At 40.2% G+C, this 120,780-nt stretch overlaps 6 protein-coding genes and 1 long non-coding RNA gene across 10 annotated transcripts; 3 read left to right on the plus strand and 4 right to left on the minus strand.

Moving 5' to 3' along the window:
• Window positions 1-14,919: 14,919 nt before the first annotated feature.
• LOC122654459 (arabinosyltransferase XEG113) lies at window positions 14,920-45,587 on the plus strand. The gene is made up of 13 exons (XM_043848554.1): window positions 14,920-15,313; window positions 16,452-16,748; window positions 16,884-17,089; window positions 28,440-28,545; window positions 38,673-38,929; window positions 39,289-39,424; window positions 42,524-42,618; window positions 42,699-42,752; window positions 43,146-43,259; window positions 43,591-43,689; window positions 43,792-43,911; window positions 44,964-45,050; window positions 45,362-45,587. Exons 1-13 carry the CDS (start codon window positions 15,139-15,141, stop codon window positions 45,527-45,529), a joined length of 1,914 nt encoding a protein of 637 aa, XP_043704489.1. The 5' UTR covers window positions 14,920-15,138; the 3' UTR covers window positions 45,530-45,587.
• LOC122654460 lies at window positions 17,559-22,079 on the minus strand. Its single transcript, XR_006331915.1, has 2 exons — window positions 21,826-22,079; window positions 17,559-17,596 (listed from the first exon to the last, which is right to left on the minus strand). It is a non-coding gene; the product is annotated as an uncharacterized LOC122654460 (long non-coding RNA).
• LOC122654458 (prohibitin-1, mitochondrial-like) lies at window positions 45,192-59,726 on the plus strand. 2 transcript variants are annotated; one of them, XM_043848552.1, is made up of 7 exons: window positions 45,192-45,196; window positions 52,719-52,724; window positions 54,807-54,992; window positions 56,964-57,088; window positions 58,742-58,912; window positions 59,041-59,253; window positions 59,346-59,726. In XM_043848552.1, the coding sequence occupies exons 3-7, from the start codon at window positions 54,821-54,823 to the stop codon at window positions 59,535-59,537; spliced, it is 873 nt and encodes a 290-aa protein (XP_043704487.1). In that variant the 5' UTR covers window positions 45,192-45,196; window positions 52,719-52,724; window positions 54,807-54,820; the 3' UTR covers window positions 59,538-59,726. The 2 variants fall into 2 exon arrangements, with proteins under 2 accessions (XP_043704487.1, XP_043704488.1); XM_043848553.1 differs by lacking the exons at window positions 45,192-45,196; window positions 52,719-52,724; window positions 54,807-54,992 and adding an exon at window positions 56,204-56,223 and having other exon boundaries at window positions 56,972-57,088.
• LOC122655396 (sulfate transporter 1.3-like) lies at window positions 47,542-53,058 on the minus strand. The gene is made up of 4 exons (XM_043849593.1): window positions 52,862-53,058; window positions 48,381-48,493; window positions 48,211-48,287; window positions 47,542-47,796 (listed from the first exon to the last, which is right to left on the minus strand). The coding sequence occupies exons 1-4, from the start codon at window positions 53,056-53,058 to the stop codon at window positions 47,653-47,655; spliced, it is 531 nt and encodes a 176-aa protein (XP_043705528.1). The 3' UTR covers window positions 47,542-47,652.
• Window positions 59,727-60,691: 965 nt separating the features above from the next.
• LOC122654456 (low affinity sulfate transporter 3-like) lies at window positions 60,692-91,115 on the plus strand. Of its 3 annotated transcripts, XM_043848550.1 has the most exons (15): window positions 68,816-69,272; window positions 69,361-69,409; window positions 70,785-70,992; window positions 71,089-71,263; window positions 71,414-71,482; window positions 71,584-71,814; window positions 71,903-72,029; window positions 72,602-72,888; window positions 73,053-73,246; window positions 73,347-73,441; window positions 73,541-73,617; window positions 73,723-73,800; window positions 77,084-77,174; window positions 88,659-88,665; window positions 91,105-91,115. In XM_043848550.1, the coding sequence occupies exons 1-13, from the start codon at window positions 68,979-68,981 to the stop codon at window positions 77,156-77,158; spliced, it is 1,959 nt and encodes a 652-aa protein (XP_043704485.1). In that variant the 5' UTR covers window positions 68,816-68,978; the 3' UTR covers window positions 77,159-77,174; window positions 88,659-88,665; window positions 91,105-91,115. The 3 variants fall into 3 exon arrangements, with proteins under 3 accessions (XP_043704484.1, XP_043704485.1, XP_043704486.1); XM_043848549.1 differs by lacking the exons at window positions 77,084-77,174; window positions 88,659-88,665; window positions 91,105-91,115 and adding exons at window positions 60,692-60,696; window positions 67,727-67,735 and having other exon boundaries at window positions 68,941-69,272; window positions 73,723-73,891; XM_043848551.1 differs by lacking the exons at window positions 77,084-77,174; window positions 88,659-88,665; window positions 91,105-91,115 and having other exon boundaries at window positions 73,541-73,628; window positions 73,727-73,891.
• Window positions 83,597-84,280, minus strand: LOC122655397. Its single transcript, XM_043849594.1, has one exon. It carries the CDS (start codon window positions 84,278-84,280, stop codon window positions 83,597-83,599), a length of 684 nt encoding a protein of 227 aa, XP_043705529.1.
• Window positions 84,829-116,905, minus strand: LOC122655398. The gene is given in 16 exon segments (XM_043849595.1): window positions 84,829-84,984; window positions 85,388-85,485; window positions 85,553-85,607; window positions 85,609-85,734; window positions 86,438-86,512; window positions 86,775-86,870; window positions 86,979-87,227; window positions 88,014-88,117; window positions 88,243-88,336; window positions 88,453-88,539; window positions 88,761-88,916; window positions 90,966-91,174; window positions 113,577-114,074; window positions 114,234-114,348; window positions 115,599-115,679; window positions 116,096-116,905. Coding segments are annotated over 16 exon segments (2,997 nt in total). The 3' UTR covers window positions 84,829-84,840.
• Window positions 116,906-120,780: the final 3,875 nt, after the last annotated feature.

Genomic DNA, 120,780 nt, shown 5'->3' on the forward strand with positions numbered 1-120,780 from the left:
CCTATGGGGCTGACCTTGGCTTAGCTAGATTAGGTCAGCTCGGGCTGTCCTAAGATGATTCGGATAACCCAAATTGCCCCGAATATTTTGTTTTCTGAAAAAAAAAAAAAAAAAACTTTTTCCTTCTTTATTTTCAAAGATTTCATATGAAGGGTCCACATTAAAGTTTCAATATCTTTTGATCTGTGTGGCCGTTTTTGACGCACCACATATCTCCACGAAGGTCTCGACGCGTACTTTCCATTCCTACTGTTGATGTGCCCATATTTTGTCGAAAAGTGGCATAGAAGCCGAGGAAATTATGAAAATGGTGTTTCACTCCAATCAAGGTCCAAATTAGACTAGAATTACATGAAATTTTATGAACAAGCACAATATAACCAAATAAGGTCATCCTAATGGTTTCGGGTCACATAGGGTGGCTCGAATACCAAGAATCGTGTTAGGGGCGTAATGGTCATTTCTTTAAATTATCAGATTTAAACGAAATTGTATATGTAAGCACATTATAACCAAATAAGGTCATCCAAAGTGTTTTCATTCTAATCAAGTGGCTCTAAGATTAAAACGGTCATCTTTCAAAAGTTACCGAATTTGAAGGAAACTTTACGTGCAAGCATAATATGACCACAGTTTTTTGCCCAACTCTGGAGGCCTAGATACCAAGAAACGTGTCAGGGGTAAAAACAGTCATTTTTGTAAAAATTGTCGAATTTCGGTGAAATTTCACGTATATGCTTAAAATGATTAAATAAGGCTATTCTAAGGGTTTTGGATCTACTTGATACAGTCTGGGTACAAAAGTGGGGTATGGGTAATTTGGCAATTTTCTTTCATTTGGTGACCACATGAGCTAGCCAGGCTTTGATCATCATTGCCAAGATGCACTTCCACGGTGTCAAAATGTGGTGTTAGTAGTATGGGGCTTAGTACAGGGCAGGTTCGTGTAATTTACCCAAAATTAAAATGACTATAGTACAAAATCATATGCCATTTAAACATGTTTGTAAAAAATACAATGAGAGCAAATGTTCATCAACAATAGTTTTTCACAGGAGGATATGGAGTCCACCTATACTGCACACTCTTTGCATCTTGCAACATGTTTAGTGACATAAAGAAAAGGATATAGGTGTATTTAGAACTGACACCTTCTTTTAACTGCCCTTTGTCTTATTCTCAAAAGTTCTTTACGATAGAGATATGAAAGGATTTCCAAAAATAATTTGAAAGTGACTTATCATGGTATCATTATCAAAATGTATCATTGTCATGCACATTTTTTGAATATACATGTGAAATAACAGTATTACCCTAATTGGAAAAAAATTATGTACCATACTAAAATGGCAAAAAAGTAAAGTTATAAATTATTTGACACATTAAAGAGTGCCAATAAGAAAATCCCTAAAGAAAAATTATAATGAGCATTTCATTTGTATCCTTACAGTCTATTAGCACAATCTCAGAAGACCATGTCTACTTGATTTTTCTATGTGAAAAAATTATGTAGAAATTTCAATCATTGGATAGACAAGGTCATGTATGTGCAGTGCAACATTGATTGGCCATATCTAGGAAACCCTTCGTATGCTGGCTATTCAAGAAACCATAACCCATAATCTGAAATTAAGAATGAAAAAATCATGTGAAAATGAAAAATCAACTACCACATGATAGAATAATGTCAATAACCCAAAGTCTTGAACTTCTTGCAACTCTGTAAGTGGTTATTGATGCGTGCCCAACCAGATGAAGGGAAAAGGCATCGGAGTGTGTTTTGGGAACTTAAATCTTCAGTGGACCAATATACGACATAGGAATACGCCTTAGGCACTTACCTGACTAGTTTGGGCCATATTGAGCCAAGCATTCCAATTGTTAATAGATGTAGTCATGTATATTAGGCCCGCCCAGTCTACTTCATGAGCCGGCTCATTAACACCTAATCCACCTGGCCTTTTTTTTGGTAAGATATCCACCTGACTTTTTTTTTGGTTAGATATCCACCTGACATAAATCCAAGATATTCACGTTCCATGTACATCGCTATTACTTCTAATAGTTTTAAAACCGACCAATGTTTAGCTATCGAGAAATAAAAAACCCGACCACATTTCACGTCCATCGCCTTTACTTCTTGTAGTTTTGAATCCAATGGTTAGATATACTAATAAAAAAAAGAATCCAATGGTCAGAGAGCGATGAGCCGGTGATGCTTACTATAATGTATCCCAGACTAGGAAATGTGGATCGAACTAGTGAAATTGATCCGAACCGAGCCAAGGGTTTAATGGATTGGTTGTGGCTAAAGGCTTGTAGAATAGTTCGATTTTGGCTCGATTCGAGATAAATAGGCGGGCAGTCAATGAACAAAAAACCAAGATGACTTGTTACTTGAAACCAATCCAGTTGAAGCCGATTTTGGGCCCTACTATAGAAATCTCTTAACTATCGTCTAACTCTAACCTTTCTTGAATAAGCTAAGCATCCCGCTTAAGCCCAAAGATGAACAAGCAAACAACAACTTAATGTTGTGGAATTGCCCAATCATTCCTAAGTGGCTTACAACCAAGTTTTGATGATAAAAACACTTGAGTATATTAACAAGTATGTGAAGCTTTTATAGTATTTCATATAACATATTGATAGTAACAAACTTGAAGAAAAACCAAGATTGTGAAAACAAGACAAGTCAAGATAAAAGGCATGCTCAAAGATTGAAGACAAAGCAACAAGATATGCCCCTATGCATCAAGATCATCTTAGAACACTTGTATTGCATAGTGCATACTCGTATGAACATTGATCTAGAAAAGCCCTAGATAATGACCAAGGACCATTGAAAATATTAAAATATAGGTCAAAAGACCGTTGGTGCAAAAGCCCCAAAAGACACAAGCCAAAATGGACAAAATAGGATTAGAAAAGTACCAATCGGCCTAACTAGTTAGTAGCAGAATACTCTGCTTTTTTTCGGGTTGAAAGAGGTTAGGAACCGGTTGTTTGAGTTTAAAATAATACCGCAAGCGTACGGGTCAATCGTAGCTACGGGTCGAACACGAGGAGGTCAACCTTGAATAAATTTTCACTTTTAATTAAGGCGAAGTGTACAACTTACCAAATATGGAAACAACCTATATATGGAAACTAGCAAATATAGAAGCAACTAAATTACCAAAGATAACAAATTAAAAATAGAAACTAAGGCAACCGCTAAGGGAATGGATGAATTAAAAATAAAAAAGTCACTTGGAAATGGGTTCCACCTTGAGAATTAGGACAGATCAATGACTAGCATATTAGGGCAAAGCATGTATACGGTCTAGGTCTATAAGATATGCGGCACGGCTCATATGTGGCACGGCATACAACATACAATATAAACAAAAACTACATGAACATAATGGTGTCACAATGGATACGGCTAACGAACATGTATATAGTTCCCCTTGGAATGACATACAAGCTGTGGGCGGTCATCCATTGTAAGTCCAATATTGATCATGTCCATTAATCACATAGACAATGCTAGCCATCAATTCTTCCTTCTCTCATGTTTTCACCCACTCCCAAGAGGAGAGATTTAGCTAGCCATGAAAGCAATGAAGAGGGAAGGAAGGATTGATGGAGAAAAAAATATGAAAATTACTAAAACTAAAATTTATAAGAAGAAGAACTTAGCTTATTCGAATAACTCCAATGAAGATGATTCGGTCACTTGAATCCCATCACTTGAAGCCTCATCCAATATTGAAGAACAAATTATCAAAGTATATAATGAAAATTACACATATGATCTTAGGAATGGGGAAATAAAAATTATCCTACAATGATTCTAAAAATTAAAATTACATATGATAACCTAATTACATGAGATCTAAAAACTAAAATAAAAAGAAGAGGATGAGAGATCGGGTATATTATCATTCTAGAATAGAAAATTAAAACTGAAAAAGAAAACGAAGGACTGAAGGGAGAGAGAGCGGCTGGAGTGCGATCAAGATGAATGTTATATGGGGGGAGAGAGAGCTCGTGAAAAGACATGGGTAGGAGATAGGAGAGAGAATTTGAGAAGAAATTGGAGAGAGAAGAGATACAATCCGAATTTACCAAAATAAAAGAGATACAATCCGAGAGAGAATTCGAGAGATTAGAGAGAAAAGATATTTTGCTCTTTTTTTTTATTATATTTTTTATCCTAAATTCCAACTTCACTAAGAATTGTTTTTGGGCTATATCTTTTTATCTTGGGTCCAGATGGAACTAATCCGAGAATTAAAGTTGTACCATTTTAAATTCCAGACGATTTAAGCCCAATATCCAATATTTTCCGAAAGATTCTTAATTTGCCAAAATTACCCTTATGCCCCTATGCTTGATTTTTTTCTCTTTCCTCTCTTCTTCTTCTCTCAACTTGTATCGACTCGTTCTGGTCTTCAGCTTCTATCTTCATTGAATCTTCTTTTTTTTGGCTCTTTTAGCTTTATTACTCCACTTCTACTAAAATTATCCTAAAACCTGAAAACACAAAAAAATACCTCGAGTAGCTCCGTAAAATGTCAGTAAAATGCATGCTTATGATCCTAAGATTTCACACATTACTGTGCTCATCACCGGTCTAACCGGTTGCCCCAACCAGTTGGAGAACATCCAGCAAGTATCAAGCCAGTTTGTCCAACAAAATCCCCAACGTCTAGTTTTGTAATGGCTAGTTCAACCGGCCTGATCAGTTCATCTACAGGTCGATCGGTAGACATAAAATAAAACTGTTTTATAACCGTTGGAAACTCAATTTCCTCACCACTTTTGGCTATAAATAGGACACTAAAAGTCAAACTCTATACACCTTTCAAGGCATTCATTACCACTTTTAAGAGAGTTTAAAATACAATTTTAATCATTATTTTATTCATTTTGAGTTGAAAGCCTTTATCATAACGTCATGATTTTATTTAGCTCAATCAATTGAAGGCATGCATTGAAGCGGTTGATCCTTCAGATTGAAGAAGCCTTTAAGAAATTCCCTTGTTTTGTGCATGCATTCATCTTCACATCATTTTGTAAAGGAAAGTTTTTCTTCAAATAGATAACATCGTTACTTAACCATTTCTTTATTAATTTGAATTTAATTCTTGAGTTGATCTAAGGGATGGGTGACCTCTTGATCATACTAAGAGTGCATCATCATAAACTATACTTAGGTGGTTGCATAGATCCTCTTATCCTTAAAAGAGTTGTATGGATCCTTTTATCCTTAAAAGAGTTACACAAATCCTCTTATCATTAAAAGAGTGCAAAGGATTCTCTTGTCCTGTAATAAGATTGTGTAAATGTTTTATTTCTCACCTACTATATTGAAAGGAAACATCTATTGGAATTCTCTCAATTGTTGGGAGGAGTAGACGTAAACTCTTAGAGTTGAACCATTATAAATCTTATGTCTCTTGTGGGCTGTTTATTGCTTTAATTTTTAATTGTGTAATTAATTCTCAAAAAGGACACAATCCACTAGATACAACCTATTCACCCCCTCTAGGTTGTTTCACACTTAGCCTTATCCCAACTAAATGGGGTCAGCTACATGGATCATTGCCCTCTGTAACAGAACTGAAGATAAAACCTAACCTGTAGCAATCGAACTAGAAGAAGAAAGCAAAGAAGAAAGAAGAAGATCTGAGAAGAGAAGAAGTAAAAACCGAGAGAAAGAGAGAAGACTTCTCATGATTTAGTTAGTTGCTAAACCGTGAGAGGCAGGTTTTATTTATAATCAAACTTATGTGAATTACAATAAGAAACACCCAAAATACCCTTGAGACATAAAATTAAATAGAACTAACTAAAGAGACCATAAAAGACAGAAATAACCCATAACCCCAAATAACTAAAATACGATAATCTTAACACTCCCCCTCAAGCTGGAGCTTAGACATCACCAAGATCCAGCTTGGAACAGCCACTTGCAAACTGTGGTCGAAACAAAGCTTTGGTAAACATATCTCCAAGTTGAAACCGGGATTGAACAAAGGGAGTAGTAATCAACTTCTTTAGGACAGCATCGCGAACAAAATGACAGTCAACTTCAATGTGCTTGGTTCGTTCATGAAACACAGGGTTGTTGGCAATATAGATAGCAGCCTAGTTATCACAGTACATCTCCATGGGTTGATCACTGAAATAACCAAGTTCATGAGTAAAGGAACGAACCCACATCAATTCAGCAGCTGTGTGAGCCATAGCTCTGTACTCAGCCTCTGCACTGGAACGAGCAATAGTAGTCTGTTTCTTGCTCTTCCAAGTAACCAAGTTACCACCAAAGAAAGTACAATAACCTGTAGTATCACCATCAGATCCAGCCCAATAGGCATCAGAAAATCCAATAATGCTAGTGTGTCCATGACGGCGATAGACAAGCCCCTTGCCAGGAGCACCCTTAAGGTAACATAAAATAAGACAAGCAGCCTTCCAATGAACTTGCTTAGGCGTCTGCATGAACTGACTGACAACACCCACAGCAAAGGAAATGTCAGGACGAGTAACTATAAGATAGATAAGTCTACCGATCAGGCGCTGACACTAGTGTGGATCACTAAAGTCTGTGTCATCAGAAGCACCAAACTTGACATGAGGATCTATAGGAGTATCAATAGGTTTACAACCCATCATACCTGTCTCATCAAGTAAATCAAGAACATACTTTCTTTGGGACAAGCTTAGACCGCGAGAACTGCGAACAACCTCAATGCCAAGAAAATACCTGAGGTTACCCAAATCCTTAATCTGAAAATTGTCAAGTAGATATGTCTTCACCTGTGCACTCCCAGAAGCATCATTACCAGTAATAATAATATCATCAACATATACTGCTAAGATGACCACATTAGACCCCTGTCGTCTAACAAAGATAGAGTGATCAGAGTAGCACTAAGAGAATCCACAACCAGCAACAACACTGCTAAATTTATCAAACCAGGCACGGGGAGACCGTTTTAGTCTGTAAATTGCCTTGTAAAGGCGACAAACTCAGACACTATCTTCCCCCTGAGCAACATAATCAGGAGGTTGCTCCCTATACACCTCCTCCTGCAAGTCACCATATAAGAAAGCATTCTTCACATCCATCTGGAAAAGGGGCCAGTCAAGGTTAACAACCAAAGAAAGCAAATACGAACTGAATTCAGCCTTGCAACAGGAGAGAAAGTCTCAAAATAATCGACCCCATAGGTCTGGGTAAACCCCTTGGCAACCAAACGAACCTTGTGCCGCTCCACAGAACCATCGGGATTGTACTTCACTGTGTACACCCAACGACACTTAACAAGATCCTTACTAGGTGGGAGATCAACCAAAGACCAAGTCTTACGAGAGATGAGAGACTCCATCTCCACATCCATTGCATTTTTCCACTCAGGGTGAGACATAGCAATGGTATAAGAAGAGGGAATAAAAGTAGAATGTAATGCAGTAGCAAAAGCACGATAATGAAGGGGAAGATGAGAAACAGACACATAATTTGCCAGAGGATAAAGAGGACCGGTAGTGCAAGTACGAGTACCTTTTCTCTGAGCAATAGGGAGATCATCAACACCAACAGTAGGATCTGCAATCAAAGAATCAGCTGGTGGCGGTAAAGGGGAGCCTCAATAGGTTGAAGAGGAAGCAGCAGTTGTTGTTGGTGATGACGCACATAAACTTGTACAGGCGGGGCAGCTATCGGCAGAGGAAGATGAGCAGGGCAGCAACCCGACCAACCACATCAAGAGTAACATCAACGGAGGAACCAGCGAAATAAGGGGAATTCTCGAAAAAGGTAACATCAGCAGAAGTAAACTGTTGGCGAGTAATAGGGTCAAAACATCGATACCCTTTCTGGGTACGAGAATAGCCAAGGAATAAACACTTAATAGCCCGAGGAGATAACTTATCAAGCCCTGGGCGAAGCACATGAACAAAACACTGACAACCAAAGACACGAGGAGGGAGAGAGAAAATAGCTCGATCAGGAAACATTATGTTTAAAGCAATTTGATTATTGAGAATAGAAGAAGGCATACGATTAATCAAAAAATAGGCTGTCAACACCGCATTGGCCCAATAGAGTTTGGGAACATGCATATGAAACATCAAAGAACGAGTGACATCTAATAAATGGCGATTTTTACGCTCTGCCACACCATTTTGTTGGGGTGTATAAGAGCAAGTAGTTTGGTGAATAATGCCATTGTCAAAACAAAAATGAGAGACCTCATGCTGAATTAATTCAAGTGCATTGTCAGTACGCAAAGCTTTTAAATGAACACCAAATTGAACTCAAATTTCATTATAAAACTGTTTGAAGACAGACGCAAATTCAGAGCGATCCTTCAAGAGGTACAGCCATTTCATTCGAGAATGATCATCAATAAAACTAACAAAATAAGAAAACCCTAACCAACTTTTGACCCTAAAAGGACCCCAAATATCCAAATGAACCAACTGAAATAAAGAAGTACTCCTAGACTCTGGACTCAAAGGAAAAATAGTACGATGATGCTTGCCAAGCTCACAAGCTTAACACTCGATACAAGAGACAGACTTGCAACTGGGAACAAGGTGTTGTAGCTTAGAGAGAGAAGAATGTCCTAGCCGATAGTGCCAATGTAAAGGAGATACGCCAGGAGAAGTAGCAACCGCTGCAGTAGATGTAGTTCCCAAATCAAAGTAATAGAGGCCTCCCTTCTCATACCCGCCACCAATCTTCGTCTTTATTGCAAGATCCTGAAAGACACAATAAGAAGGGTGAAAGGTTATAGACCAATTCAAAGTTTTAGTTAATTGACTAACAGACAAAAGATTAAGAGGAAGCTTGGGAACATGAAGAACATTAGGTAAAGATATGTCAGAAGACAAGGAAACTTTCCCATGACCAGTGAATGGTATGGAGGATCCATCTGCAATAGAAATCCGAGAGGACATAGAAGACTGTGTGTAAGATGAAAACAAATTAGGCTTACCGGTCATGTGAGACGATGCTCCAGAGTCAATGACCCATGGAGAGGATGAGGACGTAAAACAAGTAGTAGTACCTGAGTGGGCAAGAACAGCTGTAGATGTAGAAGATGAAGTCTCAAGTTGCTGGACTCGTTGTAAGAGTTGAGAGACTAAGTCATTAGAAGAGTTACCAGCATCAGTAGAGGATCCCAGGGCAGGGTCAATAGAGTGCACAGAATCAGCCCCTCCATCAGATATGACAGAATTTGCAAACTGCTCACGAGCCCACTATGGTTTGCCATGTTTGAGCCAACACTTATCAACAGTATGATTAGACCGATTACAATGAGTGCACCATCTAGAACCAGCATCAACAGAACCAGAACCAGCAGTGTTAGACATAGTCCCACGACCTCCAGAACCAACTCCACGACCACGCCCAAAAGTAGATCCACGACCGCGAGAAGAGGTACCACCACCACCACGGCAACTTCCTCCAGTAGAAGTGAAAAGGGCAGAATTATCTTTGTTTGGAGAAGCTGAATCAGACTTCACCACTGAAGGAGATACAACTCTTTGGAGCCGACAATATGCTTCATTTATAGAGGGGATCTTTTCTCCAGTCAACAATTGACTTTTGATGGATTGAAGATCAGAGTCTAACCCAGAGAGAAATTTGGCAACCAAAAATTCAGATCGTTGGGACTTAATTACAGCAGCATCAATAGAGATAGGCTGGTATACATTAAGTTCTTCCCACATCCCCTTCAATGAACTGTAATACTCACCAAGGGATTTTCCATCTTGTTTAAAAGAGAAGAATTTCTCATAGAGGTCATAAATTCGGGACAGATTTGTATCTTGAGAGTAGCTTTCCTTGAGTTCTTCCCAAACACCCTTGGCAGTTTTATGAAACATAACATTAGAAGCAATGGAGGGTTCCATGCTATTCCAAAGCTAGCAAAGAAGGGTTGCATTCTCAGCCTTCCAATCATCATATTTGTCATCAGTAGATTCCAGAGGTGCCATGGTAAGGTATTTCATCTTCCGACGAGTAGTGATATAGACCTCAAAGGCTTGAGACCAAAGAAGATAATTAGAAGCACCATTCAGCTTCACATTGGTAATTTGAATGTTAAAGTTGTCGGTAGAAGACTTAGAATCAGCCATTAGGGAAAATAATAGATGTAAACACCAATGTCGATAATAGCCCAAAAGTAAACCCTGATCAAGGTAAAATCGATAGCCTTGAAGAATAGGGCAGAACAACCCAATACAGAGGTATAATCTTTGATGAAGATAACCAACAATAATGATGTATAATCACTGTAAATCCAGCAGCAATAATGAAGAACAGATCCCAGAAGAAAAACAAATCGATTTCCACAGGGTTTTGGAATATCGATTGTCAGGATTTTAGGCAAGTAAGGAACCAATCTTCAAGGACTTCGAACAACAGCAAGAACATACACATTCAGTTGCAGCATAGCAGGGAACTCTAGTCCTTCATGAATATATGACTAGAGTTCATATCAATAGAAGTAGCATATGGTTGCTGTAGACCACGATAGAAATAAAGGGATGAATAACCTTCAAAGCAGCAGCAGCAAGGAGAATCTCGTGGATCAGAATTCAATGCTCTGACACCATGTAATAGAACTGAAGATAAAACCTAACCTGTAGCAATCGAACTAGAAGCAGAAAGCAAAGAAGAAAGAAGAAGATCTGAGAAGAGAAGAAGTAAAAACCGAGAGAAAGAGAGAAGACTTCTCCCGATTTAGTTAGTTGCTAAATCGTGAGAGGCAGGTTTTATTTACAATCAAACTTAAGTGAATTACAATAAGAAACACCCAAAATACCCTTGAGACATAAAATTAAATAGAACTAACTAGAAAGACCATAAAAGACAGAAATAACCCATAACCACAAATAACTAAAACACGATAATCTTAACACCAATCAACTTTATTTGAGGTCATACTTGATACAAGGCCTAAGCATTGCATGTCTTTCCCCACCACTTCTCCTAATATCATTTTAGGTCCGCCTCTGGATCTTGTAGTTCATTTAATTTGAATCAAATTACTCCTTTGTATTAGAGCATCCAAAGGCCTCCGTTGAATATGGTCATGTCACCTTAAACAACTTTCTCGTAGCTTATCAGGTATCGGAACCACTCCCAAATCAGCTCAAATATGATCATTCCTTAGTTTATCCTTCATAGTTTTGCCACGCATCCATCTCAACATCTTTATCTCCGCTACACTAAGTTTACCTATACGATGTTTCTTAGCTGCCCAACATTACGCACCATATACATCATAGTCGATCTTATTTTTATTTTCCTTTTATAAAATTCTGCACGGATCCACTGTCTTATAAAATTTTCCTTTTAAGTTTTAAAGGAATACGGCAATCACACAACACTCTAGATGCACATCTCCACTTCGTCCATCCTATTTTAATTCTCTGTGAAACATCATCCTCTATGTCACCTTCATTTTTTATGATTGAGCCCAAATATGTAAAATAATCACTTTGTGGAATCTCCCTCTTATCAATTTTGACCACATCATTATCCTTATAACCAAAGTTACACACTATATATTCTGACCCAGCCCACTCCCTGTTCCAGTTTCTCTGACCCATTTGGTCCTAAAGGCCCTGGGCTAGTTGCCTCTTCTCACTCAACCATTAATTCTACTCAGCCTCTCCCTACCGCCTCCTCTTCTCTTCTCGCTTTCCGTCATCGTAACACCAACTCCCCTCCTTTCCCTAAGAACTATCCCTACCTCTCTTACTCCCTGGCCTCTCCGGAGTTGCATCTGCCGTTCAACTTGGATATTAGGACTTTTGCTCCAAGTGGTGAGCAAATTAACCCGGGTTAGTTTGCCCTCTCCGAGCCGGGTTGGTTCTTTGGTTTGCCTGGCTTGTTGTTTTTCTTTTGTGCATTTTGGGTTGGGCTTTGGCCCTTTGCTTTGTCCCTGTTAATCCATATTTTTTGGCAGGGCTTAGTGCCGGCTTTTGCTTGTATCCTCTCCCCCCCCCCCCTTTTTTTCTCCCTTTAGTAATTGATTTTTTAATTCATCCAAAAAAAAAATGTTATTCCTTGATTTTGTCTCATCTACCAAAACAATATCATCAGCAAAAGCATACACCATGGAACCTCATCTTGAATGGCTCTGGTTAAATCATCCATGATAAGAATATATAAACAAGGGCTTAAAGATGATCTTTGATATAACCCAATTATAGTTGGGGATTCACTACCTTGACCCCCCACAGTTCTTACACTTATCACCGCACCATCATACATATCTATAAGTATGTCAACATATTTACTCTCTAGAGACGCTATCATAAGTTTTTTCTAGGTCAATAAAGACCATATGGAGATCCTTCTAGCAATCTCCAACTTTTTCCATGATTCTCCTATGCAATAAATAGTTTATATTATGGATATTCTTGACATAAAACCAAATTAGTTATCTGTAACAGTAGTTTATTGTCTTAAGTGGGTTTCAATAACCCCCTCCTCCCATAATTTCTTAGTATAACTCATTAGTTTTATGCCTCTACGGTTATTAATTGCAGCTCTGAATATCACATTTATTATTATAAATCGCTTCTCCTCCATTCATCTAGTATTTTTCTTGTGCTCATAATCTTATTAAATAACTTGGTTAGCAATATAAACCACAGATTCTTAACCTCTTCTACTTTTCTATTAGGACCTCATCTGGGCCTTGTGTCATATCTTTTCATCCTAAGCCTTAAGATAGTAACACTTAAAACCCTTATCGATTCTGAAAACAGTGGAATGCTTTTTATCCTCCTCTCCTTCAATTTAAGTTTCAATTCTTCAATTTCCTGGCAGAGAAGAGAACCCCAACTTGACGTCTGAAAGTCTGAACTCTGGTGAGGTGACACACTTGAATCTTTGTCTTCACATCAAGCACGAAGAGATGCATTTGAAATTCTATTGTGTGTTGTGAGTGTATGGGTCTTCCATCTTTGACTTTGAGAGAGCTCCGACGTAGAAAGCTTCGATTGTTCGACATCATGCCCCTTCGCTTCAGCTCTTCCAAGTGGTTTGATCTTGTGTTTGCTGGCTTGCAACACCTACACCTAGAACTATGGGTGGCTATTTGTGATCCCTACTCTAAGTTAAAAGCCTTTGTTTCAAGGAAAAGAAAATGAATTTTCTGAGATGGATTTTCATTGTTTTAGTCATACTCTGCCTACTAGCATCTGGGTCTTCTTTGATAGAGAACTTACGAAAAGCATAAGTCGGTTCTTTTATTCACATTCTCACACTGAAACCGATTCAAACTGATCAACACAAAACCGATAAATGGAAACTGATACAGGATTGAAACTTCTTTCAATGATTTGGTTTCGAATTTGTCCATTCTCACATCGAATCCGATTCAAACCGATCAAAACCAAACCAACCAACCAATTGAACCCCTGATCTAGACCATTATATTAAAGCTCATGTAGGTTTATTTATTATAGATGTTTTCACTCGTAAATTTGCTCAACACACCTAACGTGGTTGCAATAGATAAACGGTAGGATAAGGGTGTCCATTGGGACAGTTCCCGGTATTCAAGACGGGTCTGTACTGGTACTATTACCAAAGGTGCCAATCCTAGTACCGTCCCATTTAGTAAACAGGACCAAACCAGTTTCTAGTCTCAATTATTAACGAGATGGGATGGTACCAATTCCTAAATGGTTTTAGGCCTGATAGAAAAGGAAGAAGAACTTTAATGGTTTCGAGATGGTTCCATTATTAGAAAGCAATTTTTAGAATATGAAACCAAGATAAGTTTTATGGACGAAATAAACAAGCTCATATATGGTTTTAGTGTCACCACAGACCAAGTTTATAGAAATAGAATCAAAGTTCTATTAGCTAAAACCTCTATAAGAGAAAATACCACTAAAATACATCGAACTAAAGCCAAAAAACTTCAACACAAGCACATGAAATATACCCATTGAAAGGATATTAATAGTTCGAGCACAGATTGTGTCCTTGTACTAGTGCCAGCCAAGGCCCTCCAGGGCCACTCACATGGAATCCACTGTGGGATCCATGTGAGTGGCCCTTGAGGGCCTTGGATGGTACTTGTCGAAGGACACCTTCCGGTCTCTACTAGTTATGGTACCTAACTAGTATTTCAGTACTGATATCACTGGGATTCTTGTCTCATTTATTATTAGGTACCAAACTGAAATCCCAAAATGAAATTAATGGGACGATCTGGTACCGGGTTTTAGTGGGATGGTTCTGTGACGATTCCGATTTTGGTTCCAAATTGACACCCTTACGTAGGGATGTAAATGGATAGCCAAAAATCCATGCTCGATCCATATTCGAATCCATTTAGGGGTTTCCAAAAAAATTTTGAATCCGTCCAAAAGATAATCGGATTCATATTCGGATAGTTCTATTTCGGATCAGATAATATCTGAGTAATTTACTGTTCGATTGTAAATGCGATTAATTTAATATTTTATAAAAGCATATGATATATTACTATATACCCTTATTATAAACATTTTTATAAGGATATTTTGATAGGAAATCGGTAATTGATATAGGCCAGATCCATTTATTAATCAGATAATTTTCCGGATCGGCTAATATCCTATAAAGTCTCAAATTCAAGTATAATATTAGTTTTTAAAATTCCACCGGATATCGGATCGGATACTGATGTCATTAGGTAAATAGATTTGGATTCGGATTCGGACACTAATAAATCCGAACCGAATCCGATCCGTTTACATCCCTACCTTAGGTTGTGGACCTTTTGGAGCGGTGAACAGAAATGGAGCTTTTCTGGTTCTCTGCTCTTTTCTTCAGTTTCTGAACTTTTATGTTTTTTTTCCTCTTTAAATATAATTTTGTTTTCTTGAATTGCCATCAAAGGCAATAATAATGGTTGACCTTGATGGCGGCACTGGGAGAAATTAAAACCTATTTATAGTGATCTTCAAAAATTAAAACCTGTTCATTCTTGTAGAGTTGGCGAACATGAATTCATTTCAGTTAAACATTTTTAAGTTTAATTTCTGTTTGAATTTGGCAAATTTTGAGGAAGAGACAGATAGGGAGATCTGGAGCTGAGTGTGAAACCGTGAAATTCTCCATCGATGGCGTGGAATTCGTTCCAAGACATCAGTAACTCGAAGCCACTGTTCTTGGCGATCTACGCGACTGTTCTAATCGGTATCATCTGCTCCTCAGTCTATGTATTCTCTGCTCTTTACGGCGGGAATCCTGTAGATCCGACCACCTTGTTTTCTTCCAGCTACTCGACCACACAACGTAAGTACTACATTTCTGTTTTTGAGATGAAAATTACTTCTCTCTCTCTCTTTTTAAGTGTATTATTTAGCTCAATTCTTATCAGTTGATTTGTCATTTCAATCTGCAATTATTATTATGCATTTAAGTTTAGAAACATTAAGCGAAACAGAAGTAGTTTGATTTTGAACTGGAGGAGTTCTTTGAGTTTTATCTTCCAAATTCAAATAGACGATGGAGAGGGAGAGACTTTCACAGCTCATGGTTGTGAATTTGCAATGCAATGTGAAATGAAGTATAAATTAGAGCACAAATGGGGTAGAAATTATTTCGGAAATTTTGCAAAAAGGAATTGATCACTGTTTGCAGCATTCTAAATAGTATCCTAAGTTTTCACTTATCTCTTTTTTTTTCGTCTAACCCTCTTAATAATCTTATTTTTTATATATATAAAAAATGAGAACATTCCCCAAATTGTTATTCTGATACAACTTGGTAGAATGAAACGTGTAAGAGCTGTAGAAGATATCTGCTTGAGCATCCCTAGTGCTTAGGGAAAAGCCTTTTTCTTTTGTTATATCATGGCATGAGCAGATCACATTTTTGTTAATCTTTTGAAAGTTGAAATCAGAAAGAAAGTGCAATTCACTGGCCTTTCACATGGTGCCTTGTTTTGGCATATTAATATTCCTCTTATGTTGGTCATTATATGCATCATTCATCCAGGTTAGGTCTATGATAATCTTGGAAATGAGACTTGAGTTATTTGACCTAGTTTAACTTTTGTAACTATTGAGATGGTTTTTCGCTTCATAAATCTGTTTTTGTTTCTTTGTTAATGCTCCTCTCTCTTGGTATGCCTGAACCAAGTGATGACATACTTAAACACAAGATGAGATTTTCTCCATGGGATTAGGATAAGAACTTGGATGACATTTTGTATCGTCAGTCAATTTGTTGTTGTTTGGTGATAGTTTGTTTCTTACTGCTATTGATTTTGGAAATCAAGTGATGAAAGGCCTATACACATAATGAGATTATGTCTAAAAAACATATTTTTCCAAGTTCTTGTCTGGAAGGAATAATGATAATCTGAACTGTTTATGTTTGCTCCTTGCTTATGACTGTCTGCAATTTGCTCATCTCATTGTGACTACCTTCTCCAATGTAGATTCTACTCAAGTGGATCATGCTCCAAATTCTGGGCCTACGACAAGGGATGAAGCACCATCATTATCTGCATCAAAGCCTCAAAGGATGAAGTCTATATGGAAGCTACCTCCTCCTGGCTCAAAAATGCCCCCTCTGAAGACCTTTCGACTGACAAAAGAGCTCGTGAGTGACAGGGTGAAAGACAATGTTATTATTGTAACCTTTGGGAACTATGCTTTCATGGATTTTATCCTGAATTGGGTTAAACACTTGACTGATCTTGGCCTTCACAATCTTCTTGTCGGTAATTTTTTTCCATTTCAAATATTCGACTCCTTGCTAAACTTGTATTTTCAGCAATGCAAATTCTAACTGTCTAATTCCTGCCTGCTTTGAGATTTGTCTTGTGCTGAAAAGAATTTTGAAACTGTTGTTATAGGTGCAATGGACACAAAACTTTTGGAGGCTTTGTACCAGAAAGGTGTTCCTGTATTTGATATGGAAAGCCACATGAGCACCGTAGATGTTGGTTGGGGCTCACCAACATTTCACAAAATGGGGAGAGAAAAAGTTGTCTTGATAGATGTTATGTTGCCGTTTGGGTATGAGCTACTGATGTGTGATACAGATATGGTTTGGTTAAAGGTGTGTTTTTATGTGTACTACTTTTATTTTTAATAAATGACAACATTGGCTTTATTTCTCTTTTGTATATTACATAAATAACTATTGTTGCTTCCACTTATGCTGAAAAAATGACAAGGCCATAATTCTAACTGAGTGCTAGTCTGCCAATGATGGTTTGTTTTATAATGCACGTTGCAAACCTTAACAATCCTGATTCTTTATTTCATGAAGTGTATCTAATGGAATCCAATATTTACTGTTTTGAAGATGTTAAATGAGTTAATGGTCATTCTTGGGTTTCTGTTTCTGATAATTGAAATGGTACATGTAAATCTTAAAGTTGGCTGGCAATGGGTTGGGTTGAGTAGACCATTGAGTGTTATTGGTACATGGCTCAGCTGAAACCAAGCTGTCTATCAAATATGCCAACTTTCTCTACACTAGAAAAAATCAAAACGAAAGAAAAAAAAATGGAGATTTGCCTTTACACGGTCCAGTGTAGAGAGGCTTCTCTCCATGGGACTCCTATTGATGTATATCAAAGCAAGAAGAAGACCAAGAAAAGAAAAAGGGGCAAAAAAAAAAAAAGAAAAAGTTATTGTTCTTGTGACACTGTTCACGTGAACAGTGATTTGGGGGCTGATATGGACTGCTGGCTTAGAGGAGTTGATTTTTGGTGTTTCTTTTATTATTATACACTGATTTAGTTTCCTATTTGAGTTGTAATCCTAATTGAGAATCCTAGTTTTGTTAGGAATCCTAGTTAAAGTCTAGTTTCTATTTTATAGGTTATTAATTAGTATCTTACTTAGACTAGGATTGGGTTGTTTTATTATAAATACATGTATGTGGCTGAACCGAAAAGAGACAGATTGGAGAGAAAAGTGTTATTGATGAAGCTGTGAGATGTGAAAACGGTGAGATACCGTGGGTGAGAAGCCCTGGGTGAGAGGATTATAGGTTGAGATAGCTGATCCGATCCCCCCTTCTATATCTCTTTCTTCTTCTTTCCTAACCTTTGATGTTCTTCTTCATATGTAAACAGAAAATAGCAATAAAAAAAGAGTTTTAGTTATTTAATTTTTGTTCTTTATTGTATTGATCCTGCTGCAATCGATCTCCCACTGGTTTCCCTGGTTCGAGGTCAAGTTTGCATTATTTGGTATAAGAGCCTACCATGGTCAGCCATGAAGATGGACATGTACAACAAGAAGCTTTGTCTAAGAATGATCAAAACTCGTAGACGAGTTTCTTTTTTTTCAAGAAGGGGAGAGTTGATGTAGATCGAAGCATAAAGAAGACCAAGGGGGGGGGGGGGGAGTTACTGTTCACATGAAAAAGACGACCGTCGTCCTCACTCCGGCGAGTACCGAAGACGCCCCAGTTTCACTGTTGTCGTTACTAAATTACTTTTAATCTCATTGAACCTGTATTCGTTACTTATCCACTGTTGTCCTTGTTGTGTACTCTAATTGCAGAAACAAGTACAGTTCTCGGTTCAATTTTGATTTTGAGGTTATGAAAATTATTTTTTAAGCGCCACCAACTAACAGCCACTGCAACGAGCAACAACCATTCTGCCCTCCTCTTCTCTGTTCCTGTTGCATTCTCTCTAGACAAGTCTCATCGTATTCATACGAGTAGTAATCATGTTCTTTAGGAATATCTAAAAAAAGACGTACACCAGTGCATGAGGCTCCCACCACTGTGGGGTCTGGGGAGGGTCATAATGTACGCAGTCTTACCCCTATTATCACAGAGAGGCTGTTTCCAGACTCGAACCCGTTCTTTAGGACTCTCTCTCTCTCTTTATATATATTTATATAAGTTCATTAGCTCAGACAAGGAATCATTTACCTACCAGATTTTTTTATCCTCAAAAAAGAACTGAAGTGATCATTTTATCTTTGGAGCAGCAATCCATCCTCTCCTCTGATCTCTTGAACTCCAATCCAACTTGAAAATAAGGATGTAAACGGATCGGATTTGGCTCGGATACGGATTGGATGTGATAGGATCTGGATATTCCCTGGCCGAATATGGATACCTCTAAACAGATTCGGATGGATTCAGATGCGGATCAAATTCGGATTTTCGACCATCCGTTTACATTTCTACCTTGTGTAACCTGGACCTTTCTCCCCCTAGTGGATACAATTCACTCTTAATCCATCTCTTAGATCATGATTATCTTTTCCTAATATTCTAGAACCTGTTGAATCATTAAACACCCTCGAGATCATTATTTACTTAATTTTTTATTATTAAGTATTCGGATGGTTTTTTATTGGAGTATTCGGATATTTTTCCCGTTATCTCTATGCAAATACGGATGTCCCTAAACGTATATGGATGCGGATCGGATTCAGGTTTTCGGTTATCCATTTACATCCCTACTTGAATGCGATTGCCCAATCCAATTCAGATATCTAGAGGGTTTTGCTTTGTTGTCCTCTCTTATACCCGAGCAGTCTCACTATGATTAGGATTTAGGAATAGAGGATCCTAGAACTATATTAGATAATTGGGATTATATTACTGCATGGAAAATGGAGAAACAAGAAGGAAACGACATTCAATAGTTTTATTTGCATTTTCTTTTCACCACACTGAAAATTGTGTCCAAGAGTGGAAGCCTAATCGGACTGAATTGTGTCCACTGTTGAAGGTGAAGACGAGTTCATGTTCTCTTGCGCTCATTGCTGCCTTAGTGTCATGGAAACCATCTTCATATACGACAATGGCTGGGCCTTCGTTCAGGTATTCTTCACTGTTGCTGTTAACGGCTTAACCCATAAACAGAGAGAGATTAAAGTCCCTGCAAGTTCACTTACCTTCTTGGCTGGAATATTGGAGCTTCTTAGGTGGCTTGACACTTGCACGTTCTCAGGTGTGCGAGTTAAAAAGGATGGAAGGAGTGTTGGCTGCCCTAATTCACAGATTTGAAGTGTTTGATTCGGTTCAAATGATTCCAATAGTAATAAAGGAGTGTTGGGCTGGGTTTTTTTATGTTTTAGTGTAGAGGGTAATTTAGTAAAATGCATTTCAAAGGTTATCACCGTTTAAAAATGGGTAACGGTTAATATTTTGATACTTTGTGGGTGTGCAATATTGGCAAACCTCAGGGGGTGGCGCTGATAATTTCCCTTTTTATTATTCGACACTTATTTAGTTTCCTATTTGGGTTGTAATCCTAATTGGGAAACCTAATGATGCAGCACCAAGTGCCCATACCCGTAGGAAGAAGAAGAAGAAGCAGCCCTGAAATTAGGGCCAAGTTTGGAGCCATAGCTTAGGGTTACATTTAGTAGGTTCTATACTTAGTTTTATTTCAGCTTATTTGTAAACTTAAATTGAACCGGTTCAAACCATGGTTCAATTTAAGTGATTTAATTGAGTGTCTTTTGTTTTAAGTTATTAGGGGGTAAATAGGTCTTTTAACCATTTAAAATTTTAAGTTGTTTTAATTAGGTCCCCCCCCTCCATGATTTAAGTGAGGGAAGAGTTTAATTTGTATTAGGATTTGACCTATGGCCTTTTATTATAAAAGTTCAAATCGTGGGAGGCTCCCCCACAAGTTTATGAGTTTAAAAAAATTGTATTGTTGCCTTGTTGCTGCTGCTGCTCTTTAAGAGTGTATATCCTTGTGGTTCTATCAAGGTGGAAAGGGTAGGTGGATCTCCTACGACTCCTTATGCCGTGACGGCTGGGAGGATCTCCATTAAAGGTGGTTCTATCCTTATCCATTGCTCAATCCAGTAAGTATTTTAATTTCTGCAATTCCCTTCTCCTAATCCTCTACAGCCTACCCTACAGCCCCCCCTCCCCTTTTATTTTATTTGAATTCCCTAGACCCTAGTTCAATTACAGCCTCAACCAACCATCAAAACTCATTCATAATTCAGTCACAGCCCCTTTACATCATCCCCTCCACTCGATATTCATCTCAGCCCTATCCAACCATCTAAACCCTAATTTCCCCATTAACCTCCATTAAACCTAAAACGGCCTAAAACCTGTTTAGACCTAATCTGCCATTAGAACCCTACTATATTGGGGAAACTCGATCCCAACCGTAGCCCTAAACTCCCATTAAAAACCCTAATTTTAACCTAAATTCTAAAACCCGAAATCCTAATCCTAAAATTTCTGAAATTTAAATTCTTATTCAAATCTAACCAAACCTAGCTCATTAAATTCCCTAAAGCGTGCCTAGTTTTATCATATAAACTACATTCTCATTACCCTACCCTAAACCCTAGAAATTGACCTAAAACCCTAATTCTGCCCATTCGAACCAGCAGCCCCCCTTTAGATCCTGTTGCTCGGTCTCTAGTAGGATCCTTCTCCTATCTAGAGCTACATTACCTAGTTAGAGTCTAGTTTCTATTTTATAAGTTTTATTAATTAGTTTCTTACTTACTTAGGATTTGGTTGTTTTATTATAAATACACGTATGTGACTGAACAGAAAAGAGACAAAGATTGAAAAAAAAAGAGCTATTGATGAAGCTGTGAGATGCGGCATGGGTGAGAAGCCTTGGGTGAGAGGATGATAAGTTGAGATAGTTGATCCTATCCCCCCTTCTATATCTCTTTCTTCTTCTTTCCTAACCTTTGATATTCTTCTTCATATGTAAACAGAAAATAGCAATAAAAAGAGTTTTAGTTATTTAATTTTTGTTCTTTTATTGTATTGATCGCTGCAATTGATCTTCCGCTGGTTTCCCTGGTTGAAGGTCAAGTTTGCATTACCTATTATGCCACGTGGCAGGATGATGTGGCAATTTCAAACAGGTGGATAGACAAGAGACAGTTTGGACAAACCACGTCAAACTTAAGACTTAAATTCAACCATATACCCCCTGGTGCATTGGCATGCATCCCTATCTATGTCCATGCACTTGTACTGTACTCCGACAAGTACTGTGCACTCTTCCATTTCCTGGAATTTTCAAACCCCTATTTTGCCACTTGGAAAATTCCATTTAGGCAAAAACTTGACATGTGAGCAAGGTGAGCAAGGAACCTTGGTTCTACCCCTTCCAGTCTGCCACATTGGCAGATCTGGGCCTAATGTAAAAGGGGCCATTTACACTCCTGTGAAGTTAAGAGAGTGAGAGAGAGAGAGTTTTCCAAATATCAATATGTATTAGCCATATTGGCCTGGTACGTATCGGAAAATCCAGCTATAAAAAATGGAAAAGGATTTTTTTTTTTTGGAATCAAACTATATTGGTCTTAGACAGAACTCTATTACATATTCAAAATTTCTAGAATTATATCTTCGCAGTTTTTAACACATCTGTATTCATCCCTTTCAAAACCGTAGGCACAACTCTATTACTTATTTCCAAAATTTACAGCTTTCCATTTGCCAGCAAAAGCATACCTGTAAAAATCATATTTCAAGCATAAACAATTTCCTTACAAAAGAGCATTTTTTTCCCCTTACAACTGTTTAGTTGTTGGAAGATTTAAATGGAGGACTGCACATTACTTCTGCCATCTTGCATATCAGTTTAGCTATTCACAACCGATTCTCAACTCAGGAGTCAGGAATAAAATGAGTCAACCCAGATTACCAAGTTGTGCTGGTGGTTCAAGTCAATTTTTTGCAACCTCCAATCTGAGGGCTGCATGTAGATGTCGTAGAAACTGTGAACATATATGTTAACAAAACAGAATTTTATGAATGGCTTGAATGGTCAATGTAATCACTAAGCACCTTTATTTATAACTTTCAATGAGAGAGGCAGAATTACAAGTTCGTTCCTACATAGCCGACTATACTAGCTATGGGGAAAAAACAAAGAAAATACCCAAAACACCCTTATCGGGTTACATAACTCAACACTCCCCCTCAAGTTGGTGTATAGATATCACACATGCCCAACTTGACTAAACTAGGATGAAACAACTTCCCACTTAGTCCTTTAGTGAAGATATCAGCAAGTTGATCACTAGACTTCACACAAGGGATACAAATCTGCCCACTCTCTAACTTCTCCTTAATGAAGTGTCTATCAATCTCCACATGCTTAGTACGGTCATGCTGTACTGGATTGTGGGCAATACTGATCGCTGCTTTGTTGTCACAGTACAACATCATTGGACGATGAACAGAAACACTAATATCTTGGAGTAAACTCTGAAGCCACAATAACTCACATATGCCTTGGGCCATAGCACGGAATTCTGCTTCAGCATTGGATCTTGTCACAACATTTTGTGTTTTACTACGCCACATGACAAGATTGCCTCCTACAAAAGTACAATAACTTGAAGTGGATTTCCCGTCAAGGTTACCACCCCAGTCAGCATCAATATAAGCCTCAATACGAAGATGGTCATGCGAGACAAGAGAATCCCTTTTCCTGGAGTTGACTTCATGTAATGAAGAATACGAAGAATAGCAGCCATATGAGTGGAGTAGGGATCATGCATGAACTGACTGACCAAACTTACTGCAAATACAATGTCCGGTCTGGTGTGGGAAAGATAAATCAATTTTCCTATCAATCGTTGATATTGACCCTTATCAGCCGGATCACCATCCTTCTCTTGTAGACAAATAGTAGCTTCCAAAGGAATGTCACAAGGATGACATCCTAACAAACTAGTCTCTGAGAGTAGGTCTAGAACATACTTCCTTTGGGAGAAAAAAAATGCTTTTGGAAGAACGGGCAACTTCAATCCCAAGGAAATACCTTAGCTGTCCTAGATCTTTTATTTCAAATTCTTGTCCTAAGAAAGTCTTCAGGTGAGAAACTTCATCTGCATCATTACCTTCATCTGCATCATTACCAGTCACAACTATGTCATCGACATAGACTATAAGAAGAGTGATCTTATCTCCATTTCGCTTGATGAACAAGGTGTGATCAGCATTACTCTGTTTGTATTCTACAGAGATCATTGTTTTATGGAACCTGTCAAACCAAGCCCGAGAAGATTGCTTTAGCTTATATAATGCTCGCTTCAGCTTGCAAACCTTCCCATGAGTCTTGTCATAAGAAAAACCTAGAGGAATCTCCATATATACTTCCTCTTCCAGCTCTCCATGGAGAAAGGCAATTTTTATATCCAATTGCTACAAATCCCAGCCTAGATTGATAGCATATGACAGTAAAACCCGAATAATATTCAATTTTGCAACTGGGGCAAATGTCTCTTGATAGTTGATAGCATAGGTCTGAGTAAAACCCTTAGGCACAAGTCTAGCCTTGTATCTATCCATTGTCCCGTCCACCTTCTGCTTGACAATAAACACCCATTTACAGCCGACTTGTTTTTTGCCTGGAGGAAGAATCACTAGCTCTCATGTCTCATTTTTTGGATAAGGCGTTCATCTCTTCCATCATGGCTGCTTTCCACTTTGGATCTGCAATTACCTTCTGCCACTTCTGTGGAATAGAAACAGAGGAAAGAGAAGATACAAATGCACGATAGGAAGAAGACAAGGAATCATAGGAAACAACATTGGAGATGGGATGTTGGGTACAAGACCTATTGCCTTTACGAACAGCAATAGGTAATTCAAGATAAGGATCCTTACTAGATGGTGGAGCAGGCTTTGGATCAAGTTCTGACGATTGGAGAAGAGGTACAATAGTGGTGGTAGTCTCAACTTGCTCCTTCTGCTTCCGGGTATAGACTTTATCAACAAGGATCTAACTTACAGGTCTTCCTTGAACAGGAACCAAACTAGATGCTGGAGTGGGGGCTAGAGGAGATGGCTCCCCCTGAATAGGAACTAGTAGTATAGCAGGCACATCTTCAAACACTGGATCATGCTTCCCCTGAAGAGGTGGATGAGAATAATAAGTCAGGGACTCATGAAAAACAATGTCTATAGTAACCAGAGTGTGCCGAATAGGAGGATGATAGCACTTATATCCTTTTTGGGTAGCGGAATAGCCCAAAAAATACATCGAATGCAACGAGGGTCAAACTTGCCATGAGGATGATAGTTGCGAGCATAACAAACACAGCCAAATATTTTTGGTGGCACCCTAAAGGATGAAGGACCCTGGAGAATGTCAATAGGAGCACAACCAGTAAGCACATTGGTAGGTATGCGGTTGATGAGGTAGGCAGCGGTAAGGACATCATCACTCCAATATTGAGAAGGGACCTTCCGGGCAAACATAATGCCCGAGCAACCTCCAAAAGATGACAATTCTTTCTTTCAGCTACTCCATTCTGGGCAGGAGTGTCAACACAGCTTGTCTGATGAAGTATCCCATTTTCAGCCAAAATGTGCTTGGAACTGACCCTCCATGTACTTTCTACCATTGTCACTATGCAGACTTTTTAGGGTTGCATTGAAATTGGTCTGAACCATACGATGAAAGAGCCGAAAACAATGAAAAACCTCACTCTTGTGCTGCATCATGTACACCTAGGTGGTACGAGTATAACAGTCTATAAGGGAGACAAACCATCTATGACCAGAAATAGAAGCACGATGGGCAGGGCCCCACACATCAGTATGAACTAAATCAAATGGTGAAACACTTCTTTTATTCAAAGGATAATAATTGGAACGAATCTGTTTGGCCAAAACACAGGCCTCACATAAAAACTCTTTCGTTTTACAAGCTTTGACTAACTGAGGAAATAAAAAAAAGCTAAAATTCTAAGGGAAGGAGACCAAGCCGACAATGCCAAAGATAAAGGTCAGGAGACATGGCTGAAAGCAACTGATGGCCTAGAGATGAAGCTAGTGGAAGAGAAGTCTGACCCGTGTCGAGGAAGTAGAAACCACCATGTACCTTACCCCCACCAATCGTTGTCCCTTTCACCAGATTCAGTATGACACTGTGAGAAGGAAAAACTGTTACTTTGCAGTTTAAAGTTTTTGTAAGACTACTAATTGAAAGAAGATTAGTAGAAAAAGAGGGAACATGCAAAACAAAATTTAATGTAAGGGTAGGAGAGCAACGAATGGAACCCTTTACAGATATAGGAGAAAGGGATCCATTTGCTACTCGAATAGTGTCTTGCTCAGAAGAGGGAGAATACCGGTGAAAAATATGGGAGGAACCGGTCATGTGGTCAGTAGCACTGGAGTCAATAATCCAGGGACTGGAGACAGCCGATGCACAATGACTACCGACTAGAATACCTATAGCAAAGTGCGAACCAAAATGGGCAGCAGGTGCAGATGCTGTAGTAGGTGCAGTGGAAGAGGCCTGTAGCATGCGACGGAAAGCTGAAAGTTCATCTGGAGTGATACCAATGTTTGTAGAAGGGGCAGTAGTAGATTCAGAATGATTAGCCTTGGGTTTGGACTTCCCACGGCCATGTTTCGCCTCAAAGTCAGTAGGCTTCCCATGTAATTTCCAGCATTGAGCCTTAGTGTGATAGGGTTTGTTGCAGTGTTCACACTTGACAGGCTCTTTGGAGGCAGCATTACCACCATCAGTAATGGTAATAGAAGTGGGGCTAGCTTGTAAGGCAGAGCGATCAACATTAGGAGTGTGCAATATAGCAGCCCGGCAAGTCTCCTTTGTATGAACCAACACAAAGGACTGCTCTAGAATAGGAAATGGAGTTCGGCTAAGCACTTGCACTTGAATAGGATCATACTGAAGGTTCGGACCTGCCAAAAAATCATACACATGGATCTTGTCGACGTGTTTGCGATAGGCAGCAATATCAGTAGCAGTAGGGGGCTGAAAGGTGGAGTAATGATCCAATTGCTGCCATAAACTTTTGAGGGAAGCATAATATTTAGAAACGGACATCTCCTTCTGAGTGGTGTCATGAACTTTCTTGCGAATCTCATACACTTGAGCATCATTCCTGACCTGCCCATAAGTTTCCTTGGCAGCACTCCAAATGTGATGGGCTGTGTCCAGTAATAAATAGTTGCTGGAGATGTCAGGCTGCATAGAGTGGATCAAATAGGACATCACCACAGCATCATGGGACATCCATCGGTCTTGCATAGAACCAGGTTCAGTTGGCATGGGGTTACTCCCAAGAATGTGGCCAGTAACTCAGTAAGGCCTCGACCAGCAATGGTCAAATAGGCAGACCGAGACCACATGAGGTAATTGGTGCCATCGAGCTTAATGGGAGCAGCAAAAGGGAGACAGTCATTCCGGGTCTGTTCATCAATCCCAGAAGTTGCAGAAGAAGAATCTGAGCCTGTCATTGAGCCGATGCAGCCAGCCAAGAAGAAGCAGAACAGGGGAATCGATATTGGAAAAAATCGATCCAAACACAAGAAAACCTGAATGTTGCCAAAAAACTCAGAATTATTGGCTGGGATCAAGGTCGAGTGGTCCTCTTGGATGATGAAAACTCCTCGGACAAAATCAGCGACAGTGAAGAACCCTTACCCAAATATCGATAGGTGTCAGGGTTTTGAAAGTTGAGATCGATTTTGGTAAGGGGCTGCACAAAACTTGTGGTAGAGCTTGGATAGGTGCTGGCCAGGAACCGCAGATGAATCTCCAACTAAGGAAGAGCAACCTTCATAGTTTAAAGAGGCTTGATCTTCAAAAACAAGGAGAACTCCAAAATCACAGAGAAAGGGCTGCAGCAACTATCGAGCAGCATTAATTTTAGGTCCTAAAAGAGAAGAGGTAGGTGTGAGGGCAGCAGCTAGATCATATGATCACCTCATTAGTGCTGCCCTAAGGTGAAGGTGGAGAACCAAGAAGAAAAGAAGAGAGAGGGAAGAAAAAACAATCGGAGGGTGGTGGGTTTTGAAAACTTAGATCAGAGGAAGTTTGGCTCTGATACCATGTCAACAAAACAGAATTTTATGAATGGCTTGAATGATCAATGTGATCACTAAGCACCTTTATTTATAACTTTCAATGAGAGAGGCAGAATTACAAGTAAGTCCCTAAAAACAGAGAAAATACCCAAAATACCCTTATCGGGTTACGTAATAATATAATTCTAACAATTCATTTCCTTTATTTCCTTTACGGTGGATGGAGATTTGGCTTTGGTCATTAAGTAAATGATTCAGAACAAGATAGTTAATAGAGGCCTGCACACATTATTTGGAGATCAAGATCTTTTGTAACCAAACGAAACAACTCCAAAGCAGATTCATTAGTGAGAATAGGGCAGGGAAAGAAATATTATGCAGGCTGATTTGAAGACAGCTTTGAGAGATGATAAGTCTGCTGTAATCTAATTGTTTCTTTTCTTATACTTATTATATTTCTTGCATACATTCTTTCTTTGGGATATGCCTGTTAAATTTTTTGTTATGATTTGATAAAGAGAAGCAATGCATTCCCTTTGTCTTGATCGACAATATGTTCTTCTTACTCTCTCTCCCATTTTAATTTTTGATCACTTTTTTAATAATAGTTTCATGATATTTTCCACTTGAACAGAATCCACTTCCATATCTTGCTCGTTATCCTGAAGCAGATATCTTAACTTCAACTGATCAAGTGATTCCAACAGTTGTTGATGACAGTTTGGAAAACTGGCAAGAAGGTGAAGATCGTATTAAAGGCTTTGATGACTGTTCATGTTTATTTCATACTTTATGGGCTTCTTGAGTTCTCAAAGTACTGTGCTTTATAAATCTTCTGTGGGATTCTGACATTGTTGTTCTGTTCCTGTAGAGAGATGATCTTAACTTAAACCCTTAAATCCAAGAAAGACTAAATGACTCTTCCTTTTCTAAAATGGCTAATTAGGAGAGGAAAGGAGCATGGATGTAAATTTTCATCTTGTATCTAAATGCAATTTCTGTTTTGTGCTGCCGTTGTGAGTTGAAACGCTAAACCTCGTATGATTTGTCATTTCCTTCATCACTTGCTGACTACCTCTATGCTGCTTTCTGTTGAACAAGAGTAAGCTTAAACCAAGAAAACCATTAAACCTCTGATAGGAGTTTGCACACCTGGTTACGGACTACATCTGTTCATTTTTATTACTCCCTTTACTCAAGCATTTTAGGTACATGGATTCTATCCAAACTTTTGGGATTTTTATTAAGGTTCCTTAGTTGGGGACATTGTACCATCCTCAATTTCCCTTTATGTAAGGGTCCTGGGGGATGAGTTATAAATACCTACTACTGAATTCATTACCTGGATCCGGAACTTCCTGCAGCATCTCCTCCAATGTTTGCACGCACTCTCTTTGGGCTGATAGTCACCTTCACCAGTTACACCAATGGCACCACTGTCTGGGGCATCCTTCTTTTCCCATTTTGAATTGTTTGTTTCCTTATTTAATAAAGCAATGTTCTCGTGACGTTTTGCTTGTGATGTGTGTGAACTTGTTAAACATACTCGTTCTTCTTATTCACCTAATGATAATAAAATTTGTATTCCTTTTTCTATTATTCATTTTGTCTTGTGGAGCCCTTCTCGCACCATTGTATGGGGTGGATACCGATGGTTTATTACTTCTATTGATAATTGTACTCGCTTAAGTTGGGTTTATCTCCTTCGGATAAAATCCGAAGCCTTTTCTTGTTTCGAATCCTTCCATAATATGATGTGGACACAGTTAATGCCCAATTTTGAGCCTTGTGAATTGATAATGGAACAGAGTATATTGATGGTCCGTTCCTCAAGTATTTTGACAACTATGGCATTCTTTCCCAAACTTCCTGTGTTCGAATTCCTGAGCAAAATGGTATCCCTGGATGGAAGAATCAGTACCTTCTCGAAGTTTTCTGTTCTATTATGTTCACCACCAATGTTCCAAAGTTTTATTGGGATGACACAGTTCTTACGTTGCCTTCCTAATCAGTCAGGTACCTTCCGCTGTTATGGACTTCAATACTCCAGTAAGTCAGCTTGCTGACCTTGCTCTTGCCTCTCACCTTCCTCCCTAAGTCTTTGGTTGTGTTTGTGTTGGAATATGGGTATATCGTGTGACATGGGTCGATCCATAATGTAAGATCAACCCATGGGGTGTTACTTCTATTTTAGTTATTTCTATTGTAGTTATTTCCCATTCCTAGTTCCATTCTAACTCTATTTAATTAGTTGGAGTTAGAGTTATAGAGTTAGAGTCATATTTGTAATAGGAGTCCTATTTGTAATAGGTTCCAGCTTTACCATTATAAATACATATCGTGGAGGGCTATCATAGCAAACCATTCACTTATTTCTACAAGGTATCAGAGCCTAAATTCGATATCTGAGAAATAATTCTGACCTCCTCCATCGTCTCCCGCCACAATTGATCTCTCCTAGATCAACTAATCCATAGTCCTAAAACCCTAAGCCAACCGAGACCCTTCTTCTCTCTTCTCTTCTCTAGTTTCCTTTGTTTCATAGGGGCGGTACTTGGAGGTGATCAAACTATGATCTAGTGCCTGCCCTAGAGCCTACCTCCTTTCTTTTATCCTTTTTTTTATGATCTCCATGCACAGCGAGATCCCTGTTTGAAGTTTAGAAGACCTGCAGATCTGTTTTTCGAAGCACTGCAGAATTCCTCTTGAGAACTGCAACTTCTTCTTGTTCGAAGATCTGCAGACTCCTTTTTTGGTTGAAGACCTACAGTTTTTTGTTGAAGACCTGCAGCAGTTTTTTTGTGAAGACCTGCAGAATTTTTTGTTTTCGCCGAAGTACAGTTGTTTTATACTTGAAGACCTGCAGATTTATTTCTGTAACTCCGCAGTTTATCCTTGTTTGAAACAAATTTGCAGTTGTTTATTTACATAACCTGCAGATTTTTATTTTTGAAGGCCTACTATTTTTTACCTACTGCAGAATTTTCTGCAACTTTCTGAATCTCTCAGTTATTGAAGATCTCACAGTATGCCTGACTCAGATGCATCTACCACCACCACTGGCCAATCCTCTACACAGGGAAACCATAATGACTATCCCTCTTTTCCTGTCAGCCCGATAAAGCTCGATGGCACTAATTACTTACTTTGGTCTACACAAATGTTTCTTTCCATTGATTCAAGGGGCTATAAGGGATATATATTTGGTACTACTGTCAAACCCAGTGAAGCTGATCCATTACATGACAAGTGGAGTTCCAGCAACTCTCTTGTTATGGCTTTTCTTCTTAGTGCAATGACTCCATCCATTGCCCGTGGCTATACACTACTTTATTCAGCCGCAAAAATTTGGAAAGCTGCTAAAGGTACCTATTCCCAGGTAGGGAATGATGCACAAGTTTATGATATTCAACGAAAGATCCATGCAACCAAACAGGGTGAACTTACTTTATCTGAATACTACTGTGAACTCCGTAGCCTGTGGCAAGAGCTTGACTATTATGATAACTTTCAGCTTGATTGTCTTTCTGATATTACCAAATTTCAGCTTAAGGAGGATAAATTCAGAGTATACACTTTTTTGACTGGCCTTAATGTGGAATATGATCAGCTTCGGTCTCAAGTTCTGAGTCGTTCACCTTTTCCCACTTTGGAGTAAGCCTACTCTATGATACAATTGGAAGATACTCGTCGTTCCACCATGTTACCACCTACACAGCCAGAGAGATCTGCTTTACTGTCTTCTAAGGGTAACTCTTCTAGTACACGTTCCTCATCTGAGAAGGAACCTCTTAAATGTACTCATTGTGGAAAGGAACGACATACTGTGGATTTTTGCTGGAAGTTGCATGGTCGGCCATCTGACTCTTCTGATGGTGGTGGTCGTGGTCGCGGTAGAGGCCGTGGTCGTGGTCGTGGTGGCACACAAGCCCATCTTTCTGAAGCTACTGAAACAGCCCCTACTACCTCACTTTCTACAGAGGAACTTGCGGTCTTTCGTCGTATGATGACTAACTTCACCACTTTATCCGCACCTGCCTCTACCTCGACTGTGGTTCCTTCTTCTGAATCGAACCTTGTTCTCTCCAAACCAGGTATTTCTTTTGCTGGTCATTGTGCTTCGGCATTATCTCATCCTTGGATAATCGATTCCGGAGCCACTGACCACATGACTGGTCAGTCCAATTTATTTTTCCGTTATTCTCCTTGTTCCGGCAAAGATAAAATTAAAATAGCCGATGGTTCTCTTTCCTCTGTCTCCGGGAAGGGAGCCATCCATTGTTCTCCTTCTTTATCTTTGTCCTCTATTTTACATGTTCCTAAGTTAACTTCTAATTTGCTTTCTATCAGTAGTTTGACATCTGATCTTAATTGCAAAGCTATTTTTTATCCTTCACATTGTGTCTTTCAGGACTTGGGGACAGGGAGAACGATTGGAACTGGTAAAATGCGTGGTGGTCTTTACTTGCTTGACGATGATCTTATCTATAATATTGTCAATAAATCTAGACAAGCTCTTACTGCTACTTCCGCTGAACATCATTTATCTGAATTGCACCGATGGCATCGTCGACTGGGACATCCACCTTTAGGGACCTTAGCTTTTATTTCAGCATTGTAACCCTCACTCTTTATTATGTGAGGCTTGTGTTTTTGCAAAACAAACTCGTTCTATTTATTCTAGTTCAAATAAAAGATGTTCTAAGCCTTTTTCTATGATTCATTCTGATGTCTGGGGTCCCTCACCTACCTCTTCTATTTCTGGTTTTAAGTGGTTGTCACCTTTATTGATTGTCACACACGCACTACTTGGGTTTATTTGATGCGACACAAGATTGAAGTTTTTTCATGTTTTAAAGTCTTTTATAGCATTGTTCAAACTCAATTTCAAGCTACCATTCAAACTCTCAGGAGTGACAATGGTCGTGAATATTTAGATGGAGCCTTTCAATTATTTCTAGCTACTCAGGGTATTATTCATCCAACCAATTGCGTTGATACTCCACCCCAAAATGGAGTGGCTGAACGCAAAAATAGACATCTTCTTGATGTAGCTAGCTCTATTATGTTTGAAATGCATATTCCTTCTCATTTTTGGGGAGAGGCTGTTTTGCCAGCTACCTATCTTATCAATAGGATGCCCTCTCGGGTACTTGACTATAAGTCCCCTCTTGATCTTTTGAAGGGGTCTTCCACCTATATTATTCCTCTAAAAATTTTCGGATGTGTTTGTTTTGTTCGCAACCACTATGCCCATGGTAAACTTGATCCCCGCGGGCTCTGCTGTATTTTCATTGGCTATTCTCCCACCCAGAAAGGGTATAAATGTTACCATCCTACATCTCGTCGTGTTTTTGTTTCCATGGATGTGGTTTTTCATGAGGCGGTGGCTTTCTTTCCATCTTCGGCACCTCTCTAGGGGGAGTCCATTCCTACTTTAGAAGACGTGCCGATTCCTATTCCTCCTCTACATGAACCTATTGATGACTATCATGTACCTTTAGATGATGATGTTCAGGGGGAGCAGCAGGTACAACCAGCAAAAGAATTTAGACAACAGTATTATCGAAAGAACAAAGAAGGGCAACAACAGCCCACCACTGCAGCATTACCATACCAAGAGTTATCCTCTGAACCAGGACCGAATGACATCTCCTCTGGTAATCATTCTAATCTCTTAGATGCTGCTCTTTCTCCTATTCCTTCTGATCCATCACTTGATCTACCCATTGCTCTTAGAAAGGGAAAAAGGTCTTGTACGCAACATCCAATTTCACAGGCTGTTTCGTATGAATGTTTATCCCCATCATTTCATGCTTTTGTTTCCTCTTTATCTTCTGTTTCCATACCACAGGCTTGGCAAGTGGCATTTGCAGATACTAGGTGGAAGGAGGCCATGTTCGAAGAAATGCAAGCTCTAAAGAAGAGTGGTAAATGGGACCTTGTCACACTTCCACCACAAAAGAAGACTGTTGGTTGCAAACGGATCTTTGTAATTAAACAAAAAGCTGATGGAACTGTTGATCATTTTAAAGCAAGGCTGGTTGCTCGCGGATTTACTCAGACATATGGGATAGACTATTTGGAGACTTTTGCACCTGTTGCCAAAATGAATACTATCAGGGTAATACTCTCTTGTGCTGTGAACTTAGGATGGAGTCTACAACAATTTGATGTTAAAAATGCTTTCCTCCATGGTGAATTAGAGAAAGAGGTATATATGGATATTCCTTTTGGTTTTTCATCTGCTGTAACTCAAGGCAAGGTTTGTAAACTTAAGCGTGCTTTGTATGGTTTGAAACAATCAGCACGTGCATGGTTTGGTCGCTTTCAGACGGCAATATTGACATTTGGTTATAAACAGAGCAACGCAGATCACACCTTATTTGTCAAGACATCGGGCAGCATTATTACTCTCCTCATAGTATATGTTGATGATATCATTGTAACTGGAAATAACTCTGCTGAAATTTCCAAGTTGAAGAATTATTTGGCCAAGGAATTTGAGATTAAGGATCTAGGCATACTTCGCTATTTTCTAGGGATTGAAGTGGCCCATTCTTCTCAAGGGCTATTCTTATCTCAACGCAAGTATACTCTAGATCTTCCTTCTGAAACTGGCATGTTAGGCTGTTCTCCTGTGGATACTCCCATTGAGGCAAATGTTCGTTTCCAAGACACTGATGGTGAACCAGTGGACAAAGGGAGATATCAGAGGCTGGTTAGGCGACTAATTTATTTATCTCACACTAGGCCTGACATTGCCTATATTGTGAGTCTTATCAGTCAATTCATGCATGATCCTCGGTCTAATCATCTGGAAGCGGTATTCAGGATTTTGAGATACTTGAAGTCAGCTCCTGGAAAAGGAGTGTTATTCTCTCGTCATGAGCATTTACAGATTGAGGCCTACACTGACTCAGATTGGGCTGGTTCCCATGATCGAAAATCCACCTCAGGTTACTGTACATTTGTGGGTGGAAATTGTGTTACATGGCGCAGTAAGAAGCAAACAGTGGTGGCCCGTTCCAGTGCAGAGGCTGAATTTAGAGCTATGGCTCTTGGTATTTGTGAACTATTGTGGCTCAAAACCTTGTTACAAGATTTGAGCATTCCTATTACTTTGCCTATGCGACTTTACTGCGACAGTAAATCAACAATAAGCATTGCCCATAATCCAGTGTAGTATGATAGGACGAAACATATTGAAATTGATCGTCATTTTATCAAGGAGAGTTTGGATAATGGGACGGTTTGTGTTCCTTATGTTCAATTTGGAGAACAGCTGGCTGATGTGTTCACCAAAGGTTTAAGTGGAAAAGTTTTTCAACCTCTAGTGTGCAAGTTGGGCATGACTGATATCTATGCACCAACTTGAGGGGGAGTATTGGAATATGGGTATATCGTGTAACATGGGTCGATCCATAATATAAGATCGACCCATGGTGTGTTACTTCTATGTTAGTTATTTCCCATTCCTAGTTCCATTCTAACTCTATTTAATTAGTTGGAGTTAGAGTTATAGAGTTAGAGTCATATTTGTAATAGGCGTCCTATTTGTAATAGGTTCCAGCTTTACTATTATAAATACATATCCAAGTTTTCCCCTACTCCTAAGAGAAAGTCTCACAGAGTGTGACCAATCCAAGTAATCTGTACCATCGAGCTTCACAAAAGAAATCTGTTGGTGAGTGTTCTCATAAACCAACTGAGGAGCTATTGAAGGGGGCTGTGAATCAGCAGAACCAAGCTCAGAAGACTTAGTACCAGGCATCATGTAAGGGAAATGGTACTTGACCATAAACCAGATAAACAACAGCAAATGGGGAGTATAAACTCAACCCAAAAAAAAAGTTCCCAACACAAAAAAGAGGACTCCAACCAAGAGGAGCTTCACCCTAACACTCTCTCCGGAGTAAAATAGCTCACACAAGCTTCGAGATTGCAAATACAAATGTGCATAATCATCTCTCAAACCAAACAAGGAGTCCAATGTACCCTAAATGTAAGAACAACATTATCGGGTTAACCTGAGTAGAGGAAGAACACCATAAACTGAGTTGTGCTCAACAAGGAGATACAACCATCAATGAAGGATACCAGAGGCTGAGAGAGGATCCTTTTATGATTCTAATAGGCCACTCCAATCACTAAGTTCATCCCCAAATAAGGAGAAACCAAGGTGCACGCTGCGGCAAGTGGAAAAGCGAGCGAAACTGGATCTCGCGAAAAGGAGCGTGCTCGATTGGGTCTTCAAGATAGCAAGAGGAAGCACAAGGTACTTAAAGAACATCCTTGGGCGATTCTAGAGAGCTATTCCAATGCTCAAACACATGCTGGAAGAAGGAGATACAAAGGCTGCAATGGGAAGCTGGCGGTAATCCTAGAGCAGGCCAGAAATGGCTTCAAATCTTCAAATGAACTGCATCAAGGCTTAAACAGCAGCTGTAATGGCTAGAATAGATCACCCTGAACCTATTCCATAGTATTATCACAGATTCTTTACATAAGAGGCTTCTCCTTGAAATCCTTTATGACCTAGGATTTCAAAGAGAAGGAAAGAATGGAAACAGGGAGCTGGATTCGACTCTCAAACCTTTCGGCTCTGATACCAAGTTAGATTTAGGTTAATGAAGTAAGTGGAAGAGGAGAGGAGGTTGAAGGAAGAAGAGGAAGACAAGAGAAGAGGTTAGAGAAGAAGAGAGCAAGTTTTGGTTGTAATCGATTGTGATGGAGAGAGTTCTCCATTCACCTATATTGATTCAAACATAATAATAAAGAGAGAATTACAATCACCTCCCTAGGGAGGTACTAGAGAAATAAAGAAGAAAAAGAATTACATAATAAGACAACTAGTAAAGTAACTAGTTCCTAAACTACCCATGTTACATGACTTCTAACACTTCTAACAATATATGCTGAAAGTTACGCTAAATCAGATGGTTAAATCTAGAGTTATGGAGGTTTCCTAGTAGAGATAGGAGAGAAGGGTAAAAGTGTAGTTCTAGACAATTGGCTGGGTGGATGGTAATGAAATTTGGATAGAGTCTCTCTTAGGGTTTGAGGAAGATTCAATCAAATTTTTAGCAGGTTCGGTTAAATTTGGCTGGGCAGAATTCTTGCGAAAATCACTTTGCATGTGACCTTCTAGAAGGGAAGAAGAATAGTTGCAGGTTTTCAGTTCGAGACTTACTTGTGGATGAAGAACAGATTGGATCAGAATTGGGGTGACGTTGTAGACTTGAACAGTGCTTGATGATGTAGAATCAGTCTTGAAATCAGAACTTGAATGTAGAACTTGAACGTAACAGCAATGGAGAAAACAAAAAACGAATTCGAACCACCTGGGCTTCCCACCGCAAGGTGTCGATTGGATCACACACCAATCCCACCTTGCTTTGATCACACACAAAGCATATCTTCAGGAGAAGAGAAGTTGCAGCAGCTTGCAAGAGAGAAATTTCATAAACAGTGAGGTAAAAAGGAGCCCCACAGTTTGCCTTTATTTATAATGGCCAAGGACCTAAATTCCTATGCAGCCTAGGAGTAATAAATCCCAGGTTGAGTCTAAATACAAAACACTCCCTCTAAATTCGTATAGAGGTGTGGACCCTAAAATAAAATTAAGTTAAAAAGATTCTACCCTAAAAGAATATTCTAAAATCACTTAAATTGGACTAGTGGTTCAACCGGTTCAATTTACACTAAAACATGAAAATAAACTTAAGTATAGGGTTAATCCCGTATGCAACTTATGTACCCATATTTTAGGCTTATTAAAGTGGCCTATTACATCGAAAATCCATGGGATCAAAGGCCCAACATGTCCATAACCCAACCCTAGACTTATTTCTAGGGAAAGAAGCCCAATTTGATGATAAATCTGCATCAGTGTACATGGTATATCATTAAAATTTTAGCTTGTAAGCCAAAACTCAAAGAGTAAAGTTTCTAGGTAGTGTTGCACAAAGTTATTATTAATTAATATATATCTAATCTTGTTTGGATAAAGGGAGCAAAAACTTGTCATCTACATGTTGTGGTGATATTGTGGGCTGTAGAAGATACAACTCAATTGAACTCAAACTAAACCTTAGCTCAGCTATTCTGGTCTATTTCATGATCTATTTCAATTATAGGAGCAACTAAATTTACCATTATTGGTGTTGCAGCTGGCCGTCACGGTTAATTTATTCTGGGACATTTCCTCAGACTCCATTATTAGAGGGTGGTATGAGATTTAGCAATAATCCTGTCGGCTTCAATACATCTTCCTCGTGGAGACCTCTAGATGCAAGCATTGTCAAAGTGATGGCTGCTCAATTAGAAATCTAGTGAGGCATTGAGATTAGGTGCTGTATTCAGAGATCTATTCTGACCTAGTAGGCATCTGTTACTGCCGCAAAGCAAGAGTATGTCATTGCTTAAAGTCTTTAGGCTTTTCCTCTTCCTTTGTGGTCTTGCAGTATAGGCATCTATTGGTTGAAGACCAATCATCATTCTTCATCAGGTAGTTCAGGAGTATGAGGCAGGTCTGTGAGATTGTCTATTATCATCTAAAGGGCATAAATGAACTGGACATCTTGTTCCACTTGATTTCTGGATAGACCCACTGGATAGCTGCTGCTTTTGCAAAGCTAGGGGTGGATTGGGCTTCCTGGTATTTTGTGGCATCTCTTACTATATGGACATTTTTTCATCTTCTTTGGTATTGAGCTTTCTCTGATCCCAGTCGTTCTTGCACAGTTGTAGCTTCGTTCCTAACTAATTAACTCAGTTGTTATATATAATCTTATTTTTCTCAAACCTGGGATTTTCTTTGTCTGTACAAGTAATCAAATTTTCTTCTTCTCCTGGCCTTTCACAGTACCCGCTGCATACAATATTGGAATTTTTCACTGGCGGTCAACAGATTCTACGAAAAAACTGGCGAAAGAATGGAAAGAGAAACTTCTATCCGATGAAAAGATATGGGATCAGAATGGATTTAATGAACTTATGCACAGACAATTAGGACCAGCTGTAGAGGGAGAAAGTGGACTTGTTTACGCTTATGATGGAATTCTTAAGTTGGGACTTTTGCCAGCTAGTATTTTTTGCAGTGGACATACTTACTTTGTCCAGGTAAGGAGCAGTTACTTTTGGCTCTGTCTTGGCTTGATAATATCTGATGGGCATCAGAGCTTTTCAGTTATGTCTTCTGTTAAATAAAGTGGGAGATAGCCCACAAATACCACTTGGAGGTTCAACCCAAAAGCTTAAGCTATTAGGTGGAGATAGCCCAATGGTATATGAAGACACATCCAAGGTCCCAGATAACCAATGTGGGACTATGCCTCTATAACACCCAACATCTCAACATCTTCTTCATTTACTTAACTACTTTTACTTAATATATCAAAAATGTATTGGAAGGGGTCAGTGCTGATGACTAACGAAGCTATGAAAAAATTATTCTCTAAGTGTTTAATCTACATTGGCAGGCCATGCATCAACAATTTAGACTGGAACCGTATGCGGTGCATACCACCTTCCAGTATGCAGGTACTGAAGGAAAGCGCCATCGACTACGCGAGGCCATGGTTTTCTATGACCAACCAGAATATTATGATTCATCAGGTTATCTCTCTAGCCTTTTTATTTTTTTATTTTTTTTTATCATACATCTTGTAGATCTTGTTGAGTTTTGTATTCTTACAAAATGTTTTTTGGTCTTTCTGGGTTGAGTTGAGATCTCTAGGTCAGTGCAGAGACACGTCAATTATCAGTTCTATTCATATAATACTCTCTAGAAAGTTCATTGGTTGCCATTCATTATAGATTTCTGCTTCCTAAATATTGCTTTATTGATCTAGTACTGGCCACCACATTATTTTCCTTCTAGTAATTCCTCATGTTGTGATCCATCACCTAGAGGAAAATTTCCTTGACATTTTCATTGTCAAGAAAATTATTTAAATAAAAGGAGGGAAGAACCCTGAAAACCCTTCTCATAACTGTTTCCTAAAACTTTTCACTGCCTGTTGATATTTCAATTTACAAATTCTGAAACAAATCTATATTAAATAAATTATAATTCTCTAAGTTAGTTTTGAGTTCTCTCTGAGGTGCAGGTGTGGCCCACAATTTTGAATACTAGATTTTAGATTTCTTTTCTTTTCTTATTCAAAATTAAAGCCATTTGCATGTCAACGATTGGTGACATTATTTTGTATAAAAAATAATTACTTCTTTATTACTTTATAATGTGAATCCATACAACAACAACACAAAATTGAGAAAACAGAGATATACAATGTGAATCTCTGTGGGGTAAAAAAAGAAGTGGAGACTGACAACGGAAGGAGCAAAAGCAGTGTACATTTTATCCATCTTGAAGAACCACTATTCGACTTTGCCTTAAATACCATAATGTGCTAGTACTCTAGTAGGAGGATCTATATTCTATTCATTGAGTAGAAAACATGATATGTTCAAAGTTGAGGTCCAATCCTGAATTTCTTTGGCCACTAGCAAATGGAATGATCTCCAGTTCTTCTTTACTACATGGCTCAGTATGTTCAATCTCCATGTGCTAAAATCCCCATTTTTCAAGTCTCATTCTTCCAGTTTACTCAATAATACGTGATATATTCTTCCATCTTTATCCAAATTTGTATTCCATGTACTGAGGTCAAACCTGCATCCATTAAACATTTCCTCAATTTCTTTGTTCTTTTAGGCTTCATGTGTTTCAATCAAAAAAAATTTCCTGGAAGGTCAATTTGTTACATTACTCTGTATTTCTTTGTCGTTTGTCTCTCCCCCCCCCCCCCCCCTCTTGGACATGACACGGAAGCATGTTCAGGCATGGTTGATTGTTGAAAAGAATCCAACCACATGATGGGGGTAGTTTCCTGACTTTCCTCCATGGGTGGAACCTTTATGATTGACCAAGTTATCATCACTTTTTTATTTGGGTGGGAATCCATAAAATTAAATTTGAAGTTGTTTTCCGAATTTTTATATCGCAATTCATTAAAATTATATAATTTTTTCTCATTCCTAATTCCCTTTACAATTTTTTTTTTAAGCTTGTAAGACAATTTCTGTAAACTACTTTTCTTTGAAACCGGCGGAGCTTAGGGAGACCGAAAAGAAAAAACTTAAAAAAGAAAATTCCTGATGGTGGTGAGAAGTTAATACCAATCCATTGTTCTTTCAATCTTATGATATCATTGTGCTTTGCTTCAAGAATTTCGACTCCATGGCCAATGATTGACTATCATGATTATCCTATCCATTACTGAACCATGGTTATCATACCTCACCCTGCCTGGACAGTTGGGCAGCTTATACCATCACCTGTTCATGAAAATATGATCTCACAAATCTACCAGCCTGCCTGGTTTGAGTATTATGTATGTAATTCCTTGAAAAGACGTAGTTTGGTTGGTTGAGACTTAAGTAAAGGAACACCTGAGTTTTGGGAAACAACGAATTATTTAACACCTGCAGCAGAAGTCCGTCCATTTGTGATTATTCAGTTTATGTCATGGATTTACCCCTGGTTGAACCAGTTGATCTGGAACCTGGTCGCCTAACAGGCTGATGTGCAGGCTAGAAAGTAATTGTTGGTCATTCCTCCTTGACCACTTATGCTCCAAGAGTCTCTTAACTGAATAATCTTGACAAATCCCAAAAAACAATGAAAGTGTACTTAACCCTTTCAAACTACAGGAATATGAGCTTTCATTGTGCTCCAGTGTACTCTGGTTGCTCACTATTTCTATTGCATGCCAATTATATTTAATAAGTGGGGTAGGCACACATTTTTAGTGCTCTCTCTCTCTCTCTCTCTCTCTTAATTAAAGGAGCTGTTATTCATGTGAAAGATCTGTTAAAAAATGTATGAAGGAAAAGCATTGTCAGAAGTCATGAACAGAATTCATGCATTGGCTCGTGAAGTTAATAGCAAACAGTGGTTGAAATTCTGCAGTAGAATGTTTTAAGTTAAGGACTCTGTTTGAGTAAAGTAATTGTTATGTATGAAGTAAAAGCATTGTCAGAAGTCATGAACAGAATTCATGCATTGGCTTCGTGAAGTTAATAGAAAACAGGGGTTGAAATTCTACAAAGATCTGTAGAATGTTTCTGTTAAGGACTCTGTTGAGTAAAGTAATTATTAAGTAGAGTTCACATGGGGATTCATTAGGGTCTGGTGAACCACATCAAGGTCAGGTTCAAGGTTTTTGATGGGGGTAGCTGGACTAGATAATCCATTGGATTTCTGTTCTCTAAGAAATTAAAATTTGTTAGGTAGACTAGATATCTCATTGAATTTTTATATTTGAGAAATGAAAATGTCCATGTTTATGAACCCCGGATCATCCTCAAAGTTTCTCGCCATTCCCAACTTCCAAGTCAGTTTGATACATGCCCAGATGATGATGGTGACTGGATTCTCTCTATCTTCCCATCTCTTTACTCCCTTTTCAATCAAGCAACTCCTATTTTTCATCTTTCTGAATCTTATTTTCAACTTCACATTGTGTTTATAAATTATGATTGCCATTACCTGTAAATATGGAGATTATGACCGTCTTCTTTCTTTTGCTACTATTTCCATGTTAAAGTATGCAAAATTGTCATCCTGTATTTGGTCGTTGACTTCTTGTGATTGTGGTCTCTTAGATGCTGAGGTGATGGAAACTTAACTTGTTCAGGGAACTTATGCAGGAGGTTTCTTGTCATTCAAACCATCTATCCCAAAGAGCTTGTTGCTTGACGGAGAGCACAACATTGAATCACATTTTTCTCTCATTAATTACCAAGTATTCAACCTGCCTTGTAGCACACATTTTTCAATACTTATGTTATGCTTCATTACTTATGTTGGAAATTATTTGCTCAGATAAAGCAAATAAGGAATGCACTTGCCATTGCTTCTTTGCTGAACCGTACACTGGTGAGTAGTGGCAAATTCTGTAGATAAATGTCTGTTCTGTCAATTTTTATCTTAAACCACTTATTTTGCTATGCGTTGGTATTAATCAATTTTGCTTGGATTTTGGTTGCACTTGCCCCAATTTTGTTGCATTTGCATCATTTGAGATGTATTTTGTTTTATATTTTTCTTAATGAATGAAGTAATATATGAATGAGAGTCGAAGGTCATTTTCTATTAGACCAACCTAAATGTGGCAATATAAAATAACTCATTTCATGTTCAATCTTCTAAATACTCACTAAAATTGAAAAAGCAGATAGAATTATTTCTTTTGTTTAGTTGAACCCTATCTGTCCCTATTCTGATCTTTTCACATTTTAATTTTTCTCTGTTTTCGTCTTTTATTTTTAGGTGATGCCTCCACTATGGTGCAGGTTGGATAGACTATGGTTTTCACATCCTGGAATTTTGCCGAGGACTATGACAAGACAACCTTTTCTCTGCCCTTTGGATCATGTATTTGAGGTACTTCTGTTTAGGAAACTGATTATTAGTATTTTTTTTATTAGTTTCATGTGATTCAGTAATTTCTTTGATGTATTGCCATCAGTTAAGTGTCTTCATATTTCTTATGCATGATCATGCAATTGGAAGTTAATAATATGATAGAATTGCTGAAAACTGTTAGCTGCTTAAAATTGTTCCCTCTCTTGGTAGTTCAATGTTTTCCTTCTGTAACACTCAGATATTCCCCTATCTTCCATGTTGACCATATTAGTCCTAGTTTCTGTGGCTAATGCTTCATTAGTTGATAATTGAGAGGAAAAAGGATTACGGAAGACATGTTGCAATGCAGGTGCATGTCATGCTAAAAGATCTGCCAGAAGAGGACTTTGGCCCATGGATTGATTTTAGAGAGTATTCTTTCTTGGACAATCCTTTACTGTCCGAACAGGTAATATGGTCCTCACGTAAAAGCAGAGGAAGTTGCCATTTTTTGGTTCTTGATTTATTGGGAAAGCCTTTTCATTGTTTTCATTATGATTCTGTCTTTCAGGTCAAGGAGTCATGGCTTGATGTTCAGCTTTGTCAAGATGGAAGCCAAGGTTGTCATGTAACTAATGAGACAAGTCAACCAGGAGTTCTCAGATTTCCAAAGCATAGCAGTGAAGAACTGGTACTCTAATTTATGCAAAAATTGTGCCAATCCATTTACAAGATTAGTCTATTCATATAAAATTTATATGCTCGTCAGATGATCTTATCAGTGTGCTTATGTTTATTTGTTTGTAGTGCTAAGTGTCTAGATTGTGTTTCATGAAAAGCACTACATCAAATTCACTTCCTTCTGTTCCTTCACTTCCCCCACTTTTGGTCATGCTCTAAGAGCTTGTCTAAGTTGGACTCTTAGACCTTTCATTAGGGATTTCTTTTCAATGTAGGCACATTCCTAGGTGGAGCTTGTGTATCTTGTTTATATACTGTAATCACTGTTAGCTTGACTCTGACTTAGATTTTTCCTTCTGAAGTGTGATATTTGTCTCACATGGTGGTAGTTTAGACACCTGTAACTTAAGTGAAACATTGTTTCCACCTGATGCCTTGTTAATAACCTTCTTCAGAATTAATAAGCCCAATAAAGCTCCAAATGTTTGATGCCACTTTTGTTGTAAACTTAGTAGTAGTTCCCCAAATACACTCTAAAGCCAATCAAAAGGTTCACTTTTTCTCTTCACATTATATGCTGTCTTTACCCCTAAATATTTCTCCCAAATGTGACAGTAATGGCTATCAATTCAAGCCAATTCTAAAGGACCTTTTTATTAGGCATGGATAAAAACCCCATTCCCCCTTTCACCATCTTACGGACCAAAACTGCAATGTAATTTTTGGGTCCGTATTAAAGGTTCTTAATATTAATACATGTGATTTCCCATGGACAATTTAGAGGGTTGCCCAACATTTGTGTGGCCTTGATTGAGATCTGACTCCCATCTACTCCCATTTATTGGAAGTCCCAATAGCTGCATCTTAGTAAGGATTGTTGAACTAGAAACTCTCACGTTTCAGTAAATCTAAATCATAAACTGTGTTAGAGGGTGAAATATTAATTTTGAGGACATCTCTATTTTAAAAAGATCTAAACCTTGGGGACTTTGAATATTTTCGCTTTTGCTTTTCAGGTGTTCATTTCACTGGAATGTAACCACGTAATTTTATTTTTGACAGTTGAAAACAGTGTTCTCCTCATTCAAGGATATCAAAGTTATACAATTCTCATCCATGCAAGATGCCTTCCAAGGTTTTGCTGACAAGGTAATTTCTCTTTTTCCTTCTGATAATCTCTGTGGGCCCTATTTCTTCTAATATAAACTGGGAAAAATAAATAAAAGAATGTAAACTGTCTAGCTATAGAGTTTGTTTCAGAGGAAGTGAAAATAGATGTAAAGTTCTGCATTGGACTCACTTTTTGTATTCCAAAATCAGTATAAATAATGGTTGAGAAGTGTAATATTCTCCCTGCTTTATTTTACTTTGGGGCATTTTACATCGAAACAAATAGTTGTAGCAAAACTTCATTGGTTATATTTTGTCTGACGATAAAGTGTTTTCAATTATATGATCAGGCAAGAGAGGATAAGTTCAGAGACCGCGTGAAAAGGTACATGGGGATATGGTGCTGTGTGGAAAACCATATTCCTGGACACATATATTATGACATGTACTGGGATGAGAAGCCTGGCTGGAAACCTGCCCCACCAACGACTCCAGAAGATGACCATCCGCCTTGGTAATTTTCAAATTCAAGTAGTTCTTCCTTTAAGTTGAAGGAGAAGTGGGAAAAAAAATTGGAGCCTGACCTTAGTTGTATCCATATTTATACCATAGGCCATAGAGAGTTGGGCATGAGAATTTTTAATTTTTTTTGGTAAGAAGGCATGAGAATTACTGATTTACCTTTGTAAGACGAGCAGTACCCAAAATTTTGACATTCCTTATTTCATATATAATATATATATATATATATATGTAGGTTTTTTTTTTTTATTTATTTATTTTGAATCCTAAATGAGGATATTTTTGCCATTCAATCCTCTCTCCCTCTCTCTCTCTCTCATTTTCTGATCCTCCAATGATCAGAAAGAGAGTATTTAGAATATTTGATTGAAAAAGAGGGGTTGTAGAAGTGATTTATTTTCTTTGATTCATGGGCCGAACCATGGTTTGTGATCTCGGTATCGGCTGGATTGGATCAAGATTGGATCGGTCAATACGGATCGGGATCGCCCAAACTCGGCAAACATGACACTTTTGTCCCTGTTTTCTTAAAAAAAAAAAAAAACTAATTTTTTTTACATTTTTACCCTTGTCCATACAGCTGGATCGGATCAGTATCGGGATCAGTCTCAGCAAATACTGAACCGATATCCTAACCTAACTCGCCTTCTTGGAGACTCTGCTCAAGGCTTGGAACACCAGGCAGAAGGTGGAGGCCTACCCTTTCTCTAAAAGAATGATATGATTGAAAGAACTCACCCTCATAACTCGGTAGACAAGGATAGGGAACCCCAATATTATATATGCCCACATCCAATCCCTTATGGGATTGATGTGGGACTATTGTACATAACAAAGAACGTATACTTTACATTTCCGGCATGAACTGGATATGCTTAATGTCATCGAAGGAGGACCAGGACCATGAGCTGTAGCAGGTAACTTGTTGTAATGGAACGCTGGAATGAGAACAGAGAATGGAGTTTTGATCGCATAAAGTTCTGGCTACAACTACATGATGTCCCTTTGGAGCTCCAGGACCCCAACCTTGCCACGCAGCTTGGAAACCCATCCAAGGCGATGTTGATCGGCGGCAACCAGTATGGCGAAAGAGTGAGGTCAATAAAGTAGAAACGATCAAATAAGAAACATAAAAACGTTTGAAATGTTTTGAAATGGCTCCGATGAAAGATCAATAATAAAAAAAAATTTGTAAGACATGACATTTTTGGATTAGCCACAAGCATGCCTTTAATGAGGATGGAATGGCAAAACAGAATCCTTCTAACCAACACAATTTAGTTTGAAAAAAAAAAAGCTTGGTTAAGTTTTGTTGGAGTTGGTTGCACTTGGGCAACATGGTTTGAGGAATCGGTATTGGATCATTGATTCATATGAGAATTGGTTGGAGACGATACCGATTTTTATTGATAATTTATTATTTTTTATCATTTTTAAATTGTCAGCCATGTGTCATTACTCTATTGGTTGTAAAATTCGAGAAAATGGTTTTTATATTTCCTGCTTACTCTAGTGTTTTTTTGGAAGAAAGTAGCAGATTTATTGATACTATCGTGAATTATACATGGATGGAGAAGAAACTAACTCCATTATCCATGGATTGGAAACAGGTCAAATTGTCGTACACGCAACCGACAATGCCTTCTTTGCCAGGGAGTCAGTCATGCTATTTTGCTCCCTTGGAATAAAAGAGAAAATACAACCAGTAAAATAGGATGATAAATGATGAATATCATCCAAAATAGGCTAAAGAGTTAAAAGGAGAAACAGAAACATAGAATCTCTTATCTTTCTTCTTTTTTTTTCTTGGACAAGATGAAAGGAAACAGGCAAAAGCTTACAAGCAGACTAGCAGAGAGAGAGAGAGAGAGAGAGAGACAAGTCATTGGGAACAAGTTGGGAAGGTTCACATAGCTTCGATATCTTCTCTAAGTAGTCCTACAAACTATTTTTATCTGTACAAAGGTGTAAGACCCCCCCCTCCCCCCCCCCTCCCTCTCTCTCCCTCCCAACACCATCCGTCTCTTCCTCACTTATTTCACATATATAAACACTTTCTATATTATAGCCAAACTCAAGAGTGAAGGCGATGTAGGTATCACTGGTCAAAATCTTCCCATCACGCTTCTTCTACCATCTTAGGAGCGCATGTCATCATGGCGTCTACGACTATAAGGAAGATACGGTCGTCGCCTATCAACTCTGTAAACTTTGATGCATGAAGCTTGTATACCACAATTGGCCCACGATTTGCTATGACAAGCTAGTAATAACAACATTAAGATCATCAATCAGGTTCTTTCCACTTAATTCCATTCTTAACAGTAACTCTTAAAATATATGATGGATTATACACTCCAATGACCAATGCCATTATTGAATTTTTGTTCCTTTAGGAAGCCAAACTAGTTGTGCTTATGTTAGGTACTTGACCAAAACGCCAAAAGTTCTGAAGCTGATGGAACACGTTAAATCAAGCCCTTTAACCTATCCCATACTAGGCTGGCCTAATCTAGCGCCTATACACTAGAGTGGACCCCATTGGGAACATAACAGCTTATAACCTCATAACAGATAAAGCCTATTAGAGCTTAATCAAGAGTTAGGATGTTTCATTGAATGATTTAATGGCAGTGAATGGAGTGTTTATATAGGAAAGATTATATATGTTGGTTACTTGAACACTTCTCTTTTGGAGACAACTGTATAACTCTTTTAAGGCATGGATGCCACTGATGTCGATGTCAGTAACGGCTGCAATGTATACAAATTGTGAGATAAGTTCCAACATATATGCTTCATACCAGTGCAAAAGAAAGCGTAACTAAACGAATTGTGATTGCTTACGTGACATCTCGATGATCATGAACTGAATTTTTGGTAGATCATTCGCTTTCAATTTCTGCTCCTCGTCTGTTAACCATCTGAAGGTCCTGCAAGAAACGGGTTCAGCAATTGGACTACATAAAGAAGCTTTAACTACTAACAAAGAGAGTAAGAATGCACCAACATTTGTCATGAAGATAAAATAAGGATCGAGTTTCCTTGGAAACATTTTAATCCACCTCATATAACCCTTGGATTGGACTGGAGAAGGTATATCAGCCACGTACAATAGGAGATGGGGGAGTTTAGTGATGGAACTCAACTGTCTAGGAGTCCAATCATAGGGTCACATCACCTTGGATGTCTTCATCCTGGGACTGGGTAGTGAAAACTTTTCTCCTAGAAGTAATGCTCTGAAGAGTATTATTTCTTCGGGAAAAAGATCCCCATACAGACGACATGGGGTATTCCTTCCCACACCCTCTCACATAATGAGTCCTTGGACCCATGTTGACATTCTCTCTCCTCAAACTTACTGAACAAAACATTTTCTCACGACCTAATTGGTGTAAACCTTTTCTCGCGCTATGATTCATGTGGTATGGGAGATTCCTTCCACACGGACAGCGTGGGGAACTCATGCCCTATTTCTTATATGAAACAATGAAGACATCCAATTGACTTCTGATTAGCCTATGCCAAGCTTTAGTGGATAGTCCCCTAACCATCAATCCTTTTAGCCCTTTGAATTTTGGATTTTTTAGAGGAATACTATCTGACATGCTCAAAAATAATACATGGAATGTTATTTTGGGAGTTTCCAAGTTAACAGACATTTTAATCCAAAGATAGCCATTGGGGAAGGCCCAAAAAACATTGGGTCTTGACCTTTATGTAGGATCACTACATGGCATAGCGAGATACATCATTATGGGGAATTGGGATCATGCTTCATAGAAATGTAAAGAAAGAGGTGAATACTCTCATCACTCTTCAGCCGCCGCTTCATCTCTAGTCTTCCTCTTCCCGGCATTACAGCAACTCCAGCCTTCGACCGAAGACCATCTCCGACAACTCAGGTGGTCAGGTAAAGCCCCCCCTCTCTCTCTCTCTCTCTCTCTCTCTCTCTCTCTCTCTCTCTCTCTATAGGCTGAGGGCATTGCCATTCATCATCTCCCCGGTACTTCCTCTCTCTTTCTCTCTCAGCCTGTCCATCTCCATCTGCTCTCTTTTGACCTATAAGTATGCTGACATTTTGGAATACATTTATTCCCATATACTTATTCAATACTGACTATATCATTTATGTAAAATGAATGTGTTATGCATATAGTGGTTCACTATTTATTGCCAATGTAATGCTTACTTTTTATCCCAATGATAAAAGGGAAACTTGCTTTTGCAAGATCTCCAAGTCTTTTAGGCTCCGTGGATTATTAGGATATCATTATTGCATACCTGATCAAATTTCGATCCCTTATGTGTTGTCTCACAATTTGTATTGAATTATCAGAAGTTGGCCATTATATTTTTTCTCTGATGGTGCATTGGCTATAGCACAATCATCTTTGAATTCTTACCTATAAGGAGATATTTCAGAAATGTTAGTCTTCAGGTTTCAGGATATTTCCGTGGAATGGTTTCAATGATGTAATAATGTACCCACCTTTTCAATAATGCTTCATTATCAGATCGTCCTACTCTGTGTGAATGCTATGTCTCTATATTTTTCTTTTACTACTTATGCCATTGAACCTGTGTGTCACTTTTCCTACTGAAGAGAGTCAGTTCCCTTGAATTTTATTCATATGGGCGTCAAAAAGATCAATTATGACAGCCACATTAAGACATGTGACTTTAGACCAACAATTTCCTTTTTGATTTTATCTTGGATGCTTGGATTGTCAGGAGTTTGCCAGCAACTTCAATTGATGGAATCTTGGCATTATTTTGAGGAGAAGTTATGAAAAGATAGTTTCAAGGATTTCATCCAGTTATAAAGAGTGGAAGTCATTGCTCTTATTTTCCCTGACCCTGAAATTCTAGACCGCAGTTCGCTACAAGACATACTGCACTATGTTGTAGTGACATTGAACCTTTGCGACATAAATTCTCTTCCCTTTTAATTTTTCACTACTAGACAGTGACTGATAATGTCAGTTATGTCCCCGTAGCAAGAATGGGCAGCTGTCATTTGAAAGGAAATGCCCCCACCCAGAAGGGTGCCCTCGCTATCTTGGCAAACGCTGAGCTGCTATAGAATGTTCACATTTTGATTTGAATATCCATACAACCACTTCTTTATTGTAGATGTTTGAATAGTCTCATCATTTTGACAAAACATAAGAAAGGCCACTAAAGAAACTGTGTTTGTCAGGCATATTTGCTTATCTCTAAACATTAGGCAACTGCAACACCTCTTCTTCCTCCTTTGCCTCCAACTCACTATGAGAGATGGTCTGATTGCAATAACACTCCCTTCATTAGATTCTCTCCCCTTCAGAATTTGGCTTGTAGTGTGTTAAGTTTGGAAGCTAAATTCTTGTTTAGGAGGTAGGGGTGTCAATTGTGGACCAGAACAAGTAATCGGAACCGATCCAGATCGATAGGAACTGGAACCGGACCACCCAATAGCTTAGTGGGATGGATCTAGTCCTAGTGATTTCCTGCAGGTCCAGGTCGGTCCCAGTCCGATTCTCCCAACGGTTCCAGAACTGATAGCCCATTACGGATCCAATAGAACCGGATTTGTTGGAACAACTTTACATCCCTTTTAAAGTTAAAAGTCTAACCTTTAACCCTAAAGTGCCTTTGAAAAATACGAGGAGTGAAGAGAGGAGACGACCTCTTCTCTTTCCCATTCCACCGTAAAGCACTGAAGCACACAACACATAGCAGCGATGTCAACCTCTTCTCTTTCCCATTCGGCCGTGAAGCACTGCAGCACATAGCACGACGGCCTTCTTGGCTTCTCTTTCCCATTCTGCTGTGAAGCACATAGTAGCGGCGATAGCATGATGCAGTCACACCGAGAAGCTATGAAGGCAGCACTCTAGGCTCCAACACATAATTGAAGGTACCCGTAACTCTAAGTTCTCTTCCCCTCCCCCTTCCTCTTCTTATGCGTTCCTCTTTCCCCACAACTCTAAGTTCTTCTCAGAATTTCCCCTTTTTCCTTTTGGCCTTCCACCAATTCCATTCTGAAAAACAAAATTTTCAATTATCTAGGAGTACACGGTGGAGTTTCACGAGAGCTTCATCCAGGTGTGTTGGTGGGCTCAGGGTATTGCTTCTGTTTCTTAAATTTTATCCATTTAACTATTATTGTGTTTGGAAACGAAGGTATCAGGCCTTAATTCATAAAAACCTTTTCTCTTTTCTGGGTTTCAGGTAAAATCTAGCTTTTGTCCTCCGTCCTCTCTCTCCCTCTCTTCCTTCTCCTTTTTGTCGCTTTAGGTTCTTCTACTCCATCTTTTTTCGATTTTATTTGCACCTTTTCATGTGCTCGTGATACTTTAGCCTTTTTTTCCTTTCCAAGTTTGAGCTTTATTCACCTTCAAGATTTGGCAATAGTATTCACCTCTTTCTTTACATTTCTAGAGATCTGCAATTCATTTCACAGCCAATTTGATTGATGGCTTGCCAAATTAGACAATTTATTTTGAGACACCTAGTTGTAAGCTGCTGAAACCCCTAAATCTACATGTTGTTTCCTTGCAAGTTTGGAGATTGAATGTCTTGTTCATGTTTTGTTTGTTTTTATTTTATTTTTTTCCCCGGATGGATATTGATTCTGATAATTGCCAAATTGTGTTTAAAGCCTAATGGTTGCATTAGATTTGAATAGGGTGTCAAAAAAGCCCGACCGACCTAAACCCGTACTGAGCCCGGCTCAAACCCGACCTGATTTTTTAGCCCGAAGGGCGGATTTGGGTTTAGAAATAACCTGGTCCTGGCAGGGTCGGATCGTGTTCGGGTTTAGCCATTGGGCCAAACCCAACCCGACCCTGTATTATTTATAAGTATATATATATATATATATATAATTTTAGGGAAGCAGTTTTCTGCACGGGAGAGTGGCCTACGCCAGCACTCCCATGTGTCTATCTACCTCCTCCTTAAAACAATGGGGCAAAGGTGTCTTTTCACATGGGAGAGGAGAGAGATAGACTCATGGGAGTGCTGCCATAGGCCACACTCCCGGACATAGAACTTTTTCTCATAATTTTATATATACAATATATAAATATTTACTATATTATAATTCTTCTTTATGTTTATCCAAACACTCAAAAAATGGAAAATTAAAAAAACACACTCAAAACCCTAAATCGGTTCACCTTTCACTCACCCTTTCACGATTCTCGTTCCCTTCTTGAACAAGTGAACCCTAAAGGCCCAAACCCCCCATCACGTTTGCTGCAAAACTTCTCCAAATCCAAATGAAAATGAGAATCGAACCCTAAACAGCGTAAACCCCTTCTCTCTCCCTTCGGCCTTACGCCTTCCCATTCTGCGATTTCTGCAAATTATCCACCCATCGTAAAACAATAGGAAAGAATCGTTGAACCTGAAGGAGTTTTGAAGTCTGAACTCGTTGAACATCTGCAGCTTTGAAGGCGATTCTTGAAGGTAAGTTGTAACAGAACCCTCTGCGATAGCACTCCCCAGTCCTGTCTCCCTTCTGTAAGACTAGCATTGTCTCTGTTTTTTTTTTTTTTTAAATATATATAATTTTTTTTTTCAATTTTGAAGGAGTTTTCAGGTGCACAGCCAGCTTTTGCTGCATCTATTTGTTATGTAAACATAGTTTTATATCAATGAAAGACTAGGTCACTCTTCGGGTATAATGTCTACTATCAGTTGCTGGCTTTTCATGAAAGATTCTCTCCTTCAAAATTGATTTCGATCCATAGTAGGGCATCAACCCCTGTTTCTGTGGTTGCTCATTGTGGCAACAAGGTGTGTCATCAATACATTGCATCAAGCCAGCCTTCAACCCTACTCTTTTGGGTTTAGGTTAAGGCCCCGAGGGTTGGGTTAGGGTTTAGGACAGTCCCGACCCCTATGATTTGATTCTTGTCTTAGAATATATGTGGTTGAAGTTTCTTCATGATTGTAATGTTCCTTAGAATCTGAAATTAATTCTTCTGTTGTCCGGAAGAAGTCTGGGTTGAGCGTTGACTCCCCCATCTGGTTAGGGTATCCAACCAACTTCCCCACTTGTTTTTGAACAATGACAGAGAACATTGTTATTCTCAAGCTAAAAATTTTGATTTTTGGATTCTGGAACTTTGGGTCTTAATTTGTATGCTTATAAGGATATTTTTATGTTTTTTATTTGGATTTGGAATATTGGCTTATGTTTTTTTATATTTGGATTCTTGAATATTGCTCAAGAATTTCTAGAATTGGTATTCCAACTTCTTAAATGGATTTTGCATTCCTTAATGCTTTTATAAATAGAGGTGTTTCACAGAAATTGGCTTACCAAATCAATGCGTAGTTGTTTACATTGCTTGAGTCTTTTGTGGCACTCTTTTGGGCTCAATAATGTTTGGAACCGACTAGGAGCCCAAACCGGATTACCCATTAGTTAATGGTCCTGGATCTCAAATTTGGATCCGGTAAGCTTATTGGCCCGGTTTTGGTCTTGACACCTTAGAGCCGGAACCGCTAAGGATCCGGACTGATTGCCCAGAACCGGATCAATTGACACCCCTATTAGGAGGAAAGAGGACATGTTGTATGTGGCTAGAGCCAAGGTGTTAATCAATATTGTCCTGCCAACCTTGCCAACGACACTACATTCCATCCATTAGTTTGGTTAAGAGGTTTTTCCTTCATAAATACAAAAGCTAAGGTTGTTGATCTAGACCAGTCTGTTTCCCAAATACTTGGATGATGGGTCAAGTGGCTTTACTTGGAGCCTTTAATGATCCATCTCTTGACACCCTCAACAATGTTCCTGCTAAAAAGCACCACCACTATTACTGAAATTAAGATGGGTTCTCTCTTTTGCATTGAACATTTTCCCATCCTTTTGATATAGGTTTCACATACTTGGTATCTCTTATTGTTCTAGGAGGATTGAAGTAGGCGATTTTTGGTCATTGAGGGATGATGTGGTGCACCAACTGAGAAAAATTACTTTGGAGTCGATTCATGCCCAGTTGATGGTGTGATGTTGTGTTCGGGTGTTAAAGACCTAAAAAACTGCTTATTATACATATCTGCACTTCATTTTGGCAACTGCATGAAGTATCACTTTTTTTAATGTGTCTTAACATAGACCTCCCTCCCCCTTTTTTTTCCCTTTCTGAAGTAGGTTGGTGATGCAGCTTTTATTGATTCCCTTTAGGGACCATATGGATGACTACCAGCCTTTTTCGCTTTTGATGAATGTACCTTATCATGTCCTGTAATGACATTTACTTTGTCTCCTTGTAGCTTATAGGAAGATGAACTTCAACAATGTTAGAGTTCCAAAGGTGCCAGGGGGAGGTGCTGCTTCTGCTTTAATTAAGGTGGGAGTAGTTGGTGGTCTTGGTCTGTATGCAGCACTTAACAGCCTCTACAATGTTGAGGGAGGGCATCGGGCTATTGTCTTCAACCGTTTAGTTGGTGTACAAGCAAGAGAGAGAGACAAGCTGTATTTTTATTTCTCTTTGTTTGTTGCTTGACTATTCATTTCCTTTATTGTTCTCAACATTTTCCTTTCCAGCTCCTTCATTAATTTTATTTATTTCATAGCCACACTACCTTGTTTCTTTTAGTTAATTTTTAAGTTCCTAATTTATTGCAAATTAATTTTCTTAGTCATAAAAACTGTTATTTGTTTGTCGTCTCTATGTGTATGTGCAAAAAAGTATCTCCCTCTGACATTTGTAAGTTTGTGTTGTGGCCAATTCATGAAATTGTCGTTCCTCTTAGATGTTGTTAGTTGCTTGGTGCAGTCGACTTTTTGATCACTCTAGCTTTTAAGGATGAAAGCTTCTAAGCTTCATTCCCTTCTAAAAGATGGAGCAGTTGTGTTTGTGCTGCCTAATTTCTGAGCCATGCAGTAAAAATATGTTGTTTTGTTTCTATATATTATGTTACTCTTTTTGATATACTTGTTCAGAAAATAGAAGGTGTACGTTGCTATCATTTTTTTTTTACAAGGGTGCAAATTGGTCAGGTTTGGTCGGTTTCAGTTTGTCCCCATTCATCTTGGCCCATCGACCGGTTAACTTATCGGTCACAATACCCTAGACTGAAAGCGTATTGTAAAAATTCGGTTGGTCTAGGTTTTTATTCTGGCTCTGTAATTTGAGATTTACTATATTTCACGGGGTTAACTTTGTTTCCTAGCCACCTGGGCATCGCCTCGACAGTGTAATGACTGTGGTATCGTGTGTTTCTTGCTCCAGGAGCCCCTGTTCTTGGTTTGTATGCCCCTGCCTATGTAGCAGTTTTCATGGACAGCCATCCGCCTTGTTATTACAAGTCTCAAGTATCAACTACTTCATTAGCCAGAAAAATATAATGTAGGCTCTATCTGTTATGCATAGTGGATGGTAAATTGTTTCAATCACATATTGCATCTTCAGAGGGGAGAAGGTTTCAGAAAAATATAACATATAATCTACACCTGCTATGCATATTGAATGGTTAGTTTTTTCAACCGTATCTTGCTTCTTGGGCATGGGGAGCAGGTTATTTGTGTCTCATTGGTCATTCTTAAGAGCCCTTGGAACTTTTGGCCAGCTGCTTCTTTGGCGACTTAAATGGAAAGTTAGGATTATAAGGATGATACCCCACTTGCAAACCTTTGTAGTCTTGGGAAGAAATGGTATGTTTTCTTATGATAGTTCTTGGTCTGGTAGGGTGCAACTTGTAGAGACTGGAGAAGCAGCTTTTCTTTTCTTTCTTTCTTTATTTTTTTTAATTGTTTCCTTTTCAGGTTTTCTTCTGTTCTGATTTTGGTGCTGTTTATATGAACCCTATGCATTCATTTTATATGGGTTTCGAACTGTATGTCTTTCACTTAGACTTTTATGCTCTGTATAACGAAGTGGCAATGTGGCATATCCCTGTCCATTCATGAAAGACAGTTACTTTTAAGCTCTCTCTCTTTACATATATATATATGTGTGTGTGTGTGTGTGTGTGTGTGGAAAAGCTGGGCGCACCGCCTGTGTACCGCAAGCTACCACCCGCTGTTCTATCTTTCTCTTCCCCTGTTGAAATGACCCCCTGCCCCATCCAGTGCCTTCATTGGTGCTGCCTGTTAGCTTACTGCATGCGTGCGGTGTGCCTCTCTCTCTCTCTCTCTCTCTCTATAAACTGGAGAAGGGGAAAGTCCAGCATCCCCATTGGTGCTGCCCCCCCCCCCCCCCCTTTTTTTTTGCAATTGTGTAAATTTCTGATTACTGTTTGTGGCAGTTAAGCAGGAAGGATGAACTTTAAAAGTTGAGTCAGATACGTTAGAACTGCTACACTAAAACTGAGTTCACAATATAGATGCTTCATAACTACAGTAGATGCATGATGTGCTTTCTATTATTTTGTTATTTCCCTAATGTAATTTATTTTCTCTAGAGTTGTAAAGTGACTTCACGTACATGCAGGTTTATCCTGAAGGAACACATTTGATGATCCCATGGTTTGATAGGCCGGTGATTTATGACGTCCGTGCACGTCCTCATCTCGTGGAGAGTACATCAGGAAGCCGTGACCTCCAAATGGTAATGTCTTGTTATTCGTTGCTGTTCTCTTATTTCCTAGATTGTGATGCCATAGAAGTCTCAGAACCAAGTTGAACTAGGCCTTATTATATCTTCAGTTTACGGACCTGGTTCTGGGTTCAGGGGTGCTGCTTCCTGGTTCCAGATTTATTTTAGTATATGCAATAGACTGCGTGTGTGTGTGTTCTGGTTCGCATGGCATGATGCTTGGCTTATCTATTAGATTCCATGATGCTGGTGTTACTTTTTCTTAATAATAAATGTCAGTCATTTGTTTTCTTGGAATATGTAGAAGCAACTGAAGTGTATTGGATAAATCTTGAAAATGCTTATGCTAGAGGAGACATTGAGGAATACATGTAATTAGTATCTGTGAAATGCTTATGATCATGGTTATAGATTGTGTTGCCAGACAAGAATATTTGTAATCATTCATGGACACAAGGCTGGTCCTTGTAAGCGGTAATGCAGACCCGGGTTGGAATAACCCTTATTGGGTTGCTTAAGGGCCCACTCAAGAAAAGAAGCACTCAAATCCAAAGTTGAATGGCAAACTAGTAAATAAATCAAGATTTATAAAGATTAATGGCAGAATTGTAATTAATCAGAAGTTATAAAGGAGGAGTGACAAAACTGTAATTAATGAAAACCAAGTGAATGGATGCAACGTATTAGTGCAAGGGGTAAACTTGGAAATAAAAGTAAGTGGGGGACAAAAGAGAATAATGGAAGAGGAGAAGGTCAATATTGGAAACCATAATAAAAGATAATAAAACCACTCATGTTAGGAAGGTTATCTTCAACCTTCAGTCATGAACAAACACCCAGCGGAAAGAACAACTCAGTTCGAGAGATCTTCCATAACAGACCTCCGTTCGACCTGAAACTTTAGATATAGAGTCGCAATCCCAGGCCTTATTAAACCCAGGTGGTAATTCCTACAAACAGCAAGCTTCACCCAAATATTTAGAGCCCTGAAATCACATCTGACAACATCATAGTTACAGGTTTCTTCAAGGGGTCAAGTCTCACAGCAAAGGAGGACTTACGAAACAAGCACTTGGGGTTTGAGTCGCCCTAAGGTGGGGAATATTAACCCTAAAGCTTGAGGGACAAAGATTGGTGAGGGAGGAGATCGAACCAGAATATCTGGGCTGCTACTACTGTCCAGAACAGTATGAAAAGAGGAAACAGAAAAGAAGAACCAGAAAATTAAGAGGAGGAGAAGAATTCAGAAGAGGGAAGAGATGCACGCAAGGTTCATGACAGCCATTGTCTTAACCCAAACAAATTTCATTCATTTCAAAAACTCTGATCTCCATCGTGGGAGTACATGCTCTTTTATAGAATTAAAAGAGCATAAATCCTATCCCTACTCTGAAACTGAAATAAGAAAATCCTAATTGAAACGGAAATAACCTAGACTCTAACATCCTACAATTCTGATAACATGAATAAAATAAAACATTAAAAAGAACCCCTATTTGATCCATCTTCTAACTGCATCAAGCCGACCCCATTTAGTTGGGATAAGGCTGAGTTGTTGTTTTTGTAGTCATGGTCCATATAACATGGTTTTCCATTATTCTTAGTTGGGGTTGTTTCTTAACTCAAATTTTTTATTGCATCTATTGCATTTTATATTTTCTGCAGGTCAAGATTGGACTTCGAGTTCTTACACGACCTGTGCCAGACCAGTTGCCTACAATCTATCGAACTCTTGGAGAGAATTATAATGAGAGAGTCCTGCCTTCCATAATTCATGAAACTTTGAAAGCTGTAGTAGCACAATACAATGCCAGTCAGCTTATCACACAGAGAGAGGTAGGTTATACAGTCTTTTGTTTGGAAGTAAGCATGTAGTCCTGAATTCTATTGGAAAATGTTCACACATTATTTTTATCAGAACAGAGGACAAAGTGATATTCAGGTGTTATTGTATTTTTCTGTAGGCTGTTAGTAGGGAAATACGGAAGATATTGACAGAGAGGGCAGCTAACTTCAACATTGCCTTGGATGATGTGTCCATTACGAGCCTTACATTCGGGAAGGAGTTTACAGCTGCAATTGAAGCTAAACAGATTGCCGCACAGGAAGCTGAGCGTGCCAAGTTTGTGGTAGAAAAAGCTGAGCAAGACAAGAGAAGTGCTGTTATCCGAGCACAGGTATTCGTCTATTACTATTCTTTATCTTCGTAATGTTCTTGGTCTATGCATTTGCTTGTATTAATATATATATTCTTTGTTTTCGATACCAGGGGGAAGCTAAGAGTGCCCAACTGATTGGTCAAGCTATTGCAAACAATCCAGCCTTCATCACCTTAAGGAAAATTGAAGCTTCTAGAGAAATAGCACAGACAATTTCGAACTCAGCCAACCGAGTGTTCTTGAGTTCTGAGAACCTGTTGCTGAACCTTCAGGAGATGAGTTTGGAGAATGTGAAGAAATAAAGAGGGCATGATTTGCTCACACCCCCAATAGCTTTCCTAGATGGCAAGAAATAAGTGCTCACATCATAGACTGCGGGAGTTAGATTCTTCGTTGTAGTCAAGGGTTCGTTCGTTCTTTTGGTAGATTTATACATAGGGAACACCAGGACTTTTGTGTAAATGGAGAACCAGTTTGCCTTTTGAACTTTTTTTGGTGTCACTGAGTTGAGACAGATCTTCCTGGTATGATTTTTGTCATCACTGCCCATTATTGATTTCTTATATTTTGAAGATTTTTGAAGATTATGATTGTTGCTAAGAAGAAGAAATTTAACCTTTTGTGGCAAGGGGTTTAATTGCCTAACTTTTGTGGGTATGAAATATTAACTGTGTTAAACAGGAAAAGAAACTATTAACCTTTTTGTGTACGTGGTTCAGAGTGGACACAATTCTGCAACTATTTTATATACCCCTGTTGCAAAATGGGAAAATGGGTTTGGGATTATGTGTTAGAGAGAAACCTCAGTGCACAGCCTTGCACATTATCACAACTCTGTCTTCAGCTGTATCCAGCTCCCATGCTGTTACTTAGTTGAGGTTGTTGTTAGGACGGTTAACGATTTGTATTTAGCTTAGATCATGTCTTGATTCATTCATTATATGTATTTCTATGTAAATGAATGTTTCTTATCTTATTATTAGTGAAAGGTAATGAAATAAGTGGATCTTGGTTTTTCTTCTCTCCAGTTTATGTTCGCTTCCAACCAACCTGTGTCGTATACACTTACGTAAGCACGCACAGGGGGAACAAAAAGAAAAAAAGCAAAGGGAAGAGGTTAGCACGAGGAAACAATCATAAAAAACATTATTAGCTTATAAGCTGGCTTTTTTACATTTTCATTTTCAGTGAGATTCTTGAGTTCTCTCTCTCTCTCTCTTTCCTTTTTCCATATTTGCCCTGATGGCTGATTGATAATAGAATTTAGCTGCACTGTTTTTTTTCACTTTGGCCTGGTCCTAGCTTATTTGAAATCGGATAGGGTAAATTGGCCGAGCCTGATTCTGATTCTGATTCAAATCGTTTCAAATTTGTCTCAGACAGATTTTCTAGGGTTTTGCCTGATCCTGGCCAATATCGACAGAGGAGACCTTATTCCACTCTACTGGAGAACTGGGAGAGGTTTGATGCAGAGACAAGAATTCCTGACTAAGATCGCTTCCTCCCTCGTACCAGTTCCCAGTTCCAGCTTGATTCTTACTGATTCCGAAACGAATTGGATTTGAAGCAGCTGCACCCAATTCGAAGACCGATTCCGGGTTTTAAAACCATGCTGAAATTCGTCATGGTCATGGGGTTTTACCTGTGATCATACTTGTTCTTATGCTTTTTAAGCTGAATTACCTTTCTCCTTACTTTAATTTACTAATAAATCACTCGTCAAATATCAATTACCAACTGGTGATTACACTAACCAAAGACACATCAGATCAATACTGATGCTTCAAGGCACGGAGCCACTGCTAATGACCATGACCATGGGTGGTCCAATAGAATCGTGGTTCCGGGGGAGTTCTTTGTCTTTGGCTTAGGCAAAGTCCGGTTCATTTCCTTTGTCATTTTCATGGGATGAACAGGAATGGAATATAATGATGAATTACTTACTACTACTCACTGGTGGTCCAAACCCAAGTTCGTGATCCTTGAATTATCTGTGTTACTTTGTCATCTGATATCTAAACCCTAAAAGGTGTTTGAAAAAAAGACACAAAAGAAAGATTCTCGGCGAGTAAAACAGGAAAAACACAAAATTGACCAGTTTGGATCTCATATCCTCATAAGGAAGGAGTGGAATATCAACTCTTTATGTTGCTGGTCATATTTTGTTGCACTTTTTATGGTGTTTGAACTTTTGTTGGTCCTCTTTTTACCCAAAAAAAAAAAAACACTTTTGTTGGTCTTCATAGTTATCACACTTCAGGGGAACAAGTCTCCTTATTAAAGTTCAAAAAGGAAGAAAGAAATGAAGGACAAAGTTTTTCTTCACCCACCATTCTAGGGTTCACAAATCCCTCATAGGGTTTTAGTATGTTCCAAAATACCCTCTCGAAACCTATTCTTTCACTCTCCCGCCCCTCGGTGAATGGCACCGTGGGTGGAGGGAAACTTCGTCCACAAATAAATAAATAAAAAGAGAAGACCTAAATCTTTGGAGTTTGCTGCTGAAGATCAAGGATTTTGGGAACCCCTAAATATAGGGATGAAACAAATTTTTTGGCCATCAAATAACTAATTGAATTGTAATGTTCATGCACTCACATGCAGAATATGCGAGAATAGCACAAAAGACCTAACATGCAATACCAAGGTTTCAAAGGCGAATTTTTCAGAAATTTTTTTTTTTTAATAAATCTGTTTGGCCTTTCTAAATTAGTCCTTTATTTTATTTTTACATACTCAATACATCATACATTAATATCATTAATTCAGGGTTATGTTGCTTATAAATGTTATAAACATTTGTGATTGATGAAGGTTTTGAGTTTTCAACATTCAAGTTCTTAGAGAAGATTAATTTGGTTAATGTTCCTGCACCTATGAACTGATCAATATCTCATATACAAGAAGCCCAGAGAGATCAACATTCACTAAAACCTGAGGGCAGCTTAAGCATGAATAGACTCAAGGACTATATTGGCTTTCTTTGATGAGTAAAGGTTTCCAAATTGGTGAAGGGTCTTTGAACAAAGAATGGATTCTGGGAAACCGTTGTAGCTTGTGGAGCAAAAAATTTTCTTAATAGGGTTTATACTTCATTTTCTGGTTTTTTTTTTTTTTTTTCCCTCACGAAATTGGTAGGGTAGCTATGGGTAGCTTTTCGTGTAACAATGAAAGGTGATGTTTCCAAAAATCCCAAAACAAATATACGACATTCAATTTTATGTTTTCTTTTTGGGTGAATTATTATTATCATAATGATCTATTATTTTTCGAATGTCACAAGACATCTATTATACCACGTGGGAACATGATATGTCTATTCCGACCCTTGGATAGAGGACATGGTCTAGATTAGCTACAAGTCAAATTTCAATGTCTAAATCTAACTCATTTTGTATTGGCACACATCCCATGTATGTCCATACATGTGCATCGGTATTCTAAATAATACTATGTACTATCCCAATTCTGAGTGGAAATAGACAGTTTAGATGAAAAAATTGGTCAATGATTTAGTGTCCTAGTTAAAAAAACTAGCTCTAGAGTGTGGTAGGGGTGTCAATTTGGGATCGGAACCGGCCCAAAGGGCAATTAAAATTCAGAGCCGATTATTAATGGGTCAACTCATGTCCTAACCATTAGAGTGATTTATATTTTAGAATTGGAACCAGATCAAACCGATCAACCAATTAGAATTGATTAGGTACTAATTATGGGGGTTTATTTATCGTTGGTTAAGTTTTTCACTCGCTATTCAAACTCTTTCATGTATATTTTTTGGGGAAAGTTTTCATGCATGGCCGCATGAGAGAGGGAACGGATTACGATGCATAAATAGAAAAGGTTTGTCATTTCGACGAGGCTCATATGAGACTGAGAGGGAGGACAAGACTGTGCACGAAACCTTTTGTCATATGTTTTTTGTCTAATTTTATGATAAATTTTGTATCAGCCCAATATATGGGCTAAACAAAACTCTGTTTTGGGTTTAATTGATTGTGTTTTGATTTGTACCAATTACAAACTGTGACCGAACTATCACTTTACCGGAACGGTTTTGGTCCTGACCCTAAAAAAGTGAAACTGATAAAAACTAGTCCTGATTAATCGAAACTGTCCCAATGACACCCGTAGAGTTTGGTTCCTTAGTTCAAATCGATCAATTGCATAAATATTTATGTCTTTTGGCTTACTTGCAGCAATATTTACAAGTTTTTACTCGACCAAGCAACGTTCTTTCTCCCATATTTGTATTATGAAGTATAGAAGAAAAAAAAATTAGAAGAAGAATTTGAGTTCAATGCAACCTCTTGTGGTAAGTGAGTCCCCAGCTTCTCGTGGTTGAATGAGTTCCACATTTGGTTTGAGTGAGTCCCCAAGTAATCCAGAGTTAAGTGATCCTTTTTTTTTCCCCTTAAGTTAAACAGTCTTCACCCACCCTTATTATCTTGTACTTATTTTCTTATTTCGATATAAAACTCTTCTACATTTTAAAGGTTATTTTTGACCTGCTTCACTATATCACCAAAAAACCATTACGTTAGAATCATATTTAATGACTAGGATGAAAGACATCTTTCAACATACTTTACATTTTATAACCTTCAACTCTTGCTTTTTGTATATTTATAGGACTGAGTTTTGCTCCACCTTCCCATTCACCGAGAAATGGAAATCAAAAGGGTATTCTTGGAACATACTAAAATCCTAGGAGTGATTTGTGAACCCTAGGATGGTGGGTGAACTGTTCTAGATACCCAGATATGTGCTGGGATCACCCATTGAATTCTCTACAAACTAGCTCTCCTTTATAATCTAGGTTATATGGGGTCTATTGTAAGCATCACTAGCAATTGTTATGGTTGCTTTCTACCAATTCAAATTGAAATTAGAGAACTGATACAATTTTTAAGAGGAAAAAAGGGAGTTGGTTTCCAAATGGAAGACCACCAAAACATCACATAATCATTGTTACATGCCATTACAAACTCTTTATTATTCCTTAATGAAGCAATTAAAAATAGTTAAAAAATATCATTAAAGGAAAAGCAAAAATGAGTAGTGGATTCATACACTCATTACACATACAAACAATAAAGAGAAGGAAAGAAAAAGAAACCAATTAATAATTGAAGTTGTTCCTTATCTTCTTTCTTCTCCTTAGCTAATTGTGTGAGGTATAAACATGAAAGGATGTGTGTGGGACATAAAAGGGGGAAAGAATATGCATTCTATCATATTTTGTACACATGCTAATTAATGAATCAAGACCATATTTTGCAATAGATTCATAGAGTGGGAGTACACTAGAAAAGTGAAAAGGGAGAACATTATGTGGAGTGGGAGGCCAACTATGGAAGGAGATTAATGTGTGAGGGAAAGTGGATTTATTAATTGTTTACTCTTGAGGTTACTCCTGCATTCAGCAAAATACCTTGAGGTGTCGGAAAAGGAATATAGTATAGAAAGGACAGGAATAATAATTGTTTAAAGAAAAAGAGGAGGAGAGTTTGCGCCAGAGAGGAGGAGGCGCTTTTGGCCCGTGTGAATCTTGATCAGCCTGGTTTATTTGCTGAGATCTCCCGACGATCGAATAGGATAAGGACCCCCTCGGTGCGCCTCACAGATCCCCCGTAGTCTTATTTTATCATGTCTCTTGGGTGAGCGAGTGGCTTGTTGCCTTCGCCAATATGTTTTAGGACGAAGTCCCCTTTTTTTTATTTTTTTATTTTTTAGCTTTACCTTTAGCTTTCTAATATGTCCTTACTCTTTAGGCTTGTTTGCCTCCTTTTTAGTCTTCAATAAATTTTTATTTTAAAAAAAAAAGGAGAGTTGGAAGGTGGGTGATGGATATTTTGCTTTCCTTGTTCTCTTAGTTAACTGTGTGGTAAGATTAGGCTTGCTAGACCTTGGAATAGTAGTGGAAATTTCTGACCAATGTGGATGATAGAAAGTGAGGAGGTTGAGTTATTTGACTTAGGTAGTGTTTGGTATGCATTCTAAGTTGATTTCGTATTCTTGGATGATAAAATATATAGTTGTTTTTATAGTCCGAGAATGCGAGATGAGCCTAGAATGCATACCAAACACAGCCTTAGTGTATATGGAGAGAAGTGTTTTCAATAATTAGGTGGTTAGAAGGACTGAATATTCAAAGAAATGATTCTAATAATACAGGGTTTGCCATATATATGATTAAGATTGGCCTTGAAATCTTTCTTTATATAACAAGATAAAAGCAAGGGAAGAAGTGCAAACAGATTTATTTAAGAAGAAAAAAACATAGGAAAATTATGTTCAAGATGTTAAGCAATATATTGTAATATCCTTATATCCTACTAACTACTCCAATTTGAAACCAGTTGCAAGGGGCCTCTTTCCATAGCTGCTGTACAGTTCTAATATTTAATATATGTGATGTGTATGGTTGTGATTGATTTGTGTAAATTAGTGAATAATTGGATGATATTATTGATCATATTGTATGGTATTTATATACATGAGGAGGGAGACACAATCTCCTTAACAGCAGGTGATTGATCTTAATTGGATCAATTACAATCTTCCTATTTAATTACAATCTTATCTACAGCAAAGAGCTGAGGATAAAAATAGAATGTACAGTCAAGGGAATCGATAGCTTGGAGAAGAACAATATCTTCTAATACTCCCCCTCAAGTTGGAGAGTGTAAGTCACAAACCAACTTGCGAGTGAGAGCTTGGAAATCAGAATAACCTAAAGCTTTTGTGAGAACATCGGCAAGTTGCAACTTGGACGGGACGTGTGCCGTGGATAGAGTGCCAGATTGGATTTTGTCCCTTAGGAGATGACAATCCATCTCGATATGCTTCGTGCGCTCGTGGAACACGGGATTAGAAGCAATGTGCAAGGCCGCTTGGTTATCACAATAGAGTGTCGCCAGATGGGAAGGGACGTTGAGATCTCGAAGAAGAGCTTGGAGCCAAGTGATCTCGCAAGAAGCCGATGCCATGGCACGATATTCTGCCTTAGCAGAGGAACGCGATACCGTTTGCTGTTTCTTGGACTTCCAAGAAACCGGACTGTTTCCAAGGAATGTACAGTATCCAGTGATGGAGCGGCATGTGGTAGGGCAAGAACCCCAATCGGCATCACAATAAGCTTGGAGGCGTAGGTCGCTGGATGATGATAATAAAATGCCAGTCCCAGGGCATGATTTGATGTAGCGAACAACACGCAGGGCCGCCTGCCAATGCAGGTCGCGTGGGGCGCTCATGAACTGACTGAAAACCGTAACCGAATATGTAATATTTGGTCGAGTTACAGTTAAATATAATAATCTTCCAACAAGACGATGATAAATGGCGGGGTCTGTGAGTAAGGTACCATCGTCCGGAGTGAGCTTGAGGTTGGTATCCATTGGGAAAGTACATGGTTTGCTGCCAAGTAAACCAACATCAGCAAGAATGTCAAGAGCGTACTTCCTTTGAGAAAGATGGATCCCTTGTTTTGCCCGGGAGACCTCGATTCCAAAAAAAATTTTCAGAGGTCCAAGATCCTTAATTTGAAATTTGGAATGGAGATACTTCTTTAACAATGTGATGGAGACAGGGTCATTGCCAGTGATGATAATGTCGTCGACATAAACAAGTAGAGCCATGAAGGAGGCGGAGCTACAATGGGTAAATAAGGAGTAATCGGCCTTTGACTGTGTGTAACCAACCTGAGTAAGAGCAACAGATAACTTCTCAAACCAATTCCGCGATGCCTGTTTGAGCCCATACAAGGACTTGCGCAGGCGGCAAACCCGATGCTCCCCCTGTTTGGCAAAACCTGGGGGAATATTCATGTAAACTTCTTCGGCCAAATCACCATGCAGGAAGGCGTTGTTGATGTCAATTTGGTGTAACGGCCAATTATGGACAGCCGCAATTGAGAGAAGGCATCGCAAGGTGACGTGTTTGGCTACAGGGGCAAATGTTTCATTATAATCAAGTCCTTCGGTCTGCGTGAAACCCTTGACGACAAGGCGCGCCTTGTAGCGCTCAATAGATCCGTTCGAACGGCGCTTGATCTTATAAACCCATTTGCATCCAATTGGTTTCTTACCAGGGGGTAAAGTGGTGATGGTCCAGGTTTTGTTGTGTTCTAAAGCCTTTACTTCAGCTGCCATTGCCTCTTTCCACTTTGGATCTTTGTTGGCCATGGTGAAGGAAGTCGGTTCCTAGTCATTAGAAATAGAACAAAGAAATGAACGATGGGCAATGGAAAAAGGTTGATAAGATAAAAAATTAGAGAGGGGATAGAGAGAACCTGATGGAGATGATGCGCATGCCGAGGATGGGGGCACATGACCACAGTAGTAGTCTTTTAAGTGGGTAGGAGGTAGGCGTGGGTGTGTGGAGGGAGGGCGTGGTGGCACCACGGTAGTAGAGGGTATGGAAAGAGCAAGAGGAGGTGATGGAGAGCACTCTGTAGGTGGGGTAGGATTGGGTATAACAGTCGTGGGAGGGGATAGGGGTGGGGCATAAGCCGTGGGCAATAGAGCTTCGTGGGATGAGGAATCAGGGATGGGAAGGGGTAGGACGACATTAGAATCGGTGGGGTCAGATGGGGGAATAGAAGTAGCATAAGGGAAGATGGTTTCATGAAAAATGACGTCACGGCTGAAGAAATACTGTTGGTTAGTGATATCGAATAAACGGTACCCCTTTTGGTTTGGAGGATAGCCAAAGAAAATGCACCGCCGTGCACGTGCACCAAATTTGTCATGGTGCAAATGACTGGTGGAGGCAAAACATAGGCAACCAAACAACCTAATGTGATCATATTGTGGTGAACGGTTGAGTAAAGCTTGATAAGGAGTGATACCGGCAAAAACAGGGGTGGGAAGCCTGTTAATTAAATAAGCAAACGTAAGAAGGCAATCACCCCCAAAAACATTTAGGAAGACTAGCATTAAAGCGGAGGGCGCGGGCTCTAATACCATGTAAATTGGTGAATAATTGGATGATATTATTGATCATATCGTATGGTATTTATATACATGAGGAGGGAGACACAATCTCCTTAACATAAAGTGATTGATCTTAATTGGATCAATTACAATCTTCCTATTTAATTACAATCTTATCCATAGCAAAGAGATGAAGATAAAAATAGAATGTACAGTCAAGGGAATCGACAGCTTGAAGAAGAAGAATATCTTCTAATAATTTGGGCCATTAGAAGCAAGTCTTAAGTCAGCTCCACTAGAGGGAAATTTGACCAATAAATGAATTGATAGAAAAGAATGAGGAAAAAACAAAAGATTAAAGTGCAGATCTTGTACACTTGTCAATGCAGTTGAGTGATATAGCCAGTGATCTACACCACTTGCAGCTCTCATCTATCATTAAGTTATCTCCACAATATAAAGAATCTCTCCACTCTTTTGTTTTTTTTGGTAAAAATCTCTCCACTCTTAGCTATGACGCATTAAGTTCAAATATTTTTTGGGACTTTGGATTTTAGAACATATGGAATGACTAGGATCTGTTACTTTGGCTACTTTGCTTTGTACCCTTTATAAAGTCTTCTCATGGCCTCTCCTTGTACTCACAAAATCAACTTTTCAGCAATACTTGGTGCTTGGTTTGTGTTTGTGTGTGTGTGTGTGTCTGTGAGAGGAGGGACAGTGAGAACTGAGAACTGAGAACTAAGGAGTGGGTGAGCTAGCTTGCTAGCTCTATCCTCTGTGTTCCTCCAAACACTTCAACAAATCATGGGTTCATGGGACAATGCAAGCCCTGAGGTTGATCAGCCGCTCGACATTGAGCACGGCAGTCATGTGGACAAGACTCGATCAGTGCTAGATATACCTGAGCCTCCCAGTCTGTGGCATGAGCTTATGGACGAGTCATCTTCATCTTTCAGAGCTAAACTACAACCTCGGTCTGTGGTCTTATTCTTCGAAGGCCTTTTTCCAATCCTGAGTTGGGGTCGTAAGTACAAGTGTTGGAAGTTTAAGAGCGATTTGATGGCTGGTTTAACTCTTGCTAGCCTTAGCATTCCACAGGTGAACACAATTAGTTGATTATAAGAACAGCTCTCCATCTTAAAGTTAGCTTTCTTTTCCTCTGTAATATGTTTTAAATACTTTGCAGAGTATTGGGTATGCAAGTTTAGCAAAGCTTGATCCTCAATATGGGCTCTGTAAGTAGCTTTCTTTTGTGGTTTTTACACAATTTACTGGTTTTTGTACAAGAAATAGCAAAATGGACAAGGGTCCTGTAAATTCATCTTTTTTTTCTCCTCTTTTTTTGGTAAGGTATCTTGATCACTTGTACCTATGGTCAAGATACTATTGTTGTTCTTTGTTATCTGTAGTAAATATTTTGTGTATATTTCCTTACCTTGTTTGTCTTTCCCTTGTAAAGGTTTATTCTTTTGTATTTAATACCTTCCTAAGTGAATACAAGATACAGAATATTTACTACAGCTAACCTTGAGGAACAATAACTGTCATAAAAGTAAAGTTTTAGATTTGATTTCTACTAAACTGAACTAAACAAAGCCTTATCTCAAATCCCATACCAAAGATTACACTCTATTTTAGGGTTATATCTTCCATAAACCCTTTTTTGGTTTTCCTTTGTCTTTTAAAGCATTCATCATTCAAAGGTCCTACATGTATTTTTTTATGGGGAGGAGGGGGTCCTTAATGTAGTATACTAAATGCTACAGTGAATCTCACATCTTCAGTTTTGCCAAAGAAGAAAATTCATATGTTTTCTCTGTAGATGAATTTCCTTTAGCCTGAAAGAATATTTATTTTTTGCTTTCCCAAATTAGAATTACTCTTTCCTTCTGTAGACTCATTATATCTTATTAAATAAAGCATCCCACTATTTGTGTCCGGGACTAATATAGATTAGTTGAAATTCCATAGATCTGTGCACATTCTTGGCTTGTCGTCAAGGCCCATTAATAAATGGGCCAGCCTCAGGCTTAGCTTTTTCAGCCAAATCTGAGGGTGGCTCCGCTGCACTTATGCTCAGCTGCAGAACATGCCTCTTTTGTGCCCTAAAGAGTAGTGGGTGGGACATGTGTCTGCCGCTAATCGTATGTGCAGCGGAAATGAACTAGCTAAATCTCAGACCTTGTATACCATACACGAAGTAGAAAAATATTTTTATCCTGACCTGAGTTACCTAGGATAGGCGTCTGATAAGTTTGACAGGACAACCTAAGTTTCTGTCACATGACAAATTGTATGAAGTTCAAATTTTGTGGACAGTTAGACCTCAAAGTCCTCGGCCTATGTGTCAAGTTCAGCCAAACAAAATTCACTAAAGTGGTAAAATAAAGGCATACAGCTCTGAAAATCTGAAGGGTGCATGACATTCACAAACAGCTAAAAAATACAAAATATATAAATTGGTGAGCCATCCTGATAAGTTTATCAAGATGGCCAGCCCTGGTGAACTTTAATTTGGTCCCCCTCCCAAAAACAAAAAAGACAATTTTTGAAAGGTAATTTGATTTTACATAGACAATTGATGAAGTGACATGGGTATGTTTTGATTAGACACAAGTCTTGTGCCACCTCTGATCTATGGTTTAATGGGGAATTCAAGTGAGATAGCCATCGGACCAGTGGCAGTGGTTTCTCTCCTATTGTCTTCCATGATTCAGAAAGTAGTAGATCCTGTGGCTGATCCCATTACTTATAGAAGAATTGTTTTCACCACAACCTTCTTTGCTGGTACCTTTCAAGCTACATTTGGACTGTTCAGGTTGGTCTTCTTGTTCAAGTGACTAATTGTTGTTCTCTCCACTGATTATACTTAACTTCATTAAGATAACATGTTTGTCCATTTTGCTTTCTATAGGTTGGGTTTTCTTGTGGATTTCCTATCACATGCAGCCGTTGTTGGTTTCACTGGGGGTGCAGCAATCCTCATATGCATGCAACAGTTGAAGGGTCTACTTGGAATCACTCACTTTACTAACAAAACTGATGTCATCTCTGTCTTAGAGGCAGTTTGGAGATCAATCCATCATGCAGTAAGAATAACATTAACTAATCCTGTACTCTGTTTTTTGTTTTGTGACATCTAAAGGTCATATTCAGTTTTCTGAGCAGCTAAGGAACTTACCTTTTCATGTTAACTCACTGTTTCCTATACCTCAACAGTATCTTTTGTGTCTTCACAGCAGTGGAGCCCTCTTAGCTTTCTCCTTGGGTGCTCATTCCTGATTTTCATCTTGATCACAAGGTTTCTGGTAACTATAAACTAAACTTGATATGCTTCATCATCAATTGTCTTGTATATCTATCCAGGTTTGTTTACTGATGTTTGGGATTCATCTCTGATAATTGCCAGGGTAGAAGGAACAGGAAAATCTTCTGGCTACCTGCCATTGCTCCTCTCATAGCTGTTATTCTATCAACTCTAATAGTTTTCCTAACAAGAGCTGATAAGAATGGAGTTCAAATAGTGAAACACATCAAAGGAGGGTTGAATCTAAATTCAGCTCCACAGTTAATATTCAATGGACCACATGTTGGAGAAGCAGCAAAATTTGGATTCATCTCTGCCATCATTGCTCTCATGGTGCTGCTCTAATTTTTCATCACTCCTAAATTAGTGACGACCTAACAAGATTTAACTTCCTTAACCATATCACGTCTTTTCCTTCCAGGAAGCAACAGCTATCAGCCGATCATTTGCAGCCACAAAAGGTTACCACCTTGACGGGAATAAGGAAATGTTAGCAATGGGCGTCATGAATATTGTGGGTTCTTTAAGTTCATGTTACGTGGCAACTGGTGAGTTCCTAGCTCAATTTTTTCAAAGATTACATCAGGAGAAGCAATTATGAGTAAGATTTTACATCATCCATTTTGTTGAATCCTCACAGTCTAGGCTTTGGATTTGATCCTCGAACATATGAAGATAGCCAAGGACTTGGAGATTCCAATATGTGGGATTTCAACACATTATGTTAATCAGCCTAGGATGAATATATACACTTGGGTGAATGGAAAATATATTTAGGCAAAAGAGCAAAGAACAACACGAAGCTTAAAAGGGAGGGCCCCAAACAAAAGACCAAAAACAGATAACCAAATTATGATACATCAAAAGCCAAGGGGAGTGGGGGGGGGGGGGGGGAGACAATGAAAAAAAAGGATGATACATCAAGAAGCTGGGGTAGGTGGAGAAATTAGAGGTAGGTCCCAACATGAGGCTAGATGTTTATTTCTTGAAGCATTTGGACCTTACAGAACGAATGAGTAGAAGTCTATTTCTGATCTCAAAAGTAATGAATTCCCAGATTTGTTCTATAGTACATGATGAGAGGGAATAGCAAATTGATTTGTCTGGGTAAATTATGCAGGTTCTTTCTCACGCTCAGCGGTTAATTTTATGTCGGGCTGTCAAACAGTGGTCTCAAATCTCATCATGGCTGTAATGGTGCTTATATCATTAGAGCTGTTCACTGGGCTTCTATACTTCACTCCAATTTCAATCCTTGCATCGGTTATTCTATCTGCACTTCCAGGACTAATTGACATCAATGAAGCTTACCACATTTGGAAGGTTGATAAACTAGACTTCCTTGCTTGTCTAGGAGCATTCTTTGGGGTGTTGTTTGCATCAGTGGAGATTGGTCTTTTAGCTGCGGTAATGTGTTATCAATTTTCCTTTAATTATTTTGTGAGGTGTGGAGAAACTATTTGAAATGAAATTGATTATACTTTGCCTTAGAACTCACATGAAAGCCATGGGCAGTGATTAGATATTGTTTATTCTGGATTATCACTTTGTTCATTAGTTAGAAATTGCAGGTAACCATCTCATTTGGGAGGATCCTACTGTACACAATTCGACCTCGCACAGAAGTCCTTGGAAGGCTCCCAAGTACCGATATCTTCTGCAGCATTAGTCAATATCCTAATGCTGTTAAGAATCCTGGCATCCTTATAGTCCGCATACAGTCATCTCTTCTCTGTTTTGCAAATGCCAATTATGTGAGAGAAAGGTAGGGGGTGGTGTGTGTGTGTGTGTGTGTGAGAGAGAGAGAGAGAGAGAGAGTTCATTAAAATTAGTTCCATAACTTCTTGTTTACTTATTTGGCTTAGGATAATGAAGTGGGCAATGGAGGAAGAAGGAAAAGGGAAGGAAACAAAAGCAAATGAAAAAGGAAGGATTCAAGTATTAATCCTAGATTTGTCCAGTAAACATCTATACCCAGTACCTATTTCAATCCTTAAACTTTAATGTTCTTAAGAAATGATTCAATCTCTCTGATTGACTGGTTTGGGTTCTATGCCAGACTTGATGAACATTGACACTTCAGGAATCCATGCATTAGAAGAACTGCATAAGAAGCTTGCTTCCCATGGTATAGAGGTAAGTTTTGGGTGATCCTTTTTGTTTTAATTAAAGATCATATAATAATAGATGACATTTTTTTGACTTGTTATTCACACTAACTCATCTAGTTCCATTGTTTAGTTAGCCATGGCCAACCCTTGGACCCAAGTTATTCACAAGTTAAAGTTGGCCCAGTTTGTGGAGAAGATTGGAGAACAGGTCTTCCTTACTGTTGGTGAAGCTGTTCAAGCATGCCTTCCAAATATCAAGGATCCAGTGATGGTCACTCTTTGAGAGAGGGCTTTTATGTGTGTAAAAGCTTTTTATTCTGTGTGGGTAAGTTTAATTACAGTGTTTAATGTATCAATGGTGGAAATAAGATGTTGTTGCAAGATTCTGTGTAACCTATATGACTAATTGGGGACAATCTATCTATCTCATCAAAATGAATTGCACACTGGATTCTCGATGTATGCGTCCCAATCCAAGGAAAAGGGATACTAATCAAAGATCAAAGATCCGCTCCTTCTGTTCTGGGGAGGGATATAGAATGAAAAAAAAAAAGAAAAGATGATGAGATTATGGAAGTACCGAGCATTTATTGCTACTGCACTGTTTATTCTAGTTCCTTATCAATGGTGGAAATAAGATGTTGTTGCAAGCCAAGGCAACTGATATTTAGGGTTTTCCACATTTGATTATCAATTTATCATGATAGATTATACTGTAAACAAGACCAAAATGGAAAGACTCTAATGATAATACCTTTGCTGGAACGGTCTTAAAGATATCCCCCACCTCTTCTTCGACTACCCTTTTACCTCCACCATTTGGAAAAAAGCACTCTCCTCCATCTGGCACCGTAACAGGAGACCCCTTCCTTTTGATCGAGAATGGGTTTGGGTGGCTAAGTCCATCTCGGGGTCCTCGATTTGTGACACCATTGGTAAGCTGATCTTTGGAGCTGCTATCCACCACATTTGGATGGAGCGTAATCTTAGGAGATGGACTTCCAACTCTCGATCCTTTGATCTGATTTGGAAAGCCATCTCCTTTGAAGTCTCTTCCAAGCTCAGTCGTGCTCTTCTGTGTGCTGTCAGGGATACTCCTAGGAATAGGCACATTGCCATGTACTGAGGCCTTGATCTGCCCTCCCTTTTTCTTACCACCACTGCGTAGGTTGCTTGTTCCCCCCCCCCTTCTTCCCCTTGTATATTCTTTCTTTTCCCTGCCCCCCCCCCTGGGGTAAGGTAATACATATTTATTCACTCAAAAAAACATAACTTGAAAATCCTAACATCACGAGAATATTTATGAAAGGGCATCAGAATAGAGTTCGGTTTCCCTACACGTACCAACAGGTGAACGTACATGTGAGAGCCAACCATCTGTCCTATTTTTGCCATTTACAACGGGAGGAGGGGTTTTTATGAAAACAAAATTAAAATGTGATTGGCTCAGAGATGTACGTTCACCTTTTGGTACGTGCAGATGATCCATTCTCATCAGAATAAGGGCCAATTTGCTGTCTAAAAAATAATTTGCATCTTCTTAGATATCAAATTAAGTTATATCTAGCTAAGGGGTGTTTATTGGTTAATATTTTTTATTTTATATCTTCCAAAGCAGTAGTTAATTATGCTTAAGTCCCCCAACTTAATAATATCACATAATGGACCTTAGAGCATGGATATAATTACTGTCACCATTGCAGTCCATTGTAAATCTATATCCAGAATCAGAACCGCGGATTGGACTATTAATATGTTTCCAAAACGTTTTATAAAATGAATATTATTACTAACGAAAATATATTTCAAAAACCTTTTGTAAACTATTTACAAAATGTGCCATCAGATATGATTTCGTCAAATCAAGTGCATATACTCTTTCTTTGATATTCTCCCTCGGAGAAATGGATTTCCTATCAAGCATCTCTTTACAAACAAACACTATGATCTAACACACCGATATCTAGTTAGGCAGACATCAATCGTCGGTATTCCAAAACTCATACTTGTGTAAATACAACGACAATGACCTCATATATCAAGGGACTAATAATCATAAGCTAGAAATGAGAAATGATCGTTGTCAGTCAGTAAAAATCATGATTAAGCTTTATCCATGTTGTCCACCCAATGGATAAGGATGTCAACGGAAATTCAAAAATCCTATTCGATCCACGTTCGTATCCATTTAAGAGAATCCGAATCCGTCCAAAAACTAATCGGATACGAAAATGATTATCCCACTATTCGACCAATTATTATCCGGTTCGTTTAGCAATCCGACGGTCATAAAATATCTAACCGTCTATCTGATTAATTTTATTTATTTTTATAAGGGTAAATTACATGACACCCCCTTAAAATCTTCCCATACTCAATTCACCCCCTCTTATTTGAAAATACACATCCGTCTCCCTCTCTTAGAGGACTATATTACAAGTTAATCATCACCGTTAGTTTTATGTTGTTCAGTGATGAAGTCAGCAAGTTAATTTTATTTAAATCCTTAAACTACCCTTGGCCATGGGTAGAGTTACAATTTTACCCTTGATCTAAAGTCCCAAAATCGATCAACTCTATTCCTCATGGATTGATTGATTGATTCTCTTATTTTCTGGTTTCAGTGAAACCCTAGCTTTAGCTTAAGCTTCTCTCATGGCAGAATCTGTCCTTATTGGTAATTTCAGTAACTCTTCATCTTCAACCTAAACCTCACGATAAAACCATGAAGCTAGCAGTAATGCTGCTTCTTGAGATCGATCTGGCACCTCAAACAGGCCTTCAAATAGCAGGAAAAATTAAGGCAGGTTTGGATTCCCCAACTCTATTAAACCAACACAATAACATTCCCAGAAGCTAAAAGGTTGAAGCAAAAAATTTCTGCAAGTTGTATCTGGCGGTAGGAGAGACAACCAGAACTGTTTCAGAGTTTGATCTTACAATAGGGGTGGGTAATAGGGCTGGAGATTCTAGGCTTTAGATCGTCTTTCAATGGATTGAGTGACAATAATCACAATATGCCCACTTAAGATGGAAGACAAATTACAATGAAGTGGGCAATGGAGGAAGAAGGAAAAGGGAAGGAAGCAAAAGCAATTGATAAAGGAAGGATTCAAGTATTAATCCTAGATTTGTCCAGTAAACATCTATACCCAGTACCTATTTCAATCCTTAAACTTTAATGTTCTTAAGAAATGATTCAATCTCTCTGATTGACTGGTTTGGGTTCTATGCCAGACTTGATGGACATTGACACTTCAGGAATCCATGCATTAGAAGAACTGCATAAGAAGCTTGCTTCCCATGGTATAGAGGTAAGTTTTGGGTGATCCTTTTTGTTTTAATTAAAGATCATATAATAATAGATGACATTTTTTTGACTTGTTATTCACACTAACTCATCTAGTTCCATTGTTTAGTTAGCCATGGCCAGGACCCAAGTTATTCACAAGTTAAAGTTGGCCCAGTTTATGGAGAAGATTGGAGAACAGGTCTTCCTTACTGTTGGTGAAGCTGTTCAAGCATGCCTTCCAAATATCAAGGATCCAGTGATGGTCTCTCTTTGAGAGAGGGCTTTTATGTGTGTAAAAGATTTTTATTCTGTGTCGGTAAGTTTAATTACAGTGTTTACTGTATCAATGGTGGAAATAAGATGATGTTGCAAGACTCTGTGTAACCTATATGACTAATTAGGGACAATCTATCTATCTCATCAAAATGAATTGCACACTGGATTCTCGATGTATGCGTCCCAATCCAAGGAAAGGGGATACTAATCAAAGATCAAAGATCCGCTCCTTCTGTTCTGGGGAGGGATAAAAAAAAGATGATGAGATTATGGAAGTACCGAGCATTTATTGCTACTGCACTGTTTATTCTAGTTCCTTATCAATGGTGGAAATAAGATGTTGTTGCAAGCTAAGGCAACTGATATTTAGGGTTTTCCACATTTGATTATCAATTTATCATGATAGATTATATTGTAAACAAGAGCAAAATGGAATGACTCTAATGATAATAACTTGAAAATCCTAACATAACGAGAATATTTATGAAAGGGCATCAGAATAGAGTTCGGTTTCTCTGCACGTACCAATAGGTGAACGTACATGTGAGAGCCAACCATCTATCCTATTTTTTCCATTTGTAAAGGGAGGAGGGGTTTTTATGAAAACAAAATTAAAATGTGATTGGCTCAGAAATGTAAGTTCACCTTTTGGTATGTGCAGATGATCCATTCTCATCAGAATAAGGGCCAATTTGCTGTCTGAAAAATAATTTGCATCTTCTTAGATATCAAATTAAGTTATATCTAGGGGTGCAAGTTTGGCCCTGTCGGCCCGAACCTGCCCTGGCCCGCCCTGAGCCCGAACAGGGCCTGGGCTGAGATATTTGGCCCTGAGGGCGGGTCAGGGCTGGAAATTTCTGGCACTGAGTTAGGGTCGGGTTGGGTTAGGGTTTGAGGCCTCGAGCTAAGGTTGGCCCGGCCCGGCCCGACCCTGATTTAAGTTATACTATAAAATATATATTGATACAATTTATACATTATAAATTTTAAATTTCACCCACATTTTTTTATATAATATATTATATATGAAGGCAATAAATGTTATAATATATTTTATTATATTATTATTTTATGTAAAATTGATAATGTTTTTCCCGGCCCATTCCAGCCCATGCATTTCTTTTCCCCTCCCCATGATCAGGGCCAATTAGGGTCGGCCCAGCCCGACCCTGAGGGCGGGTCAGGGTTTGATTTTTCTAACCCTGAGTCAGAGTCGGGTCGGGCCTGGGCCCAGGTAAGGGGACTTAGGGTTGGGCTAGGGTTCTATAAAGCCCGACCCAACCCGACCCTGTTGCAGCCCTAGTTATATATAGCTAAGGGGTATTTGTTGGTCAATATTTTTTATTTTATATCTTCCAAAGCAGTAGTTAATTATGCTTAAGTCCTTCAACTTAATAATATCACATAATGGACCTTAGAGCATGGATATAATTACTGTCACCATTGCAGTCCATTGTAAATCTATATCCAGAATCAGAACCGCGGATTGGACTATTAATATGTTTCCAAAACGTTTTATAAAATGAATATTACTACTAACCAAAAGATATTTCAAAAACCTTTTGTAAACTATTTACAAAATGTGCCATCAGATATGATTTCGTCAAATCAAGTACATATACTCTTTCTTTGATATTCTCCCTCAGAGAAATGGATTCCTTGTCGAGCATCTCTTTACAAACAAACACTATGATCTAACACACCGATATATAGTTAGGCAGACATCAACCGTCGGTATTCCAAAACTCATACTTGTGTAAATACAACGACAATGACCTCATATATCAAGGGACTAATAATCATAAGCTAGAAATGAGAAATGATCGTTGTCGGTTAGTAAAAATCATGATTAAGCTTTATCCATGTTATCCGCCCAATGGATAAGGATGTCAACGGATATTCGAAAATCCTATTCGATCCGCGTTCATATCCATTTAAGAGAATCCGAATCCGTCCGAAAACTAATCGGATACGAAAATGATAATCCCACTATTCGACCAATTATTATCCGATTCGTTTAGCAATCCGACGGTCATAAAATATCTAACTGTCTATCCGATTAATTTTTTTTTTTTTTTATAAGGGTAAATTACATGACACCCCCTTAAAATCTTCTCATACTCAATTCACCCCCTCTTATTTGAAAATACACATCCGTCTCCCTCTTAGAGGACTATATTACAAGTTAGTCCTCACCGTTAGTTTTATGTTGTTAAGTGATGAAGTCAGCAAGTTAATTTTATTTAAATCTCCAAACTACCCTTGGCCATGGGTAGAGTTACAATTTTACCCTTGGATCTAAAAGCCCCAAAATCGATCAACTCTCTTCCTCATGGATTGATTGATTGTCTCTCATTTTCTGGTTTCAGTGAAACCCTAGCTTTAGCTTAAGCTTCTCTCATGGTGGAATCTGTCTGTATTGGTAATTTCAATAACTCTTCATCTTCAACCTTAAACCTCACGATAAAACCATGAAGCTAGCAGTAATGATGCTTCTTGAGATCGATCTGGCACCTCAAACAGGGCTTCAAATAGCAGGAAAATTTAAGGCAGGTTTGGATTCCCCAACTCTATTAAACCAACACAATAACAATCCCAAAAGCTAAAAGGTTGAAGCAAAAAATTTCTGCAAGTTGTATCTGGCGGTAGGAGAGACAACCAGAACTGTTTCAGAGTTTGATCTTACAATAGGGGTGGGTGATAAGAATGAGGTCGGTAATATGGGATTTTATTTTCCTTGATTGTATATGATCTGTAATGGTATGATATATATAGTATTAACTTCTTATTCTGTAAACCTACGTATATGGTATATACAGTCACAAGGATATGTACATACTAAACATACAAAAGGGGATGGGATTGACACTATCATATTGAGATCGTGTGAGCTGGTGTAATGCTAAGACTCCCCCTCAAGTTGGAGTGTGGAGATTGCGAACGCCCAACTTGGACATGAGGAGAAGATACTGATCACGGCCCAAGGGCTTAGTAAACAAATCTGCAACTTGGGAGGCCGTGGGAACTTAGCTGGACTGATGAGACCTTGATGCATCTTTTCACGAACGAGATGGCAGTCTATTTCAATGTGCTTGGTCCATTCATGAAAAATCGGATTTGCTGCAATATGGAGTGCCGCCTGGTTGTCACAAAATAAGGGAATTGGACCGGTGCGGCGAAGCCCAATATCATGAAGTAGGTAAGACAGCCATGTGACTTCGCAGGTGGCGACAGCCATGGCACAATATTCGGCCTCAGCAGAGGATCGAGAAACTGTATGTTGCTTTTTTGTTTTCCATGAGATCGGACAATTGCCAAGAAAAATGTAGTATCCAGTGGTGGAACGGCGAGTCATGGGGCAACTCGCCCAATCAGAGTCACAATATGCGCGCAACTGTACCCTTGAGATAACGTAAGAGCCGATGGGCGGCATCAAGATGAGGCCGGCGGGGCTGATGCATGAATTGGCTCAATATGTTGACGGTATAAGATATATCGGGTCGAGTCACCGTCAAATAAATCAAGCGCCCAACCAAGCACCTATATGAGGATGGATCCGATAGTAAAACCCCAAAAGTATCAGTGAGTTTCAAGTTCTGTTCCATAGGAGTGTCTAAGGGTCGAGCTCCACTCAAACCACAGTCATTCAAAATATCGAGAACATATTTCCGTTGACATAAAGAGAGGCCATTTTGAGATCGTGCCACTTCAATGCCAAGAAAATATTTCAAAGGACCGAGGTCTTTAATGTGAAATTCCTAGTGTAGCATAGCCTTGACTGAATTAATCAAGCCATCATCGGATCCCGTAATGACAATGGCATCAACATATAAAATCACAAAAATAGAGTGTCGCCCGCGATGCATGTAAAACAAGGAATGGTCTGCCTCGGTATTTCGAAACCCATAATGGCACAAGGAAGTAGAGAACTTGGAATACCATTGGCGTGATGCTTGCTTGAGACCATATAGGGACTTCTTGAGACGACAAACCCAAGTCTCCCCCTTGCGCCGATATCCAGGGGGAGGATTCATGTACACCTCCTCATTGAGATCACCGTGGAGAAACGCATTATTCACGTCCATCTGATGTAAAGGCCAGCCATGGATGGTGGCAACTGCAAGGATCAACCGGACGGTGACTAACTTGGCAACTGAGGCAAATGTATCGTGATAATCGATACCCTCCACCTGATTATAGCCTTTTGCGACCAAATGGGCCTTGTAACGCTCAATAGAGCCATCAGATGCACATTTGATTTTGTAGACCCATTTGGAGCCAATAGGAGACTTTCCCTGAGGAAGGGCAACAATTGTCCAAGTATCATTGAGTGTTAAAGCATGGATCTCAGCTTGAATGGCATCCCTCCATACCTGGTGCTTCACAGCCTCGGTAAAGGTAGTTGGTTCTGAGGAACTAGATAAAGATGTGAGAAAAGCTAAATGCGCTGGATGAAAATGATCATATGATAGAAAATTAGCCATAGGATACATGGTACCTAAACCAACAGCCGTTGACGATACTTGAGACGAGGGTAGCGTGCAATGGTAATCTTTGAGACGAAGCGACAGATTGCGTGTGCGTTGAGGACGCAATGGTGGCGGCTAGGGAGGGGAAGAAGGTGGCGGATCTAGGTGAGGAGTAGGTGATGGTTATGTGGTAGAAGAAGGTGGCACCATGGGCTCAGTGGTGTTAATGATGGGTTCAATGGTGTCACTGATGGGTAAAGGAAGGACAAGGGAATCGGGGAGAGTTGGGTTAGGGTGAAGTGAATAGGGAAATATCGTTTCATGAAAGATGACATCGCGGGTGATGTAGATACGTTTAGTGGGGAGATCAAAAATCCTAAAGCCCTTTTGGCCATGAGGATAACCCAAAAAAACCCCGAGGGATGCCCGTTTGTCAAACTTGTGAAGGATAGAAGTGGGGCGACCAAAGATCAAACAGCCAAACACACGCAAGTGGGTGAGGACTAGGGGTCGGCCATGAAGTACCTCAAAGGGAGTTTTGCCATGAATTACCTTGGAGGGTAACCGGTTTATTAAGTAGGCGGTAGTCAAAAGACAATCACCCCAAAACTCAAGAGGTAAGTTTGACTGAAAACGTAATGCACGGGCCACAGTAAGGAGATGTCGGTGCTTACGTTCGACGACCCCATTTTGTTGAGGGGTGTCAACGCAACTGGACTGATGAAGAACGCCCAAAGAGTGTAAGTATGCGGAAACTTGGTTGTTGAAAAACTCCGTACCATTATCGGAACGAATGCATCGAATGGTGGATTTAAATTGTGTGTGTACCATAGCGAAAAAATGAAGTAAAAGAGAGTTTACTTCGGATTTGGATTGCATTAAATACACCCAAGTGCTTCGTGAAAAATCATCTACAATAGTAACAAAAAAGGGGCACCTGATGAAGATTTGATACGAAACGGTCCCCATACATCTAAATGCACCATTTCAAAGCAAGAAGCGGTCTTTATTGAACTAGAAGGAAAAGACAACCGAGTTTGCTTAGCCAGGGGGCAAACAGTACAAGTGCAATTATCTGAAAATAAAATATTAGAATCAATAGTACGGATGCGAGGATGAGATGCTAACCCAGGGTGACCCATTCGCCAATGCTAAAGGTCGAAATGGGCTCCTGGGGACGCAACAGAAACAAAAGGAGAAGAAGGAACCGCTTCCAAAAAATATAAACCACCATGCCGCTTACCCATCGCTAAAGTCGTCTTCGATTGATGGTCCTGTATAAGACAAGAGTCAAAGGAAAAGGTGACCACGCAATTAGAATCAATCGTAAGCTTGCGAATGGAAATTAAATTAAATTGAAAATCTGGAACATAAAGAACCGAATTGAGAGTAATAGTAGGAAGCAAGGAAACATCACCAACATGGGTAACTGTGACATTAGAACCATTGGGTAATAGGACAGGAGTATGAGTGTTAGTGTTGTGAATAGATGAGAATAAAGAGGGGTCAAAGACCATGTGGTCTGTGGCACCCGAATCCACTATCCAAGATTGGACCGAATTGAAACAAAAAGGGGATGAAATACCTGCTAAGTTCACTAATGGGTGGTCACCAGGAGGAAGGAGAGCCAGCAGTTGTTTAAGTTGATCGGCTGTCAAAGAAGGAACCAATGCATTGGCAGTGGCAGCAATGGGCCGGGTGCTTGGAGCACACAAAGGTGCAGAGCTTCCTGTAGAACTTGCTGCAATCGAACCAGCCTTTGGATTATTTGATCGAGGTTTCCACCAGTCTGGAAACCCATGCTTTTTGAAGCATCTGGAGTCAAAGTGGCCTTCCTTATTACAAAAGGAACAATGATATACTGGTTTGGATGAGGAGCCAGAACCAGAACGTGATGCAGCAGATGGGCGAGATACAATCATGGCTGCTTGATCGGGTGGAAGAGGGTGTGCATCATGAATGCTACGCTAGCGCTCTTCTTGCAAGAGCAGTGAGTAAGCCTTGGCGACAGTGGGCAAAGGGTCCATCAGCAGTATTTGGCTGCGCACAGCCGCATAATTGTCATTTAAGCCTTGAAGGAAGTCAAGCAAGTGATCGGTATTCAGAAAATCTTGCAGCGTTTTGAGAGCTCCACAAGAACAGTTGGGAAGAGCACGGTAAGATAGCAGTTCATCGCGATAACCTTTGACGATGGTATAGTATGCTGATATCGAATCACTGCCTTGGACATGAGTGGAAAGTGCACGACGTATCTCAAAAATACGCGGTGCATTCTTTGGGGAGAACCGATCTTGGAGGTCAGTCCATATGGCGTGTGCGGAGTCAATCCATAGAATACTATGGGAGATGGAAGGGATTGTGGAGTGTACAAGCCAGGACTTGACCATGCTGTTGCAACGAACCCAGTGAGCATAATCTGCAGATGAAGTTGCCGGAATCGGAAGAGAGCCATCAATAAAACTGATTTTGTTCTTGGCTTCAAGAGCCATCAACATGGAACGGTTCCATGTCGGATAATTGTCACCATCTAATTGTGGAGTAACAAGTGATGCACCCGGCTGATCATTCGAATGTAAGAAATATGGAGAAGAGATCAGCAACGTAGCCGGAGGGATTGAAGAAGCTACTGTCTCTTGAGCAGAATCAGTCATGGTGAAAAATAGATCGTTTCCTAAACTGATACCATGATAAGAATGAGGTAGGTAAAATGGGATTTTATTTTCCTTGATTGTATATGATCTGTAATGATATGATATATACAGTATTAACTTCCTATTCTGTAAACCTACGTATATGGTATATACAGTCACAAGGATATGTACATATTAAATATACAAAAGGGGATGGGATTGACACTATCATATTGAGATCGTGTGAGCTGGTGTAATGCTAAGAGTAATAGGGCTGGAGATTCTAGGCTTTAGATCGTCTTTCAATGGATTGAGTTACAATAATCACAATATGCCCACTTAAAATGGAAGAGAAATTACAATGATGTGATGGCTCAATAAGAACAGTTCTCAGCTCATGTCCTCCCAAGATTGTGCCGCAGCGCAGGCTGCGCCCCGGCACATGGGCCTACCACTCAGGGGCAGGGTGGTCATTGCACCCACCCCCATGTGCCTAGGTGCAGCCTGCGCTGCGGTGCAGAGAACAGCGCCCCTTGATTTAAAAATATTATATTGTAGAACCAATTCTCAGAAACTTTTCCTTACCAAGCAGGAACAACCGTCCTGAGTAGAGCCAAAGCCATCTTGATCCTCTCCAAGGATGCTTGCAGTGAAGCAAGGGCCGCTGCATATGAGATACGGATGCAGCTGCCATCCCCAAATGCATCTCCAGGTACAAGTGAAACCTGTAAATCCAACCACCAATCCATTTTTAATGACTGGAGATTTTGGTACATGTTCATATTTTGAAGCCAGATCAACAACAGGACAAATATTCATAATAATCAATAAGAGAGAAAGGATTTATTTTTAAGGGAACTACCAAGCGATCTTCTAAATAGAGACCCAATAACATGCAGGATTCTGCTGACTAGTCAGATATAATTAAGCAACCAGTTCATTCAAGCAGATTGATTTTTGTGGTATGGGCATTCTTCTAGGTGAGTTGGTACACAGTCCAGAGACCAGACCCTATTGCAAGTATGCAATGGGCAATGGGCATTGGAAGGCTTAGATGCTTGTTCTAGCCCTCTAATCCCAATTATTGTGGTCATTATCAAAGAAAAATAAAGCTACATTAACCATTACCTGTGCTTGATCAAGGAGTTACCAGCAAAGAGAGTCTGAATCCTTGATAACATTAAAGCCTTTGGCTTCTGTTCCATAGTAGAAGCTTAGAAAGCACCCTGCAAATCCAAAGAAGTTTACTGATATCTCAATAATGCAGGATAGCTCAAAAAGGGTCAAAGATACAAGCTGGTACCTGGGGCTCTGATATCTTGACACCCTCTAATTCTTTATAGCTTTTTAACCAAGAAATCCCGCCGTTCCTGGAATGTTTTTACCATAGTAGACACTGCTTCACCTCCAGCATAACCCATTCCTGAAGCAGCAACCACTGCTTTCTGTGAAATGCTGCTAGCATCTGAAGTGGACTAGAGCAGCAACATGAATTACTGGAATCAGCCCATGCTTGCATTTTATTGAAAAAGACCCAAGCAGACTCATCTCATCACTCTTTCAACAACCTCCCAAAGGTTTTCCAGAAATTCTCACCTTGGCAAGTGATAACTCGAGCCAAGACGAGAAAATATTTTGAGGGTAAAGGCTGGGAATGCTGGCACTCGGTTTAGCTTGAGTCTCTCTCTCTCTGACCCCCCTGCCCTCCCCTCCCACCCTCTCCATTGGGCACAGTCGCTAGCTCCAGGAAAGCCAGCGGCATGCCCAACCCTCTCCCATAATTTAAATGAGGAATTCTTGCTCCAGGATGGGAATACCCATTACCAACGCCATCATAAATGTGGGACACATACTATACCAGTGTTTGTGCCAATGATTACTGTCCATCCCAATAATTTTATAAGTCAAAGGTCATGATCATCTATCTTGATCAACAAATTTCAGTCAACATGGTGTTTGCATGATTGCACAGGATCCACTAAATTGTGGATCGGGATAGCCTGTCTATGTGCTAGACTTGGTGAGGGGATCAGAGCCAATATCGGATGGGTTGCATCTCTGAGATCACTTTGTCCTAGAACAATAGGAACTCAGATCAAGAATTATTGTGACCTGTATTATTCAAGGATGTTTTTTTTGTTGGGGGCTTGGGGGGGGGGTATTCCTAATTCAACTTGCAAGCTCACACATAAAGGGAACAAAGTGTTTGGGACCAGCAAGGTACCCAAGTCTCCAGCCAGTCATTGCGAAGGCCTACAAATTGGCCAGTTCTAACATCAAACCTCATAGAGACATCATATGCATTATAGAACTGTTCAATGCCATTAGACATCATGCATAAAAATAAATGCAACAGAAAAATGTGAACCCTTTAACATGCTTGTGTGCTTGTTCGTCGTGGTTCATTATCATGAGAGATCAAGACACAAAGCAAATCATAATATAGTAATATACAGATGGGAAGCTGACAAAAAATTATGCCTTGAGCTCACACCAAAAAACACAAGGTAGTTACCTGAGAAAACCCATTGACTGTGAGAGTCCTCTCCCACATACCCGGCTGAGTTGCTGGTGCATAAATGATGTATTCATAAATCTCATCGGACAGTACCTGATAGACACAAATAAGTGAAAATTCCAGTTCAAATATTAGCTTAGCGAACAATAGTAGTGCATTTATTTCTTCTTAGTTTTTAGGGTTACAGATTAGTGATCATACCAAAAGCCTGGGATGATTTGATATTATTTCAGCAATCTCCTCAAGCAGTCTTTTGGGATAAACTGAACCAGTTCGATTGGATGGGGAACAAAGAATCAGCAGTCTAGACTTATCACTGAGTTTGGATGCGAGAAGCTTTGAGTCTAATAGAAAATTGTTCGAGATGAGTGTTGGAAGACTCACAGGCTTTGTATCACCCAGCCTCGCCATTTCTGGGTAGCTGACCCAATATGGAGCTGGAATTATAACCTGAAGAAATAAAAAAAAAACTTAGTGAGAAATAACTCCACAATGTGACAATATGAAATCAACTGAATACCCAACCCCCATTGAAATCACAAAGCAAGGGCCTTATGCACACCATAAAGGTTCTAAAATCAGTTGATTGTAATATAAGTTCTTTTTGCTTTAATGGTTGTTTTGGTAGTTCTTGTTTGCCCTAAAGGCGGAAAGCTGGCTTTCTTGACACAATGAAACTTAGATCAATAAAAACTAGACCTGCTAAAACAGAAACCTGCAGTTGAATGGTACATTCTAAGGTATCTTAATGTAAACAAGAAATGACCCAGAGCCGTATATGAGCTTTATAGTTGAAGTACAAAACTAGCGTGATAATACAAGAGGCCTAGAGTTGTCTAAACTCGGTAGAGGAAAGTGGTGAATAAGACTATTCTCTAACATAAGGCGTTTTTCTCTTACTAGCATATTGGATACTTCTCCTCAATTGTGGCAAGGACACAATTCAGGTACATTTTTAGGCAGAAAAGAAATTCAGATGAAATGGCTCTATTTTGAGTTGTCCAGGTAACATAGATTGAGTTTGATGCCACATGAATAAATCAGAAGAAAACCTAGTTGCAAGTCATTAGTTTCTAAAACTGATTCAGTAATTTGGTTCAGTCAGCCCCAAACAAAGCACTAAAACAATTAGGTGAGAGATTATAAATCTAAATCAAGCTAGATGAAAATTCCCAAAAGCAAACCCCATTGAAGTTGCACACAACTTGTAACTGCTGGAGGAGCACACTACTTCACCTCATCCCCGGGAGAACAAACTGCCATCACAGCTTGCAGGATACATTGCTTTGCTCCATTACTGACCAAAATCTGATCAGGTGTATAAGTAAGCCCTTTCTCCTCTGATAAAAGAAAACGAATTGTTAAAACCAATGTGGGAAAGCCCAAATATGGAGAAAACCACCAAAGCACCTAATCTCTGATGTGATAGAAAAAGAAACTTTAATTGTAAAGCAGAATAACTCACCCTTCAATTTACGACAAATTGCGGTACGAAGCTCTAAAGCACCAGCATTAGGGGTGTACCTAGTGTGACCTTCAGAGATAGGATTGATCCCAGCCTAAATTAAGGCAGACCATAAAGAAATTAACTGATGTGAACAAGACAAGAAGAGCTAATACTTGTAGGAGTCCCAAATATGACTGAGAAAAGAGTGCAAATTAGGTGTATGGAGACCTCAGCGATCACAGAAGGGGTATCAAAATCAGGTTCTCCAGCAGCTAAGAGTATAACAGGCACTCCAGCATGGGCAAGTGCAGTTGCCTGGTTAGATTGTTAGGGATAGGGTTTTAAGCACAAAGTTGCTTAAAGCATTACACCCTGAGTATCTAGTTTGGAATACCCAGACTGCTGCCTCCAGCTAGTATATATAGAAAAACTAGGGTTTAGGTCAAATGGGCTAGTTACTAGATTGCCCCTCACAACCTGGGCATTAATACAAGTAGAATTATATTAGAACATATGAAGGGATATTACATAAATACCCTTACAGTTATGGCCACCGTCTTCGAGGGCTTAACAGAATTAACTCTTGGACTAAGAGAGGTGTCGATGGAAATTTTGTCGGAAACGGTCTCTGGTCTTACGACTGCGGAAATTCTAGAGAACTGCACTAGCAGCTTTTGCTTCATGTTGATCCACTTAGAGTATGTGGAACGTTGTTGTTATTGTTGGAAATGTATTTTGTCATAGTAGTGTTGTGACAGTAGCTATTGGTGGTTTGGTAAAGCTGGAATGATCAAAGGGGCTTCTACATAGTATCAAGGGCAATTTGATCATTTGATAGAGTTACAGCAGAATCCGAGCATGGAGGATGACTATTAGTAGTATATTGGGTCCCTAAGAAGTGTTTGGCAAAGGCCAGAAGCAGCAGGTGAAGGCCTCATACATCAAAAGTTTTGATTTCATAGGATCGTGCGGTGGGGTCCACTTTGAAGCTATATTTGGAGATCTTAATGGAAAAACTGGGAGAAACACTCTTCATAATAAATGTATCTCGTTGAATCATGGTTACAATGTAATTTGTTTCACCTCTTTTTGATGTCAGACGAGGAACTTATGGCATTTTTCGTGTCGTTGCGCGAAAATGGAGCGAATCTAGAGAAGGACGTTTTCTCTCATACTTAGCCAAATTTTTTGGTTTAAATTTAACCACCATTCTGTAGACAGACGTTTCCCTTTAAGTTGATAAAGTTCCAGAATCTCCACGAGCGTCTGATCAACTTCAAGTGCTTAGATCCCTCTTGGACGTCGCGGATTGATGCAAAATTCTTTTTCAAAAAGAAGGAATAAAGAAAGGAAATGTGTGATTTGGCAGTGGAGTGTGACATCAGCATGACATCACCTATTATTTCTAACGTAGATGGCCTTGTGAAATTCTCTGACACGTGTCCCTATTGAACCTAGTTTTGTCACGAAGAATCTAGTTATTTACGATTCTACCACTGGTTACCAGTTCTGGAGCATCCAACTTTGGAATGCCGTATCTTGGCCATCCAGAGTCCAAATGGGATGAAATTTTTTTTTTAAATTGGGTGTTTTTTTTAGAGGAAGCCATTGGAAGTAGTTTCAGCATCGTCTAAGCATATAAAATCGACGATATCACTATTTTATACTCGATGACTCCGTATTGAAGATGGTTTGAGCAGTGAAGCATACACAGACACAATTTCTATGCATCAGAGGCTTCATGGTTGTTGGGATTACTTTGTAAGAGGTAATCTAATTTTGTAAAAACCTATTTTTTATGTTCTACGTTGTTTACTTTGTTGAAACCCTAGACTGTGTAAAAATTCTAAGATTTTTTTTTTTTTTTTGATGAAAATTAAACCTTCTATTAATTGAAAAGAAATGTGTACATCAGTGTGGTATGAAGTAATGTAAAAAACCTAATGTTGGGTCTTGTATTGGGGGGCTTTACATTCTTGTACTCTCAATTGATGGATTGTAACTCCATTCAAGATGGGGCTTGACTGGAGAAGGGGTTGTTGTCCTCGTTTGTGTTGTTACACAAACCGAAGCAATGATTGTAGTTCCTGGGCTGTTGTTGCAGTCAAAATTTGAGTAGCGTATTGAGCAATATACAAAACCCTAGGTAGGGTATTGCTCCGTGGATATAGGCAGTTTGGCCGAACCACGTAAATTTGGTGTCTTGTCTACTTTATTTTCCATTGCAAATATTGGAGTATGTTTGATCTGCAGAGTGGGATGCACTGTCTGGTAGACCTAGCCACACAGTGGTTGCGAGGTGGACGTGCATGTGTGTTGTGGGATTGGTAATTATGGGATTGCCCCAGCCAATCAAGTTTGCTTGAAGTCTTCTCTATCGACGTCAACACAATGTTGGAATTTAGAAATTATTTTTTAAGAACATTGATTCACCCCCCCCCCCCCTCTCAGTGTCAACTTGGGATCATATCAACACTCCAAAGATCTACTAAAGAAATAGAAATTTCATAAAAGCAATGCCATCAACGGAAGTAAGAGTGAAAATCCTATGACAGTCATCTCTACGGATACAAATGGAGTAACATTGCAAGTTTGGAAGCATCAGATGCCGAAGCATTTAACACTAGCAAGATGAATTAAAAGTGGGAAAAGAATCAAAATCAATAAGGTAACAATAGAAAAGCAAAACAGAAATGAATCCATAAGTGATAGATTACAAAAGTAAGACTGAAAGAGGGAACGTACTTGAAAGAGAGACCGTGGATAAGAGAAGAGAAAGAGATGGATCTAAAGGATTCAGGGTCAGAAGAAGGAGCGAGACGGGAAAGACTGAGAGTAATGCTGGAAGAGCAAGAACCCTGGAGAGAACCAGCAGAAGAGTAAGTTTGATGGGTTCGATTCTCGACCTTAAGATTCAGCTCTGTTATAGAATTTTCAGTACTTAAAGAAGCTTGAATTTAAAGCCGACAAAGTGAGTTGCCGGTTTGATGGGACAATAAAAAATGGGAGAGTAGACGGGGAGAGCGAGGTGGTTGGTGAGGTAGGCTTAAAACCCCTTACGCATTTAGCCACAGAAAACTGGGAAAGGTCAAATTGGGGGAAAGAAGAAATTGAAGAGAGCTGAATCGATTGGAGAATATTATTGAATGTTGTTTATTGATGATGTATAATGGATGGATTTCGAAGTAAGATCTTGACGAATTTAATCTTATAGTTCCACAGTATCTAACACGTGATTCACTAAATCTGAACCATAACCAATTCACCTGTTTTATAAATTCTGAACCATCACCAATCTTTTTTTCTTTTTTGTTGGTAAACTAAACCATCACCCATCCGGAATGAGGAAGAGGCAAACAGTTGGACTTGGCAAGCTGTGAATTTGAAAAGTTCATTAACCCTTGTGAATATTATGAGTCATCCTTTAAATTGGGAGAGGGTTCCACAAGGGAAGTGAATCTGCACGCTACATCAATGAGGGATTGGAAAATAGTATCATCCATATGATATTCACATGAGAGTCACATGATCAAAATAGTACAGAGAGAGTGAGCCCCACTGTTTATTATTTGAGAAGAGTATAAAGAATATGTACAAGGGCACAAAGGATGTTAACATACAATATACCACCAGCATACCCAACCTTTTCCCCATAAATTATAATTCAATATTTAAAATGTCTTGTGATTCTTGTCAAAAAGAGAAAAGAGAGACATTTATACCACACGCATTGTTGACGGCGAAACAGCCAATAGTTACCCTGCTTGCTTTTATGTATTTTGGGGAGGGATCTATACAACACCATCATATATTGGAATCTCAGCCAATATGCATGGGAGAAAGTACCTCACGATTGGTATACAAAAGGATTGGTATTGGCATCTCTCACGTCAAACCAATGAATACATGGGAAGCATTGCTTGTACATAAGAAAACCCACATAGATCTACTAGTACCCCAGTATGTACATTATTTTCCCATGTTTTAAATATGAAGTGATTGGAATTCCATTAAGTGGATTTTCCCAAGGGAAAGCATGGTTCTTGGTATTAGTTTTGTCGGATACCAATAACAATATAATACCGTATGAATTGATTGTATCAGACAAAAAGTACTCCATTTTTTTATTTTTTTTGTAAAATTCTCCATTTTTCAATATACGTATGGATATGGTCCAATCCATATCATATCAATGTTGGCTGAGACAAATAACGACACCTATAACCTTGAGTGCCAGTGACCTTACGTCTCATTATACAAGAGGTGATGGATAAAATAAAGAATTTATTAATCCAATAAGCCTACATTGCTATGCATTATGGTTTATGCTGATTTGCTCTTCCCATACATGGTGGTCCAGCCCATGCGGTCCAATTTTACATGACCAAGTTGGCGTACCCATGGTTATATAGGTCCATCTATTAACAACCAGCTTCATTTAACAAAGTTTGGCCACATTACCCTTGTTTGAGATACCTTGATATCTTCTTCACTTGACCCATTATTATAGGCATATATGCCCCCCTTATTTTGAGGAGAGAGAGAGAGAGACACACATGGGAGTGTTGACGAAACTACTTCCCTAAAGCATTTTCTATTCACTTTTAATGTCCATAATAAGCTGTTACGATTTGATTTATGTTTTTTTTTTCTTTTCCATTGAGATTTTGTATTAAATTTAGTGAGAGTTTCTTACACCGCCAGTGTGGGAAGGAATCTGCATGCTACACCAATGGTTGTCTTGAAAGGAAATTGCACTCTTGAATCTTGACAGCACAACAATTGTTTTCCCTTAAATTTAATTGACCAACAATTCCACCCAATTTTATGCACAGGCCATGCCTTTCAACCGTTAGATGGGTGTTCAGGAGGGAAGAATTGTAATAACATCCCCCTCTCTCGTTCCCATCCAACGGTTGAACCTTTTGGCCCTAACAATATGATTCTGATTCTTAACAGCTAACCTGAAGGTTTGTCAAGCTAAACAGATTATTAGCAATGCTGCAATATACACATTCTCATAATAACCCTCACAATTTGGGTTTTAATTACCACATTTATACATAAATGTCAATATAATATTGGTATGCTCTTTGTGGGAAAACTATAATCCCACACTTCACATGCAACTTTATATACTCCCTTATGTCAATCGTAAGATTCTAACTCAAAGTCTTCTTGCTGCTAGTCGTTCTTACCTCATGTCTTGTTTTCCTTTCCATAATAAAATCCCTCGTAGTATAGATTTTATTTGCCTTCGTTCTTGGAATGGTAATAAAGAAGAGACAAAGAAACTCCATTTGACCTCTTAGGCGAAAATTTGTTCTCCTAAATCCTAGGGAGACGTAGGCTTGAGAAGCTCAACCACCCAAAACAAGGTGCTGTTAGTGAAGATGGGGTGGAGACTTTTAAATGAATCACATAATCTTTGGGTAAGGACTTTAAAAGCTAAATATTTCCATAATAGATCTATTTTCGACCAAAGATCCTTTTCCAAAAAAGGATCCTGGACTTGAAATAACGTCACTTGCATCTTACCAACCCTGGAAAAATTGGTATATAAAAAAGTGGGAAATGGGTTAGATACTTTCTTTTGGACGGATCCTAATTGATTTACTAATCTCAATTGTAACATCTCCAAACATTCTTATCATAGTCAACTCTCTAACCTCAAAGTTAGTGAGTTTATTACCTCAAACATGTGGAATATTAACTTACTTTCTACCCTTCTTAATCCATTTGGTATCTGTGAATTCCTTAAAATTCCCTTATCTTCCAACCCAGACCATTAGTGTTGTAGAAAGACAAACAATAACCAATTCTCTTCAAAGATGGCAACAAAATTTTTACACAAACAGAATTTCCACTCTCCACCCAATTTCCATTTAATCACCCCTCCCATTACACCTAAATGGTGCAATTTTTTCTGGAAAATTAATATCCATCCCAAGTTTAAAGTTCACCTATGGAGAATTCAAAATGATGTTATCCTAGTTTGTGCAACCTAGGGCTGCAACAGGACCTGATTGGGTCGGGTGTAAGTACCGCGGTCCTTTGGGACGAAGGTTTCCTCAGCCCTTTGTGGTATATGGCGACATAGGGTTTTGGGAGATACATGTGTGTGTGTATGGATGTGGATAACATTGTCAATGTATAATATCGATAAATAGGGGATTGGGATCATGCATTAAAATATGTTAATATAATGAGAAGTCGCCACCTAGGGTTAGGGCCTAAGACCCATTAAGTGTAGCCCTACCCGTGGTGAGCGGAATCAGGCTACGTGACTCCATATGGTCCGACCAAAGGTTCGGGTAAGGGGTCAGGTTACAAGTGTGGGAAGGTGTTAGGCACCCACCTCGCCCGGCCGAAGCCGGTCTCTCTGTGTTAGATGCTACATAAGGACGAATGTTCTCTCTCTTTTATTACGAGGATGGGGGACATTATAAACTACATTTAGATGCTATGAATTGAACTAAAGCATAATAAACTACATTACATATATGAAAAATACGGACTAAAAAGATGAAATATGAAAGGACTACATTGAATCAACAAAAATGCAAGAATTATACCTGTATGGTTGTATTCCCCTGGCTCAGGGGGGATAGACGAATGGACTGACGCTGCTTCTTTCTCGGCAGAGTAACGGCTCTTTCGAGTGATTTGGAGAGGAGTAAACAGACAGAATAACGTCTGTAACAAAGGAGTTTTGATGGTTATCTGTGCACAGACGGAATACCAACACCAAGGAGCCAAAGCACTCTATACTCAGAGGGACAATCGAAGGATCTGTCTGCCATAAGAAAACTTCAAGCACTCACACACTCATGAGAGAAGGAGGAGAAATGAGGGTGAAAAGGGAGGAAAAAGAGACTAGGAATCACTTGGGGAGGGTCTCTCTACCCAAAATTCCTTGGGAAATGTGGGAGGGGACCCTCCTATTTATAAGGAGGGACCCTTTCTCTCTCCTGGCCGGATAGGTCCTCCACGGCGCCGTGGGGAACTTTTCCACGGTGCCGTGGGTGACGTCAGCAGGCTGATGTCACACCCCCTCATGGCATCGTGGAAATCTGGTACACATCCCCACGGTGCCGTGGGAAGGCGTCCACAGCGCCGTGAGAAGAGTCTACGGCGCCGTGGGAGCGCAGTGTCATTTTTCCTTGTTTTTTGGCCTAAAATGGGCCATTTTGTGCTCAGTATGGTTCTTGGTCTTATGGGTCAGGTATCTTTGGGTCTGAAAAGAGGGAGAGTGCGTCGTCCATCGTCCATGTCCCATTGTCATCATCGTCAATTAGGGGGTGACAAAAATTCAGCGCTACGTTTGCCCCTCTTTGGCAAGGCCTCGTGCACACAAGGGTAAAGACAAAAGACCAACTAATTTTGTCACCAAGAGCATGTATCATGACGCTTTGCTCAAAGGCGTAGAGTTGCTAAAAATAAGCGGTTAATCGCGATGAAATCTTTCGATAATCCTCAAAAGAAAAACTCGAAAGAACCAAATCTTTATCTTGTGAGCATTGCTCAAACAATTTTTGAGGGTGATAAGGCACCACTCGACCAAAGACCTAGATAAGGCACCACTCACCCACAAGATCGAATATGAGGGACTCCACGGGATAGAATTTTGAGGGTGATAAGGCACCACTCAACCGAAGATCTAAATAAGGCACCACTCGGCCCGAAGATCAAATTTGAGGGTGATAAGGCACCACTCGACCAAAGACCTAGATAAGGCGCCACTCGGCCCGAAGATCTAATTTGAGGGTGATAAGGCACCACTCGACCAAAAGTCAAACTTGCATGGTTATAAGGTTCCACTAGACCGAAACCATCAAGTTTGGAGGGTGATAAGGCACCACTCGATCGAAGATCTAGATAAGGCACCACTATCGAAGATCCAATTTAAGGGTGATAAGGCACCACTTGACCGAAAGTTAGTATTGAGGGATTTCTTTTTTTTTTTTTTTTTTTGGTCCACGGCGCCGTGTGGGGGTCCGCACGGCCCAGTGTATGGGCGGCACCGTGCTTGCACGGCCCCATGTGCACGGCTCTGTGCCGGACTTCACGGCTCCGTGGGCGCAATAGAGAACTTATAAATAGAGGGCTCCCTCCCTCATTTCTTCACTCTCATTTCTGCTGCGAAGCTCTGTTGTTTTTTATTTTTGACTTCAAACCCTTCTTATCCGCTCACACCATGTCTTTCCACCGACGAGGATGCCAGTCTCACCTGGAGCCACTACTCGGTACTACTGCTCACGATACACGAGCTGCATGGTATCTTTCAGGGGTTACCCTGGCCGACACTGCCCGCCATGGTTGTCGCTCTATATGGGGCCAGGTCAGTACTCTTACTCTTTCCCTGTCAATTCATCATTTTATTTATATTAGCTTCATACCTCACCGCATAGATTTGAGGTAACGTCCCTAGATTCTGCCCCAAGCACCAAATGGCACGTAAATCTAAGTAACGCCTCTAGATACCCCCATAGGCCCTTAGTGGCACGTAAATCAAAGTGATGCCATCAAACACTACCCGAAGTGTCTTTTGGCACGTAAATCTAGGTAACGCCTCTAGATACCCCCATAGGCACTTAGTGGCATGCAAATCGAAAGCGAGGCCATCAGACACTGTCCTAAGTATCTTTTGGCACATAAATCTAGGTAATGCCTCTAGATACCCTCCTAGGCACATAGTGGCACGTAAATTAAAGCGAGGCCATCAGACACTATCCTAAGTATCTTTTAACATGCAAACCTAGGCAACACCTCTAGATACCCTCCTAGGCATCTAGTGGCATGCAAATCAAAGCGAGGCCATCAGACACTACCCTAAGTGTCTTTTGGCACATAAATCTAGGTAACGCCTCTAGATACCCTTCTAGGCACCTAGTGGCACATAAATCAAAGTGAGGCCATCAGACACTACCCTAAGTGTCTTTTGGCACGTAAGTCTAGGTAACGCCTCTAGATACCCTCCTAAGCACCTAGTGGCACGTAAATCGAAGCGAGGCCATCAGACACCACCTTAAGAGTCTTTTGGCATGCAAATCAAGGTAACACCTCTAGATACCCTCCTAGGCATCTAGTGGCATGCAAATCAAAGCGATGCCATCAAACACTACCCTAAGTGTCTTTTGGCATGCAAATCTAGGTAATGCCTCTAGATACCCTCCTAGGCACCTAGTGGCACATAAATCAAAGCAAGGCCATCAGACACTACCCTAAGTATCTTTGGGCACATAGCTCGAGGTAATGCCCCCTTTTTACAGTCTCTCCCTCTCTCTTTTTTTATTTATTTAATTGTTGTCCCCATTATTTCGGCTAACCATTTACCTTATTTTTCTTTGCAGGGCAGCTCCCTTCCTTCGTCCAAGAAGTATTGTGGGCTGGAGGCTGTTTCAGAGTGGTACCGCACACTTTGCCCGGCGGTACAGTCATGGGTTGTTCGGACCAGGCTAGGACACATCGCCTCGTCCCTAGCTCGCGAGTTGGACAGTTCGACTGCGAGGGCTCTGATAGAGAGGTGGTGGCCGAGCACCCATACGTTTCATCTTTCCTTTGGTGAGGCGACGGTCACCCCCCTAGATTTCTACATGATTACGGGATTACCCTTTGGTGGGTTACCCGTGATACTGACTCTAGAGGAGAGGATTATAGCCTCGGCGGAGCCATCAAAGCGCCTGGAGTATTATAGGCAGCAGTTGGGGATTGCCGTTACAGGGAGAGAGATCCCCGCGTTGGTCCTGAGGGGTAGCTGGGATGAGAGGGTCGTTACAGACCAGTCGCCGTCCGTCCTTCAGGATCAGCAGGCTCGATGCTTCCTCCTCTTTTTGCTGGCAGTGACAGCCGATGCCGCATATGTTCACTTCTTTGAGCACTTTGACATGGCCGCGGGCTACGATTGGGGGGGCTCGGCGTACGCCTATTTCCTGGATATGTTAGACTATTTGGTTGTGGGGTCGCTGAACCTGATCGGATGCTGCTATGTCCTATGGGTTAGTTCTCTCAACTTTGCCTTTTTCTCTTTCCTTTTTTATTTTTATCTTATTCTTACTTTTTTGAGCTCATTTATGATTGCCGATTACAGATGTGGAGCTATGAGATCCTTCGGTTCCGGGTCCCTACTTTCAGACCTGGGGATGACCCTGGAACCACCTTTCCTCAGACTACGCGATGGCGTAAGTCCCACTTGCTCAGGAGCTTGGGTCCATTCGCGGCCTCCTGAACGAGCTGCAGCCTACCGAGGTAAATTTAAAGTGGTTGTTTATCTTATTTTCTCTTTTCTTCTCTTCTTTTTTTTTTATTTTTTTATTTTTTTTGTTTTTTTTTGTTTTGCTTTGATCTTAACTCTTACTTGATAGGCTTCTCTCCGTCCTTATTTGGGGGAGGTGATTTTAGAGTCGGACATGTTTGACAGGGCCTCAGCTCTCTCCACTCGCAGGGTCTTTTTTTAGGGCCCATGGGGGTTTGCCTTTTACTTGGGAGAGCGAGTGTCCCTGCAGTGGTCTGAGGCTCGCTTGGTGCCCTGCCCTCCTCCTGCTCGGGTCCAAATCAGCCAGCCTTGATGGATCGGGATGAGATCAGGCATTGGAGGGTTGGTGAGCCTGCGACTGGGCTGGTGCTAGCCGAGACGGACTATACCGACTTCCTTCTCCGAGAGACAGTCTGTGTCCCCCTCACCCGCGAGGGACCTCAGGTAAGATCTTCTCCATTTTCCCCTCTTCTCCTCAGATTGTTAATCTAGCTTTTATTCTGATGTGTTTCTCTTCTTGACAATTCCCAGGTCGCCCCATGATTCCAGGGGTCTATGGTGGTGGGAGCTCTTCTCACGCCTCCCGAGTAGGGGAGGTGGAGTCAGGTGTTGGGCTTTCTGGAGAGGTTCCAGCCCTGTGGATTGCTGGTCCAGATGACCACATTCCAGGGTATCGTTCATGGTTTATTCGCCACCACGAGCCTGGGATGGTTGAGGTCATCTTACCACCTCCTCGGGCTGCAGACACAGACCTAGGCCTCCCTCTTCCTTATGATGGGGTAAGCACTTCCACCTTTCCTAACTTCATCCGTTATTTTTCAAATCCTTGACATCTTGGATGATTATCATGTTTAGGTGGATGCGAGCCGATACGCCGACATGAGGCGCATGATGGCGAGCATGGATGAGACGATCATCTCGCGTGTGGACGCGGGCCATAGGATGGTAATGCTTCGTCTCTTTCCCCCCCCCCCCCTCTTTTCTTTCTTTTTTTTTTTTGTTCTTATTTCAATTTTTTACTATTATTTTTTTCTTGCTTATCTTTTGATTTTCCTCTCTTTCTCTTTCTTTTTTTTGTTTAGAAGGTTGAGCTCGACCATTGTCAGAGAGAGATTGAGAGACTCAGGCTTGCAAATGAGCAGCTGCAGTTCAACCTTACGCGGGTTGAGGTCGAGAGGGATGCCCTGATAGCGTCCCAAAGCGGAGAGGGGGAAGGCTTGGATGTTGACGATTACTCCCCTGAGTCATGACCGCTCCTCTTTTTTTTTTTTTTTATTATTTGGAAGTATTGTTACAACTATGTACATTTATTTTCCTTCCCTTCTTCTCTCTTTTTTTTTTTTTTGTTTATACATTTTGGTATGGATACTGGTGCAATTTTTATGTATATTTTTCTTCTCCTTTTTTTTGTACACATAAACGAATTGTCTATGAATTCATTGGATATTTCTTTCTTTGAAATGCACATGAGACTCCATCCCTTTCCTTAGAAGCACGAATTCCATTGGTAAATGGTTCCATTACATGAGCAAGGACAGAGAAATTGAGAAAAGACAGACAAACAAGTAAAGATAGGAACATCAAATTGATATCACTTATTTGTAACATTTTTCGGATAACAGCATCACCACTTCTTGTGTCACATCTCTGGGGTTCTGAAATTCTCCATCATAGGTCGTTCCTGTCTTGAAGATACTAAGTAAGGGATATAAAACTGGTGTCAGTTAAACCCATGAATCTCACATAATTGTACCCTGATGTTTCTGATTTTTCTATCTCAGCCTTCATCCAAGGGCAGTTCCATTGGATTTCTTGGACATCTCTCTCCTCCAAATATTTCTTCCAGTCTTGGACCTTGTGGAATTCTGACTTCTCCCTTTGTATTTGATAATGCATAGGCCGGAGGTGAGGAAACGGAATTGGTGTGACCAATTTTAGTTTTTCCATCAACCACATTTGGAACACCGTCGGAGATCCATGAAGGAAGTCTGTTACGTATTTCTGAGACTGACTCATGGTATTAAACCCTTTGAATGTTTCTACTAAAATGGTAGGAGTGATGTCACATCCTTCTTCAATTTGCCTAACCACTTCTGCAATTATTGGAGACATGCCTTTTCCTAGAGATGCTAACAAATACCTCCCAATTATACAGAATAAGTAAGCCCACTTTCTGCGTCGGATCTGTCTTTCTTCTTCAAATCCATTGTTGTTGAAGATCTTTGCAACTTTCAACGCATCCACCTTGTCATAATTGAGAACTTGCTTTAACTCCTTCTTATTCAAGGCAAAGAAATCTCCCAAATTTTTGAAGAGCTGTTCTTTCTTCATAGTTGGGAGGAACAACTTTCCTCGAGGGGGTGACATCATGCAAGCCCAGAATTCTTCAATGGTCGGAGCTAGCCAGACTTTTTCGAAGCGAAACGCGTGCAATTGGGGGTTCCAGCACTTCGACACTTCCCTTAGTAAATCATGATAGAGCTTGAAGCAACCGATCCTTCCCAATACTATCAGATGGTGATCCTCTAGAAGTGTAGGCTCGTCCACATTCATCCGGAGAGTCCACTGACGCAACTGTTCGTCGAGTCCTTCTTTCTTTGGTCCTCTCATGCTACCTGTATCAAGGATTGGGTTAGCATTTTGCGACACAGAATGAATAAATCCTTTGTTAATAACCAGCTCTAGATGACTTTACTCCTAAGCTAGGTCAAGGAATGGAAGGCCAAATTGCGAGATTTACTCATATGTGCAAGGGACGCCGGTTGGCGGAATTTATGGGAGGAAACCAATACAATGCCCTCTCTCTTTTCTTTTTTTTTGAGACCGTACCCGAATACATCGAGTTGCCTACGTATCCCTTCGGAGGAATTAGGTCAAACGTAGTTCAAATTGCTTCACATTTCTCAAACAAAATACTTCTTTAGCTGGTCTATATTGACCAATCCCCGAAGATTTTCTCTGTCAAGATCAGAGAGTTGGACCGCCTGTCCTGGAAATATGGTCTTGACTTTGTAGGGTCCACTCCAATTGGGTTGGAACTTTCCTCTTGGGTCGTGGATTGGAGCTCGCTGCTCTCTAAGGACCAAATCTCCTTCTTCAATGCTCCGAGTGCGGACACCCTTATTGAATGCCCTAGCCATTCTTTGCTGATATTTTTTGAGATTGTCCATGGCCTTCATCCTTTTCTCATCCAGGAGATTGAGCTCTTCGTATCTGGCCCTTACCCATTCCCCTTCTGGTAATTGACTATCGAGTAAGACTCGAAGAGAAGGGACCTGAATTTCTACCGGCAATATGGCTTCCATCCCATATACCAGAGAATACGGGGTAGCTCCGGTAGAGGTTCGGATGGATGTCCGATATGCCCATAAGGCTAGTGGAAGTTTCTCTGCCCAGTCATTGTATATATCTGCCATCTTTTGCAATATGACCTTCATATTCTTGTTGGCTACTTCTACTGCTCCATTAGTCTGTGGCCTGTAAGTAGTAGACTTATACCTCTTAATGCCAAATTGGTTACAGAGTTCTTCCACTTTTTCCCTGAAATGCAGGCCCTGATCTAAAATCAACTGTTGCGGCACACCATATCTGCAGATGAGATTCTCTTTTATGAACTTTGCCACCTTGACGGAAGTTAGAACTGCATAAGATTGAGCCTCCACCCATTTTGTGAAATAGTCGATAGCGACTAACACGAATTGATGTCCATTTGAAGCCTTTGGAGTTATTTTACCAACTACATCAATTCCCCAGGTAGAAAATGGCCAAGGGGCATTTAATGAGTGCAACTCTGTCGGAGGAATATGAATGATGTTGGCAAATATCTGGCATTTATGACATCGCCTTACGAAGGCAGCACACTCAGCCTCCATAGTGACCCAATAGTATCCCATCCTGAGAATTTTCTTGGTCAGCATCCTTGCATTCATGTGTGGTCCACATATTCCTTAATGGATTTCTCCCATAATGATTTGAGCCTGATCCTCATCTACACATAATAGTTGGATACCATCATAAGACCTCTTATACAACAAGTTTCCTTGGAGGATGAATTGAGTAGCATATTTTAGCAAATGCCTCTTCTCTCTTTCTGAAAACTCTTCAGGATATCTCCTTTCCTTGATGTAGTCGACCACTGGAGCATACCAAGGCCTTCCATCCTCGGTGAGTGTATTGACTGGCTCTCCATATGCTGGGCGGGTCCTTCTTTCTATTAGGAAGGGCTGGATCTTATCCCGAGTATCACATTCTACCATGGACGCCAAAGTGGCTAAGCATCGGCGAACCGATTGCTATCCCTGGGCAGATACTCAAAAGAAACTTCCTTGAAGCATTACGTCAGTTGTTCCAGATAAACTTGGAAGGGCTTCAGCTTCTCATCCTTAGTCTTCCACTTTCCTTGTGTTTGACAGATCACTACAGAGGAATCTCCGTAAACTTAATTTTGTCAACTCCTATAGACAGAGTCATTTCTAACCCAATAGCACAAGCTTCATACTCTGCTACGTTATTGGTACAACTAAATTCCAATCTGAAGGCCATTGGCAAGTAAAAGTCCTCTGGGGTTATCAATAACACCCCTGCGCCAAATCCTTTTTGATTGGCGGCTCCATCAAAGTACAGTTGCCACCCCCTAGTTGGTCCGGCTTCTACAGAGTGCAAATCTTCATCTGGGAAGAGGTCCTCTGTTGTTCGGGAATCATCTTTTGAGGGAAATGCTGCTAGATGGTCAGAGATTGCTCGCCCTTTCACAGACTTTTGACTGACATAAGTTATGTCAAATTCTGATAATAGCAACAACCACCTAGCCATCCTCCCTGTCAATGCTGGTTTCTCGAAGAGGTACTTAATTGGATCCATCCGAGAGATCAACCTAACGGGATGTGACACCATGTAGTGCCTCAGGCACTTAGTTACCCAAACCAGAGATGTACATGTCTTTTCTACTGGGGCATATCGAGTTTCATACTCGATGAATTTCCTGCTTACATAGTAGATTGCATGCTCTTCTCCATCCGCCTTGCCAACTTGGGCCATCATTGATCCGACCGCTGTTTCTCCTACTGACAAATATAGGAGCAAAGGTTCACCGAACACTAGAGGGACAAGTATAGGAGGAGAAAGTAGATACTCTTTGATTTTCATAAAGGCATCTTGACATTTCTCGTTCCCTTCTTTCGGCTCTTTTTTCCTTAGGAGTTTAAAGATAGGTTCACAAGTGGATGTCAACCGAGATATGAATCTGCTGATGTACTGGATGCGGCCCAAAAACCCTCGTACCTCTTTTTCTGTCCAGGGTGGTGGCATTTTTGTGATGGCTTTTATCTTGTCAGGGTCCACTTCTATCCCTCTTTCGCTGACAAGAAATCCCAATAATTTTCCTGTTTTGGCCCCAAACACACACTTCTGAGGGTTCAGCCTTAGCTTGTATTCTTTTATTCTTTCAAAAAACTTTCTAAGAGCTGCAAAATGGCCTTGTCGGTCAATAGATTTGACTATCATATCATCGACATATACCTCTACTTCTTTGTGTATCATGTCGTGTAGGATAGCTGTGGCCGCTCTTTGATATGTTACCCCAATATTTTTTAACCCAAAAGGCATTACTTTGTAACAAAACGTGCCCTAGGGTGTGGTGAAGGCAGTTTTCTCCCTGTCCTCCGGGCACATACTAATTTGGTTATATCCTGAGAAACCATCCATGAAGGACAGTAGGGCATGGCCTGCAGTGTTGTCTACCAAAATATCAATGTGGGGTAATGAAAAATCATCCTTCGGGCTGACCCTGTTTAGGTCACAAAAATCCACACACATTCTGACCTTCCCATCTTTCTTAGGGACTGGGACAATATTGGACAACCATTGAGGGTACTGGGTAACTTGAAGAAATCCTGCATTCTATTGTTTGATTACTTCTTCCCTGATCTTCTCACTCCATTCCGGCCGCATCCTTCTTAACTTCTGCTTGACTGGGCGAGCCTCCAGATATGTTGGTAATTCATGTTGGACAATCTTTGGATCGATGTCGGGCATATCCTTGTACGACCAGGCGAAGACTTCCTCAAATTCCTTAAGGAGAGAGATCATTTGGGATGTTTCGTTATTGTTGAGAGAAGCACCAATTTTGATTATTCGAGGGCATTAATCGGTCCCTATATTTACGGGATGGGTATCCTCTCGGACAGGTTGAGCTCTTCTTTGCTCCAATAGTTCTAACAGATTACGATGTTCTAAGACATTATTATCATCAGAAGAATAGGAAGAAGAAGAAGAAACATACTCAGAATCAGTAATTTCATTCATGATAAGGGGAAGAGTATAGACAGACCTAATGGACTGGACATTTCCACCGGACTCAGATACTGACTCAGAGACAGACTTAGACAAGACTATGCTAGAGCTGGTTACAACTTCAGACTCATTAATATGGAAATCTTCCATCATTCTTGCCCAATTCGCTATGGAATCTTGGAGAGGTCGTATGAGAAGATATGGTGCCGGTCCTTCTTCTTCTTCTTCAATGATCACCGCTACTTCGAACAGTTCGCCGATCCCTTGATCCCCTGTGACTTCCTTCTTGCTGGCTTGATCTAATTCCATGGCTATCCAGTCTACTTCATTCTTAAAGAATATTTCAAGTCCTGGTAGACGTTCGCCCTACTCTTAATTGAACCATGGTTCTGGATTTCCACGGTAAGGGAAGTCTTCTCCCTCTTTCACGAAGTACCCGTTCAGAGTCTTGAAATATGGCTCACCATTTGCCGTACTATTCTTCTGTCTTGTGGCATTCTTCCTTGGGTTCTTCAGGTTAAACCCTAATCCACAATGGTTGGCATTGGCTGGTATCTCCGGGAATGTCGGTACCCCCTGTTGGTTTTTTCCCAATCCTAATCCAGGGAAGTATTTCATCTTTCTCATAATCTTTACAGAGGCCTCGCTCCACATTGTCAGGAATTTCCCTAGACTCTGGTCTTCTTCACTTGCAGAGGTAGTATAAATGTGGCCGATTTCAAACCCCCCCAGCTGCACTTCCCGTGAAGATGAACCACCTACTTCAATGTTGGCCAAAGTGTGTACCATTTCTGGGTCTCCAAAGATGGTAATTACTTTCTGGTCATATATGAATTTCAGCTTTTGATGAAGACTTGATGCTAGGGCTCCCGTTGAATGCAACCATGGTCTTCCAAGTAACATATTGAAGGATGCTTGAATGTCGATGACTTGGAAGTCTATGGTAAAGCAGACTGGTCCAATCTTGACACTGGTGGTAAAAATCCCAATTACCTCCCTTCTGGAATTGTCGTATGCCCTGATGGTTTGACTGGACGACTTCATTTTGTCTAGAGATAAACCCATGCATCTGGCTGCTTTGAGGGGCATCACATTGAGGGCGGACCCATTGTCTATCAGAAACTGGGGGACCTGATTCTTGTTACATTCCACCGTAATGTAAAGCGCCCGGTTGTGATTCTTTCCTCCTAGGGGTAAATCCTCTTCTAAGAAAAAGAGTGACTGAATGGCGTAAGTGGCTCCCACTATGTGAGATAATTCCTCAGGCCCCATTTCTATGGGCACTTGAACCTTGGTAAGAGCTTTCAAAACAGCTTCTCGGTGGGTTGGCGACGCCATTAATAATCCCCAGATTGAGATGTTGGCTTGGGCTTTCTTCAATTGGTCTAGTACTCGGTTTTCTGGCTCAACAACCGCCATTGATTGGCTAGACCGATATTTTTCCACTGTCAACTCTTTATTCTTGAAGTTTCGGCCACTCCTGGTTTTCGCCACATCTGACTCTCTTTCTTTAATGACCAACCGGACTGGGCAAAAGTCCCCATCTTCTTCGTCACTATCAGTGATGATAAGAGGACCCTTGGGACAAATTCGGGTTTTACCTCCTTCATCAGACAAGGCCACGATAGACTTTCGGGCTTGATTTAGGATTCCTGATAGGGTTTCTCGCAAGAACTTTCTTGGACTGTATGGGATTCTTCGGTATCAATTGGCCAATGGCATGAAAGGCTTCCGAAGCCGCTTGGTACATCTTTCTTGCTTCCGCCAATGACTTATAGAAGCTGCGATCCTTCTTTTCTCCTTGAGAAACTGAACTTTCGGACCTCTTTTCTGGGGTTGAAATAACTGGGTGGATATTCCCTGTTGGGTCATTTACTGCTTCTCCCTCATTGACATGACACATATAGAAATCATCATGTGCTCTTGCCCACGCACGGTATTTTCTGTTACCCTGATACGAAGACGGGGGAGGAGTCCCACATAAGTCTTGTGCCAAGGCCAAAGTTAGCTTTACAGAGTTTTCCAAATGGCGAATCGCTTGAGAGAGCGCCCACTATTCTCTAACAGGTTCTAGCTATTGAAGCTCTTCCTGGTACTTATCATCCAAGACCACCATTCTCATGAGTGTTTCCTGGATTTTATCTACATCCCGGTGGATCTTGTTCACCCGGAATGATAATTCCCATGGTGCGGGTCCGCAAATGTTCTCATACTTCTCCAGACGCGTCCTTGGTTGCCAAGGTTCCTCATCCTCCATTTCTTCTTCCCCTTCGGACACTTCATCATTGGATTCCTCTGATGCAGATTCTTGCTCACTTTCATCTTCTTCAGATGATTGTTCTTCTTCCAACGGCTCTTCCCCTTCATCATCGATGTCCATAGGAAAGATACCTCTAGTGGGGTCAATCTAAAATTCCCCGAGGCTGATATCATTGATCCATGCATCCCATGTTTTACTTCTTCAAGGTGGATCCGGATAGGAGAATGAATCTGAATACAAGGCCAGGTCTTCTGGAGGAGTTCCGAACAAATCACAGGCCAAAGCATTGACTAACCAAGTCATATTTTTCAGCTCATGGAGGGTTCGAGCAAGTACATCACTCTCATTTGGCATCACCAAGCTCTCACAATGTGCTGCGAAGTTACTACACACCAGATCTGGAAATAGAGAAGTAGCCTTGTATAGGATCTCTTAAGTATTGGTGGAAACATCGAGTATATCTGCGACCTGGTAAAAGGCGCTCATGCTCCAATGCTCGAAATCTTCTCTGGACACCGTCCAATCGCCTCTGGGAACCTCTGGAGATGATATCTCCTCATCATCTCTGCTTTCATACTCATCTGATGATATGGGTTGAATAAGGCTGGTAGGGTCATTGTTATCATCGCTTCCGATGTTATTTACCCAATCCATCGCTTCTACTCCTTCGTCCTCCATCGTTGGACTTTTCTCGGCATACTCTATCCATCCCTCGTGGATTTCTTAGTCGTCTTCCTCATCTGAGCTATTGTCAGTATCCCCCCTATATGGACAAGAGAGACTTCTTTGGTCAGAGCCTGTCCAATAGCTAGTGCTGAGACTGCTTTAAGGAGCTGAGGTGTGACTCTGGTGATTTCAGTCCCTTCTTCTTCTTCAAGAACCAGGTGACATATTTCAGATGATGAGAAACCATACTTGCACAATGGTGTCATTATCTCGAGACCCTCTAAACCATACTCCAAGAAATCTAACTTTCGAAGCCGGTTGATGGATGCTATACCTCTGCCTCGGTCACATGGTTGCCCGCCTGTTCGGATATTCCCATCACAGTTGGTTCGGGTGCAATAAACGCAAACCTGTATCCTTTCTGCCCGTGCTTACCATGACTGCTCATCTCTTCCTGAATACCATGGGATGGGCTGGATCAATGTAGTAGGATCTTGGAATGGTGTCTCTTCCTGCAGCATGCTTGCTGATCCTGTAGATGACTCTGGGGAATAGGTCCCCTTCACCAGTGCTTGTGAGATTTTCCATGCAGGTATCTGGTATTCTACCCATGTGGCACCTTCTGACTTTGGATGATAGAAAGGGGGAATCAGGCCGATCCACTTCCTGAGACACCTCTTGTCGAATATGTGGTTCTTTTTCCTCCTTAAGTTTCTTGGTCAACATTGCTATAGAGACATGTGCCTTCATTAGCTTCCTCTTTCTGACTGGATGAATCAAGGTGGTAGGATCTGCTTGCTCGGCATCCTCTTAAAGCATGTTTACTCCATGGTTAGGTAGAGGATTTGTGGTGATATTTGGTGGCTGCTTCTTCTGAAGTTCAATTTTTCCCTCGTCAATCAAGTCCTGGATCGCATGCTTAAGAGCTAGGCATATATCCGTATGATGGCCTTGTTGGTCGTGGTAATGACAGTACAGATTGGGCTTATACCAGGTAGGTGGATTGTTCAAATCCACAGGCCTAGGAGGAACTGAATTGATCATTCCCTATTTCTTGAGCTTGGTGAATAACAATGAGGGTGTCATTCCTTCAAAGTTGAAATTCCTCCTGGATGCTTCAGATTCAGTTTGGATCACAAGAGGGGTGGATCCTGTGGCTACCACCTGGACTTTTGCCTCCTGGCTGCTTGTCCCTACAGCATTTCCTCCTTTGGCTCTTGGGCTTTTCCTTGCCGAATAGCTTCCTGATGCTTCACGGGTCATACCCTGATTCTGCCTTTCTTTAAAGATCTTATCTTCAATCTTCTTCCCAATTGTCATAAGAGCATCAAATGTTTTGATGTGCTGGTAGTATATCTTCTCACGGTACTCCCCATACAGATTTTCTAACAATATCTCGACCTTCTCCTCCTCAGTAGGGCGGTTCCACATTTTTGCGGCCTTCTCCCTGAACCGTATGATGTAGTTTGAGAACTCTTCACTTGGTTCTTGCCTCAAGGTTTCCAATTCTCTTCGAGTAATATCCATCTCGGTGTTGTATGAATATTGCTTAGTGAAGGCTTTAACCATAAAGGCCCATGACTGGGTTTGAGTGTGATCAAGCTGGGTTAACCACCTCAAAATAGATCCGGCCAAAGAATATAAGAACGCTTGCCCCATTTGGTTTTCAGAAACCCCTATGATCTGGTAATGGTGGCAAAAATCTTGAGATGAGCCCTAGGATCTCCCGATTCGTCGAACTTATCCAATTTCCACTTGAAATCTTTGGGGATTTTCCCTTCGGGAAAGAACACCAGGTCTTCTTCATCTTTTTCTTTGACTTTGCCCTTGACAACCACTTCCAACTCGGCTACTTTTTCTCTCATTTTCTTCTCCCTTTCAGTCTCAGGAGGGTCCATAGGGTGGCTATCTTCCCCTTCTTCTACTGGTATGATGATTGGAGTCTTTATGGTTGCTGAGTTAGTTTTCCAAACTTCTTGCTCTGCTGGTCCAGCTATGGATCCGCCCCTAGATAGTTCATTGACCGACTGAACTAGTTGTGCCATGAGTTGCCGCATTTTGACCATGTCTACTTGCAGCCTATCCACTCGATCTTCGACGTGACTTTCAGACAGGTGATCCTCCGGAGGTATCATGTTACTCACAAGTGATATCTCAGAAGATGAACTAGAAGAATGAGAAGGAATCAGGGATCTTGAGGAGAATGGTGGGCTGGCTCGAGTCAACCTTCCGTCGTGTCGGACCCAGATGGATAAGGACGGAATCGTGCTTCTACGAAAGAGAGAAGAATACCTAGTTTAGACCCTAAGAAGGGTAAAGAAGAATTTTATTTTATTTTTTTGTCATTTTTTCTTTTTGAGTTTTTTTTTTTTTATGGTTTTTTTTTTTTGGTATTTTATGACATTTGTTTCATATCATTTTATTATTTTATTCGACTCAAGTAATCGGAGTGGTCTTCAGAGTTTCAGCAGACTCCTTCTGAGACCAGACTTCGAATGCCGTCATTGCCCAAGCATTTTCGAACACAAAAAAAAAAAACAAACAAAAGAAAGATCCTCGTTACCGGGTTGTTGATGATTATGTCTGGAGTCAAGATGAGATGCCTTCTTTTTTTTTTTTTCGAGGGACATGTAAGGTTCCATTATATGGAAGTGGACTTCCATTTTTCTTTGAGGGACCATCGTGGGACTATGGAATTCCTTATCTTTGGTGGCATCTCATATCAAAACCAGGTTAATCGTCAAATGACCCTAAACTCGGTCTTTCTTACAGCTAACAAAGGTTAGTTTGTGTCGTACCCTAATCATATGTGGTCTATTTTCCTACATGATGAATGTAAGGGGTAGGCTTCCATAGGACAGAACATGGCCACCCTTGATAGAACCAATATACCTATCGCTCGTGGTCGCGAATTGTAGGCACGTGGTTCTTTTGATATACCTGGAGAATAGGTCACACAAACTCAGAGTAATCGAGCTAGTGTCTTTTTTGAGTGGCAAAGCACTCCATAGCACACTAGCGAATACCCTCGCTGGTGATTCTAAACTCGTACAGTAAATATCAAGGGCTGTAGCTTCGCCGCGAATTACCCATGACTACTCATGGGGTCCAACGACTAACTACGGGGGTAAGAGGGGTTCCCATGCAGTGTATGTGTGCAAGAAAGTGGTACAGGAAGCGGCTATCATCCGATCTCAGAGTACTTAGTATGACGTGCCTCACCTCCCCGGGGGTAAAGGCATGACAGGGAGTACCCTCGCCGTTTGATTTCACTTCGAGCACTATGCATGATGCGGTTAGTACACACAAGGGTTAGCCAGACAAACATATTATGGTATTTATTTATTCATTTATTTTATTTTTTTTTGTATTTTGTTTTGTATATTTTTTTTTTATTATATTCTTTTATTATTATTTTTTCTTTTTTTTTATTTTATAAAAGTTTAGAAAGAACATTCTGTCATTTATTGATAGCACCTATTTAGAGAGTTTGACCTCGGGTGGACATTTGTCCACCACATCCGTAGTGGAGTTGCCACTGTAAGTACCGCGGTCCTTCGGGACGAAGGTTTCCTCAGCCCTTTGTGGTATATGGCGACATAGGGTTTTGGGAGATACATGTGTGTGTGTATGGATGTGGATAACATTGTCAATGTATAATATCGATAAATAAGGGATTGGGATCACGCATTAAAATATGCTAATATAATGAGAAGTCGCCACCTAGGGTTAGGGCCTAGGACCCATTAAGTGTAGCCCTACCCGTGGTGAGCGAAATCGGGCTACGTGACTCCATATGGTCTGACCAAAGATTCGGGTAAGGGGTCAGGTTACAAGTGTGGGAAGGTGTTAGGCACCCACCTCGCCCGGCCGAAGCCGGTCTCTCTGTGTTAGATGCTACATAAGGACGAATGTTCTCTCTCTTTTATTACGGGGATGGAGGACATTATAAACTACATTTAGATGCTATGAATTGAACTAAAGCATAATAAATTACATTACATATATGAAAAATACAGACCAAAACGATGAAATATGAAAGGACTACATTGAATCAACAAAAATGCAATAATTATACCTGTATGGTTGTATTCCCCTGGCTCAGGGGAGATAGACGAATGGACTGACGCTGCTTCTTTCTCGGCAGAGTAACGGCTCTTTCAAGTGATTTGGAGAGGAGTAAACAGACAGAATAACATCTGTAACAAAGGAGTTTTGATGGTTATCTGTGCACAGACGGGATACCAACACCAAGGAGCCAAAGCACTCTATACTCAGAGGGACAATCGAAGGATCTGTCTGCCACAAGAAAACTTCAAGCACTCACACACTCATGAGAGAAGGAGGAGAAATGAGGGTGAAAAGGGAGGAAAAAGAGGCTAGGAATCACTTGGGGAGGGTCTCTCTACCCAAAATTCCTTGGGAAATGAGGGAGGGGACCCTTTCTCTCTCCTGGCCGGATAGGTCCTCCACGGTGTCGTGGGTGACGTCAGCAGGCTGATGTCACACCCCCTCATGGCACCGTGGAAATCTGATACACATCCCCATGGTGCCATGGGAAGGTGCGTCCATGGCGCCGTGAGAAGAGTCTACGGCGCCGTGGGAGCGCAGTGTCATTTTTCCTTATTTTTGGGCCTAAAATGGGCCATTTTGTGCTCAGTATAGTTTTTGGTCTTATGGGTCAGGTATCTTTGGGTCTGAAAAGAGGGAGAGTGCGTCGTCCATCGTCCATGTCCCGTTGTCATCATCACCAATTAGGGGGTGACAAAAAATTAGCGTCTACACCAGGCTTTTTAAAACCTCAATTCAATCCTGAATCCTCCTAGTTTAGCCCAGGCCCACCCTAAGCCTGACTTCTCATCAAAAAATAGGACTAAGATTCAAGGGAGACATCCATACTAAGATATGGGTCTAGATTGATTTCAATCAAATTGTAAGAATGGGAATTCCGATTGAATATTTATGTGTATCTATTATCATTATCAAAGGTAAAATATATACAAGATGATCCCTGGATTATGGGATTCATTTATACAAAAAATGGAAAGATAAAATCAGGGGATTGAATACAAGAATCAAGGAGAAGATGGGATTGGAATCTACATAAATGGAAGGTAATATTGGAAGGCAATATTGGCTATAACGGTTCTCTTCCAGTAGAACCGCTAATACTCCCCCTCAAGATGGAGTGTGAAGAACAAGAACGCCCATCTTGGAAAGAAGATTATGAAATGTAGCTCTGCCAAGAGGTTTGGTCAATATGTCCGTGAGTTGCAAATGAGATGCGACGTGGGAAGTGCTTGATAGATCCGTCTTGGATCAATTTGACCACATGGGAAATGAAGATATGTTTAGTAAGCTCGTAGACCGGATTACGATATGAAGAGTAGCTTGGTTGTCACAATAAAGTTGCATGGAAATGAAGAAGTGTCGTAACTCATTATTCACAAGTAGCCGTGGCGATGAGCGGATATTGTGCGATGAGCGGCTTTGACTTCCAAGAGATAGGACTATCACCAAGGAAAGTGATGTAGACAAGTGATAGATTGCCGGTGGTCGGGCAAGCGGCCCAATCAAAGTCACAAAATGGAGTAAGGCATAGATCGAATGATGTGGGAAAGAAAATCCCTATGCCTGGAGAAGATTTAAGATATCGAAGGACACGGGTTGCGGCATCCATGTGTCACTGGCGTGGGAGATGCATGAATTGACTTAGATTGGTGACACAGTAGGCAATGTCTGGCCGTGTGATGGTGAGATAGAGCAATTGACCAATGAACCGTCGATATTGAGCTGGATCAGCTAAGGGTGTTCCTGTGTTAGGGTCAAGCCGTGAGTTCTGCTCCATAGGAAATGTCACGGGCTTAGCTGCTAGCAAACCTGATTCTGATAGGATATCCAAAGTGTATTTCCATTGATTAAGGAAGATACCATTGGAGCTGCGCGTAACCTCAAGGCCAAGAAAAAACTTTAGTTTGCCCAGATCCTTTAGCTTGAACCGATGATTGAGGAAGGAGATGAGGCTCTGAATGGTTATGTGATCATCGCTGACCACAATGATGTCGTCAACATATACTAGAATGACAGTATACGTGGTGCCGGTATTTTTAACAAACAAAGAGTAATCAGCCTTGGATTGGCGATAACCGAAATCAAGAAGCGATCGAGTCAATGTTGCAAACCAATTCCTAGAGGCTTGTTTAAGGCCATAAAGCGATTTTTGGAGTTTGCAATATCGAGTCTCCCCTTGTTTGGAAAAGCCAGGTGGAATGCGCATGTAGACCTCTTCATGGAGATCGCCGTGTAGAAAGGCATTATTGACATCTAGCTGATGTAAGTGCCAACCTCGCACAACAGCAATGGAGAGGAGACTACGAACTGTGACGAGTTTAGCGACTAGAGAAAAAGTGTCAGTATAGTCGAGGCCCTCTTATTGAGTGTAACCCTTGGCCACGAGGCGAGCCTTATGCCGCTCTATGCTGCCATCAGAATTTCGCTTAATTTTGTATACTCACTTGCATCCAATGGGTGATTTGCCTGCAGGTAGTGGTTGTAATGACCAAGTCTGATTCTGTTCCAAGGCTTGAATTTCAACCTCCATAGCTTTTCTCCAGTGAGCATGTTTCATGGCCTCAGTGAAGGTAGTAGGTTCCTGTTCTAAATGAAGGGCACTCATAAAAGCAATATGTGTCAGAGAGAATTGGGAATAAGATAATACTGAATGAATGGGGTAGGGAATTTTACCTGAAGATGTCGTCAGTTGAGAGTGAGAACAAGCAGGTGAGGCCAAGTTACACATAAAGTCCTTGAGATGACGGGGTCGAGTATGTGTACGACTAGAACGACGAATGGGGATGGAGGGGTCTGAACCTGGATTTGCAGGAGGGGTGGGAATGATAGGTGGGGCGGGGGGGAGGAGGACTAGGAGAGGAGGTTTGTGGAATTATGGTGTCCTCAACGTCAGGAACCAGTAATGGAAGAACCGAATGGGGGGGGGGGGGAAGGTGATGGAGGAATGGTGGAAAATGGGAAAACATCCTCATGAAAATGTGACGTCCTGTGATACAAAAATATTTTTGTTTTGAAGATCATAAATCCGGTACCCTTTTTGAGCATGCGAGTAGTAGAGAAATATACCACGAACAGCCCTAGGGTCAAATTTGGTGCGACCAGGGGCATGGTTATGGGCGTAACATAAGCAACCAAAGGTGTGAAAGTGGGAATAAGTTGGAACGGTTCCAAATAGAAGCTCATGTGGTGTTTTCCCATTGAGATTGGGCGTGGGTATACGATTAATGAGGTAAGCAGCGGTTAAAACGCATTCCCCCCAAAAGTGAAGTGGTAGGTGCGCTTGGAAGCGTAAAGCACGTGCGACCTTAAGGAGATGGCGGTGCTTACGCTCCGCGACACCATTTTGCTGCGGGGTGTCAACGCAGGAATGTTGTTGGATAATGCCATTTTTGGAGCAAAACTCAAGCATTGGCTTGGAAAAGAATTCCATACCATTATCACTACATATCTGTTTGATGTGAACATTAAATTGTGCATCTATCATGGCATAAAATGACGTGAAAATGGAGTAAGTTTCAGATTTGTGGCACATTAAAAAAACCCAAACAGCCCTTGAAAAATCATCCACTAATGTGAGGAAATAATGTGGACCAATGTTTGAAGCAATGCGATAACCACCCCAAATATCACAATGAATCAAAGAAAAGGGTTGTGTGCTCTGATTATTACTTATTGCAAATGTAACTGTGTCTATTTTGATAAATGACAAACATCACATAAAGAGGGTAGGGAAGAAAAGGAAGACAAATGGCGGAGGCGGTCGTTGGAGAGATGCCCAAGGCGTTGGTGCCAAAGAACCGAGTTGGGAGTAGGTGAAATGGAGGCGCACACGGAAGATGTACCCGGCGGACAGAAGTGATAAAGGCCATCACGCAGCATTCCCACCCCAATCGGCTTCATCGTTGACAGGTCCTGAACAACACAAAAGGATAGAAAAAAAATGAGTGAGCAATTCTGGTTGCGAGTAAGTTTGCTTATAGATATTAGGTTGAAATTAAAAGATGGAACATAGAGAACATCATGGAGGAATTAAGTGATTTTTTTCCTTTGTGAGTGGCTGACAGTAGGTTCCCATTAGGTAACCGAACAGGAGTGGAGGTAGTAAGAGGGTTGGGATTAATGAGGCCATGGAGATCACAAGTCATGTGATCGGATGCACCACTATCAAATAACCATGGTGGAGAAACTTTACCTAAAACAGTAAAACCAGCCAATGTACCTGCGAGTTGAGTAGGTGTAGAAGGCTAATCATTACCTAAAAGAGAGATGAGCTGATGGTATTGGGCCATGGTCAGGCTTGGTATAGGGACATCAGTAGTAGTAGCTACATTGACATGGCGAGGATTATCGATCGCGTGGTCCAAGGTCTGTGACATGTTGGATCGATGTTGGTGACCCGGAGGGTAACCATAAAGTGGCCAACACTTCTCACTGGTATGGCCATAGGCATTACAATGATCGCAGTAAGGACGGTTGCGATTGGAGCAGCCATGGAATTGTTGTGTGGGGCGTCCCTGTGATCGTTGAGCATCGCCACGAGGAACATAGGTTGGAGCAGCCCTGTTGGCAGCCATGGCAGCCGTGTCGGGTAGGGAAGGCGTAGGGGTGAGGGCACGCTGTTGTTCTTCCTGGAGGATGAGATAATATGCACGATGGACATTAGGCAAAGGGTCCATGGTGAGTATTTGAGATCGGATGGCGGCATAGCTGTCAGATAGACCCATGCGCAAATGGTATACGCACTCCTCTTGGGCAACGGAATGGAGCTGAGACTGGGCACCGCAAGTGCAAGATGGGGCTGATACATATGAGGACAATTCATCCCAAAGGACTTTGAGATGGGTGCAGTAAACAGCCAACGAGTCAATGCCTTGTTGGATGGTCACAATGGCTTGTTTGAGGTGGAAGACCTGAGGAGCATTGCTACGAGAAAACCTTTCCTCAAGTTCCTTCCACACAGCAGCGGCAGACTCCGCATAGATCACACTGTCCGCAATGGTGCATGAAAGTATGTTGAGAAGCCATGAGAGGACCATGAAGTTGCATCGGTCCCAAAGCTGCACGTCCGGAGAGGGAGGTGATGGTTGAGGTAGAGAGTTGCCGATGAATTGCATCTTATTCTTAGCAAATAAGGCCATACGAACTGCACGGCGCCAAGTCGGATAGTTATCGCCCTCTAAGAGACTAGAATAGTTCCAGGACTGCGGACATATGAAGATAATAAGGGGAAGTGTTGTCGATGGAAGGAGAGACGATTATAGGTAAAGCTGCAGAAGAGACAGCAGCAGTTGTTCCGGTGGGAGGATCCATTGGAAGGAGAAGATGGGAAACTAAAGAAGGGAAACGTGAGATGCCAAGACTGAGTCAGGCTGATAACATGTAAGAATGGGAATTCCGATTGAATATTTCTGTGTATCTATTATCATTATCAAAGGTAAAATATTTACAAGATGATCCCTGGATTATGGGATTCATTTATACAAAAAATGGAAAGATAAAATGAAGGGATTGAATACAAGAATCAAGGAGAAGATGGGATTGGAATCTACATAAATGGAAGGTAATATTGGTTGTAACGGTTCTCTTCCAGTAGAACCGCTAATACAAATAGCCACAATCAAACCATTCGTATGTTAATCTAAAATTGTTTCCCATAAACGATTCTTCTTCAAATGGGAAAGAGTAATCCATCAGTCTTCACAAGCCCCCTACCCCATAAAAAATGAAACCACAACAATCTTGAACCAGAAAATATAAAATACAAGTAAATAGAGACAAATCAATGTATATCTTGGCATCCTCTGAGAAAAAAACTTATAAATGGAAACAGAGAAGAGAGAGATTTGTTGTTCCAATCACTTGCCGAACGGAGACGGAGAAAAAGAGTAACAAAATGTATCCACCACTGCAATTACCTTGGAATATTGTTTCTCTGCTGCTGCAATTGTTGGCCAAATGGAGACAACGAAGAAGAAGAGGGAACAGAGTGAAATCACCTTGGTATACTATATTTTTGTTGCCGCAACTAATTGAAGACAAAGCAGAGGAAGGGAGCAGGGTACTGAGCCTTAGACGATAACTCGTCGATCGCCGTTAAATAGAACGTCGGCTAGAAGAAGGGGGTAGCAACTAATGTCACACCCCCATCCCAGACAAGGAATATTATACATTATAAGGGGTGACTAGGACGACACATGTCATCCCATTAAGCTGCCAGGATTACTGACATAGTGTCCCAACGCACAGTCATAACCAATATTAAAGTAATATAATATCAGAGTGCGGAAAGGGAATATTACATTCCAAAAGATCAATAGTTTTGAGGAAGCATATAAAATCAAATAATTACAAGATATTCAAAGGCTAAATGATAAATACTGTAATTAATACATTTTTCATGACCATCTAATAACTATCAACAAGCGTATAACAATAAATGTTTATACATAGGCTTTAAGCCCTAAAATAATCAGAAAAGGGACCAAGTCCTAACCATCAATATGCCCTGTAGGCAACATCATTTCGAGGACATCGATCACGGTGCTCCTTTGCCACCTACATCATAATCTAAAAAGTGTGTACACGAGGAGGTTAGCTCCACTGAGCCAGTGAGGGGATGGGGATGCACAAACACACAGATCACATAGTCCAATGATGCATACATATGTTAAATAAAGTTTTCATCTATCATCACAACTAAGTCAAAGTATATGTTACTGTGACAACTCGAGAGTCACTGTGGGTCACTTATCTTATCGCCACAATGCACCTCAATTGTCACCAGGGGCCTACGCCGGTCGAAGCCTCCAAGACCACCCAGTGGCAAACCCCGATAACCATTACTACCATGACTGGCCTCTCCCACCTCCATAAAATCCGGTGTTCTGGTTACCCAATACCTGAACCCCTGTTGGTAAGGGCCGTAGCATAAGGGTATACAAGTCCTAGCCACAAACATACTACACGAAATTCCTATCATCCTGAGAGATAATTCGAGCGCGTAAACGTCCCATACCATCTTCCACTAGGGTACCAGCACAGCACGGCACATATAGTTCAATATGACATTTAATAATGGTATTTCATAAATATAAATACTCGGGTTTCTGGCACCAGTACTCACCGGCACCGTAACCCATCGAAGTAAAGCATCTCCAAACAACATCATCTCAATCATATATAAAAGTATGCAATATATATGAGCATGCTTAATAAATTATACTGATGACATGGTATACAATGCAATAATAATATCAAGCCCAAACAACCAAACCCACTCACCCTAGGTGTTATATCCCGAAGTTAAGAGATGTCGCTGCGATTAAGTAGCACGTTGCAAAAATAGGAGATTTAACCTAGTGAAAGAGTGATAATATGGTTAATTATATCAAAGGGGAGGATCCCCAAAAGGTCTCCCACAAATTAACTAAATGTTAGACTTTAAAGGTAGGGTGGTTTTATGGGTGGTTTCATGCCCAAACCTAAAACCACATGTAAATCCAACCTTAACAGGGGCTTAAGAAGGGTTCTGCTAGGTGCAGTTTTATGGGTGGTTTCTCAGGGTATATGAAACCGCACCTAAAACCAACTTTAATCGAGAGCTTCTTAAGAGGATGGTCTCAGGTGGTTACGGGGGCGGTTTTTCATAGGTCCTGAAACTGCAAGTAAAACAACATATCTCCAAACCCCAAAATTAAATGATTCTTCACCAAGGCTTTCATTTTCAAGTAGATTGGAGGAAATGAAACACCAAGAGAGCTTCCTCCTTGGCACATTAGGGTCCTAAGACCTCGTTAGGCCTATGCATCCCAAGGATTCAATAAAAGAAAGCAAGGAGAACCTCATTTAGGGCATAATAGGGTAGAAACCCTAGGTCTTTCCATTGGGATGGGATTGGGAGCTTTGAGGTTAGCCAAAGGAGTAAGATAGCTCCACCATGATCATGGCCATGAGTTCACATCGATCCTTGGGTCTCAAAATAAACCCTAGACCGATTCTCTCTCATCTCCCAACCCCAAAACCCAAAATAAAAAAGGAAGAAGGCCTTAAAGGCTTACCTACCTCAAGGAAGTGGTACCCACGTTGAGGCTCCAAGAAGCAAGATCCTCAAACCCCCTATCAAGCTCCTCCACCCCTCTTCTCCCTTCTCTCCTTCGTCCACGTTTTAGGTTTGGTGAGAATAGTAAAGAGAAGTAAATTCCTTTAGCTCTAAATAAGTAAAAGTAACTTTAGGACCCGTTTGGTTGGGTAACATTAGAATAGAAACCCATTTTTAGTTCATCAAGTCAAATAGGCCTAATGGGCTAAATGGATCAACCCACTGGTTTCAAATAGAAAAGAACGTACTTAGGGATGGGTCCATCCACCATGAGATTATAAGCCCATCACACACTCCCTTAAATAAGTGGGACCCATAATTAAAATATTTCCTATTCAAGCATAATAGCTCGGGTAATTCAAACCCCGACCCGCACTTCGAGGACATCAAAAAAAAGGGTAAATAAATAAAATTAAGGGCTAGAACTTACTTCTTAGCCGTCATGGTTTGTCCCCTATGACCCCGATAGTTTTCTCTACAGGCAAACCCATACTGTGGTCAATAATTTTGTAGGTAGGTTTGACCACCAGTGAGAACAGCTCACCAGCATATATGGCAGCGGTAACCACACATCACGGAAAGAAAATAATAATTAATTATACTCCCGAGGTGCGGGTATAACATCCTCCCCATCTTACAAGAAATTTCATCCCCAAAATTTGAGGCAGCTAGGGTCTCTAGTGATAAGGGATGTTGGATAACAACATCCCAAGTCACCCACATCTTAAACTAAGTCAAAGGTCGGGTCAAGATGAGGCAGTGCCTACATGGCACAGCAAGTCAGGTTTCACAATTCTTTTCCTTTATAGGGTCACATTACCATAAGAAATGTGGTTCACAATAATCCAAGAAAAATAGGGTTCCAACTACTAAGTTAAGTCTTAAGGAACAGAGGTTGCCTAGATCTTCCAGATC

Source organism: Telopea speciosissima, chromosome 3, assembly GCF_018873765.1.
Source record: "Telopea speciosissima isolate NSW1024214 ecotype Mountain lineage chromosome 3, Tspe_v1, whole genome shotgun sequence".
NCBI classification, from domain to species: Eukaryota; Viridiplantae; Streptophyta; class Magnoliopsida; order Proteales; family Proteaceae; genus Telopea; species Telopea speciosissima.

Bases quoted from the DNA above. Each gene is read 5' to 3' on its own strand.
- LOC122654459 (XM_043848554.1), top strand. From the start codon at position 15,139: ATGGCGTGGAATTCGTTCCAAGACATCAGTAACTCGAAGCCACTGTTC. The intron at 15,314-16,451 runs GTAAGTACTACA...TTGTGACTACCT, and splicing joins CAGCTACTCGACCACACAAC to TCTCCAATGTAGATTCTACT. The intron at 17,090-28,439 runs GTGTGTTTTTAT...CCACTTGAACAG, and splicing joins CAGATATGGTTTGGTTAAAG to AATCCACTTCCATATCTTGC.
- LOC122655396 (XM_043849593.1), bottom strand. From the start codon at position 53,058: ATGCTAGTCTTACAGAAGGGAGACAGGACTGGGGAGTGCTATCGCAGA. The intron at 48,288-48,380 runs GTAAGCAATCAC...TATACATTGCAG, and splicing joins CATGATCATCGAGATGTCAC to CCGTTACTGACATCGACATC. The intron at 47,797-48,210 runs GTAACCAACATA...TGTTATTACTAG, and splicing joins TCCAAAAGAGAAGTGTTCAA to CTTGTCATAGCAAATCGTGG.
- LOC122654458 (XM_043848552.1), top strand. From the start codon at position 54,821: ATGAACTTCAACAATGTTAGAGTTCCAAAGGTGCCAGGGGGAGGTGCT. The intron at 54,993-56,963 runs CAAGAGAGAGAG...GTGACTTCACGT, and splicing joins CCGTTTAGTTGGTGTACAAG to ACATGCAGGTTTATCCTGAA. The intron at 58,913-59,040 runs GTAGGTTATACA...ATTTTTCTGTAG, and splicing joins AGCTTATCACACAGAGAGAG to GCTGTTAGTAGGGAAATACG.
- LOC122654456 (XM_043848549.1), top strand. From the start codon at position 68,979: ATGGGTTCATGGGACAATGCAAGCCCTGAGGTTGATCAGCCGCTCGAC. The intron at 73,247-73,346 runs GTAGGGGGTGGT...TATTTGGCTTAG, and splicing joins GCCAATTATGTGAGAGAAAG to GATAATGAAGTGGGCAATGG. The intron at 73,442-73,540 runs GTAAACATCTAT...GTTCTATGCCAG, and splicing joins ATTAATCCTAGATTTGTCCA to ACTTGATGAACATTGACACT.
- LOC122655397 (XM_043849594.1), bottom strand. From the start codon at position 84,280: ATGACTGATTCTGCTCAAGAGACAGTAGCTTCTTCAATCCCTCCGGCT.